The 115637-nt window shown below is 52.5% G+C and overlaps 3 protein-coding genes, 2 long non-coding RNA genes and 4 other non-coding genes across 12 annotated transcripts; 4 read left to right on the plus strand and 5 right to left on the minus strand.

Moving 5' to 3' along the window:
* Window positions 1–11892: 11892 nt before the first annotated feature.
* Window positions 11893–13935, plus strand: LOC129052666 (uncharacterized). The gene is made up of 4 exons (XR_008517768.2): window positions 11893–12310; window positions 12417–12717; window positions 13098–13331; window positions 13666–13935. It is a non-coding gene; the product is annotated as an uncharacterized LOC129052666 (long non-coding RNA).
* Window positions 13936–25996: 12061 nt separating this feature from the next.
* LOC129052667 (uncharacterized) lies at window positions 25997–38089 on the plus strand. 2 transcript variants are annotated; one of them, XR_008517770.2, is made up of 5 exons: window positions 26057–26111; window positions 28444–28518; window positions 29114–29179; window positions 30975–35288; window positions 37843–38089. It is a non-coding gene; the product is annotated as an uncharacterized LOC129052667 (long non-coding RNA). The 2 variants fall into 2 exon arrangements; XR_008517769.2 differs by lacking the exon at window positions 30975–35288 and having other exon boundaries at window positions 25997–26111.
* On the minus strand, window positions 32366–40291 carry RPL3 (ribosomal protein L3). Its single transcript, XM_009234389.4, has 11 exons — window positions 40177–40291; window positions 39095–39468; window positions 37896–38088; window positions 36964–37132; window positions 36212–36347; window positions 34863–35049; window positions 34178–34338; window positions 33604–33705; window positions 33117–33212; window positions 32673–32792; window positions 32366–32466 (listed from the first exon to the last, which is right to left on the minus strand). The coding sequence occupies exons 2-11, from the start codon at window positions 39095–39097 to the stop codon at window positions 32422–32424; spliced, it is 1212 nt and encodes a 403-aa protein (XP_009232664.2). The 5' UTR covers window positions 39098–39468; window positions 40177–40291; the 3' UTR covers window positions 32366–32421.
* Window positions 33316–33408, minus strand: LOC112130698 (small nucleolar RNA U83B). The gene has a single exon (XR_002912930.1). It is a non-coding gene; the product is annotated as a small nucleolar RNA U83B (small nucleolar RNA).
* Window positions 34707–34801, minus strand: LOC112130699 (small nucleolar RNA U83B). Its single transcript, XR_002912931.1, has one exon. It is a non-coding gene; the product is annotated as a small nucleolar RNA U83B (small nucleolar RNA).
* LOC112130704 (small nucleolar RNA U82P) lies at window positions 36348–36402 on the minus strand. The gene has a single exon (XR_002912935.1). It is a non-coding gene; the product is annotated as a small nucleolar RNA U82P (small nucleolar RNA).
* Window positions 38547–38610, minus strand: LOC112130693 (small nucleolar RNA SNORD43). The gene has a single exon (XR_002912925.1). It is a non-coding gene; the product is annotated as a small nucleolar RNA SNORD43 (small nucleolar RNA).
* Window positions 40292–46298: 6007 nt separating the features above from the next.
* Window positions 46299–70435, plus strand: LOC129052668 (uncharacterized). Its single transcript, XM_054543475.2, has 3 exons — window positions 46299–47452; window positions 69049–69179; window positions 70342–70435. Exon 1 carries the CDS (start codon window positions 46595–46597, stop codon window positions 47276–47278), a length of 684 nt encoding a protein of 227 aa, XP_054399450.2. The 5' UTR covers window positions 46299–46594; the 3' UTR covers window positions 47279–47452; window positions 69049–69179; window positions 70342–70435.
* A 951-nt stretch (window positions 70436–71386) lies between these two features.
* SYNGR1 (synaptogyrin 1) lies at window positions 71387–105539 on the plus strand. Of its 3 annotated transcripts, none has more exons than XM_009234392.4 (4): window positions 71387–71550; window positions 94287–94524; window positions 95994–96139; window positions 97560–98342. In XM_009234392.4, the coding sequence occupies exons 1-4, from the start codon at window positions 71452–71454 to the stop codon at window positions 97650–97652; spliced, it is 576 nt and encodes a 191-aa protein (XP_009232667.1). In that variant the 5' UTR covers window positions 71387–71451; the 3' UTR covers window positions 97653–98342.
* The last annotated feature ends 10098 nt before the right edge of the window (window positions 105540–115637 follow it).

The following is a 115637-nucleotide window of genomic DNA, read 5'->3' on the forward strand; positions in this document are numbered from 1 at the left end:
GGAATGCGAGCGGCCTCTAGGAGCTGCAAAGGCAAAGGAGAGCCCATGAAGGCACAGTCCCTGCCCGCACCTTGACTTTAGCCCACAAGACCCACTTCAGACTTCCGACCTCCAGAGCTGTAAGAGCTCACATCCCTGTTATTTTAAATCGCTACATTTGTGGTCATTCCTCACAGCAGCCATAGGAAACTGATAGGAAACTAACGCAGTTACAGTGTGGGCTCAAAAACACTTTCCTCTGAATTTACGTTTGTTTTGTTTTGTTTTGAACTGAGTCTCACTCTGTCACCCAGGTTGGAGTGCAGTGGCACGATCACGGCTCATTGCAGCCTCGACCTCCCAGGCTCAAGCAATCCTTCCACCCCAGCTTCCTGAGTGCTGGGACCACAGGCGTGCACCCCCACGCCTGGCTAATTTTTTTTTTTTTTTTTTGAGATGGAATTTTGCTCTTGTCACCCAGGTTGGAGTGCAGTGGCGTGATCTCGGCTCACTGCAACCTCTACCTCCCAGGTTCAAGCGATTCTCCTGCCTCAGCCTCCCAAGTAGCTGGGACTACAGGTGTGCACCACCACACCTGGCTACTTTTTGTATTTTTAGTAGAGACAGGCTTTCACTATGTTGGCCAGGCTGATCTCAAACTCCTGACCTTAGATGATCCGCCTGCCTCATCCTCCCAAAGTGCTGGGATGACAGGTGTGAGCCCCCGTGCCCGACCGTGTTGAAGTGTTGGAAAGTGTGCTTCTTCATTGGTCTGGAGCCCTACCTGGTCAACACGGATCCAGACCCCTCTTGCGTGTCCCTTTGTGTAGAGGGTGCTCACAGAGTCCTGGCAGGCATCCAGGACCATTTTTCCTCTTTCACTATGACACACAGTGCCACGAGTGTGTCCATGAGCACGAGGGAGTGTTTCCTAAGACCTGCCTAGGCCGTTCCTCACTGTGGGACCTCGGGGACATCACATCCCCTCTCTGAGCCTCAGTGTCCTCGTCTGTTAAATGGAGCATCTGATGGTCCCTCCCTCACAACGCGCTCTCCCTATGCCAAGCTGGTGCCCTCTCCTCTCCTCTTGGCAGGGCCCTGCGGGGGGCCAAGGGACACAACGGGAGACTCCACCCTGACGCTCAGCTGTGATCAGCGTGTCAGGCCCTGCCTGGCTTGCCCTGTGGAGCTGAGCTCCAGGGAAGGCCCAGCCCAAGCTGCACGCATACCAGGTTCACAGAATGAAAAATCAGTCATGGGTGCTTGGGCTGGGTCATCAGAGCCTCTGAGATCAGGGGCTCCAGGAGGAAGGATCACAGTGGCACAGTGATGGGGACAGCAGGACATCCGGGAACAGCCTCCACACTGGCCACCCCTTGGCTGGGGACTGTGAGCCAGTCACCATCCACGCCAGGCCTCAGAGTCCTCCTCTGTAAAGGAAGACAACAATGACCCCTCCTGGGCTGTGCTGGGGACCCAGCGAGGGAGCAAGATGTAAACAGAGATGGAAATGACACACTTCCTGGCCCTTAAGAAGCTCAGGTCTGGACATGAGTAAACAGGCTTTGACTTTGTAGAGAGAGGGGCTCCAAGAGGGAGCTGGGATCTCAGAGCCCCACCCCCGCTCCATCCAGCCTGGGGAACCAGGGAGGACTTCCCGAGGAAGGGGCATATGGAACCCTTGGGGCCGTGCAGCTAAGCCCGGAAATGCCCTTCTGCAGGAGTGGCCATCAGCCCTCCTGAGGCCCAGCAATGACCAGGCCAGGGCAGGAAGCCAGCCAGGGGACTCCAGAGGGGCTTTCTGGGCGGAAGTGGAGGTGGGTTTCCTCAAGGTGGAGAATGAGGTCAGGGCTTGGCCGACCCGGCAGGTGATTCCTCCTGGCCAGCCCCTGGCCTGTCCAGGGAGGCGGTCCCACCCCCAGGCCTGCCCCATCACCAGCCAGTGGTCAGGCCCGGGCTGCCTGATGCCCCCTGTGCTGACTCATGTCCGCCCGGCTGTCCCTGGCCGGAGGGAGGGGGCGGACCCTACTCTACACTTGACCTTATCAGGCCTTGCTGGTGTCCAGCCGCTGGGACGTGGGCAGGGCCTCGGCCTAGCAGGCACGACTCTGGACCTCCCAACCCCCTCCCTGCCCTGGTTGGGCAGAGTGTGCATGAGCTCATGGGAGCCCCAGGCAGGGCAGGGCAGGGCAGGGCAGGCAGGGTGGCGGCCCAAGAAGGGATGAGGCCAACAGCCTGGCTGGGGTGCCCCCGTGGAGCTTGCCCGGCAGCCCCCTGCCCAGCGGGACAGGGCTGGGCATGGGCTATTTTTAGTTCCCGAGTGGGCCCCAGATGTAGCAGCTGGTACCCTACATTCCTACCATACAGCCCGGCCTGGCACACAGGGCACGCACCCAGTATGAAGGCACACACATGTGGACACACCCATACACAAGAACACTCCTACAACTGCACAAGCATACACATGAGCGTGAATGTGCAGTGGTGTGCACATGAGCATGTGCCCACATCCGTGTACAGAGAGACATGCTCACTCCACCTGCCTTTACGCAGATACACCAACTGCTATTCACTTGTGTACAAACGTGCACACCCACCTCCCACAGGCATGCCGACATACACAGAGGCCTGCACATAAGGCCCACCCAGGTGTACACTTCGGAGACACCAGCTGGCTGAGGGTCACTCAGCGACATAAGCAGCCCCGGGTCCCCGCCTGTGTGTGCACACACCGAGTGCCAGCTTTAGAGACTTCCATTCCTTGCTGACTCTGCTAATGATGCCCTCAGGGATGTCCCAGTCTGGCAGCTGTAAACAGGCAACGAGCACAATGGGACTCTTGTTCTTTCAGGCATAGCACAGAGGGCTGGAGGTGCACAGAGGAGTGGCAGCCTGGCATAGGTGGTCAGGGAAGGCTTCCTGGAGGAGGGGGTCTTCGAAGGAACAAGCAGGGAAGGATCTGTCTGTTTGAATGAACCCAGCTTAGACTGAGTAGTTTTCTCTGCTTAGGGAAATAATAACCATGGCGGTAAACCCTTGTCACAGCTACCATTTACCACACACTTCCTCGGCACCAGGCTCCATGTGTGTCGTCTCATTTCATCCTCATGACAACCTTATGAGGCGAGTCCTACTATAGTCACCACGTGCAGATGAAGCCCCTGAGGCAAAGACAGGCCTTGACACATGGCTGGTGAGTCTGATCCCAAAGCCCGTGTTCTTAACCCAGCCTGCAGGCACTGGTAGCGACTTTGTTGGTCATGGAGGGGTTCCAGTTATCCATTGCTATGCTGCAAATGATCCCAAAATTTAGTGGCTTAAAACAAGAGCAATCATTTGTTTCTCTCACAGATCTGCAAGTCAAGCCAGGTGCTGCAAGAAGGCACAGCACTGCTCTATGAGGCATCAGCTGGGGCAACTTGAGTGGGAGCTGGAGGTCCCATTGGCTCTACTGGGGCTGACAGCTGGCAGGGGTGGAGGGTCCTCTGTTCCTTCCCACACCGGCCTTTGCATGGGGCTGTTGAGCTTCCTCACAGCATGGTGGCTGAGTCCCAAGAGATGGGAAGTGGAAGTTGCAGTTTCTTAAGGCCTGGGTCCAGAAACTGACACAGCCTCACTGGCAACATATTGATCAAGCATCCACAGAGCCCAGATTCAAGGAAAAAGGACATAGACTCCCATCTTTCAAGAAGAGGAGTGTCAAATAATTGGGGGAAGAGCATGTTCTAAAACCACCAGAATAAGAATGGAGGGGACTCCAAGGCAGGCAACCAGTATCTAATGCAGAGCCTCCTGCCCTGTTCCAGACCTCAGAACTCCAGCCAGGGCCACGAGTCAGCCTAGTACAGACCACAGACCACCCTACCCACCCCTGCTCGTTTCCTTTACATTTTTTTCTTTCCTTTTTTTTTTTTTTTTTTTGAGACAGTCTTACGCTGTTGTCCGAGCTGGAGTGCAGTGGCACTATCTCGGCTCATTGCAACCTCTGCCTCCCGGATTCAAGTGATTGTCCTGCCTCAGCCTCCCCAGTAGCTGGGATTACAGGTGCCCGCCACCATGCCCGGCTAATTTTTCTTTTTTTTTTTTTTTTTTGTATTTTTAGTAGAGATGAGATTTCACTATATTGGCCAGGCTGGTCTTGAACTCCTGACCTTGTGATCTGCCCACCTCGGTCTCCCAAAATGCTGGGATTACAGGAGTGAGCCACCGTACCTGGCTTTTTTTCTTTTCTTTTCTTCTCCTTTTCTTTCCTTTTTTCTTTCTTTCTTTTTTTCTCTCTCTATCTTTCTTTATTCTTTCTTTTTTTTTTTGAGATGGTCTCACTCTGTCACCCAAGCTGGAAGGCAGAGGCACAATCTTGGCTCATGGCAGGCTCAACCACTCCAGCTCAAGCAATCCTCCTACCTCAGCCTCCCCAGTAGCTGGAACCATAGACATGCACCATCACACCCAGCTAATTTCTTTTTTTCATGTATTTTTTTGTAGAGAAGGAGTCTAACCATGTTCTCCAGGCTGGTCTTGAACTCCTGGTCTCAAGGGACCCACCTGCCTCGGCCTCTCAAAGTGCTGGGATTACAGGCTCTGTTCACATTTTTGTGTGTGTGTGCCAAGCACAGAGGGGCCACTGTGTGCAGCTACAGAGGGCCAGCTGGCCTGGCACCTCGGCTGGAAAGGGGCAGCCTCTGGGTAGAAGAGCTGGGTGTCCAGGTGGGAAAGGCATTTCACTCCCCCCCGCCAGAGCTCCCTTGGAGCCCCAGAGTTCCAGGCTCCTGGCTCCTATCTCCTCTGCTTTCTCCAAGCCCATTCCAGGGAAACAGAAACCCAGACAGGGCTTGGAAGAGTCACTCCTGGGTCCTGAAGTGAGACCCCAGAATAGATGTTCTCCTGAGGTCCCCTCTCCTAAAATTTTATAATTCTGGGGTTGGAAGTGTCCCATACTGTAAAATCCAAAAGTCTGTTTCCCTGCTTCTCTTTTTCTTATTTATTTATTTATTTATTTTGAGATAGGGTCTCACTGTGTCACCTAGGCTGAATAGCAGTGGTGCAACCATGGCTCACTGCAGCTGTGAACTCCTGAGCTCAAGTGATCTTCCCACCTCGGCTTCCCAAGTAGCTGGGACTACAGGCATGCGCCACCACACCTGGCTAACTTTTGTATTTTTTGTAGAGACGAGGTCTCCCTGTGTTGCCCAGACTGGCCTTAAACTCCTGGGCTCAAGCCATCCTTGCACCTTGGCCTCCCAAAGAGCTAGCATTACAGGCATGAGCCACTGCACCAAGCCTCCTCTCCTTCTTAAGATTCTGACTTTCTGTTTTGACTCAATTTGACAGCATCAGTCAAATTGCAAACGGGCTTACCCTTTGACCCAGCAATTCTCCTTCTAAGGAATCTTCCAGCCTCAAGAAATCATCAAGCACGTGCAGAAGAGACGAGGCAAAAGTGTTCACAGTGGCTTCTTGTGTAACCAAGGAAAACTGGGAGCTGTCCCACCTGCACCAACGGCCAGAGCCATTTATGGAACGTTTACGGAACACCGCGTCTGGTATGTGCCTATGAAACTTCTGCATTCAACATACAAAACTTCTGCATTCAAAACACCACATTTCAAAACAAAACTTCTGCATTCAGCATGCCACAGTCACGTGTGGAGAGCAGAGAGGAACCCTGGAGGGAGGAGCTGCAGACGGAGCAGGGCCGTGGGGCAGGTGGCTACTGGTTTCCTGTAATAAATTACCATACACTCAGTGGTGGAAATAACAGGCGTTTATTCTCATAGCTCTGGAGGCTAGAAGTCCAAAATCAAGGTGTCTACAGGGCCATGCTGCCTCCACAGCTCCAGGGGGCAATCTTTCAGCTTCTGGGGACTCCCAGGTTCCTTGGCCTGTGACCACACTGTTCCAATCCCTGCCTCTGACTTCACAGGGCCCTTTCCTCTCCTGAGTCTCTGTTTGCAAATCTCCCATCTCTTTCTCTTGTAAGAATACTCTAACTGGATTTAGGATCCACCCCAACCCAGGATGACCTCATTCTGAGATCCATACTCTAATTACATCTGCAAAAATCCTTATTCCAAATAAGGTCATGTTCTGAGGTGCAGAATAGACGTGAATTTTGGGGAGACCCTGTTCAACCCACAACAATGTGGAAGGCCAATGTGTCTTCTCCATCATTTGGTCCTGCTGCAAGGAGGGTGTGTTTCTGGACCTGTGTATTATTTGTGTACCATTTAATTTATGCCTAGTGTTCCATTATTGGGAGTTATTTCTACCCTACTGCTCAAGGTCATTGCCAAGGTCTGATTGCAAAAGTTTTAAAAATTTCAACCTAAGGCATAAATGGGTTAATTTTTTTTTTTTTTTTTTTTTTTTTTTTTTTTTTTTTTGAGACAGGGTCTCTGTTACCCAGGCTGGAGTGCAGTGGCACAGTCATGGCTCACTGCAGCCTTGGCCTTCTGGGTTCAAATGATCCTCCCACCGCAGCCCTGCTGAGTAGCTGAAACTATAGACATTCGCCACCACACTCGGCTAATTTTTTTTAATTTATTTTTTGTAGTGATGGAGTCTCACTATGTTGCCCAGGCTGGTCTCAAACTCCTGGGCTCAAGCGATCCTCCCTCCTCAGCCTCCCAAGTAGCTAGGATTTCAGGTGTGCACCACCACGCTTGGCTAATTTTTAAAATTATTTTAGAGACAGGGTCTTACTATGTTGCCCATTCTAGTCTCGAACTCCTGGCCTCAAGCGATCCTCCCACCTCGGCCTCCCAAAGTGCTGGGATTACAGGCATGAGTCACTGTGTCTGACCTCATTTTAACTTTCAAAAAGTTCTAAAATCCCAGAAGACAAGTTGTCTTCAAAGATCCTTTGCCTCCCAGGGTCAATGTCTCCAGTTTTCTGGGAGGCCCAGGGGGGCCCCTCGGCAATGAGGTGGAAATGGTCAGCATGGCAGGGTGGACGCCTCTGACACCTGCCCTGCTGACCAGGCTGGAAGTTGCCGTGGCATCCTCAGGCCTCCAGATGGTGAGCCTCCCTGAGTCAATGGTGAGGTGATGGCCGACATTCCCAGCCCAGCACTTGCTCCAGGCAGGAGCTGGGCACCTTGGAGCATGGCGGGGCCAGGGAGTGGGGGACAGTGGACTGGGGGCTCTGCCTGGTACCAGCAGCCCACTTGCCCATGACAGGCTCCTCAAGGGTCCTGGGCAGTCACAGATCCCAACCCCTCATTTCTGGTTTGGTTTTATTTTGTTTTGTTTTTGAGACAGAGGCTTGCTCTGTTGTCCAGGCTGGAGTGCAGTGGCACAATCTCATCTCACTGCAACCTCTGCCTCCTGGAATCAAGTGATCCTCCTGCCTCAGCCTCCTGAGTAGCTGGGATTATAGGCGCCCGCCACCACGCCCGGCTAATTTTTGTACTTTCAGTAGAGAGGGGGTTTCACCATGTTGGCCACGCTGGTCTCAAACTCCTGACCTCAAGTGATCCACCTACCTCAGCCTCTCAAAGTGCTGGGATTACAGGCATGAGCCACCACACCGGGTCTCCAACCCCTTGTTTTATCAATAGGGAAACCGAGGCTGACAGAGAAGAAAGGGCTTGGCCAGGGTCACCTCCTGAATTAGGAACCATGTGGCCTGTCCCACTGCTGCTCAGCAAGAACCTCCCCAGCCTCCTCCACACCCGCTAGGGCAGCCCCAGTGCCTCTGCCAGAGCGGCTCTTCATTCTCCCCAGCTCACCCTGCGAGGAGAGCAGGAAATGACCAGCCCTGTGCATAGATGAGGGAAACTGAGACTCAGGCTGGCGGAGGGGCAGAGAGGGTCAGAACCAGTCAGCAGACACTAGGCTCAGATCCCCCCGCCAGTGCCCCAAGGACACAGAGAGACACCAGACCCCCCAGTGTGCCGCAGCAGGGTCCACTGGGGCTGGGAGGAGCCCTCCTAGCCCCGCCTGGCCTCTGGGGTTCTGTCTTCTTTCCTGACGGTGCCTTGCCCGTCTCCTGCAGGCTGTGCTGTGGCCCAGGGCCCAGGACAGAGCAGGGTTTGCTGGACCGATGACAGTCGCATCCTTGCCTGTGTCTGTGAGTTTGGCGGGCCTCGTCTGTGTTTCTTCTTGCTCTCATCAGGGGCTGGGAGACCGGGGTACTGCAGAGCAGGTGCCCTGGTCGCAGATACCAGGGGCACTCAACCGAATCCCTGTGGGTCTTGGGTAATTAATTAATCATTGGGCCGTTTAAAGATTAACAGCAGAATGGTGGGAGAACGGCTTAACTCATGATAGGGGCATGGAAGGGGAGCTTTCCCTATCCCTGTCGACCCCTGGACTCTGTGACATGGGTTAGGGGTATGGAGGCTGGCTCTGCACCCCCACCTCTTCCTTCCTGTCCGCCCACCATCCCCAGCCTCTCCTGGTCCCCAAGGAGGGGTTCTGAGCTCACAGTGAGGGGCCTGAGGCATATAAGATGGGGCCAGAAAGTTCCAGGAGCAAGAACCAGCCCCAGCTGGGCTTCCCTCCACAGGCACTGGCTGGGCTGTGTGGCCTTAGGCAAGTCACTGCCCACTCTGAACCTCGTTTCAGAGGAGGGCACTCACAGCAGGTGGTTGCAGATTGGAAGAGAGGATGTCTGCACTGTCCACGAGCTCAGCGCACTGCAGGTGCTCAGGACTTCCTCCCAGAGACTCGACACCCCAAGTCTTTGCATTGTGCCCCCTCGTGTCAGAGCCACTCTCCTCCGAGAATAACAGTCAAGTTCATTCTAACCCCCAGGCAAAGGAAAGGGTCCCTTTCCTCCAGGGCCAGGTGGGGAAGGTGAGTCAGCTTCCTCACCTGGGCTGATTCACACCTGTGTGGAGTACAGGTGGGGAGGAGACAGAGACTATTCCTCCCTTCGCTCTGGGGCAGCCCATTCCAGCAGGCCTGAGCTGGAAGGGGGAGGGATTCAAGATGAACCAATACCCCCAGAAGGGGTGATATGGTCCCGAGGCCCAGAGAGGAGCAAACATGGATGCCCTCGCACAGCACCCCAGAGGCAACACCACAGGCAGGGAGCCACGACCCTGCTCCTTTCCCCAGCTGCTCCTCCACTGTTAGGTAACAGAGCCCAGCCCCACCTCCCACCAGCCCACCCAGCTGAGCCGGCCATCGCCCCTCCCTCCAAAGGTGCCCAAGGGGTCAGTGAGCCCCAGTGACTCAGGGCGGGAAAGACCCGTGAAGTCATCCAGCGGCCAGGGCCACCTCCTGAGGCTGTCCTGGCCTCTGGTCTCACCAGCCTGGGAGTTCCCCAGCTGTCTGCTCCCCTGGCTGCAGGACAGAGGCAGCCGCCGGTGTGGATGGAGCATGACCTCAGAGGCTCCCAGCCCTTGGCTCAACGCCGTCGGCCCCAACTGCAGGCCTCAGAGGAGCAGGCCCCTGGCCCACCTAGCGCCTTCCTCGCGGCCCCACCATGGAGAAGTGTGAAGGAGACACCTCGAACGCAGTGTTGGCGCACGGCCCAGGGCTTGGCTGGAGAAGGAGTCAGGGAACACTGTGATCATTTGTATGATCTGCGGGGCACCCACCTGAGCAGCCAAAGCTTCATCACTGTGCTCATCAGAAAGGCGACAAATGGTGTTGCCCAGGACCCAAGGCCCCAGACACTGGAGGAACAGTGACACAGGCTCAAATCTGACCTTCCCCAGCCTTGAGGCTTGGACCCCTTCACGCCCCCTCTCTAGGCTTCAGTTTTCTCATCTGTCAAAGGAGCTGGTGAGAGCTGCCTGGCCTGGTGGCTCGGAGGACAAAATCAGTGTCCCAGCAGGAAACAGACATGGGGGATGCGAGGAAAAGATCTTAGAGACCTGGCTGAGGGGACTAGATCCAAGCTGTGCTAATGGCAGGAGTTGTTTCCATCCCGGAGCCGAGGGCTCTGACAGCCAGCGAGAGTTGGAGGCAGAAAGAAGGCTGAGAGAGAGGAGCTACAGCTGTAGGGGCCAGCTGGGATGAGGAGGGAGCAGGGAACACCCCCACTTCTCCCCATGGCCCCCGTCTGCAGCGCCTCCCCCTGGCCGACCCCACTGCCCAGAGAGCCCAGTTCAGGGCACAGCCCGCGGGGAGGGGCCTGATGAAAATGCCTTCACAGCCAGCTCTTACTGAGCACAGCCACAGCCAAGCTTCGTCCTGGGCCCTGGGGACACAGTGGTGCCCAAGACAGCCCAAGACCCCATTCCACGAGGAGAGAAAGAGGGAGAGTGAAGGAGGTGAATTGGGCAGCGAGAGATGTTTTAATCCAAGGAAAACCCTACAGGGTGATCAGAGACCCCTTACACAGACAAGGCCCCGACAGTTGGTGGCACAGGGAACCCCGATGCCCGCCCCCATCACTCTTCCAAGGCCCCACAGAGGTTGCTCAGGCTTGCAGGGGGTGGGGACCCAGGAAGGCTCGGTCAGCCAGCACCTCCCTGGGCCATTCCAGGCTCTGAGCTGCCGCGTGGTGGGGTGGGCAGGCTGCCAGCTGAGGGAGCCCACCACAGGGGAGACGTGTGCATTCCCAGACGGGCACATTCCCAGGCACATTCCTGCCAGGGAGCCACTCTGCCACCCGCACCGCCCCGCCTGCTCCCCGCACACAGTGCCCATTGTCTGCCCAGACACTTTGAGCTGCCGCCGCCCCCGGCCTCTGCCATATCCCCACGCCTCCCATTCCCGGGTGGGGCTCCACAAGCCCAAGCACCCCTCTCCCAGTCCCCAGCCCTGAAGGGCACCTGCCATTTTTCTTGGAACCAAGCAAGGATTAGAGGAGGGAAGTGACTTGCCCCAAGTCACACAGGCCAAATCCAAATCCAAATCCAAATCCAAATCCAAATCCAAATCCCTGGACCCCTAGTGAATTACTCTTCCCTAAGAACCCTTCCTCCTCCCAACCCTACACCCCTGGGCTGAGGGGCACCCTGGCTCAACAGCTTAGACCCTGCCTCCCGAGCACCTGCTGTGGGCCAGGCCCTGTGCCGGCCCCTACAACCCTGCCTCCCTCACGGGGCCCAGCAGCCCTGCTGGGTGTGAATTTCCCCAATATCACACAGGACCAGGAAGCTGACTCAGGGCGGGGAGGAGTTTGCCAAGGCCACCCAGCGAGGAAGCCAGTGAGCCGAGATCCAGCCCGGCCCACGCGCTTTCCACCTCCTGCAGGGAACAGTACAGGGCAGAGCCTGCCGGGGTGGGAGGGACCGAGGGAGTGTCCAGGGGAGAAAGTGGTGTCCAAACAAAGCCTTGAGGGGAAAGGCCCTGCTCCACAAAGGCGGGCTGGTATGCTGAAGCGGGTAGGCCTTCGTTTGCTCATTCACCCAGCATGTGGATCCAAGCCCTAGACGAGGCAGTGGGCTAGGATACAGGTAAGAAACAGGGTGAGGAGTCAGGACAGCCTGCCTTCAGGGAGATGGGTCAGATAATATGCACTCCCCAGGTCATAAAACCAGGGGGTCAGCCGGGCTCGGTGGCTCACGCATGTAATCCCAACGCTTTGGGAGGCTGAGGCGGGGGATCACGAGGTCAGGAGTTCGAGACCAGCCTGGCCAATATGGTGAAACCCCATCTCTACTACAAACATAAAAAGTAGCCCAGCATGGTGGCGTGCGCCTATAGTCCCAGCTACTTGGGAGGCTAAGGCAGGAGAATCGCTTGAACCCGGGAGGAGGAGGTTGCAGTGAGCTGAGACTGCGCCACTGCACTCCAGCCTGGCAACAGAGCAAGATTCCATCTCAAAAAAAAAAAAACAAAAAAAAAAAACAGGGTGCCGCTGAGTCTAAAATATCAAGCGCCCCTTCCTTCCCACTCCCCACTCCTGGTTTCCATCTCTCCTTAGCACACACGGGGCCAGTTCTAATCCACTTCTGTGCCCATCAGTAGAGAGTCACTCTACTGAACTTCCCGGCTAAGAGGTTTTGCAGCCGCTGTTCCCTCCCACTGCCGACACCCTTCCCCCAGAGAGCCTCAGGGCTTCTCCCTCGCTTCCTTCAGGGCCCTGTTCAAACAAGACCACCCTATAAAAATAGCAAGTCCACGCCCACCCCAGCATGCAGCACCCATCTCCCCCTGACCCTGCACCCTTATTCTGGCTCTTCCCATGATCTAATTTCCCACTTATTTACTTGCTTTTCATGTTTAATGTCTGCCCTCCCATCACCCCCGCTAGAATGGAAGGTGTATGAGAGTTGGGATTTTTATCTGTTTTGCTGTATGAAGTAGATAAGGGAAGAATCAAGACTGATGATAGGATTATTTTAACTCAACATACCAGTAAAACCAGCTCCAAGATCAAGACAGAGAATATTTCCGGCCCCCAGAAGCTGCCCTGGCTCTCCCTCTGGTCAGTACCCACCCCTGCCCTCAAGGGTAACCACTCTCCCGTCACCAGGAGCCCACCCGGTCTGGACCTCCATGTCAATGAGACCGGCGTGTGATTTTTTTTGCAGGTGTGGGCTTTCTGCACTCGGCATGAGCTCCGCTCCTGCTGCTGCCTGTAGCCAGCGTGACCAGTGGGCTTTTACCTTAAGCAGCAGGTGGACAGTGGGGCTGGGGACAGCTGCGGGGATCCAGAGTTCTGGGAGGTGTGGCGGACCAGCTGGGCCCAGGACTGGGGTTGGAGGTGAAAGTCAGGAAACGTCAGCTCATCGACGGCATTTCAAGCCGTGGAATTTGAGTACTATTGAGCTGGCCATGCCACTGATGGAATCGTTTCTTGCTGCTGCAAAAATTGAGGACCACATGCTACAGGTCAGGCCTTCTGCCCCCTATCCGCTGTGAGGTGCTTGAAGGACTGGTTTGGAAACAGACCCCTATTTCAGAAGCAGAGTTGAGGCTTAGCAAGGGAGAATGACTGGCCCAAAGTCACTCGGCTGGTAGGTTTGGGCCAGGACTCCTCGCTCTGCACTGGAGACCCCTGCACTGCCTTCTGGGTGCGCCAGGTTGGCATGGGGAGGCGGGGCTCACACCCAAATCAGGACATAGCCTATTGTGAGGGTCTGGGTGAGCTGGGAGGTGTTCAGAATAGGAGAGCAACCCATGAAGGCTCCCCGGAGGAAGCAGGCCTGGCGCTGAGCCACAGGAGCCTGGGGCAGGGTAACCCCCATCTGAAGTCACTGTCTCCCCAGCAGTGACATCATTAGCAAGCCAGAATGCGCAGGGCACACAGCTGGAGGACCAGGCAAGCTGAGGCAGGGGCCAGGTGGGCAGTTGGAAATACGTCACTAGCCCGGGGCCAACCCCCATCAGCGGCCAATGGCCTCTAGAAGATGGCTGGGCCTCACACGCCTTGGAAACCAGAGCAAGAGGCCATCAGGGTGGAGAAGGCGGCCCATCACCTCCTGTCCAAGTGCCTCATTTTACAGGTAGGGGAACTGAGGCCCGAGGCAGGTGGTGACTATCCCAGGATTACACGGCAAGTGAGGGGCGGACGTAGGAGAGGGGCCCAGGCCTCCTCCCTCCCAACAGTGTCCTGTCTACCCTCCAAGTTCTGTCTCGCCCAGCCAAGGGCCACTCTGCTCCTGCACTGCTGGGCTGGGGTGGTGGAAGAGATGGGAAAGTGGAAGAAGGCAGGGGCTGTGTTCAGGAAGGGCCCCTGAGGCTGTGAGGATGGTCCATGCCTCCAGGGAGTCAGGCTGGTGGAGGGGGAGGGAGCACAACTCAGAACTCATCTTCCTCCCCAACATGCTCCACCCACAGCCCTATCTCCTCACCAGGCCCAGGAGCTGGCACCTCAGCAACTGCTGCATTTTCAGGAATTTTGCAAACTGGCTTCAAAAACACAGCCATGATTAGACGTCAAAGTATTTAAACTTACAATTCAGGGCCAGGCGTGGTGGCTCATGCCTGTAATCCCAGCACTTTGGGAGGCTGAGGCAGGTGGATCACTTGAGGTCAGGAGTTCGAGATCAGCCTGGCCAACATGATGAAACCCCGTCTCTACTAAAAATACAAAAAAAAACCCAAAAAACAAAAAACAAAAAAAAAACTAGCCAGGCGTGGTGGTGCACACTTGTAATCCCAGCAACTCAGGAGGCTGAGGCAGGAGAATCACTTGAATCTGGGAGGCAGAGGTTACAGTGAGCTGATATCACACCACTGCACTCCAGCCTGGGTGACAGGGCAAGACTCTGTCTCAAAAAAACAAAACAACAACAACAAAAACTTGCAATTTCAATAAACATTCAAAACTCATCACCCCCCAATTACTTGACCACATTCTCCTACGTATCTGTTTTTGAGGTTATTTCCATCTGTGGATCTGTGCTGGGAGACGTGCCCCTCTCCCCAACCCCCAATGCAGGGGGGTTTCTAACTTGAACTTACCCGTGGTGGGTATGTTTACACTACAGAATTTGCAAATGTGGCAAGTTAGGGATCTAAGCCAGCCCCCACCCTGCCCAGAGAGCCAGTTGTCAAACATTAACCGGAAGGGCTGCAGTGGCTCACACCTGTAATCCTAGCACTTTGAGAGCCCGAGACGGGCAGATCACCTGAGGTCAGGCGTTCGAGATCAGCCTGGACAACATGGCGAAACCGCATCTCTACAAAAAATACAAAAATTAGCCGGGCGAGGTGGTGGGCGCCTGTAATCCCAGCTACTTGGGAGGCTGAAGCAGGAGAATCACTTGAACCCAGGAGGCAGAGGTTGCAGTGAGCCAAGATCGTGCCACTGCGCTCCAACCTGGGCTACAGAGCAAGACTCTGTCTCAAAACAAACTAACAAACAAACAACAACAAAAAAAAAACAAAAACCACTAACTAACATGCCTCTGCCCTTGTCCTATCCATCCACAAAGCTCTCCCTCCGGATTGTCTCCACAATCTCCCCGCTTCTACCCCGTCCTCCACCCTTTCTCACCTGGACTGTTGCAGCTGCTCCCGGCTCACCTCTCTGCCTCCCCAAGGCCCTTTCTCCACTCAACAGCCACAGGGTCTCACTCTGTTGCCCATGCTGGAGTGCAGTGGCATGATCACAGCTCACTGCAGCCCCAATCTCCCAAGCTCAAGCTATTCTCCCACCTCAGCCTCCTGAGTAGCTGGGACTACAGGCACATCCCACCTTCCCTGGCTAATTTTTTATTTGTTTGTAGAGACGGGGGTCTCACTATTTTGCCCAGGCTGGTCTGGAACTCCTAGGCTCAAGCGATCCTCCTGCCTTGGCCTCCCAGCGTGTTAGGATTACAGGTGTGAGCCACTGCACCCAGTCCAGAAAGACCTTTCTAAACTTAAAGAATAAATGACAAGGCCAGGCACGGTGGCTCACGCCTGTAATCCCAGCACTTTGGGAGGCCGAGGAGGGTGGATTACGAGGTCAGGAGATCGAGACCATCCCGGCTAACACTGTGAAACCCCGTCTCTACTAAAAATACAAAAAATTAGCCGGGCGTGGTGGCAGGTGCCTGTAGTCCCAGCTACTCAGGAGGCTGAGGCAGGAGAATGGCGTGAACCTGGGAGGCGGAGCTTGCAGTGAGCCGAGATTGCGCCACTGCACTCCAGCCTGGGGAACAGAGTGAGGCTCTGTCTCAAAAAAAAAAAAAAAAAAAAGAATAAATGATAGATGACACAAAACAATAAAACAAAGATGCTGCGCCTGGCTTCAAAGTCCTGCCCTGTCCCATCCTGCAGCTACAGGGCGTCCTGGCTGATCTGTCTTCCTCCAGGTCAGTTCCAGCCTCTCCCCTTCTCCTTGGCCTCTTACTACACAAGCCTCTGCCAAGACGCCTCCTCCAAGAGACCCTCCCGATCTCCCCCACACCCCCATCTCCCAGCTACTCGCTGACCCAGCACCCACTGGATTTGTGTCTTTGCACAAACCTTTCTGCGCTAATCTTCCAGACTGTGTCTGTCCTCACGCTAGACTGGAAGCCCCGTGTGGTGTGGGCAGGACTTCTCTCTGTCCCACTCATGATGTTTCTCCAGCACCTAGTGTAGTGCCTGGCATATAGTAGATGCTCAGTAAATACTTGAGCGAATGAGTCCATAGGAGGGCACAGGACTCTAAACCTGTTATCATCTGTGCCCATGCAAGGAAAAGAAGGGTTGGGGGCATGGTCAGACTCCATCCCCCGTTGTCCCCCAGCCCACCCCAGCCTCCTCTGCCAGCCCCAGGCCGTGGCTCCCTCCCCAACTCTCCCTCAGTCCAGACTTCCAGCATGTGCCTGGTCCTTCCCACAGCAACCCCTTCCCTTGGGGCTGGTGGGGAACAGGCGGGAGGAATTCCTGGCCCCGAGTCAGAGGAGGTGCCCTGGCAGGCAGGCGGGAGGCAGTGCACACACGCCAGGGACTGCTCCGAATTCCAGCTCCCACAGGCCGCTGGGAGCCCCGCAGGCAGGGCTGGGGAAGGGCAGGGAGCCCCTCCTCGCAGGAGCCAGGAGGACACGGGAGGCCTACGGCAGGGCACGGGAAGCCTACGGCAGGACAAGGGAAAAAGTCAGCGTGGCGACAGGGTGCGAGGGCCGGCCTAATGGCCCACCACTCCCAGCACTCAGATGGGAAGACTGAGGCCTCCTGACAGCAAACTCTGAGCTCCTGACTCCTCCCAGGCCAAAGACCTGAGGTGGCCAGTAGTGCATGGGGAGAGGGTTGGCTGTGACCAGAGACCAAACATTCAGGGATGAAGCGGGGGCGTTTGAGGGCCAATTAACAGGAGACCCATGGAAAGAGCCCCAGACTGGCCGTGGGGAGTCCTGGGCTACCCCAGCTCTCAGTGAGACCAGGAGGAGGCCCTGCCCCTGGCTACAGGGCCTGGACGCCCCACTTGCCCAAGGTGGTCCCAGCACGCTCAGCCACTGGGAGTTCAGTGGGCAACAGGACACGAGTCTCAGGGGAGGGCAGAGCTCCCGGGAGGCTCTCAGCCAGGCCTCTTCTGAGTCCCGTTCCTGTCCCTGCCCCCTCCCCTTCCTGGGTCAGGGCCAGGTGCGATGGGCTCAGACAGCGGCCCCTCCCCAGCTGTCAGCACTGGAGCTGCCGCCAACACCCACACCAGCACACCTGGCCTGCCCTGTGCCACCCTGCCACCCGGCCGCCACCCCCTTCCCAGCTCCTCCCTGGGCCCCACCAGCTCTTGCGGCGCCCTCGGCCCACAGTGTGGTATCTGAACTCTGGACAGCTGGATCCAGACTTCCAGAACCACAGTGCCTTTGAACTAGAGAATCCTAGAACGACACATTCTTACAACCAGAAAATTCCAGGACCATCAACTACTGGGATATTTTCCATTCTAGTCCCAAGAATCCTTAGAACTAAATAATTTCAGGAATGCGTATCTTACAAACAAAGATCAGACCATGGAAACTAGGACTTATAATTTTAGGAGTGAGGGCTCTTAATTCCCAAGTAAAAATCCCATTGTCCCAGAGGATAGAAGCCCCATGTTCTTCACACCACCCAGACTAACAGACACCCAGGAGCAGAGCAAGGCGCCTTGATTGGGGGCCATTCACAAGGCCTGTACCTTGTGAGCCTGCGCCTGGAACAGAGAAGGTGGGAAGGGACAGGGGAAGAGAGAGGGCAACTCTGAGCAAACTGGAGGTGCTGAGGGCCTCTCCTCCAGGCCCAAGGAGGCTCCCTCCACCTTGGCCAAGAGAGAGGAGCCGAAGAGAAAAAACGCAGTTGATGCCACAGGGTTTGGGCGGCGGGTGTGTGGTCACCGGGGGTGGCAGGAGCTCTCTCCTTCCTGGCGGGAGTTTGGAATTTTCTCCTGGCAGGAAGGACCCACCCTCCCAGGAATGGAAAACAATCCTTGGCAGCTGGCCCCTGAGGCTTGCAAGGTCTTTGACAATCAAACGCGATTGTCCTCCCTGCCTCACCCCCAGCACAGTGCGGGGGGAAACCGAGGCAGAGTCTCCGTCTAAATCAAGAATCTGAATCTGCCTCTGGCGGATTCCAGTCTTCCCCATCTGTGATCGTGGAATGTCAGAGCCCAAGAGAGACACAGGGGTGGGGCCAGGTGAGTCCCTGCCAGGGCAGGTGGGAACTGAGACCAGAGAGAGCAGTGGTTTGCCTGAAGTCACTCAGCAGGCTGAGGAGGTCTCTTACTGGCTCCACTGAGGCTCACTTCCAGGGCCTCCTCCAGGAAACCTTCACAGGCCACCCTTCCTCAGGCCCCTTTGCCCCTTAAGACTTTTTCAGCCACCGAGTTGGGTGCTCTGGCTTTTTTTTTTTTTTTTTTTTTTTTTGAGATGGAGTTTCGCTCTTGTTGCCCAGGCTGGAGGGCAATGGTGTAATCTTGGCTCACTGCAACCTCCGCCTCCCAGGTTCAAGCGATTCTTCTGCCTCAGACTCCCGAGTAGCTGGGATTACAGGCGCCCGCCACCATGCTGGGCTAATTTTTTGTATTTTTAGTAGAGACGGGGTTTCACCATGTTGGCCAGGCTGGTCTCGAACTCCTGACCTCAGGTGATCCATCCGCCTCGGCCTCCCAAAGTGCTGGGTTTACAGGCGTGAGCCACCGCGCCCGGCCTCTGGCCCTGTTTTCTAAGTGTTTGGTATGAGTGTCTCACCTTCCCGGCCTGGGCTGTGATGGTGCCTCCCCATCAGCCTGGGTCGGAAACCATGAGCTGAGGCCCCCGAGCCCCTGCTCAAAAACTTCCCGTGGCTCTGCGCTGCTCCAGGACAAAGTCCAATGCAGCCTGGCACTTGGGGGAGGTGGAACATGTGGCTGCACTCGAGCCCCATCCCTTGGTCCTACTGGGCATGGGTATCCCCGAGTCTCTCGCAGCCCTCACCTGTCCATCTCTCCCCCTGCAGGCTTGGCCCTCACTGCCCTGTCCCTGTGGCCACTTTCTCTTCTTCCTCTTTCCTGGCCTGTTCAGCCTCCCGTGAGACCGCCTTCTTCTGGACTCCCTGCCTGGGGTGGGACACCTCCCCAGCTTGCCCCCAGCCCTCACACCACTGCACAGCACTGGCGGCCTCTCCCTCTGCCTGGCGCCCCCTCCCTGAGGCTGGCCTGGGTCTCGCTCACACTGGATCTTAGACTGACACCCGTGGTGAATGTGAGCTGAGGGCCGACTGTGGGTCTCAGCCGCTCACACGCCTTCATTCATCAAATCCTGGCAACAACAGGAGGCGGCCTGTTAATTAAAATTAGCCAAGCATGGTGGCGGGAGCCTTAGCATCTCCATTTTTCAGATGATGAGACTGAGGCACAGTGTGGTTAAATCACTTCCTCAAGGTCACGCAGGAAGTGGTGCAGCTGGGAATGGAACCCTAAAAGTCTGCTCCAGAGTTTACACGCATCCTGTCCTGTTAGGTCACTCTGCCCCAGGGGAAAAGGACAGAAGCACCCAGCCCCATGGCTCTGGGGAACCCATGTCTGGAACCCCTGGGCCAGAGACCACCTAGCTCTGCCCCCTGAGGCTCTGAGAGGTCCCTGGTTCCAGAATCCACTGCCCCCCACCCCACAACATACACTCACACAGACAGACATACAGACACACAAGTCACACACAGACCCAGACACATGCCCTGGGCCCCGGACCGGCTGCAGGAAGCACGCAGCTGCCCGAGCCTTTTTCACTTCAGCTTTTCCTAAATTTGCTTTGAGGAAGTTGCTGCCACCTTGGAGTTCTCCCCGGTCTCTCACGCGCTCCAGACCACATCTCCCCCACCCTCCCTTCTCTGGAAGCCTGGAGAACAGAGACCCAAATAAAGGGCCCTGCCCTAGCGGGAGTCGCGGAGACACGCAGTGACCATGACACAGAAGTGCATACTGCTGCCGGTGGCAGGTGACAGTGCCTGGAACAGAGGGAGGCAGAGTGGGGTGCAGGGTCAGGAGCCCTGGGGCAGCAAGGTTGCAGCTGAGAAAGTGGCCTCTGCAAATTTCTAGGGATGAGCATTCCAAGAATCGGGGAGAGCCAGTGCAAAGGCGCCCGAGGCGAGGGCCAGCCTGCCGCATTGCAGGAACAGAGAGGAGACCTGTGTGGCCGTGAAGCCTGGGAGGAGCGGGTCCTGGGCACTGTGGTGGCCTGAGCTCTCACTCTGCATCCAGCAGAGCTATGGAGGGTGTGCAGCAGAGGCAGGGTGCAATCTGACGGGGGTTTGTTCGACTCTGGCTGCCGGGTAGAGGATAGATGTGAGCATCAAGAACAGAAGTGGGGCTGGGCGCGGTGGCTCACGCCTGTAATCCTAGCACTTTGGAAGGCCGAGGCAGGTGGATCATTTGAGGTCAGTAGTTCAAGACCAGCCTGGCCAACATGGTGAAACCCCGTCTCTACTAAAAATACAACAACAAAAAAAATTAGCCAAGTGTGGTGGCAGGAGCCTGTAATCCCAGCTACTCCGGAAGCTGAGGCAGGAGAATCACTTGAACCCGGGAGACTGAGGTTGCAGTGAGCCAAGATTGTGCCACTGCACTCCAGCCTGGGCAACAGAGGGAGACACCGTCTCAAAAAAAAAAAAAAAAAAGGACAGAAGCGGGAAACCAGGCAGGAGGCCAGAGGGGCTTGGGCGCTGCTGTTCCACCAGGGCCATACAGCCCTGACTATCTGGGTGACCCTGGGCAAGTCACCTCATTCATTCTTAATTTATGCGTGCGTGCCTTCAGGCAATGGGTCTTTCAACAAATGTTCATTGAACTCTTACGATGTGCTCAGCACTGTGCTAGGTGCACAGGGTACAAGAATAGCAAGACAGACACAACCCGGGACCCAAGGAGGTCCCCGTTTGGCTGGGAAGATGGACATGGAGCACAAAGTGGGGAGGGAGAAGCACAGAGTGCAAAAGAGCAAACATCAGGCAACCCTGATGCAGGTGAGGGTCAGGGAAGGCTTCCAGGAGGAGGTGACATTGGAGCCAAGCCCGGAAGGGAAAGTTGGGGTTCCCACCACAGACAAGAGGGAATGGCATTCTGGGCAAGGAGAACGGCCACACAGGAGCTCTGAGCATTGGCCTCCTGCTTCCCCAAGGGGCTTCCTCTCCTCTACCTCCCCAGGTAGACGAGCCCAGAGGAGACTGGCTCTGGAGCCCAGTTTCTTCTCCTGTGAAATGGGGGTGACCTTTGTGCCTGCCGCCCCCTTCCTCAGGTGTGAGGAGCAAATGGACCATGCGTGACAAGAGCAGGTGCAATGCCTGGCTCATGGGGCACGACGAACCATGAGATCCACTTCCCACGCCCACCCACCCATCCAGGATGGAGAAGTGAGCCCCCCGGGATGAGGTCCAATGGAGGATCTCGCAGAAGGCCTCCCACAGCCCACCCACAAATCTCTCCCTAACTCACTGCCTGCTGTGCCTGAAGTCTCTCTCACAAACTCATTCCGAGGTAGGAGGTCGGACTTGACTCCAGAGGCACAGCTCAGACACTGGACCAAATTGAGGACTAGCTAAAACAGGTCGGGGGAAGCACCTCCCCCTAAGACACGCCCACCAGTGTGCCATATCAGTTTACCATTGCCATGGCAACTCCCTGAAATTGCCAACCTCTTCCATAGCATTGACCTAACAACCCAGAAGTTGCCCCCTTGTCCTGTAAATTTCTGCATAACCCGCCCCTTCATTTGCATATAATTAAAGTAGGTATAAATGAGAGGGCAACCCTGCTTCTGAGCTGCTGGTCTGGGCCCACTGTCTATGGGGTACCCCTGCTCCAGGAAGAGTGAGACCTCTGCTGCTACTGTACACTGTAAGGGTGCTGTTTAACACCATCTGCTTGCCCTTGAATTCTTTCCTGGGAGAAGCCAAGAACACTCCGAGGCTAAGCCCTAATTTGGCTAGCCCTTTCTTTTCCTGCATCAATCAATTCCTTGGCATCATGAATGCCCACCCTTCCTATTCAGGTTAGCCCTGGCAGGGCATTGCTCAGCCTTCACAGCTCAGCTCAAGCCCCCCTCTTTCAGGAAGCCTTCCCTGATTGCTAGAGCCCACAGCATCTCTCTTTGTCAGTCTTTTCACTCTGCACTTCCTTTGAGCTTTGGAGTCCCAGCCTCACAGCTGAAAGGGCTCTGAGAAATTGTGCAACCCTGCCCTCTCTCAGCCTGAGCCCCATGCCACAGACAAGGAAACTGAGGCCCAGACAGGCCTCACCAAGCCTGCACCATGAGTTTTCAGGAGAGCTGGGACAGGAGGCCACCCCAGTGCCCAGCCCGGTCACTGTCCACTATGCCACGCAGCCAGTGCAGACTGGGTTTGCCATTCATTCATTATTTATTTATTTATTGTATTATTATTATTATTATTATTATTATTATTATTATTATTTTGAGACAGAGTCTCGCTCTGTCGCCCAGGCTGGAGTGCAGTGACGCGATCCCAGCTCACTGCAACCTCCACCTCCCGGGTTCAAGCGATTCTCCTGCCTCAGCCTCCCGAGTAGCTGGGATTACAGGCACCCACCACCAGGCCCCGTTAATTTTTGTATTTTTAGTAGAAACGGGGTTTCGCCATGTTGGCCAGGCTGGTCTCGAACTCCTGACCTCAGGTGATCCACCTGCCTCAGTCTCCCAAAGTGCTGGGATTACAGGCATGAGCCGCTGCGCCTGGCCCCATTTGCATGTTTTTAATGAATTATAAAATCCCTCACACATGCCGAAAGAAGGGAACAGCTATCTCGCTGCAACATGGGAGATTCTCTGTAACTTGCCCTTTTTGCTCTGCCCTGAGAGGTCCCTCCGTGAGGGGCGCCTGTGACTCCAGCTCCACCTGCACTGCCACATGACACTCCCAGGCCGAGGAGACAATGCTGTGCATGATGGTCTCAGGGCCAGTGGACTTTTGGATGGTTTCCAGGCTCGTGCTATTGATCAGGTTTTTAAAGATCAAAGTGTAGTGTCCAGGTGTGGTGGCATCCATCTGTAATCCCAGTACTTTGGAAGGCCGAGGCTGGAGAATTGCTTGAGCCCAGGAGTTCAAAACCAGCCTGGGTGACATAGTGAGGCCCTGTCTCTACAAAATAATTTTTTAAAAATTAGCCAGGCATAGCGCTGGGCACAGTGGCTCACGCCTGTAATCCCAGAACTTTGGGAAGCTGAGTCGGGTCAATCACGAGGTCAGGAGTTGGAGACCAGCCTGGCCAATATAGTCAAACCCGTCTCTACTAAAAATACAAAAATTAGCCGGGCGTGGTGGCACACGCCTGTAGTCCCAGCTACTCAAGAAGCTGAGGCAGAAGAATTGCTTGAACCCAGGAGGCAGAGGTTGCAGTGAGCTGAGATTGCACCACTGCACTCCAGCCTGGGCAACAGAGCAAGACTTCGTCTAAAAAAAAAAAAAATTAGCCAGGCGTGGTGGCATGCGCCTGTAGTCCCAGCTACTTGGGAGGCTGGGGCAGGAGGATCACTTGTGCCAGAAGGTCGAGGCTGTGATGAGCCAGGATTGCATCACTGCACTCCAGCCTGGGCAACAGAATAAGACTCCGTCTCAAAAATAAAAAATAAAAAAAGGTCAAAGTCTGCCAACTCCTGAATTCAAGGCCTCGTGTAAAACAAGCTCACCCAAACGGGTTTCATAGGAGCGGCCGGTAGGCGCTTCATTCGTCCCTCTTTCCCAGTCTCTTCTACCTCCCAGTTTTTCACTGAGCACCTACTGTGTGCTGGACCCTGCTGGCTGCCAGGCCTGCAGAGGTAACCCTGGGACAGAGGCTGGGGAGGGGCCATGGTGGGAGGGCAGCAGCTTTGCAGCTCCAGCCTGTTGCAGCCAGATCACCCTATTGCCTAAAGAAGCTGGAAATGTGAGTTCTGCGTGAAAGCAAAGGTCAGTTCCCTTTAATTTTCTTTTGCAACTCTAAGGACCAAACAAAGCATAACTGCGAGCTGGGTTGGCCCTTGAGGTGCCAATTGCCAGCCCAGGCAGCTCTTTTCCACGCACCACACCAGGACTGTAGACAGGGACGCCAAGGCACAGCCAGGAGGAAGGGCAACTCTGGTGGTCCCGCACAGCTGAGGCACAGCAGCCTGGGATGAGCTGGCAGGCTGCAGCCGCCTAGTGAAGAGCCTTGAATGCCTGTTGGTGCTTAATAAAGGTGGGTAACGGTGACATATGAATACAATTGACCCTCAAGGCTGGGTGCAGTGGCTCACTCCTGTCATCTCAGCACTTTGGGAGGCCAAGGCGGGTGGATCACCTGAGGTCAGGAGTTCGAGACCAGCCTGGCCAACATGGTGAAACACCAACTCTACTAAAAATACAAAAATTAGCTGGGCGTGGTGGTCTGTGCCTGTAATCCCAGCTACTCGGGAGGGTAAGGCAGGAGAATCTCTTGAACCTGGGAGGCAGAGGTTGCAGTGAGCCGAGATTACACCACTGCACTCCAGCCTGGGTGACAGAGCAAGAACCTGGATCAAGAAAAAAAAAAATACAGCTGACCCTCGAACAACAGGGGTTTGGACTTGGAGTTTTCACTTCTTTTTTTTTTTTTTTTTTTTTTGAGGTGGAGTCTCACTCTTGTCCCTGAAGCTAGAGTGCAATGGCGCGATCTCGGCTCACTGCAACCTCCACCTCTTGGGTTCAAGCGATTCTCATGCCTCAGCCTCCTGAGTAGCTGGGATAACAGGCGCGCGCCACCATGCCCGGCTAATTTTTATATTTTTAGTAGAGACGGGGTTTCACCATGTTGGCCAGGCTGGTCTCGAACTCCTGACCTCAGGTGGTCCGCCTGCCTTGGCCTCCCAAAGTGCTGGGATTACAGGCATGAGCCACTGCGCCTGGCATTTTTTTTTTTTTTTTTGGTAGCGATAGGGTCTATGTTGCCCGGGCTTATCTCCAACTCCTGGGCTCAAGTGATCCACCTGCGTTGGCCTCCCAAAGTGCTGAGATTACAGGCGTGAGCCACTATGCCCAGCCAGATTATCTTAATAACATTTTCTTTTCTCTACCTTACTTTTTTATAAGACTATAGTATATAATACACATAACACACAAAACGTGTTAATCAACTGTTTTCACAGTCAACAGTAAGTTATTGGTAGTTAAGGCCGGGTGCAACGTCTCACGCCTGTAATCCCAGCACTTTGGGAGGCTGAGGCGGGCGGATCACTTGAGGTCAGGAGTTTGAGACCAGCCAGGCCAACATGGTGAAACCCTGTCTCTACCAAAAATACAAAATTAGCCAAGTGTGGTGGCGGGCGCCTGTAGTCCCAGCTACTCGAGAGGCTGAGGAAGGAGGATCTCTTAAACCCAGGAGGCAGAGGTTGCAGTGAGCCGAGATGGCGCCACTACACTCCAGCCTGGGCGACAGAGCAAAACTCCATCTCAAAACAAACAAACAAACGAACAAACAAACAAAGTTATTGAGTGTTAAATTTTTTTTTTTTTTTTTGAGACGGAGTCTTGCTCTGTCGCCCAGGCTAGAGTGCAGTGGCATGATCTCAGCTCACTGCAAGCTCCGCCTCCTGGGTTCAGGCCATTCTGCCTCAGCCTCCCAAGTAGCTGGGACTACAGGTGCGCGCCACCACACTCAGCTAATTTTTTTGTATTTTTTTAATATAGACAGGGTTTCACCGTGTTAGCCAAGATGGTCTCAATCTCCTGACCTCGTGATCTGCCCGCCTCGGCCTCCCAAAGTGCTGGGATTACAGGCGTGAGCCACCGCGCCCGGCCGGTAGTTAAGTTTTAGGGGAGTCAAAAGTTATACCTGGATTTTTTACTGCATGGGGGGTCACTGCCTCGATCCCCACATTGTTCACGGGTCAGCTGTAAATGAATGTGCAATGTGGAGCCAGGGAAGCTGCTGAGGTGGGAGGTCCTGCCTCTGATTAAATGTATATGAGAAATGCTGGGAATAGTGGTTCCCAGGAAGCAGGAGTGAAGCACTGGGCATTGGGCTGGATATTGTGTCTGTCACTCCAGATCCTCAAGCCGCCCTTCACCTACTGCTCTGTGCCCCAGGATGCTGACTTCTGGGGACTGTATCAACCCAACTCCCTTGCCACTTCCAGCTGGGTTCAGCCATTGGTGTCACCAGCAGAACAGAAGGTTGGGGTCAGTGCTGTGCTGGTAGATGTCTAACAAGCAGCTCCCTGGAGGAACGGCCCTGATCTCTAGTGTCTGTCTGTTTCCCTGGTGTAAATATTCCTGCTGTGGGTAGAGATGGTGTCACAGATGGATAGGGGATGACATGGTGTCTTCATCATAGGCCCTGGTGTTGCCATGCCAGTGTGTCCATAGGCCCTGGGCCATGGGGGAAGATGGCGTGGCGTGTCAATGTCCAGGTGTGTTCCCAGGTGCTGGCATGGGGATGAGCTGGGGCTTTCACACCAGCTGGTCCTCCTCTGTGCTTGGATCCCCATCTGTCAGGTGGGGGTGACAGGCAGCTCCTTGCTGCCCCCTGTTGAGGGGTTTCTGTGCAATAAGGCACACAGTCCTGTCTGGCCCAGTGCCTGGGGCCCGTGAGTCTTCAGTAACAACGGCCATGGTGGTGACCATCGCCTGGGTCCTTGCTCATGCCCCGGGGCTGGCTGACCAGGCTCAAGGATGGCCTGGGGTGGAGGCCTGCTGGAGACGCCCACTGGGGAGGAGACGGCGGCCAGTAGGATGGGGAAGTTGGCAAGGCAGCTATCTTTAGTGCCTTCCCTCACAGCCGTTTTCCTCTGCCGGGCTAAGCAGGACTCTGGTGGGGACCGGGTGGGGAGGGGTCACTTCTCCATAGTCACATGAAGCCCAGTGACCTGGAGGCCAGCTGTGCAGGCTCAGGGCCCAGCGAGGGTGGGGCTGGCTGTGGTACCGGGCTCCAGGAGACCTCATCCGTAAAGAAGCAGGGGCCAACTGTAGGATCCTGGGAGAGGGTAGGGGGCCAAGGAGCATTGGGGCTCGCAGTGGCTGCTGGGAAAGTGTCCCTCCAGTCTTCACCCAGAGTTTTCGCAGCCCTCCTGCACCAGGACAGCGTGGTGTGATGGTTGTGCGCTCGTGTGTGGAGCCTGTATTTTATATCCCCACCTCGCGACTCCTAAGAGTCTGACCTCAGAGACTGTGACTTAACCTTGCTAAGCCTCAATTTCCTCCCTGTGAAAACAGAAGTGATGCCAGGCTCAGTGGCTCACACCTGTAATCCCAGCACTTTGGGAGGCCGAGGTGGGTGGATAACCTGAGGTCAGGAGTTCAAGACCAGCCTGGCCAACATGGTGAAACCCCGTCCCTACTAAAAATACAAAAATCAGCCAAGCCTGGTGGCGCGCCTGTAATCCCAGCTACCCAGGAGGCTGAGGCACAAGAATCGCTTGAACCCGGGAGGTGGAGGTTACAGTGAGCTGAGATCGCGCCACTGCACTCCAGCCTGGATAACAGAGTGAGACACTGTCTCAAAAATAAATAAATAAATAAATAAATAAATAAATAAATAAGGTAACTCTGGGCTGGGCAAGGTAGCTGAACGCCTTTAATCCCAGCACTTTCCGAGGCTGACAGGGGAGGATTGTTTAAGCCTAGGAGTTCGAGACCAGCCTGGGCAACATGATAAGACCCAATCTCTACAAAAAATACAAATATTAGGCCGGGCACGGTGGCTCATGCCTGTAATCCCAGCACTTTGGGAGGCCGAGACAGGCGGATCACAAGGTCAGGGGATCGAGACCATCCTGGCTAACACGATGAAACCCCGTATCTACTAAAAAATAAAAAAATAAAAATAGCCGGGCGTGGTGGCGGGCGCCTATAGTCCCAGCTACTCGGGAGGCTGAGGCAGGAGAATGGCGTGAACCCAGGAGGTGGAACTTGCAGTGAGCCGAGATCACGCCACTGCACTCCAGCCTGGGCCACAGTGCGAGACTCCATCTAAAAAAAATATATATATACAAATATAAGCCAGGCATGGTGGCACACACCTGTAGTCCTAGCTACTCGGGAGGCTGAGGTGGGAGGATTGCTTGAGCCTGGGAGGTCAAGGCTGCAGTGAGCTGTGATCACACCACCACACTCCAGCCCTAGGCGACACAGTGAGACCCTGTCTCAAAAAATAAAAATAAGGTAACTCTGAAAGAGTTGAGTACAAACCTTGGCACACCGTAGGTGCTCAACAAATAAGCCCTCTCCTTCTCCCTTGAGCCAGCATTCATTGGCTTTACCCACCCCTGGTAGCCTAGAGTGAGGGTGAAGAGATGCCTGGGCTCACATCCCAACCCCACCAATCATACAGCATCCCTGGGCAAGTTATTCATCCACAAGCCCCAGTTTCTTACTGTAAAATGTGATCATAACAGAACCTGCCTCAAGGAGTGAGCCTGATGACTTTTTCTCTGTGTGAAATGCTCAGTGCCTAATACAGAGCAAGATGCTCACAATGATTGCTGCCTGTTGTCCTGCGCACTGCCTTGACCTGTGAGTGCTGCTGATTGTGGGTGAGCAGCTGGTGAGGTTGGGCTCTGGATGGTTCCTGGATGCTCCCCCTTCCTCCCTCACTCTCAGGCCCGTGGAGTTACCGCAGCGCCCCCATTATCTGTGGTTTCACTTTCCTTGGTTGCAGTTTCCAGCAGCCAGCCACAGCCCGAAAATATTAGAGAAAATTTCAGAAATAATTCATAATTTGACATTGCATGCCATTCTGAGCAGGGTGATGAAATCGTGCAGCGATGATCGTGACTCATTTCTCTGTCCAGCGTCTCCGCACTGCAGGCGTTCCCTCCCGTGAGTCACTTTGTAGCCCTCTTGGTGATCAGAGAGAAAAAGCCTAATCCACAGAGGGTTCGGTACTATCTGTGGTTTCAGGAATCCACTGGGGATGTTGGAGGGTAGGGGGGCTACTGTAATTTCCTGCCTCCTGTGAGGTTTGCATCAGGCCGTCTCCTGTTGGTGGCCTGGCCTGGGCTCCTGAGACTGCTCCTGAAAGGGAAAGGGACTTTGGGCTCCTGGGAACTGCCCAGGAGGCAGGGCAGGGGGACCCCCAGAAGCTGCAGCAAGTAGCTGCATTCTCAGCTACGAGGTTGAGAACCAAGGGGAGGAGGGTGAGCTGCCAGCTGCATCTGGGTGGGGGGACAGAGACAGAGCAGCACAGCCCCCACCAGCAAGGCTGTCAACGAGGATCTAGGCAGAGAGCAATTTGGGGCAAGCCCACAAGGTGGCGGCCAGCCACTCACCCCTCTACACCCCGTGGCCATCCCCAGGTGAGCTGAGCGAAGTCCCTGGCTCCATCACACCTTTTAAGGCAAAGGAAGCTCCCGCCACCACCTCCCTGTTCCCACTTGCTCAGAAATTCCCAGCAGGTATTTTTTCTTTTTTTCAGGAGAATGGAATGAGACTTCTTGTTCTGTCACCGCAGGATTCCGGCGAGGCCTGTCTAGGGGTTCTGGTAAGAGAAAAGCGTGACAGGAAGCACATGCCAGCAGGCACTTGGAGATGTACCCTCGGTGACATGCACAGGCACGGCAGCCGCCCCACCCACCACAGGCCTCCGCTCGGGACAGCCAGGCACACACACAATACAGACGAGGCCCAGAGATGCAGAGACCCCCAATGAACCTACTCCATGCTAAGGAGACAAGAGATCCAGCTGGGAACGAGCCCCTATCATGAAGCCCCTCCCTCAGGAGCTCATACTGGAGCCCAGGAGCTTTGTCACACCCCAGGGCCTTCGCACTCACCGTTCCCTGCCGGGAGTGAGTGTTCCAGCACAGGGCTCCACGGGCAGGATCCTTGATACCTTTCAGATCTCAGAGAGGCCTCCTCGACCCCACCCACACGACTCCATCCCAGTTACCTGTTTTATTTCCTCACAGCCGTCTTCACTTCTAAACTGCCTTTTTTCTTGACAGGATCTTGCTCTGTCACCCAGCCTGGAGTGCAGTGGTGCAATCATGCATGGCTCACTGCAGCCTTCACCTCCCAGGCTCAAGCCAATCCTCCCACCTCAGCCTCCCAAGTAGCTGGGACTACAGGCACGCGCCACCATACCCAGCTAACTTTTAAATCTTTTGTAGAGACAGGTCTCACTATGTTGTCTCAAACTCCTGGGCTCAAGCCATCCTCCCATATCAGTCTCCCAAAGTGCTGGGATTACAGACGTGAGCCACCACACACGGCAGGCAAGGAAGGGCTGTGGGGCCGTCAACAGCAAAGGCTCAGCCCCCAGTCAAGCCAGGCTGCCCGTGAAAAAGGCTTTCTGTGCACTTGGGCACATGTGGACAGGTACGGGTGATGCCAGCCTCCACTTGCAGCCTACAGGTGTGTCTGTGGTACGGGGTGCCTGTGTGTGTGTCCTGAGCCTGGGGGCGGGCAGACAGACTACCCCTAGGGGCCTTTGTTCTTTGCGTCCTGTCATCCTTGCCATACACACAACTGGGTACAGAGCCCTGGACAGGAAGCAAGGCTCAGCCAGGACATCTCAGACCAGCAAACCCTTTCCTTTCTGGGCTGGTGGGCAGCGGGGCTCCAGGCCCAGCCTAAGGGATGGGGAAGGGAGGGGACAGGCCACTCAGCAACCCCACCAGGACGAGATCTAACCAGGGAGACTGACAAGAGGCAGTATCCAGGAGACCAGGCAACCAGGTCTCACACCTGGCCCTGCCACTAAGGTGCCTGGTGGCCTTGGGACAATAGGTCCTGACCCATTCCAGCTGTGCACTTGACTCCCATGACTGCGGGGCATCCAAAGACCCCGCTGCAGAAAGGAACCCTGCCCAATCCAAAACCCCTAGCAGGGCCCTCTTGCAGGGCATGTGCCGCGCACTCACCCCCTGGTGGCTCCAACCTGAAGTGCAGCTCCAGTCACCTAGGCCCAGACTGCAGAGCCAAGGATGGGAGGGGCTGCAGGAAGGAGGGTTCTGCCTTGAGACAAACTGCCCCAAGCCAAGCTCAGAAGGGGCTGGAGACATGAGGGGGGACACACGTGGGGAAGGTTCCTGCTACACACAACTCAACTCTGACCTGCCCCTGCCTCAGGACCCACATGGCACTTATCCACTCTGCACCTGGATGACTTCAATATTTTTTTTTTTTGAGACAGTCTCGCTCCGTTGCCCAGGCTGGAGTGCAGTGGCGCCATCTCAGCTCACTGCAAGCTCCGCCTCCCGGATTCACGCCATTCTTCTGCCTCAGCTTCCACCTCATGCCTGCCACCGCGCCCAGCTAACTTTTTGTATTTTCAGTAGAGACGGTGAAACACCGTGGTCTCAATCTTCTGAACTTGTGATCCGCCCGCCTCAGCCTCCCAAAGTGCTGGGATTAAAGGTGTGAGCCACCGCACCCGGCTGACTTCAAGATATTTTAGTGCTCCACCCCGCACCCTCAGGTCCACAGGGAGGCAGCGACAACTTGGGAATCTCCCCAACTGTTCTCCTGCAGTCCCACACACGCCCCGAGCCTACAGGTGCACCCCGAACGCTGATCCTCAGATCCCAGGTATTGCCAATCCATCCGAATAAACAGACTCAGACACGCAGTCAGGGCCCCAGTGACTAGCAGGCCTGCCAGACACTGCTGGGTGGACAGTCAACTGGCACAGCTGGGGACTCTATCCACAAATAACTCAGTGAGGGATGGAGTACAGCACAGCGCCTGCACACAGCCACAGCACCTGAGTCTGAGGGAGCAGCTTCAACGGCATCAGGGCACCTGTATTCCACACCCCGTCCTGGTAGAGCCTAGGTGCAGCTTGAGCAAAGATGGGGAGTCAGCAAGTGGGTCCAAGCACCAGGGTCCGTGCTGGGCTTCACCAAGATCAGCGGACTCCAGGCCAGGTCACAGGGGTCAGCTCAGAGCCTGGAGGCTTCCTTCAGCTTACAGCAGCAGCTGCACCCCAGCATCCTGGGCTCCAGGAACTGAGGGCAGCAGGCACTCAACATGCAAGTCCAGAAAGCAAATAAGTCCCATGCCCGAGGGGGCTGGGGTAGAGGGGCCATCTCCAGTGGGAACAGGGACTGCACCAACCAAGTCCCAGAAGGCAGACCCCAGCCCAGAGGGGACACACAGCCCTCTGCCACACGTTCCAACTAGGCTTCCAGCTGCCAAGCCTGGGAAGTCCCTTAACCTCTGTGCCTGTGTTCATGTTCTCCCAGTACCAGACTTGGGGTGCAGATTACAAAAGAACCTGAACAAGCCTTAACTGGAAGCCACCCTTCCCTGGATTAATTTAAAACCAAATGAACTTTTTAAACAAGTAACAGACCCAGGGTCTGCCTGCACATCAGGATCAAAGGCGCCAGGGAACATCCAGGCCTCCTTGTCTCCTTCCCGCCTCCACAGCACTGGCATCACCGAAGCTGTGCAAACAGCAGAGACCCAGCTGCCTCGCCCTGGTGACAAACATTTGCACAATGCCCACTGCTCCAGGCTGGATTTCTACAGCTCAGCAGCACAACCAGGCCCAGTTTTCACCTCCCTCCAGGAACTGAGGGTGGGGGACAGAGTGGGAGGCCAGAGGGCAAACCCAGCGAAGCTACAGAAAGGAGGGCAGTGGCCTTGGGGAAGACAAGGCACCTCAAGGGCCCCCATCTGCCTCCCCAGTCCCAGCCTCTCTCCTGAAGAAAGAGGCAAGATGTCAGTGGAAAATAACTTTTATTGAGACCCCACCAACTGCAAAATCTGTTCCTGGCATTAAGCTCCTTCTTCCTTTGCAATTCGGTCTTTCTTGAGTGGTCCCTGTGGGGAGAGAGGAAGTGGTCAGAGGTAGAAGATGGCAGGTGACAGCAGATGCCCACTCTAGAGGGGACCAAGACTCTGGGCCAGTCTCCACAGCCACAAGAGAGGCCTAAGGCATCAAGACCACCCCTACCCCGGCTGGAGCCAAAGGCAGACGGCTGGCCAAGCCACCACACCCAGCGAGGGGGGCAGGCAGAGGTGCTCACCATGAATGCTTTCTTCTCCTCCATGGTCTGGAAGCGGCCATGGCCAAACTTGGAGGTGGTGTCAATGAACTTAAGGTCAATCTTCTCCAGAGCCCGCCGCTTCGTCTGCACCAGCAAGGACTGTGGGCCAAGAGGGGAAGGCATTTAGGATTACGAGGAGCCAGGCTTTCCTCAGCACTGTTCACTGCGCCCCTGCATCTGGGAAGCCACACGATCAATTCAGCCTCCCCCACCGTCCGGCAGATGAGGACACACTCAAAGCAGCAAACAGCCCAGCAAGGCCAGACTGGGAATTTCCTCATCTCAGGACTTCAAAGCCAGTGTGAAAGGACTGCCAACACCCTCTCCTTCCTTTCCTCTCCCATCACAGAGCCACCAGCGTCTGTGGCCTTGGACCCTCCCTCTACAAGAGCCCCCCCCATGACGAGGCAGGACCTGCCTCACCTTGCGGAGGGTGAGCACCCGCTTCTTGGTTCCCACCACACAGCCTTTCAGCATGACAAAGTCATTGGTCACTTCACCATAGTGGACAAAGCCACCCTGGAAAACAAGAGCATCGGATCAGCACAGGCCCAGCACCAGGCCCAGGAGGGGATTGTTGTGCAGATGACCCCTCCAGGTTCAGGCCCTCCCTGACCACAGGGCTGTTCTCAGAAGGAAGGCAACAAGGAACGGTTCCGCAGTCTGTCTCGGGCGCTGTGCCCAGCGCACATTCCAGGCCTCATCACTGAACAGCTGAGCCTGAGACCCCACTTCTCACCAGCCAACCCCAACGAGTGGACTCAAATGACAATATGCCACTTACAAGGGACACAGCTAGGTGCTGTGCTGGCTTCAGTTAATGATCCTGCTAGCAGCCCCTAGGAAGCAGCCTATCCCCAAAAGCACGAGGCCTGGGGTGGCCTCACGGAGCAGAACACCCATTACTTACCAGAGGATTGATGCTCTTGTCAGATAGGTCATAGTCAGTGGAGGCATTGTTCTTGATCAGCTTGCCATCCTTGATAAGGTAGCCCTGGCCAATCTTATAGATCTGAATGAGCAAGAAGGGTGTAAGGCTGGGGCATTAGGGACAAATAACCCAGACACACCAGTGTGCTGACCTGCAAAGCACTCTAGGAAGGCACCTGAGGCCTCAGTCCCAGTCACAGCGTATCCCAAGGTCAGAGCAAAAAGCTGGCTGGCCCTCCAGGTTCCTTTCTGTAAGGTGGCTGGGCTAAAACTAAAGATCCTGCTGTACAACACAGGAGGCCTGTCACCCCCCTGGTGGTGGGATCAGGGACCAATAAGGCTAGCATCCCCAGCCACACCAAGTCAGCCCCACCACAGCCACTTCACAGGATGGCACCTTACAAATCATCAAGATGGGCCAGAACTGACCCATGAGAAGCATGTCCACATGATGCGTAAGCTACAGTCAATGAAGCAGCGCTGACAGGCACAGAAACCCTACTGCCCACCATGTGGTCATCTTCCCACCCCCAGGGAGCCACTCAGAACCTCACCTTCTTGTTGATCTCAGTGCGGTGATGGTAGCCTTTCTGCCCAGCGCGTGCCACAGAGAAGGCTACACGAGCAGGATGCCATGCCCCAATACAGGCCACCTTGCGCAGGCCTCGGTGGGTCTTGCGGGGCAGCTTCTTGGTGTGCCAACGACTGGTGACCCCTGGAATGGATACACATTACTGCACCTCAGCGCCCAGCACCTCCCACTGACCCCTTCCTGCTACTCAATAATTACCAACCATGGCTGGGTCATCTGAGGGAGTGATAAAGATTATTTCATGTGCATTACCCACAGGTCTCCCCTGTCAAGCTGGATAGGCTCTGAGGGTGTAACCCTGAACTCAATTCTGAATGGGTGCTTTTTAAGGAATCCATCAGTTTAAGCTCCCCCATCCGCAGGGACTGACTGACATTAATTCCAAGCTCCCCTTTCCAGTTATCAGTAGGCTAGAAAGAGCAAAGGGTCCAGGAACATGTTAAGAAGTTGTCCTCTGGCCCTCCGCTATCCCAGCTACTTCTGACCACAAGGCTGTTCTCAGAAGGAAGGCAGTAGAGAATGGTTCTACACTGTCTGATTCGGGCGCTGTACCCAGCGCTCACTCTGAGCCTCATCACTGAACAGCTGGGCCTGAAACCACTTCTCCCCCAGGTTTGCACAGAAACTCAAGCCACTGCAAAGCTCACCTTTGTAGCCTTTGCCCTTGGTCACCCCGATGACGTCGATCATCTCATCCTGCCCAAACACTTGGTTCACAGGTACCTGCTGCTCAAGCCTCTCGCGGGCCCAGTCCAGCTTCTCAGCCACGGTGCCTCCGTTCACCTGGATCTCCATCAGGTGGGCCTTCTTCTGGCGCAGAGGAAGCAGGCGCATCTAGGAGGAGGTAGACACAGCTCAGCTCCAGCTGCCAACGCTCCTCCCACAGCAGAGGAACTGCAGCTCCATGCGGCCTGATTGATGTCAAGCACACGGCAAAAAGCCAGTAACTCTGAACAAGTCACTGAACCTCACCAACAGGAAGGAACTTTCATTTTTGCCAACAGCAACAACTTAACTTTGGATACTGGTGCCTGAGTTACTGTCAGGATGAGCGGACAAGGCCCACACCACAGGTAACCAGATCCCAGCACCTACCAGCCCAATGTTCCTGTGGCTGTCCTTTGGGTCAGTTCCTTTTGGGGTATTGCAGTGGTTTTACCTCAGCCACCTACACTTGCCCTAGTGACAAGCCTGTTTTTGAGAGAGCACAAGCTCTAAGTAAGAAAATGCATCACCGGGCGCAGTGGCTCACGCCTATAATCCCAGCACTTTGGGAGGCCGAGGCAGGTGGATCACCTGAGGTCAGGAGTTCAAAACCAGCCTGACCAACATGGAGAAACCCCATCTCTACTAAAAATACAAAATTAGCAGGGCGTGGTGGCACATGCCTGTAATCCCAGCTACTCAGGAGGCTGAGGCAGGAGAATAGCTTGAACCTAGAAAGCGGAGGTTGCGGTGAGCCGAGAGGGCTATTGCACTCTAGCCTGGGCAACAAGAGCGAAATTCTGTCTCTAAAAAAAAAAAAAAAAATGCATTTAAGCATAAAGCTTTCACTCAAGGACAGCCTGGCAATGTCCTGACAGAATTTCAATGGTGGACATGCACTCTCATCCGTGGTGGCCCTCACCACATGGGGTTGTACTCAGCACTTGAGATCAGCCAGGATAACCAATAACAGGACAGCAAGAAGGACCCACTCTAACCAAGTCAATAAAGAGCCTGCTCAGCTCACCAACTAGGTTTCCAGGAGAGCAGCCAGTACCTCACAACCGACTTTCAGACAGGCATTTCAGTGTTACTGGTGAGTCACCAGTTGGGTCAGCCAGTTGGAATTTTAAAGGAGAATGGTTCCCCTGCTAAGGGCCAGTAACGACACAGTGCCCTCTGCTGGCAAGAGAGAAGCCTACCCATATGCATGCGGGCACGGGACCCCCATGATCACATAGGTCACTTCTACTAAGTGGCAGGCCAAGCCACCCTGGGGCACTGGGCTCACCTGGGTGTGGGCAATGACACGGATGACTTGGCAGTACTTCTTCATGCTGCTGAAGTCCTTCTCCAGCTGCTTCTTGCCATCCTCATCCTGCCATTTCTTGCAGTACTTGGTAAAGGCCTTCTTCTTAGATTTATGCCTTCAGGAGCAGAGCAGAGTTGGGGAGGGGACCAGGTGCAGGCCTTCATCACCCCTCCAAGGGGTGAGCGGAAGGCACACTGGCACCGCGTGGGGATGGGGCTCATTGCCGGCTTCTAAGGAGCCTTTTCCACCGGCAAGCGGAGCCTGGATGGAGCTCATCGGGCAGAGCCGAGCGGAGCTGAGCAAAGGTCCACAAGGTTAATTTAAGTTACACGCATTCAAACAAAATTCTTGCTCCGGGAGAAAGCAACCTTTCTGCCTTGGGGAAGCACCCACTCAGTGATAGAGGAAATGGGACATTCCACCCAGGGCCAGAGGCCCTTGCCACCCCTATAGGGGTTGAATTATTCTGCTACCTCTCCTGGTTTCTAGTTGGACTCTTCAACCAACTGGTCCTCAGCCACCACCCACTAGCCTGGACTCAGAACGAGGGTGTTAGCTTCCGGCTGAAACCAGATGGCTGGCTAAGTCTGATCCCAGGTATTTTTCTGTTCAAGAGGCAAACTAAACCCAAGACAGCAGCTCCCTGCCTGCTACAGAGCTGAGAAACCACCCACGTGCTGCTCCCTGCTCTCCAGCTCCCAAGCTAGGGACTGCATGGCCTCCTCCCTTACCAATTCTTATAGAAACGCCTCTTGCATTCATCACTGATGTGCTCAGCGAAGACAGTCTTGAAGGTCCGGAGGCCTCGAGGGGTTTCCACGTAGCCCACAATGCCCACAACCACCATGGGTGGTGTCTCTACGATGGTCACAGCCTCCACCACCTCCTTCTTGTTCACCTCTGCAAAAAAAAACAGTAGTCAGACTTGGCAGGAGCCCAAGCAAGGGATGTAATGTTTTCTAGGAAAATGCAAAGTGCCCATTTAGGCCAGAAGGGCAACTGGGCCCCACACCTGCAGTATGGACTCACAGGGCTGTCCTTACTACCTATTTCTCATTCTAAGCACATTTATGTTATTTAAACAAAAAATATCAGGACCCTAGACAGCCAAATACCTGTCCAGCTTCAAATCTCTTCTACAGAAACCTCTGGAGGCACACAAGATTGCTATTTATCTGGAAAATTCAATGTCCTAACAATAGCTCTGAGCTCAGAGATTAGTCAGTATCAACTGCCTAACATCAATGTCTCCATAGCTAGCAAGCAGTGCTGTTAGACATCTCTAAGTAGAACACACACAAGTGGCCATTATTTAAGCTTTCAGGTGAAAAAAAAATGAATGAGGCAGTTCTTATGTCAGCCTCAGCAGCTCCAACCCCCCACACTAGTGTTACTTCTCTTTGCTAAGGTTCCTGGCAAATTTACTATGCTCTGAAATTAATACCCCACACCGCACCTAAAGCAAACAGTGCTAGCCATCTGTAGCCTTGGAATATTAGTCTTGAAGTTGAGCATTCCCATTCTGCTGTCACAGCAGTTCTGACAACCTGTAACTCCTGCTTAAAAAAAAAAGTCTGCCCTCTGCTAACAGCTTGACTCCATCTCTACAGTTTCCCTCCCCCTCCACTCCTATTCCCCCAACTTTTAGGATGCCTGTACATACTGGATCCTGGCCTGTCGACTTCTCGCACGATGTGAGTCATGCCAGCCTTGTATCCCAGGAAGGCTGTGAGGTGGACCGGCTTGGACGGGTCATCCTTAGGGAAGCTCTTCACCTTCCCACGATGCCTGCTGCTGCGCTTCCGAGGCAGGAAGCCGAGGGACCCATGTCTGGGAGCGGAGAACTTTCTGTGAGACTGGGCGGGGGGAAAATCACCGTCAGCACCCAAACCAAAGCAGTGTCCCCTTCTCTAGTTCTCAGCTGCCTAAGTTCCAAATCTCAGCAATACTGAATCCTGACCAGACACCCAGAAAGCCGAGTAAAAAGGTCATTATCTCTTCCAGGCTCGCACGTGTCAAGAATGCTTCTGTATTCGACAAAATTTAAGCTGAATTTTATTTCAAATCCTCTCAACCTGTAAGAAAACGAGCCACCCATTTTTTTCTCTAACCCACACAAAAATACACTAAGTAGTAGCACTAAAAACTGCTTAACAAGCAGCTTTATGTACCAATTAGCAAGGTTTTGACCACTAAAGAAAGGGACTCCTGGGACTAACGCTGGGTAGCAGCTAGCAATGCTACGCTATGGGCTGCCTCCGGCGCCCGGACACTAATCACACCGATACACGTAGGCCAGAAAACTCGACAGAGCCAAATCAGAACATGACAATCAGCACACAGTTTCTGTCCGCCCGTCAATAAGTTCATCATCTGTGGTTTCTGGGAGCTCCAGAGGCCTTCGAAGTGCACTAGCGGTGCCAGATATTCAGGAGGACTCCACAACACTCCCCTCCCCCAAGCTTCTTTACCTCCCAATGAGAATGGCGCCGAGAACCCCCACCCAAGGCCCTTCTACCCAGACAAGCAGCTCATGAGCCCTAATCCCAACTAATGATAGAATTGGTGAGGTCGAAACTCAGAAATGACTCATGGCTTTAAAAATGCCGGGCCTCCAAGCCTGCTCCCACCCTTACGGCCTCTCTCTGGCCGACCTGCAGGCCCAAAGCCAGTCCTCCAAGCGCTCTTCTCCACAAGCCTCTCGACTTTACAGAAAATAGGCCAGACTGAAATCCCCGCTGGGTCGCCCGTGCCCCTAGAGCAAGCCCCCGGCGCCGGCCAAGACGGGATGGCGGCGATGCGTCGCGGATTCAGCCATGCCGACGCGGGTGACAATCAAACAGCCGCCATTACAACACATACCATCACGCCATCAAATCCCGCCGGTAGAGGCTAGTCGGCCTTTAGTGTCCGCTATATAAAGCCAAATCTGGCCCCGCCCCTTCCGGCGTGCGAGCGCGCCCCCGCGGCAGACGTCGCGTCGGGGGCACGTACCGAGCGCCATTTCCACGCACGCTCTTCCGCTCCTAGCTTTCGTTCGGAGGTTGACGTCAGCTTCGGAGACAGAAATTACACACTCTACGGCGAAGGGTCGGGTTCAAACTTAGTGAAAAGCCGCGGAGACGTGGACTAAGGGTTGGTGCGCCACAAATCTACGGCGTCCAGCAGCAGCCAATTTTGATAATAACGAAGAAAAATGGCTGGGTCGCTTCTCTTCCTGTGATATGCAGCTATGTCTGGAATTAGCGAAGAAAGACTGAAACTCTCGTTTCCTGGCTCCCACGCTGGTTTTGCCGCGACACCAATTTACCTTTAATACCTTTAATCTCGGGCATCCCTCCCTCAAGCCCTATCTCTGCCATTTCTCCCATGCTAATGCAGTGGCCCGCGCTTGATTCTGAGGGTCTCAGGAGCGTCCCAAGCCTGCGGAACGGCCTCACGACCTCGGGTCATGCCTAGTCCAGCTGCCCAGCCTCCCGGAGCCCCACGCCTTCCAGACCTCTGCATCAGCGAGGGCTTTCGCTGATCTCTGCCTAGGGTGACTCGGATCCTGACCGATTCCCTGCCTCCAGGCTCGTCCCCTACAAATCTTTTTTTTGAGACGGAGTCTTGCTCTGTCGGCCAGGCTGGAGTGCAGTGGCACGATCTCGGCTCACTGCAAGCTCCGCCTCCCGGTTCCCAGTTCAAGCAGTTCTCCTGCCTCAGCCTCCCGAGTAGCTGGGATTACAGGAATGCGCCACCATGCCTGGCTAATTTTTTTTTTTTTTTTTTTTTTTTTTTTTTTTTAGTAGAGACGGGGTTTCACCATGTTGGCCAGGCTGGTCTTGAACTCCTGATCTCGTGATCCGCCCACCTCGGCCTCCCAAAGTGCTGGGATTACAGGTGTGAGCCACCGCGCCTGGCCCCCTACAAATCTTTCTAAGAATCAAGTTTTATCTCGTTACTTTCCATGGCCGCCTCGTTGTTTCCTCGGAATTAAGCATCAACTTCAGCGGCCACCAAAGACGCTCCCCTAACCGTCTACTTCAGCCTCATGGCTGTGCCAGAGCACACGCTCTCATATCACCTGCTTCCTCTGTCCCACCCTGTCATCTTCTTTAATTCTGGGCCTGGCCTTTGTTCCCACCGTCGTTTAAAAAGCATTCTCTCGGCCGGGCGCGGTGGCTCACGCCTGTAATCCCAACACTTTGGGAGGCCGAGGCGGGCGGATCACCTGAGGTCAGGAGTTCGAAACCAGCCTGGGCAACATAGCGAAACCCCGTCTCTATTAAAAATACAAAAATTAGCCGGGCACGATGGTGTGCGTCTGTAATCCCAGCTACTTGGGAGGCTGAGGCGGGAGAATCGTTTGAACCCGGGAGACGGAGTTTGCAGTGAGCTGAGATTGCGCCAGTGCAATCCAGCCTGGGCGACAGAGTGAGACTCCGTCTCAAAAAAAAAATTATCTCACTTAATCCTCACACCTTTCCCAAAGGACATAACTGATAGATCTTCAATCCATTATTAGAAACCCTGGGGGCCACATATGTTTGAAAATTCGGCATTTTTTGAGTTTTAAAAAGGTAATATGGTGCACATACTGTATATTATGTAATCCAGCACTTTTTAAAGAAAAACAATATTCCGTAAGGAAACATGAATATTCACATGGAGTGGGACAAATATAAATAGACACATCAGTTAAAGGCTGACTTTGCTGCTCAAAAAATGCATCAGTTTACTTTTTGCTGCCAAATAATTTAAGGTTTTTAAAATTTCAGGATACAGGCCAGGCACGGTGGCTCACACCTGTAATCCCATCACTTTGGGAGGCCGAGGAGGGTGGATCACTGGAGGTCAGGAATTTGAGACCAGCCTGGCCAACACAGTGAAACCCCATCTCTACTAAAATACAAAAATTAGCAGTTGTTGTGCATGCCTGTAGTCCCAGCTACCCCGGAGGCTGAGGGAGGAGAATTGCTTCAATCCGGGAGGTAGAGGTTGTAGTGAGCCGAGATCGGGAAAGGGAAAGAATTCCCTTTCCAGTCAAGAAAGAAAAGACATCAGTAGACCTGAATTGCCTTGCCAACATACAAATAGCTCACCAGGTGTAGGGTAAACGCACCTAATAGCAATAACAAGCATACCCTTAGAATGACCTTGTATAGCAGATGCACCTGAATGTGTGTTCCGAGCTAAGGAATCTGGGAGTGGCCAACCCGAAGACTGGTTCCTTGTCTATGAGGAACACCTGAGCCCCCAGCCAGTCCTGTGGAATACAGACTCTACCAGGAATTGAGGCCCTAAGTTTTGGGTTAAATGAAGGCTACCAGAGAGAGGTCATTAAGGGGAAGGTGTTAAGTGAAAATGCTGTATAAACTGCATGCTGTTTGCAACCAGCTGCAGTTTTCCTGTCTAGCACACCACCACTGGAGTGTATGTACCGCGGATATGTTGTCCAGCCTGCCGCCATTGGACTCTCTCCTCTACGCCCCTAATAAAACCCTATGTTGGCTAGGCACAGGGGCTCATGCTTGTAATCTCAACACTTTGGAAGGCTGAGGCTGGTGAATAGCTTGAGCTCAGGAGTTCGACACCATCCTGGGCAACATGGTGAAACCTTGTCTCTACAAAAAATACAAAAATTAGCCAGGTGTGATGGTGCATGCCTGTGGTCCCAGCGGCTCAGGAGGCTGAGGTGGGGTGATCCCTTGAGCCCAACAGGAAGTTGAGGGTACAATGAGCTGTGATCCCACCACTGCACTCCAGCCTGAGCGACAAAGTGAGACCCTGTCTCAAAAAACAAACAAGCCAGGCGCGGTGGCTCATGCTTGTAATCCTAGCAGTTTGGGAGGCCAAGGTGGGTGGATCACGAGGTCAGTTCAAGTCCAGCCTGACCAAAGTGGTGAAACCCCGTCTGTACTGAAAAATTACAAAAATTAGCCAGGCGCAGTGTCAGGTGCCTGTAATCCCAGCTACTTGGGAGGCTGAGGCAGGAGAATCACTTGAACCCGGGCGGCAGAGGTTGCAGTGAGCCGGGATCGTGCCACTGCACTCCAGCCTGGGCAACAAAGTGAGACTCCGTCTCAAACAAACAAACAAACTCATGTCTCACTTGCTGGCTCTGGGTCTCTTCTTTGGTCTCGAATCTGATGCCTTCCCTATTGAGGTTAATAGGGATTCAGTGGTAGTGTACTTTGTTCAGGCAGGGAGGCTCATGCCTGTAATCCCAGCACTTCCAACTCCCAACCTCAGGTGATCTGCCTGCCTCAGCCTTCCAAAGTGCTGAGGCGGGCAGATTACCTGAGGTCGGCGGATCACCTGAGGTCAGGAGTTCGAGACCAGCCTGACCAACATGAAGAAACCCTGTCTCTACTAAAAATACAAAAATTAGCTGGGCGTGGTGGTACATGCCTGTAATCCCAGCTACTCAGGTGGCTGAGGCAGGAGAATTGCTTGAACCCAGGAGGCAGAGGTTGCAGTGAGCCAAGATCGCATGATTGCATTCCAGCCTTGGCAACAAGAGCAAAACTCCATCTCAAAAATAGATAAATAAATAAAATAATAAATAAAAATAAAAATAGGGATTCAGCACAACATTGTGTTAGGCCTCAGTTTCCTTATCTGTCAAATGAGGAATTCATTCATTCATTCAACAAATATGTACTGAGCCTGCTTTGCTTAGCCCCATGCAGGGCTCTGAAACACGGAATAAAACAGAGATGGGGTTGGGACCCCTGCCCTGGAAGAGATCAGTCTGCCTACATCATAGCTATGAAACAGAGGCCTGTGCAAAAAGAACTGGTGAATTTCCCAATTTATGGGCAGGGTCATCAGGGAAGCCTCAACCACAGAGATGTCATTTGAACTGGGCTTCAAAGGATTTTTATTTGTCCAGGAAAAAGGGCAGCTCTCCAGGCAGTAGGAACAATGTGTGCAAAGGCAGAAAGGATAAAAGACAGTGTGGCCTGCAGAACTAGCTGTGATTTGGCACAGCCCAACTGGAAGACAGTGGCAGGAGGCCGGTTTAAGAAGATAGGTAGGGTTCAGACCTAAAGTTTCCAGCTGGAAAACATCATCCCGAGGCCAGTGGAATGCATTGAAAGCCTATGAACACCTATGCACTTATTTTTATTTTTATAATGAGACAGGCTCTTGCTATGTTGTCCAGGCTGGTCTCCAACTCCTGGGCTCAAATGATCCTCCTGCCTCAGCCTTCCAAAGTGCTAGGATTACAAGCGTGAGCCACCATGCCAGATCAGCACCTGTGCATTTTAGAAGGGTGACTTTACGGGGCCAGCTGGATTAGGAGAGGATGGAAGGAGTTTTCACTGTTCCGTGTAAGCCACCAACATAGGCACCTGGCAAAGGGCACTGAAGGTGAATATACAGAAGAAAGGGATGAGTGGCCAGGCGCAGTGGCTCATGCCTGTAATCTCAGCACTTTGGGAGGCTGAGGTGGGCGGATCGCAGAGCTCAGGAGTTCAAGACCAACCTGGCTAACATGGCGAAACCCTGTCTGTACTAAAAATACAAAAATTAGCCAGGCGTGGTGGTGCAGGCATATAATCCCAGCTACTTGGGAGGCCAAGGCACAAGAATCACTTGAACCTGGGAGGTGGAGGTTGCAGTGACCCGAGATCACACCACTGAACTCCAGCCTGGGCAACAGAGCAAGACTCTGTCTCAAAAAAAAAAGGGGGGGAAGAAGAAGAAGAAAGGAGGAGGAGGAGGAGGAGAGAGAGAGGGAAGGAAGGAAGGGAAGGAAGGAAGGGAAGTAAAGAGAGAAAGAAGGAGGGAGAGAGAGAAAGAAAGAAGGAAAGAAAGAAAAAGAGAGGGAGGGAGGAAGGAAGGAAAGGGAGAGAGAAAGAACGAATGAAAGAAGAAGAAAGAAAGAAAGAAAAAGGAAGGAAGGAAAGGAAAGGAAAGGAAGAAAGGAAAGGGGATAAATCAGATGTTGAGACTGGACTGGCTCTGGAAACTACTTGTATGACTCAGGGTGGGTGGGACAGGAAGCAACGAGTATGGGAATCAGGATGCCCATTTTGGATATTGGGTATGTGGTGTTATTTTAGAAGGGAGAGTTTGATTTATATGTGTAGGGATGGATTCATTTATGGGGTTAACTATATCCTTTCAAGTACAGATGTAAGGCTACATATCAAGACATATGCAATACATCAAGGTAAAAGTAAGGACATGGCCAGGTGTGGTGGCTCACGCCTGTAATCCCAGCACTTTGGGAGGCCAAGGTGGGTGGATCATGAGGTCAGGAGTTTGAGACCAGACTGACCAACATGGTGAAACCGTGTCTCTACTAAAAATACAAAAATTAGCCTGGCATGGTGGCGCACACCTGTAATCCCAACTAACTCAGGAGGCTGAGGCAGGAGAATCGCTTGAACCCGGGAGGCGGAGGTTGCAGTGAGCCAAGATTGCCCCACTGCACTCAAGCCTCGGTGACAGAGCAAGACACCATCTCAAAAAAAAAAAAAAAAAAAAAAAGCTAAGGGCATGATGGAGGGATATAAGAGGAAGCCAGAAGTGGGATCACATCTAAAATACACATTATGGATCTCTGTGTTTGTGCCAGAGGTGGTCCTCTCATTTGGTTCAGAGTTTCTGTGTAGCCAAATAAAAAAGATGAATATGGCTAAACATGGTTCATAATATCCACATGATAAAAGCAAACCAGTGGCCAGAAGGAGTCTGCTGTTCCAGAAATAAGGATTGAAAGACATTTCTCCCCAGGGGTCCTCCTCAAGGGGCCAGGGTCGTACAGCCGATGATGCCTGGAACATCAGCCCACAGTGAACACACAATGGCTATGTACGCTCAGTGCAGACCAAAGAACTCACAGCGACATGCTGATCGTGTGAGCTGTCTACAAGAGGCCTTTTAAAACGAGTGGGTTGAATGATATGATCACTGATTGCCAGTTTAATGCAAAAATCAAATCCAGAGTCTGAAAAGAAATGGGTTAACTTTATTTACAAAGAGTCCCCCATTGATTTTTTTTTTTTCAAAATGGAACTTGTAGTAAGCAGCAGAAAAGACTCCAAGATTTTGCTCACATACCTGGAAGGGCAGATGGTCTCTGCTGCCAGGTAAAACCCAAGATGTACTCTAACTTTTGTGGAAGATTAGGAGGACTTGAGGAGGAGGAGAATGGAGGAAGCAGGAGGAGAAGAGAGAAGTTGGGTGGGACAGTTTTGCCTTGATGGTGTTTAAAGGTCTGTGTTCCCCCACTAGCCTGGAGGCAAAGCATATGTCTCCTCCCCATGTGCTCTGCCTGGAGGCAGAGCCTAGCATGGAGAAGATGCTGAGTCGCGTTTGTCAGATGAGGGCATGAAAATAGTGGACCCAAACGAGGACATTACAGCTGCATTTTCTTTCTTTATTTTTGAGACAGAGTTTTGCTCTTGTTGCCCAGGCTGGAGTGCAATGGCGCAATCTCAGCTCACTGCAACCTCCGCCTCCCGTTTTCAAGCGATTCTCCTGCCTCAGCCTCCCGAGTAGCTGGGATTACAGGTGCCCACCACTACGCCCAGCTAATTTTTGTATTTTTAGTAGAGACTGGGTTTTGCTATGTTGGATAGGCTGGTCTCGAACTCCTGACCTCAAGTGATCCTCCTACCTCGGCCTCCCAAAGTGCTAAGATTACAGGTGTGAGCCACTGCACCTGACTTATTATTATTTTTTGAGACAGGGTTTTGCTCTTATTGCCCAGGCTGGAGTGCAATGGCGCGATCTCAGCTCACTGCAACCTCTGCCTCCCAGATTCAAGTGATTCTCCTGTCTCAGCCTCCCGAGTAGCTGGGATTACAGACACCCGCCACCATGCCTGACTAATTTTTGTACTTTTAGTAGAGATGGGGTTTTGCCATGTTGGCCAGGCTAGTCTCAAACTCCTGACATCAGGTGATCCTCCCACCTCTGCCTCCCAAAATGCTGGGATTACAGGCATGAGCCACTGTGCCTGGCCTACAGCTGCATTCTCAATGACTGCCTGCCTTGCCTATTATGGGCAAAGAAGTTATGCCCTCTCTTTGACATAAGTTCATATCCTGATCTTTTGTGCTGTCATTGATTGTTGCAAAACTACCCTGCCCAGGTGACAGGATGTTTGGTCCAGAGGGTCAGCTAATATGAGCTTGGGGCGTGAGTGCAGCCTCATGTCCCTGGGGCAGGAGCCTGGGTACACAGCCTTTGGGTCGTGAAGGCCCCTTGCTGTGCTTCTCCACAAGGAGCTGTGGGGGAAATGCCCCACAGAATGGGAGCTGGCTGGGCAGGGAGGTCTGGCAGGTCCTGCTCCCGCTCCTGCTGCTGTGTGGCCTAGGCCTGGTGAACTCCTATGCATCCCTGCTGGGGCTGCAGGTGGAGATGGCAAATCCAGCCTCCCACTGGCTCTCGGTCTCCATGCTGGGCGTCTGCATTCACTGGTGCAGCAGCCTGCCAGTGGGTGGGGGTCTCATCCTCATCCTGTCCCGGAGACTGTGCATAGAGGTGATGCTGCCTGTCCAGCGGGCCTTGTGGCAGCAGCTGACTGTTGTGTGGATCTGGAACCTACAGCTGTTCACCACCCTGATCCATGGAGCCTGCCGCTGCATCTCGCGACTCCTGCAACACCTGCGATGGGAGGCTGGCCTGGCCGTGGTCTCCATGGCCCATTGGGCCTACTACAGCCTGGTGGGCTTCCGCCATGATAACAGCAAGGTGTTGGAGCTACTGCTGCAGGCCGTGCTACAGCACATGGCCATGTCCCTGCTGGCCTGCTGCCTGGACAGGCTGTGGGTGGCCATGGGACGGGTGGCCCAGGCCATGCGGGGCTATGGCCTTCAACCCCTGGAGAGGGCCAGGCTGTGCCGGGCAGCCTCCACAGACCTGGATGCAGTCACCATTATCCTCCCAGCGACCACCATCCCTTTCAGCCAGCGCTTCCCCGGACCTGACCCGGCCACCGTGAGTAGGCTCTCGCCAGCCTCCATGAGCCTGTGCATAGTGGTTGGGGTCAAGGATGAGCGAGGGAGAAGGCTGTGGCTATGGGGCCACCAACATATCCCTTAGCACCAGGTTCCGGAGCAGTAGGACAAGCAAGATGGCCTTGAAGTCTTCATCCAAGCAGGCCCTCACACAGCAGCTCAAGACGACCTGTCTCCTCATCATTCTTCTGTATATCTGTGCCGCGTCTCTCTTCATGCAGAGCTTAAAATAAAGCGATTAACTGTGGCCCGGCCCCAGGTATGCTCCCTGCCTAGCGTTGTCAGGGGGAGATAAAATGGTGACAGATCTGTCCACTTAGGCTTTTACTGGGCCGAGGGGCAAGGTGGGTGGTTCCCAGTATGCAACACACATGCATACCAGGGGCTGGGCTGGGGGACCTAGTCTCAGCCCTGTCACTACTGTGTATCCTTGCGGAGGTTCCTTCACCCTTCTCAGCTTCAGTTCCCTTTCCTGCAAAATATAGATAATAGGACTCTGAGGAGAAGGGATCTATAAAAAAGTGTCGTTTATGAATTGTAGCATGCTCTTCCCCCTCTAATTACTCGAACAAATAGTGCACAAAACCTTCTTCCTTTTTTTTTTTTTGAGATGGAGTTTCACTTTTGTTGCCCAGGCTGGAGTGCAATGGCACGATCTCAGCTCACCACAACGTCTGCCTCCCGGGTTCAAGCGATTCTCCTGCCTCAGCCTCCCAAGTAGCTGGAATTACAGGCATGTGCCACCACACCCCGCTAATTTTTGTATTTTTAGTAGAGACGGGGTTTCTCCATGTTGGTCAGGCTGGTCTCCACCTCTTGACCTCAGGTGATCCACCCACCTCGGCCTCCCAAAGTGCTGGGATTACAGGCGTGAGCTACCACGCCCGGCCACCTCTTTTCTATTAAAGGACATAAAAGAAGTCCTGAATAAATGGAGAGACATCACCAGTTCATGGATGGCCTGACACGTCTTTAAAATGTCAGTTGTGGCCGGGTGCGGTGGCTCACGCCTGTAATCCCAGCACTTTGGGAGCCAAGGCGGGTGGATCACCTGAGGTCAGGAGTTCGAGACCAGCCTGGCCAACAAGGCAAAACCCCATCTCTACTAAAAATACAAAAATTAGCCAGGTGTGGTGCCACACGCCTGTAATCCCGGCTACTCGGGAGGCTGAGGCAGGAGAATTGCTTGAGCCCGGGAGGTGGAGGTTGCAGTGAGCCGAGATTATGCCACTGCACTCCAGCCTGGGCAACAGAGTGAGACTGTGTCTCAAAAAAGTAAATAAATAGGCCAGGCGCGGTGGCTCACGCCTGTAATCCCAGCACTTTGGGAGGCCGAGGCGGCAGATCACCTGAGGTCAGGAATTCGAGACCAGCCTGACCAACATGGTGAAACCCCATCTCTACTAAAAACACAAAAATTAGCCAGGCGTGGTGGCGCGCGCCTGTAATCCCAGCTACTCAGGAGGCTGAGGCAGGAGAATTGCTTGAATCCGGAGGTTCAGTGAGGTGAGATCGCACCACTGCACTCCAGCCTGGGCGACAGAGTGAGACTCTGTGTCAAAAATAAATAAATAAATAAAATAAAAATAAAATGTCAGTTGTGGCCAGGTGCGGTGGCTTACGCCTGTAATCCTACCGCTTTGGGAGCCTGAGGTAGGTGGATCACCTGAGGTCAGGAGTTCGAGATCAGCCTGGCCAACATGGTGAAACCCTGTCTCTACTAAAAATGCAAAAATTAGCTGGGTGTGGTGGTGGGCGCCTGTAATCCCAGCTACTCGGGAGGCTAGGGCGGGGGAATCGTTTGAACCCAGGAGGCGGAGGTTGCAGTGAACCGAGATTGTGCCACTGAACTCCAGCCTGGGCAACAAGAGTGAAACTCTATCTCAAAAATAAAATAATGAAATAAAATAAAATAAAATAGTCATCTCCATAGTAATCTTTAAAGTCATTAGAATTTCAACCAGAATCCCAAGGGATTTGGACAAGAGGTGGGGGGATGGGGTGACTCATACATTGATTCTAAAATGTATATGGAAGGCCAGGCATGGTGGCTCATGCCTGTAATCTCAACACTTTGGGAGGCTGAGGTGGGAGGATCACTTGAGCCCAGAAGTTTGAGACCAGCCTGGGGAACATAGCAAGACCTCATCTCTATTTTTTAAGAATTAGCTGGTCATGGTGCTACATACCTGTAGCCTCTGCTACTCAGGAGGCTGAGGAAAGAGGATCACTTGAGCCCAGGAGTTCAAGGCTGCAGTGAGCCAAGATGGCACCACTGCACTCTAGCCTAAGGCAGAGCAAGACCCTGTCACAAAAAAAAAAAAAAAAAAAAAAGATATGTCCACCTACAACCTGTGAATGGGGGTGGCTGAGATATGAGAATCGCTCGAACCTGGGAAGTGGAGGTTGCAGTGAGCTGAGATCATGCCACTGCACTCCAGCCTAGGTGACAGAGCGACACTGTCTTAAAACAAACAAACAAACAAGAGTTCAGTGGAGGAAGGAACTGCAGATGGAGGAATGTGCCAAGACCCAGCTCGATGTCCCTCTAGGCCCCTAGTACTGGTGGATTTTAATCAGTAGAATAAAGCTATTTAATCTGTGGTGTAAGAGCCCCCTGGCTGCCGGGTGGAGAACAGATTCAGGGTAGCTGGGATTCTCCATGTTGGCCAGGCTGGTCTCGAACTCCTGACCTCAAGTGATCCACCCGTCTCGGCCTCCCAAAGTGTTGGGATTACACCTGCCTGTAGTCCCAGCTACTTGGGAGGCTGAGGCAGGAGAATTGCTTGAACCCGGGAGACGGAGGTTGCAGTGAGCCAAGATTGCATCATTGCACTCCAGCCTGGGGGACAGAGCCAGATTCCATCTCAAAAACAAAAGAAAAAAAAAAAAAAGAAAACCACATTCATCACCATCAGAGCTCTTGGGTATCCAGGTGTATTGTCAACAAGCAGTAATATTTTGAAAGGAAAACAGATGTGCTGTCATCCAGGCTTTGGCGTTCCACTTACAGAGCACAGGCAGAGTAGACGTAGCATAATTCTTAAGGGCCTTCAGATTTTCAGAATTATCAACGAGCAGTTGGCTTCAACTTAAACTCACCAGCTACACCAACTCCTGACAAGAGAGTTAGCCTGTCCTTTGAAACTTTGAAGCCAGGCATTGATTTCTCCTCTCTAGCTATGAAAGACTTCCTGGCATTTTCTTTTGATATAAAGCTGTTTCATCTACATTGAAACTCTACTGTTTAGTGTAGCCACCTTCATCAATGATCTTAACTAGACCTGGATAACTTGCTGTGGCTTCTCCATGAGCACCTGCTGCTTTACCTTGCACTTTTATGTTATGGTGACAGTTTCTTTCCTTAAACTTCATGAACTAGCCTCTGCTAGCTTCTGCTTTTCTTCTGCAGCTTCCTCATCTCTCCCAGCCTTCAGAGAATTGAAGACAGCTAGGGTCTAGGGCCTTGCTCTGGGTTAGTCTTTGTCTTTTTTTTTTTTTTTTTTTTTGAGACAGAGTCTCGATCTGTCACCCAGGCTGGAGTGCAATGGCTCACTACAACTTCTGCCTCCCGGGTTCAAGCAATTCTCCTGCCTCAGCCTCCCGAGTAGCTGGGATAACAGGTGCCTATCACTACACCTGGCTAATTTTTTGTATTTTTAGTAGAGATGGGGTTTTGCCATGTTGGCCAGGCTGGTCTCAAACTCCTGACCTCAGGTGATCCTCCCACCTCGGCCTCCCAAAGTGGTGGGATTAGAGGTGTGAGCCACCATGCCCGGTCTAGTCTTTGGTTTAAGAGAATGTTGTGGCTGGTTTGATCTTCTATCCAGACCACTCAAACTTTCTCCATATCAGCAATAAGCCTGTTTCACTTTCTTATCATTCATGTACTCATTGGAGTGGCACTTTTAATTTCCTTCGAAAGCTTTTCCTTTGCATTCACAACTTGGCTAACTGCATAGTGGAAGAGGCCTAGCTTTCAGCGTATCTCAGTTTTTGACATGCCTTCCTCATTAAGCCTAATCATTTCCAGCTTTTGATTTAAAGCAAGAGACATGTGACACTTCCTTTCACTTGAACACTGAGAGGCCATTGTAGGGTTATTAACTGGCCTAAATCCAGCCTGTCTCGGTTGTTGGCATGCCCTCCTCACTAAGCTTAATCATTGCTAGCTTTTGATTGAAACTGAGAGACAGGACTCTTCCTTTCACTTGAACACTTAGAGGCCATTGAGCAGTTATCAGCTGGCCTAATTTCAGTACTGTTGTGTCTCAGAAAATAGGGCTGCCATAGACAGGGAAAGAGACAGAGAAATGGTGAGTCAATAGAAGAGTCAGAACACACACGTTTATCAATTAAATTCACCATCTCAGGCTGGGCGCAGTGGCTCACGCCTGTAATCCCAGCACTTTGGGAGGCCGAGGCAGGGGGATCACGAGGTGAGGAGATCGAAACCATCCTGGCTAACACGGTGAAACCCCGTCTCTACTAAAAATACAAAAAATTAGCCAGGCATGGTGGTGGGCACCTGTAGTCCCAGCTACTCTGGAGGCTGAGGCAGGAGAATGGCGTGAACCCAGGGGGCAGAGCTTACAGCGAGCCGAGATCGTGCCACTGCACTCCAGCCTGGGCGACAGAGCAAGACTCTGTCTCAAAAAAAAAAAAAAAAGATGGCCTGAGTCTCCTTCCACGTACTTACCTTTTAGAATTCTGATGGGTGATGGGCCATGTTTCTTTGTCTTCCTTTTTTTTTTTTTTTTTTTTTTTTGAGACAGAGTCTTGCTCCATCTCCCAAGTTGTAGTACAGTGGCGTGTTCTCAGCTCACTGAAACCTCCGCCTCTCCCCAGTTCAAGAGATTCTCCAGCCTCAGCCTCCTGAATAGCTGGGATTACAGGCACACGCCACCACACCCAGCTAATTTTTGTAATTTTTTAGTAGAGAAGGGGTTTCACCATGTTGGCCAGGCTGGTCTTGAACTCCCGACCTCAGGTGATCTGCCCTCCTCGACCTCCCAAAGTGCTGAGATTACAGGCGTGAGCCGCTGCACCCAGCCCCATGTTTCTAATCCAACCAGAACCTCCTGCTATGTTGTTGCTATCATCTGAATGTTTGTGTTCCCCAAGATTCATATATTGAAACCTAATCACCAGTGTGATGGTGTTGTGGTAAACTGAGGAATGGAGAGACTGATATGAGAGTACAGGAGGATTTTTTTTTTTTTTTTTTTTTTGAGACGGAGTCTCACTCTGTCGCTAGGCTGGAGTGCAGTGGCGCGATCTCGGCTCACTGCAACCTCCGCCTCCCAGGTTCAAGCAATTCTCCTGCCTCAGCCTCCCGAGTAGCTAGGACTACAGGCGAGCGCCACCACACCTGGCTAATTTTTTGTATTTTTAGTAGAGACGGGGTTTCACCATGTTAGCCAGGATGGTCTTGATCTGAGTACAGGAGGATTGTTTATTTCAGGTACGCACCAGCTCAGTGGACTCACATCCAAAAAGCTGAGCCTAGAACAAAGACAGAGTGGAGTTTTTATAAGCTGGCTTACAAAAGTAAAACAAAAGCAGCTAATCATATGATAGGTCACATAATCTATAGCATAGCATAACTTATGGCCTTGCATAGCCGGTGGCTTTGTAGCTGCATTGAAAGAAAAACAAGAACTGGCTAAATACAGACATTTGTAAAACTTAATCATGCTTAAGAAACCACGGAAAGGAGTAACAGTAAAAGAATTTGTCTTTCTCTCTTTTTCTTCCTTCAACTTTGCTCTGGAGGAGAGGTGTCTGGAGCCCACTCCTTTGGCCTTGGCTTCTCAAACAGTGTTATCATATAACTGTCCTTGAAGTGAGCTTGCTGTACTTTCCTTTGCTAGGCAGAGGAAAACTTATTTTCCTTTTAACCCTTGCCTTGCCTGTTACTTTTCTTAGAGTGAATGAATGCATATTTATTTTTAAATTTCTGCCTCAATGGTATTGTTACGGGAAAGGGGTCCAGATCCAGGCCCCAAGAGAGGGTTCTTGGATCTTGCACAAGAAAGAATTCAGGGTGAGTCCATAGAGTAAGGTGAAAGCAAGTTTATTAAGAAAGTAGAGGAATGGGCCGGGCGCGGAGGTTGACGCCTGTAATCCCAGCACTTTGGGAGGCTGAGGCGGGTGGATCACGAGGTCAGGAGACAGAGACCATCCTGGCTAACACGGTGAAATCCCGTCTCTACTAAAAATACAAAAAATTAGCTGGGCCTGGTGGCAGGCGACTGTAGTCCCAGCTACTTTGGAGGCTGATGCAGGAGAATGGCCAGAACCTGGGAGGCAGAGATTGCAGTGAGCCGAGATCATGCCACTGCACTCCAGCCTGGGCGACCGAGTGAGACCCCGTCTCAAAAAAAAGAAAGTAGAGGAATAACAGAATAGCTACACCATAGACAGAGCAGGGCTGCTGCTTGCCCATTTTTATGGTTATTTCTTAATTATATGCTAAACAAGGGGTGGATTATTCATGCCTCCCCTTTTTAAAATTTTTTTTATTTTTTACTTTTTATTTATTTATTTAAGATGGAGTTTTGCTCTTTCACCCAGGCTGGAGTGAAATGGCACAATCTCGGCTCACTGCAACCTCCACCCTCCGGGTTCAAGCGATTCTCCTGCCTCAGCCTCCCGAGTAGCTGGGATTATAGGCACCGGCCGCCATGCCTGGCTAATTTTTGTATTTTTATTTATTTGTTCTTTTTGAGACAGAGTTTCGCTCTTGTTCCCCAGGCTGGAGTGCAGTGGCACAATCTCAGATCACCGCAACCTCCGCCTCCCGGGTTCAAGCGATTCTCCTGCCTCAGCCTCCCGAGTAGCTGGGATTACAAGCATGCACCACCACACCTGGCTAATTTTTTTATTTTTAATAGAGATGGGGCTTCTCCATGTTGGCCAGGCTGGTCTCGAACTCCCGACCTCAGATGATCTGCCTGCCTCAGCCGGCCAAAGTGCTGGGATTACAGGCATGAGCCACCACGCCTGGCCAATTTTTGTATTTTTAGTAGAGACAGGGTTTTGCCATGTTGGCCAGGCTGATCTTGAACCCCTGACCTCAGGTGATCCACCCACCTCCCAAAGTGCTAGGATTACAGGCGTGAGGCACTGCGCCCAGCCTATTTTTTTTTTTTTTTTTTTTTTTTGAGATGGAGTTTCATTCTTGTCACTCAGGCTGGAGTGCAATGGTGTGATCTCAGCTCACTGCAACCTCCACCTCCCTGGTCCAAGCAATTCTGCCTCAGCCTCCCAAGTAGCTGAGATTACAGGTGTGTACCACCACACCCAGTTAATTTTGTGTTTTTACTACAGACAGAGTTTCACGATGTTGGCCAGGCTGGCCTCGAACTCCTGACCTCAGGTAATCCGCCCACCTCGGCCTCCCAAAGTGCTGGGATTACAGGCATGAGTCACCGTGCCCGGCCATGCCTCACCTTTTTACATACCATACAGGGTAACTTCCTGTCGTTGCCATGGCGTTTGTAAACTTTCATGGCATCGGTGGGAGCATAGCAGTGAAGGCCACCAGAGGTTACTCACCATCTTGGTTTTGGTGGGATTTAGCCGACTTCTTTACTGCAACCTGTTTTATCAGCAAGTTCTTTATGACCTGTATCTTCTGCCGTCCTTCTATCTCATCCTATGACTTAGAATGCCTTAATCATCTGGGAATGCAGCCCAGTAGGTCCCAGCCTAATTTTACCCAGCCCGTATTCAAGATGGAGTTGCTCTGGTTCACATACCTCTGACAGTATTGCCTTTGGAAGGTGGGGCCTTTGGGAGGCCCTTGTGTATGTAATTAGTGCCCCAGAGAGAGCTGCCTTGCTCGCTTCCACCATGCGAGGATACAGTGGGAAGGCACCAGGTGGAATTACGAAATGGGCCTCACCAGATGCTGAGTCTGCTGGGGCTTGATCTTTGACTTCCCAGCCTCCAGACCTGCAAGAAATACATTTTTGTTGCTTATAACCCATCCAGTCTATAGTATTTTGTTATAGCAACCCAAACGGAATAAGATAGTTATTAAAAACAAAACACTCGATGGCTGCCCTCCTGATAAATATAGAGGAAAAGCAGAAATTCATCCCTTTGTAATCTCTAACTGAGTCAGTCAAGGATCACCTAGAGATGCTAAAACCATTGAGGGAAATACAGATGTGAAACACCGTGCCCGATCAATAATCTTTATAATCCCAACACTTTGGAAAGCCAAAGCAGAAGGATTGTTTGAAGCCAGGAATTCCAAACCCACCTAGGTAACATAGAAGACCTTGATTCTATTAAAAAAAAAAAAATTACCCAGGTGTGGTGGTGTGCACCTGTAGTCCTAGCTACTGAGGAGACTGAAGTGAGAGGATTGCTTGAGCCCAGGAATCTGAGGTTACAGTGAGCTATAATCATGTCATTGTACGCCAGCCTGGGCAACAGAGTGAGACCCTGTCTACCAGAAAAAAAAAAATTCTCACTTTTAAAGTCAAAGTTGGACCTGGGGGGAACATTCTCACTTTAAATATAATGATGTAGGTAGGTTAAATGTGAAAGGATTGAAAAAGACATATTGTGAAAACACTAGTAAAAAGAGTGTGGCTGGACTATAACCCAATCACTTTGGGAAGCCAAAGTAGAAGGACTGCTTGAGCCCAGGAATTGGAGACCAGCCTGGGCAACATAATAAGACCTCATCTCCATTTTATTTTATTTATTTTATTTTTTTTTAGACTGAATCTCACTGTGTCACCCAGGCTGGAGTGCAGTGGTGTGATCTCAGCTCACTGCAACCTCCGCTTCTCAGGTTCAAGTGATTATCGTGCCTCAGCTTCCCGAGTAGCTGGGATTACATGCACGCGCCACCACACCCGGCTAATTTTTGTATTTTGTTAGTAGAGATGGGGTTTCACCATGTTGGCCAAGCTGGCCTCAAACTTCTGACTTCAAATTATCTGCCCGCCTCGGACTCCCAAAGTGCTAGGATTACAGGCTTGAGCCACTGCACCCAGCCTTATTTTATTTTTTAATCCTTTTAAAAAATAAAGAAGAAAGAGTGGCTATATTAATATCAGGCAAACTAGGTCTCAGAACAAGTCAAATTTGCAGGCATAAACAGGGACACTACCTAACAACAAAAGGGTCAATTCACCAGGAAGACATAACAATCCTAAATGTGTATGTACCTAACAACAGAGCTTCAAAATATATAAAGCAAAACACTGACAGAATTAAAAGGAAAAATGCACAAATCCACAATTATAATGAGACTACAACACTCCTTTTATAGCAATTGATAGAAAAGTAGAAAAAAAATCAGCAAGAATATAGAAAAACTGAACACCACCAGCTACCAACTGGATCTAATGGACATGGACGTTTACAGAACACTCCACAGTAAGTAGAATACACGTTATTTTCAAGTACACAAGCAAAGCAGAATACACATTGTTTTTATGTGCATATGCAATATTCACCAAAAATAGACCATGTCCTGCCTCATAAAACAAACTTCAACAAATTTATTTATTTATTTATTTATTTATTTATTTATTTATTTATTGAGACAGAATCTTGCTCTTTTGCCCAGGCTGGAGTGCAGTGGCGCGATCTCAGCTCACTGCAAGCTCCACCTCCGGGGTTCACACCATTCTCCTGCCTCAGCCTCCCGAGTAGCTGGGACTACAGGTGCACGCCACCACGCCTGGCTAATTTTTTTGTATTTTTAGTAGAGACGGGGTTTCACTGTATTAGCCAGGATGTTCTCGATATCCTGACCTCGTGATCCGCCTGCATCAGCCTCCCAAAGTGCTGGGATTACAAGCATGAGCCACCGCGCCTGGCCAAATTTATTTATTTATTTATTTGTTTGTTTATTTTTGTGTTTTTTTTTTGAGATAGAGTCTCACCCTGGAGTGCAGTGGCGCGATCTCAGCTCACCGCAACTTCTGCCTCCCAGGTTCAAGCAATTCTCCTGCCTCAGCCTCCCAAGTAGCTGGGATTACAGGTGCACGCCACCATGCCAGGCTAATTTTTGTATTTTTAGTAGAGACAGATTTTCACCATGTTGGCCAGGCTGGTCTTGAACTCCTGACCCCAGCTGATCTACCCACCTCTCCTTCCCAAAGTGCTGGGATTACAGGCATGAGCCACCGGGCCCAACCAACAAATTTAACATAACTGAAAATATATAAATAATGTTTTCCTACCAAATGTTAAAGCACCAATTCTCAGAGTATGGGTTTCAGACTCCTAGGGTTCCTGAGATACTTTCGAGCGAACTGCAAAGTCAAAATTATCTTCACAATAATACCAAGATATTATTTGTCTTTTTCCCTGTGTTGACATTTAAACTAATGATGCAAAATAATTGTAGGTAAAATTTCTGGCTCCATGGTATGACAAGGCAGTGGCACAAACTACATATGTGGTTATTATATGCTTCACCTCCCTGCTCTAAAAGTAAAAAAACAAAAACAGTTTTACTTAAGAATGTCCTTGAGGCCAGGAGCAGTGGGTCACACCTGTAATCTCTAATCCCAATCCACTGGGAGGCCAAGGCAGAAGGCTCACTTAAGGGCAGGATAGCAGTCTGGTCAACATAGTGGGACTCTGCCTCTACAAAAATATTAAGAAATAAAAATTTAAAAATTAACCAGGCACAGTGGCACGTGCCTGTGGTCCCAGCTACTCAAGTGGCTGAGGCGAGAGGATCGATTGAGCCCAGGAGGTTGAGGCTGCAGTGAGCTGTGATAGCACCACTGCACTCCAGCCTGGGTGACAGAACGAGACCTGACTCTAAGAACAAAAAGAAAAAAAAAGTTACAATGGAGAAAATTTTAAAACCACAGTTTGGCTATCAGTTGTTCTTTCAAATAAAAATGATGTTACATTTAGCTGGGCACAGTGGCTCACACCTGTAATCCCAGATACTGTGCCTGTGGTCCCAGATACTTGGGAGGCTGAGGCAGGAGGATCACTTGAGCCCAGGGAGGTCGTGGCTACAGTGAGCTGTGATTGTGCCACTGCACTCCAGCCTGGGCAACAGAGCGAGACTCCGTCTCAAAAAAAAAAATAGCCTGGCATGGTGGCATGTACCTGTAATGTCAGCTACTGAGGAGGCTAAGGCAGGAGAATCGCTTGAACCCAGGAGGTGGAGGTTGCAGTGAGCCGAGATTGTGCCACTGCACTCTAGTCTGGGTGACACGGCAAGATCCATCTCAAAAAAAAGACCCGTTCCCAAGGTTGAGATTTAACTAATAATTTTTATTGTTATATCAAGGACATCACCTCCATTTAATTTTTAATTTTTCTTTTTTATTTTTTTAACACACAGGGCCTTGCTTTGTTGCCCAGGCTGGAGTGCAGTGGTGCAAACACAGCTGACAGTAGCCTCAAACCCTGGGCTCAAGCAATCCTTCCACCTCAGCTTCCCAAGAAGCTGGGACTATGGGCGTGTGACACCATGCCAAGCTAATTTTTTTTTTTTTTTTTTTAACTTTTAAAAATTTTTGTAGAAATGGGAGTCTCACCATATTGCTTAGGCTGGTCTCGAATTCTTGGGCTTAAGCAATCCTCCTGCCTCGGCCTCCCAAAGTTGTGGGATTATAGGTGTGACCACTGCAGCCAGCTTTTATTTCTAATATGGTGAGTATTGATAACTCTTTGGGGATGCTCAATAATTTTTTTCTTCTTTTTTTTTTGAGACGGGGTCTAGCACTGTCACCCAGACTGGAGTGCAATGGCATGATTTCAGTTCACTGCAACCTCCGCCTCCTGGGTTCAAGAGATTCTCCTGCCTCAGCCTCCTGAGTAGCTGGGATTACAGGCACCTGCCACCATACCCGGCTAACTTTTTGTATTTTTAGTAGAGATAGGGTTTCACTGCGTTGGCCAGGCTGGTCTCGTACTCCTGACCTCGTGATCCGCCTGCCTCAGCCTCCCAAAGTGCTGGGATTACAAGTGTGAGCCACCGCACCCGGCAATAATTTTTTAAGGTATAAAAATGTCCAGAGACCAAAAAGCTCAAGAACCACTGCTTTAAATACATAAATGATATCAAACTATTTATATTATTTCAAAATTACTTTTTAAAAAATTCAACACAGAGCATAAGCTCCATGAAGCAGAGGTTTTTCTTTTTGTTTTATTCATTGTGGAAATTAAGTCCCTAGAACAATGCCTGGAACATAGTGGGTATTCAATAAATACTGATTCAATGAATAAAGAATTATATTTTGGGTAAAACCATTCTGATACATGGACCTCAAACTCATTCTACTGTTCAGTATTCTATTATTCCTGAAGATGAAAATATCACAATAACACTTCTATTAATGAACATTAATGAACATTTGTTCATAATTTTTCATGGACATTTTTATACACAGGTAAGAGTTTCTCCAGGGTATATACCTAAGAATGAAACTGTAGTAAGTAAATCTTCTGGCCAGGCACGGTGGCTCATGCCTATTGTAATCCCAGCACTTTGGGAGGCCGAGGCGGGTGGATCACAAGGTCAGGGGATCAAGACCATCCTGGACAACATGGTGAAACCCTGTATCTACTAAAAATACAAAAATTAGCCAGGTGTGGGGGCGTGCGCCTGTAGTCCCAGCTACTCAGGAGGCTGAGGCAGGAGAATCGTTTGAGCCCGGGAGGTGGAGGTTGCAGTGAGCCAAGATCGCACCACTGCACTCCAGCCTGGGTGACAGAGCAAGACTCCATCTCACAAAAAAAAAACAACAAAAAAAAACAAAAAAAAACCACTGGTCTTCATGTTGTTCTTTTCCACCAGCAGAGTTTGAAAGTTTCTCTTGCTCTACAGCCTCAGAATCTAGCATTTTCACCATATGGTGGGTATAAAATGGTATCTCACGATGGTTTTATTTTTTATTTGCCTGACTACTAATAAGATTGAACACTTTGTCATGTGTTTACTGGCCATTCTTAGGCCCTCTGTTCTGAAATGCCTGTTCATTGGCCAGGCGCAGTGGCTCATGCCTGTAATCCCAGCACTTTGGGAGGCCGAGGCAGGCAGATTACTTGAGGACTGGAGTTTGAGACCAGCCTGACCAATATGGTGAAACCCTGTCTCTACTTTAAAAAAAAAAAAAAAAAAAAAAAATTAGCCAGGCGTGGTGGCGGGCGCCTGTAGTCCCAGCTACTCAGGAGGCTGAGACAGGAGAATTGCCTGAACCCAGAGGCAGAGGTTGCAGTGAGCTGAGATCGTGCCACTGCACTCCAGCCTGGGCGACAGAGTGAGAGCCTGTCTTAAAAACAACAACAAAAAGATTTGCACTCAATTTTGTGTCTTCTCTATTCTCTATCACGTGACCCTTCCTTATCCCCAAATCATAAAAATATTCTATTATTCCCTCTCCTTCTCTCTCTTCTTTCCTTTCTTTCTTTGTTCACAGTAACGTATCTCAAGGCATTACATCATTCTCATTACCCAGCTCATTCTTCAGCTCTATCCATCTTACTGTTTTCTCCTCCTATTGCGTTCTTTATTTCAATGTTTATATTTTCCATCCTTAATATTTCTACTTGATTCTCTTTTATTATTTCACGTTATTTTATTTATTTATTTATTTATTTAGAGACAGAGTCTTGCTCTGTTGCCCAGACTGGAGTGCAATGGCGTGGTCTCGGCTCACTGCAACCTCCATCTCCTGGGTTCAAGCAATTCTCCTGCCTCAGCCTCCTGAATAGCTGGGACTATAGGTGCCCACCACCATGCCCAGCTAATTTTTTTTATTTTGGTTTTTTTTTGTGAGACAAAGTCTCACTCTGTTGCCCAGGCTGGAGTACAGTGGCACGATCTCTGCTCACTGCAACCTCCGCCTCCTGGGTTCAAGTGATTCTCCTGCCTCAGCCTCCTGAGTAGGTGGGATTACGGGTGTGTGCCACCACACCCCGCTAATTTTTTGTGTTTTTAGTAGCGACAGGGTTTCACCATGTTGGCCAAGCTGGTCTTGAACTCCTGACCTCAGGTAATCTGCCTGCCTCGGCCTCCCAGAGTGCTGGGATTACAGGCATGAGCCACTGTGCCTGGCCTTCTCTATTTGGAATGTTTTTAATGTTTCCATTGAGCATATTCATTCTGCAGGAATTTTGTAGATAATCTTTATTAAGTTGAGGATTTTTTTTAGCTTAGTAAGAGCTTTTATATTGAGTGTACTGATTTTACTGTGTACTTTTACTGCATTTGCTAAAATGATCATATAGTTTTTCCCTTCTAATCTATTCATATGATAAATTATATTTATAGATTTCCTAATAATGAACCAAACTGCATTTCTAGGATAAACCCAATTTGTTTATAATGTATTATATTTTTATACATTCCAGGATTGTTTGTTAATATTTCCTCAGCATTGATTGCACTGACATTCATGAGTGAGATTGGTCTGAACTTTTTCTTAAACTAGGATAAAACTAGGAAAATATTCCCTCTTTTTTTTTTTTTTTTTAATGGAAACAGGGGTCTCACTTTGTTGTTTAGGCTGGTTTCAAACTCCTGGGCTCAACTGATCCTCCCGCCTCGGCCTCCCAAAGTGCTGGGATTACAGGCATCCATCATGCCATGCCGAGGCTGTTAAAATTTCAAGGTACTAGGGAGCAACAGTTTTTAGGGAAGCTATGTTTTCAGGGCTCACTCATTTCTCTAGGTTCATGCCTTCTTTCCTTTTTGTGCTTTTTGTTGTCCATTCATTTTTCTCCCCTAGCATTTAAAGTTTTCAGCTATCTAGACTTCCATATGGCTAGTCTTGTTCTTTTTTTTTTTTTCCTTCATAAAGAATCTTTCTTTGAGGATTCCAAACATTTATTTTAGTCTTTTATCTTTCTATAAATTCATCTCATCTGCAGTTACTTCATTTTCTTTTTCTTTTTTCTTTTTCTTTTTTTTTTTTTTGAGGCGGAGTTTTACTCTGTCGCCCAGGTTGGAGTCCAATGGCGCGGTCTAGGCTCACTGCAACCTCCGCCTCCTGGGTTCAAGTGATTCTCCTACCTCAGGCTTCCGAGTAGCTGGAACTACAGGTGCTTGCCACCATGCCTGGCTAATTTTTGTATTTTTAGTAGAGATGGGGTTCCACCATGTTGGCCAGGCTGGTCTCAAACTCCTGACCGCAGGTGATCCGCCCGCCTTGGCCTCCCAAAGTGCTGGGATTACAGGCGTGAGCCACCACGCCAGGCCTGCAGTTACTTCGTTTTCTGCTTGTTGTGATTGGTGAATTTGCTGCCTCTCAATTTCAACAAGGCTTCTGAAGTTTGGGTTGCAGCTTCCTTTGCAATGGCAGGGTTTTGTTTTTCTTAATCCTTTCCCTTCCCTGTGTGCTCACCCTCCCTCTCCAGCAGAGTTACTCCTGCTTCCGCCAGGCTTCCAGAAACCCATCTCACAATGATGTCTAGGGCCCCTTCCCATGGACACATTGGGGACACTGCAGCCTCAGTGGCAGATTCAGAGGGAGGTTTGTTTCAGTATTCTGTGGGTCACCAAAATCTGTCCTTCCCTCCCTGAACCAAGCACTTTGTCTAAGTCAGAGTCCCAGGCAGAGATTCCCTGCAGTTTTATTTTTTGCTTCCATTCCCAATAGTGGAGTGCCACCCCTGTTGCCAGCTTCAGGCAGGAGGCTGACTTGGCTTCTGTCTCTTGTGGAGAATTTTAATCTCATTACCCTAAAAAAGGAAGATTTGGTGGCTGTGTGGACCCAGTGCCCAAGTGCTCATGGCTTCAGCCATTTCCCTGCTTTCAACTCCACAGAGTTGCTCATTTTTGAGCATAGCTTGGTCTGTTTAGTTTTGCCTTATGTTTTATCTGCAATTGCTTTGGGTAAGATGCAGACATTTCTCTTGACTTATTAGGCTTGTTATGTATTCCATTGCAAATGACAAATTACTTTAACACTTGGTGGCTCAAAACAACAGTCATTATATATGCATATATATATATATATATATATACACATACATATATATATATATATATATATACACATACATATATATATATACACATACATATATATATATATACACATACATATATATATATATATATACACATACATATATATATATATACATACATATATATATATATACACATACATATATATATATATACACATACATATATATATATATATATATACACATACATATATACACACACACACACACATATATATATATATATATATATTTTTTTTTTTTTTAAGGCAGAGTCTCACTCTGTCACCCAGGCTGGAGTGCAGTGTCGTGATCTCGGCTCACTGCAACCTCCGCCTCCCAGGCTCTAGCAATTCTCCTGTCTCAGCCTCCTGAGTAGCTGGGACTACAGGTCCTGCCACCATGCCCAGCTGATTTTTTGTATTTTTAGTAGAGACAGGGTTTCACCATATTGGCCAGGCTGGTCTCAAACTCCTGAACTCAAATGATCCACTGGCCTCAGCCTCCCAAAGTGTTGGGATTACAGGCCTGAGCCACTGTGCCCGGCCTGTATATTATATTATATGATATTCTATTCTAGTATAGTCATGATGGGCTTCATTTGGGGAAGGCTCAGCTGGGTGATTCTTATTTTCAAAGTGGCATCAACTGAGGTCACTTTTTGGTATTCAGTTGGTTACACGAGTTAGTCCCGAGAGCTCAAGATGCTGGTGGTGACGGCTAGAAGGCTGGAATCCCCTGGGCCGCTTGGCTAGAGTATTTACATGAGGTCTTGGTGGTCTCAAGATTTCTTTCGTGACAGCTCAGGACTGAGAGTGTTCCAAGAGATGAAAATGGAAAGCAAATATTTTCTTAATGCCTGGGCCAGGAAAATGGCCCAATGCTGCTCTGTTAATCAATCACAAGCCTCCCCATATGCAAAGAGAGGAGTTTCAAGGAATTTGTGGCCATATTTCACCTGCTACCCTTGCTTATTATTATCCCCCCACCCCTGCCCAGGACTTTGAGATCCTTTAGGGCAGAGATCATGTGTAATGTCACTGTTGGATCCCAAGGGTCTTCAACGACCTGGCTCACAGTGATGTTACACAGGCTTGCTGCCAACTAGATCCTGTGTGTACTCCCTTCATCCCTTTTTGAAAAAAGAATAGGATTGCTGGGTCAAATGGCACATTCTTCAGTCAATTGAAACACACTACCAAGCAGCTCTCCAACTAGGTACCTCTGGTCAATGTTTATTATTATTATTTTTGTTTGTTTGTTTGTTTGAGAGGGAGTCTCGCTATGTCACCCAGGCTGGAGTGCAGTGGTACAATCTCGGCTCACTGCAACCTCCGCCTCCCAGGTCAAGTGATTCTCTTGCCTCAGCCTCCCAAGTAGCTGGGACTACAAGTGCACACCACCACATCCAGCTAATTTTTGTATTTTTAGTAGAGATGGGGTTTCACCATATTGGCTAGGCTGGTCTTGAACTCCTGACCTCAGGTGATCCGCCCACCTCGGCTTCCCAAAGTGTTGGGATTACAGGCGTGAGCCATCATGCCCAGCCCCGCTGGTCAATTTTTAAGATTATATTTATGCTGGGTGTGGTGGCTTACTCCTCTAATCCCAGCACTTTGGGAGGCTGAAGAGAGCGAACCCCTTGAGCTCAGGAATTCAAGACCAGCCTGGGCAACATGGCGAGACCCCATCGCTACAAAAAATAAAAATAAAAAAATTAGCTGGGTATAGTGACACACACCTGTAGTCCCAGGTACTTGGGAGACAGAGGTGGGAGGATCACTAGAGCCCAGAAGGTTGAGGCTCCATTGAGCCTTGATCGCACCACTGCACTCCAGTCTGGGCGACATCGAGATCTGGTCTCAAAAAAAAGAAAAGAAAAGAAAAGAAAAAGATTATAATCATGCTGTGGCTCATGCACTGAAATATGGTGAATGCATCTCCCTTCTGTTAGGCAACTCCAACTTCACATACAGAAAACAGAACTAGCACCTTGGCTGCCAGACCAGCCTCAAGAGGGCAGGAGAGAGGGAGCAAAGGCCCATTGCATTTCAGCTGGGGCTAGGAATTCCAACTACCGGGCATGGTGCAGGCAGCTCTGTGTTTGCAAAAGCTTGTCCTGCAAAGACCAGCCTGACTTTCTCATTTGGCCTCAACGCTAACACAGAACACACAAATCCAGATGGTAGAGGAGGATGTTTCTACAATTTGCAATGACGTAAAGTATATTTATATACTTCCCAATGGTATAAAGTAGAAGTTCACGGGTGAGCCTGAGAACCTACCCACCATTCATAGCTTTGTGTTTCTAAGAAAATGCCTACATACCTTGTTATACTGTTAAAGAAAAAATTATTCAACGATATGTGTTAAAGCATGATCAGAAAGACTTTGCGCAAGACCATCGTTATAGACACAGGAACCACTGCAATGAAGTCTTGCAATGGGAGCGAGAGATTGGGCTTAACTCCAAACATGGCCAAGTGTGGGGGCCAATGGATGGAAAATTACTAAGAGGAAGCATCAGTGGTAAGGCAGATTCTGGCTAAACTGACCTAACGGGATTCTTGCTGAAGACAAGCCCGGGTAATCAGACATCACCAGGAGTAGAGGATGAGAAACCTGATCAGATATGGAGGTGATCCCATGTGGGGGATGAGGGGTTCTTGCTAAACTGACTTAGGAGGGTTCTTTGCTAAAACTGGATTTTACAAGGAAGTGCATAGGGGGGCTTAATAGAGGATCCAGAAGCCTGACTAAAGTTTGGCAATGCAAAGAATCTTTGTCAGTACATACCCACCTTGAAAACCAACCATGAAGCTGCAGCTAATAACATTTACTGATCCCATTCTTTGTATCAGGCACCATTCTAAGCATCTCTTACGCATTCTCTCAGTTAATCTCGACAATAATCCTCCGAGGTAGGTACTATGCTTATTTCTGTTTTCCAGATGAGGGAATAGGCTCAGAAAAGTGAAGCCATTTGTCCAAGGTCCCACAGTGAGTCAGGATAAGGGAAGCCAAGGCTTCTATCCATCCCCCCAAAATATTTGCACCTGAAATTCAGGATGCTAAACACCATGCTTTCTGAGATTTAATGTATTAGTATGATCAAATCTTAGGGGCAGAGGGTTAGGGACAGTCCAGTTATTCAGCCATATACCCCCATGACTAAGACAAAGCCTAATGTAGGGTGGACTTCGAATAAAGGCTTATTGAATTAATAAATGAAGGAGGCTGGGCGTGGTGGCTCACACCTGTAATCCCAGCACATTGGGAAGCCGAGGCAGGTGGATCATGACGTCAGGAGCTCGAGACCACTCTGGCCAACATGGTGAAACCCTGTCTCTACTAAAAATGCAAAAAATTAGCCAGGTATGGTGGTGTGCGCCTGTAATCCCAACTACTCGGGAGGCTGAGGCAGGAGAATCGTGTGAACCTGCGAGGCAGGGGTTGCGGTGAGCTGAGATTGTGCCATTGCACTCCAGCCCGGGCGACAGTGTGAGACTCCATCTCAAAAAATAAATAAATAAATAAATGGAGGAATATTGTCACTGAAAGACCAGCCTGAGCAACACAGTGAGACTTCATCTCTACAAAAAAAAAAAAAAAAAATGAAGTAAGCTCAGTGGCATGAGTGCACAAGTCTGTAGTCCCATCTACTGGGGAAGCTGAGGCAGGAAGATGGCTTGAGCCCAGGAGTTCAAGGCTTCAGTGAGCTACGATTGTGTCACTTGACTCCAGCCTGGACAACAGAGCAAGACCCTGTCTCCAAAAAAAAAGGTGTAACTTAATGCAGTGAAAATCACCTCTTGTGTGGATAGTCCTGCAAGGTTTTTTTGTTTGTTTGTTTGTTTGTTTGGAAACAGAATCTCACTCAGTCACCCAGGCTGGAGTGCAGTGGTGCAATTTCGGCTCACTACAACCTCTGCCTCCCGGTCAGTTTAGGCGATTCTTGTGCCTCAGCCTCCTGAGTAGCTGGAATTATAGGCACACACCACCATGCCTGGCTAATTTTTGTATTTTTTGTAGAGATAGGGTTTCACCATGTTGGTGAGGCTAGTCTCCAACTCCTGGCCTCAAGTGATTTACCTGCCTTGGCCTCCCAAAGTGGTGGGATTACAGGCATGAGCCACCACACCTGGCCTGTTCTGCAAGTTTTGATAAACAATTTTTTTTTTTTTTTTGGAGACGGAGTCTTGCTCTGTCTCCAGGCTGGAGTGCAGTGGTGCGATCTCAGCTCACTACAACCTCTGCCTCCCGGGGTTCAAGTGATTCCCCTATCTCAACCACCCGAGTAGCTGGGACTACAGGTGTACGCCACCATGCCCAGCGCCCAGCTAATTTTTTTTTTTTTTTTTTTTTTTTTTTTGAGACAGAGTCTCACTCTTGTCATCTGGGCTGGAATGCAGCGGCTCGATCTCGGCTGACTGCAACCTCCGCCTCCCAGGTTCAAGTGATTCTCCCGCCTCAGCCTCCTGAGTAGCTGGGATTACAGGCCAGGCTGGTCTTGAACTCCTGACCTCGTGATTCGCCTGCCTCAGCCTCCCAAAGTGCTGGGATTACAAGCTTGAGCCACCATGCCCGGCTGCTAATTTTTTGTATTTTAGTAGAGACGGGGTTTCACCATGTTGGCCAGGATGGTCTCAATCTCCTGACCTCGTGATCCTCTCACCTTGGCCTCCCAAAGTGCTGGGATTACAGTCATGAGCCACCGCGCCCAGCTGACAAACATTTTTTATTTTATTAATAAAACATGTTTTATTAATAAAATAAATTAACAATTTTATTAATTTTGTAACCATTCCCATAAATAAGATATGGAATGATTCTATCATGCCTCCAGATTTCCCCGTGCCTCTTAGTAGTAAATCTCTGCCCACCAATCCCCTGGCAACCGCTGATCTTTTTTCTGTCCTTAACAGTTTTGTCTTTGCAAAAATGTCACATAAAGGGAATCCTGCAGTCTCTAGACATTTGAGTCTGGCATCTTTCACTTTGCATAATACATTTGAGGGTCACCCATATTGTTGAGTGTATCCACCGTTCGTTGCTTTTTATTCCTGAGTAGTGTTTATTCCTGAGTAGTGTACCACAGTTTATACCCTCCCAACTTGAGGAGCATTTGGGTTGTTTCCAGGTTTGGGTTATTACAAATAAAACTGCTCCAATCTCTGTTCAGGGTTGGGCTCAGTGGCTCATGCCTGTAATCCCAACGCTTTGGGAGGCCAAGGCGGGCAGATCACCTGAGGTCAGGAGTTCAAGACCAGCCTGGCCAACATGGTGAAACCCCGTCTCTACTAAAAATACAAACATCAGCCAGGCATGGCAGCGGGCACCTGTAATCCCAGTTACTCATGAGGCTGAGGCAGGAGAATCACTTGAACCCAGGAGGCGGAGGTTGCAGTGAGCCAAGATCGCACCACTGCACTCCAGCCTGGGTGACAAAGCGAGACTCCGTCTCAAAAATAAATAAATAAATAAAAGAAATAAAACTCTGTACAGGTTTTTTTATGAGTAAACTTTTCACTTTTTTTTTTTTTGAGACTGTCACCCAGGCTGGAGTGCAGTGGTGCCATCTCGGCTCACCGCAACCTCCACCTCCTGGGTTCAAGTGATGCTCCTGCCTCAGCCTCCCGAGTAGCTGGGATTACAGGCACACACCACCACGCCTGGCTAATTTTTTTTTGTATTTTTAGTAGAGACTGGGTTTCTCCATGTTGGTCAGGCTGTTCTTGAACTCCTGACCTCAAGCGATCCACCGCCTCAGCCTCCCAAAGTGCTGGGATTACAGACATGAGCCACCGTGCCCAGCCTAGCCATATTAATAGATGTGTAGAAGTATCTCATTCTAATTTTAATTTGTACTTCTCTTTCTCTCTCTCTTTTTAACAGAGTCTCACTCGGTTGCCCAGTCTGAAGTGCATTGGTGCAATCCTGGCTCACTGCAGCCTTGAATTCCTGGGCTCAAGCAATCCTTCAGCCTCAGCTTCCCAAGCAGCTGGGATCACACATAGCACACCCAGGTCATATTTCTGACTAATGATGTTGGGCATCTTTTCTTTTCTTTCTTTCTTTTTTTTTTTTTTGAGACAGACTCTCGCTCTGTTGCCCAGGCTGGAGTGCAGTGGCGCGATCTCGGCTCACTGCAAGCTCTGCCTCCGGGGTTCACGCCATTCTCCTGCCTCAGCCTCTCGAGTAGCTGGGACTACAGGCGCCAGCCACTACACGTGGCTAATTTTTTTTTTTTTTTTTTTTTGTATTTTTAGTAGAGACGGGGTTTCACCATGTTAGCCAGGATGGTCTCAATCTCCTGACCTCATGATCCTCCCGTCTCGGCCTCCCAAAGTGCTGGGATTACAGGCGTGAGCCACCGCGGATGTTGGGCATCTTTTTATGTGCTGAGTTGCCGTGTGTATATCGTCTTTGGTGAGGTGTATAACTATTCAAATCTTTTGCCCATTTTTTAAAAAGTGGGTCCTCTCCTTATTATTGATTTTGAACGTTCTTTATTTGGGATGCAAGTTCTTTAGATCTATGCTTTGCAAATATTTTCTCCCAGACTACCGTTTGTCTTTTCATACATTCTTTTAACAATGCCTTTTAAAGAGCAGAAGTTCTTAATTTTGATAAAGTCCAGTTTATCAATTGTTTCTTTTATGAATCATGTTCTTCAAGTTTTTTTTTTTTTTTTTTTTTTTTTTTTGAGACGGAGTCTCGCTCTGTCGCCAGGCTGGAGTGCTGTGGCACGATCTCGGCTCACTGCAACTTCCACCTCCTGGGTTCAAGTGATTCTCCTGCCTCAGCCTCCCGAGTAGCTGGGACTACAGGAGCGTGCCACCACGCCTGGCTAATTTTTGTATTTTTAGTAGAGACGGGGTTTCACCATGTTGGCCAGGATGGCCTCAATCACTTGACCTTGTGATCCACCCACCTTGGCCTCCCAAAGTGCTGGGATTACAGGTGTGAGCCACTGCGCCTGGCCTTCTCTTGTGCTTTCTTCTAAAAGTTTTATATAGTCATAGTAGACACCTTATAAGTGTGCTGGATTAAATGCAAAAATGTATGTAAAGCCCTTAGCACACGGCCTGGTAGAGACTAAACAATCAGCTGAACCTAAGATGGACATTGACTATGTAATTTTTATAAGGAGCACCCTCAGGCCCAGCACACATTTCCTCCACACAGATGTTGTGTCCTGTCATCACAGAACGGCAGGATACCAGAGAAGCAAAAGCCTCCACCCACATCCTCATCCAACCTGCTCCTGGAACCAGTGAAGGTAACTGCAGACATAGAGAGGCCATAGAGCTACCGGGCAGCAGGAGAGCCAGCCCTGCAAGGTGGCCCTTCCCCTGCAGGGAGCAGTCCTCCATCTAGCCTCCATGGAAACCTGGAGGTCTAGCCCAAGCTGTGATGGGGTGATGGGGACTAGGCTCTGTTTACTGAGCACCTACTGTGTGCCAGGCCCTTGGGTAAGGCATTGAATAAGTTAGACAACACCTGGGCCTCGGGAGCTCACAGACTAGCAGCAGAAGAGGCCATGAACAAACGATTGCGTAATTAATTGCTAGATTCAGGAAAGGGGCAACGTTCTGGGGTAGGAGGGGATGGGGAAGAGGAAGTCTCAGCCGCCGCCTCTGTGCCAGGCCCCTCCAGGCTGGGGGTGGGAGGGTGCGCGGGCACAGGGACACACATGACGTCATCGTAAGAGGCAGGGGAAGGGTGGTCCTGGGAGGTGGGGGCTGCTCTGGACGGCTGTAAGAGAGGGTCATTCACTTGTGGTTCATTCATTCGAGAAATATTCATGCAGCGCCTACTGTGTACCAAGCACCCTCTAAGAAGGACGAACATCGCTCCTGCCCTCTCATTATATTTGGGGCCGACAAAGCGGCAGGAAACAGCCAAACAAATCAAGCATGAAGATGGTTTCAGCAGAGCCGACGGCTCGGAGGGGCTGCGACCGGGGCAGGGGACCGGGGATGAGGGGCAGGGACACGGCCCACACTTGCTGCACACGCACCGCCCTCCCCCCAATACTTTGCAAAGAGGTCACCGCACTGGCTGCGAGCGCGCCCTGCGCCCCGGGCCGCAGCACGCGCGCCCCCGCGCCCGAGGTCGCGCGCCGCCCAGCCCCCCCGGCTCGCGCCCCGCGAGCTGCGCCCGCCGCGCACGACTCCCCTTCGCGGGAGCCCTGGGCCGCCGGCCGCGCGCGCAGGGGAGGGGGCGGGGGCGCCGCGCACGCGCACGGGCCGGCGGCGCGCGCCGAGCGGGGGGCACCGCGCGGGTGCAGCCACGATGGAAGGGGGTGCGTACGGAGCGGGCAAAGCCGGGGGCGCCTTCGACCCCTACGCCCTGGTCCGGCAGCCGCACACCATCCTGCGCGTCGTGTCTTGGGTAAGGACGGACTGGCCGGCGGCTCCGCCAGGCCGGGGTGGGGGTGTGGGCAAGGGCGGCGCGCCCGGAGCGACCCCGACCCCGACCCCAACGGGCCCTCGGCGGCGCGGCGGCGGGCGAGGAGCTGCCTTGCCTGCGGGGCTCGCTGCCGCCGCTCCTACTTCCCGGGCCCGGGGCGGGCGGGAGCCCTGGCGCTCGCGGGAGACGCCGCTCCGGCTCCCGGAGCCCTGGTTTCCTGGGGCCCCCGGTTCGTGCGCCCCCCTTCCCGCCCCGGTTGCTGTGACCTCCAGGCCGCGGCTATGCAGCTAAAGGCTCGGATTGTGCGCGGCCGCCAGGGCGGACTGGGGACCGTGGGGACGGAGATAGGGTTTAAGGTGGCCTTTTCTGGGGGGTGGATCAGGGCGTGGACCATCTCGCTGGGGTGCACGCCGCGCCTGCGATGGACGTTGGAGGAGGAGAGGGCAGGGAACCGGGTTCGTATTGCCTAGCCCTGCCCGTGTGGAGCGATGAGTCGGGAACTGAGTACCTCTCTTCCACCCGGGAACTGCCTCTCCTTCTCTGCGTGACCTTGGGCTGGGAGCCACCCAGGAGATGTTCTCGAGAAATGAGGACTTCAATTCCGAGGTGGGGAGTGTCATCTCCTCTCTCATGCCTCAGTTTCCCAATTTATAGACAAGGTGGGAGGAGCCTTCTGGAGGCCCCATTGGGCTCTGACATTACATGAACCGGTAACACCCCTCCCACTCAGCATGCACCTGGATGCCCAAGGCGGGTGTCTGGGAGAAAGGTCTGCTCCCACAGTGAAGAGGCCAGGGTGGCCTCCAGCCTAGCTGGGGAGCAGGGTCCTCAGTGCAGAGGGCTGAGTGGGGCTCTTGTTCAGACGGGTGGTCAGGGGGAGGATGGGTCAGAGACAGCGAGCACAGAGGGAGGGGTTCAGGTGCCTTGAGTGGCACCCCATGGAAAGAAGCCCTGCTGGGGTCTGGAGAGGGGATTTCTGGGGCTCCCTGGGGTTGGCTGGCTGTATCCCAGAAACTCCCACTCGAGGTTCTGGCCTCTGCAGGCCTGGGGCCCATTCCTGGTGGGCTTAGACTAGAAGGGCTTGGACTGGGGATGCTGGGCAGGGGCACTGTCAGGGACCCCAGGGGCTACCCCAAGGCCAGCTGTGACCTCAGGGTGCCCAAGCTTCTCCTTTCCTTGGTTTTCAGGGTCTGGTTGGTAGGATGGCTTGGGTATGTATCCCTGGCCTGCCAAGGATGACCCCATTTAAAGCCTTTTCTTCTCAAATGCTGTCAGATGGGAGCTCTTTGAGGGCAGGAAAGCCCAGTTCCTTTAGCCCTTGTGTCAGTGCCTGCACAGAGCTGGGCACCCCAGCACATCTGTGTTTGTGGCTCTGAATTCATTTATCTGTGCCAGTCTCCTGCTCCCCAGATGCCCCGACAGACCCTTGGCAAAGGTGGGAGTCCTGGGGGGCACCTGCCGGATCAGACGGGTGGGCTGTGTTCACTTCTTCAATCTGCCCACCCCTGGGCCTCTGGCCTGGAAGGGCGAAGTCACTGGCTTTGTGAGGGAGCATGGGCATTCTGCCTGCTTGGGTCGTTTCTGCCTGGGATGCCTTCATTTAGCAAAGCTTTATTGAATCTGCTGGGCCCTGAGGGAAGGCAGCGTGACTCAGAAGCAGCCCTTGTTCTCAGGAAGCCACAGTCCCACTGGGGAGTGAGCCAGGTGCCCCCAGGCAGAGGCCACAAGAGCCAGGAGAGGGGTCTCCCTGCTGTGGAATCAAATTTCATGGTGAAGGTGATGTCAGATTGGGCCTGGTGGGATGAGGGTTTATACATGTGCACATCCAGGGTAGAGGACCTGGAAAGCAGGAGGAAGGATCAGCCCCTCTGAGCACCCATGGGGTGCAAGACCACACACAGCTACCTAGCTGGTTCCCCAACACTAGAGGAAGCTGAGGCTCAGCGAGCGAGGCCAAGTGCCTGGCCCAAGGTCACTAAGCGTGTAAATGGCAGACGAGCATTTGAGCCTAGGTCTTCCTGTCTCCAAAACGTAGTTCTCCCCCTGGGGCAGGGAAGAGTCCAGAATCCTGGAATGTCAGGATTGGAAAGGACACAAAGGTCACCTGGACCAACCAATGCTCAAACGACCCCACGACCTCCCAGCCCCGCTCACCCACGTGGATACAAGGCACTCACTACCTTTGTCAAACCAAGAGGTGTCTGATACGGGCTGATTGACACCTTTAAAAGTAGCTTTTTTTCCTGATCAAAGTAACACCTGCCAATTATTGGAAAGTATAAAAATCAGGTGTGATGGTTGCACGGTAGGAATGCACTTAACACCACTGAAATGGTGAAGATGGTAAATTGTATGTAACGTGTGTTTTACCACAACAGAAAAAGTTTGGTGGGGGGTGGTAATCATGTGATACCACCACTTAGGGAGGGCTGCAGTGAATATGGTGCTGTCTCCTTCTGGTCTCGAAACTGTGTGGCGTGCTGAGCCATTTAAACACATTGGGATCTGCGGGGATGCAGCTGGCGCCTGCTCTTGGCCCTCGCACCACAGGGCAGAGCAAGTGAAGCCTGAGCTCTAGGACCAGGGTGACCCGTTTATCCTGGTGTGCTGGAACTTCCTGCCTTTAGCATTCTGAGAGGCCCTCAGTCCAGACAAACAGGGACAACTAGTCACCCTGTCCAGGACTCCTGGACAACCCAGACCCCTACCACAGCCTTGGAGGGGCCCTAACAGCATATGCACATGGACCTGTGATTGTTTTTTTCTTTTTTTGAGATGGAGTCTTGCTCTGTTGTCCAGGCTGGAGTACAACAGTTGTCATCTCGGCTCATTGCAACCTGCGCCTCCCAGGTTCAAGCAACTCTACTGCCTCGGCCTCCCAAGTAGCTGGGACTACAGGCACACACCACCACGCCCAGCTAATTTTTGTATTTTTAGTAGAGATGGGGTTTCACCATGTTGGCCAGGCTGGTCTCGAACTCCTGACCTCAGGTGATCCACCCGCCTTGGCCTCCCAATGTGCTGGGATTACAGGCTTGAGCCACTGCACCCGGCCTGGACCTGGGATTTTTGTAAAATTTGTAAAAGAAAGATTTTTTTTTTCTGTCGCTTTTCCAAAAGAGGACCCCCAAATCATGTAAGCTTCAGGGCCTCACCAACCTGGATCCACCCTGGAACCCAAGCCCTCCGAGCCCCTGAGTCAGCCTGTGCAGAAGCAGGGCCTCCAGGACCTGGCTTGGCTCTTTTTAATTTTTTTAGAGACAGGATCTTGCTGTGTTGCCCAGGCTGGTCTCAGACTTCTGGGCTCAAGTGATCCTCCCACCTCAACCTTGTGAGTAGCTGGGATGACGAGGCGAGGCGTGGGCCGCTGCATCCGGCATGGCTTGTCTCTCAACTAAGGCTTTCTCACTTCTTGGTGTCAGCGCCCCGGTGGCAGATCAGCTGCCACTCCTGGCACCCCCAGGCCACAGCTGTGACCTTCAGTAAGTGTCCCCTCCCCACCCTCTGTGCCTCAGTCTTCCCAACCGAACTGGGCTGGGCTGGGTCAGAAGTGCCTGATCTGTTGCGCAGTGACTGCCGCTTGTCAGTGACTCATTTCTTTGTTCTAAAGCCAGATGGGAAAAAAAGGAGTTACAGCAAGGAGCTAAACTGATTTAATAGAAAGGACCACCTTTTATTTGAAGTTTATATTTTTTTTTGCAGGGGGCTAAAGTGGACTATAGGGAATGAATATCAGTGCTGGCAGATGAGTTTTTTTTGTTTGTTGGTTTTTTGTTTTTGAGATGGAGTCTTTCTCTGTCGCCCAGGCTAGAGTGCAGTGGCGCGATCTTGGCTCACTGCAACCTCTGCCTCCCAGTTTCAAGTGATTCTCCTGCCTCAGCCTCCTGAATAGCTGGGATTACAGGCACCTGCCACCATGCCCAGCTACTTTTTAAATTTTTAGTAGAGACGGGGTTTCGCCATCTTGGCCAGGCTGGTCTCAAACTCCTGACCTAGTGATCCACCCGCCTCAGCCTCCCAAAGTGCTGGGATTACAGGCGTGAGCCACCGCACCCAGTCAATGTTTCTTTAATTCTCTACTTTGACAAAATGAAAATGATAAAATGTTTGAAATGTTGCCATTTTCAGGGTTCATTTTTTAAGGCTTTGGCCATAATACCACATGGTTCTGTAAGTGGGGTGGGTATCTTCCCCCCCATTTTACAGATGACAGAATTAAGGCTCAGCCTGGAGAAGTGACTTGTGCTAGCTCAAGGCCTGGGCTTGTCAGAGACTTGGTTTGAACCCGGCCTGCCGGGCTCCATGTTCTGTGTATTCCCTGTGGGTTCCCTGCCTGGATCTCCATGGCACCAAAGGGTAGCCTGAGGGGGGCAGCTTTATACCCCTGGTTTTTTTCACCCCCCCCACTCCACCCCCCATCATCCCAAGTGAACACTGAATAAAAAAGCTGAACTTGGCCAGGTGAGGTAGCTCACGCCTATAATCCCAGCACTTTGGGAGGCCGAGGCGGGTGGATCACTTGAGGTCAGGAGTTCGAGACCATCCTGGCCAACATGATGAAACCCCATCTCTACTAAAATACAAAAATTAGCTGAGCGTGGTGGTGGTCACCTGTTATCCCAGCTACTCAGGAGGCTGAGGCAGGAGAATCGCTTGAACCCGGGAGGCGGAGGTTGCAATGAGCTGAGATCCCACCACTGCACTCCAGCCTGGGCGACAAGAGTGAAATTCCATCTCAAATGAAAAAAAAAACAAAAAAAAAACTGCTGTGTTTTTTGTAAACACAGCAGTTTCAAGATAAGACCCCTGGCCTCCCCCAACCAACTTGCCATGTGCCAGCCATGGAGCCACGGGAAAATTCTGGGACCAGCGGGTGTCGGGGAAGAGGGTCCAGGGTAGAGACTTCTAGAACCTCTGGCCAGTTCTGATTTTCATTTGTTCATTCCACAAGTCCGCTGCCCAGTGCCAGCTGCGTGCTCAGTGCCACCCCAAGGCACTCTCGCTCCAGTAACGAGAACAGGATTGAGTGGGAAGCACTGTCCCAGAGGCTCGGGTCACTACAAGAAGGAATTCCCAAGGGGTGGCCCAGGAGAGGCTTGGATGACAGACTCACAAGCTGGACTTCCTCTGAGGGCAGTGGGAAGCTGGAGAGAGGGTCAAGGGTACTTCGGAAGCTCCTGTGGAAGCTTGGTTTGGAGAGGGCTCTGTGGCTGGGAATGTGTGGTCACGTCCAGCCTGTCCTCTCCCAGTACCGGGCACAGCCCTGTCACCTAGACAGGAAGGTGGGCCCACGGCCGTCGTTTGGCATTTATTGCTGACCACCCTGGAGTCTTTCTCACCTCTTCACCCCCTGTGGCCGGCTCCTCCTCCTCTTCTTCTCTCTCAGGTCTAGGACAGGGTCAGCTGCAAGGAGACCACCGGGAGGTGATAGATTTCTGCTGTGTCTTGGGCACTTCCTTATGTCCAGGGACAGCCCAGGGGCGGCCTAGAGAGCCGGAGAAAGCCTAGGGCATCAGGAGCAGGGCTATCAGAGCGGGACCTTGGAAAACCCCTACCTCTTTCAGCCTCGGTTGCCTCATCTGTAACATGGGATTGGAGGGCCTGGGTTTGGGGAGGCCTCGAGAGCTTACAAAAATGCAAATTTTGGCCAGGTGCAGAGGCTCACGCCTGTAATCCCAGCACTTTGGGAGGCAGAGGCAGGTGGATCACCTGAGGTCAGGAGTTCGAGACCAGCCTGGCCAACATGGCGAAACCCTGTCTCTACTAAAAATACAAAAAATTAGCCAGGCATGGTGGCACGCGCCTGTAGTCCCAGCTACTTGGGAGGCTGAGGCATGAGAATCGCTTAAGCCCGAGAGGTGGAGGTTGCATTGTGCCTTTGCACTCCAGCCTGGGCTAACAGAGTGAAACTCCATTTCAAAAAGAGAAAAGAAAAAGAAAGAAAGGAAAAGAAAATGCAAGTTATTTTTGTTTGTTTGTTTTTGAGACAGGGTCTCGCTCTGTCACCCAGGTTGGAATGCAGTGGCACGATCTCAGCTCACTGCAGCCTCCACCTTCCAAATTCAAGCGATTCTCCTGCCTCAGACTCCTGAGTAGATGGGATTACAGGTGTCCGCCACCACACCTGGCTAATTTTTATATTTTTAGTAGAGACAGGGTTTCATCATGTTGGCCAGGCTAGTCTCAAACTCCTGACCTCAAGTGATCCGCCTGCCCCGGCCTCCCAAAGTGCTGGGATTACAGGTGTGAGCCACCTTGCCTGGCCTGAATGCAAGTTTAAAAGGCCTGCCGTACGTCTGCTGTGGTGGGTTTTGTTATCCCCTCCTTAGATGAAAAGCTGAGGCCCAGACAGGTTAACTGGAGTCACTGGGATTGGAACCCATGGCCCCTGCTCCAGGGAGTCCCCAGCCACGTGGGGAGTCCCACATGAGCAGTGCATGCAAAGCAGTTGGGCGGTCCTGAGCCCCAGGGAGAAAAAAACAGGCTGGGAGAGGAAGGGAAGAGAGGAGGAGAAGCCAGGAGGAGGAGGGAGGGAGGGAGGAAGGGAGAGGCAGATGGCAGGGCTGTTGGAGGGAGCCACACTTGGCACCCAGACCGGAAGAACCAGCTGTCAGGTGGGAGGGGAGACAGGGTAGGCGCTGAGGAGTGCCTTGGCCTGGAGACCTGAGGCTGCGTTCTGCACCCTCTCTGCCAGTGACTGGCTGTGTGACTGGAGCAAGAGGCCCATGCTCTCCTGGCCTTGGTTTCCCCATTTGTCAGATGGGAAAAGGATAGTTGGATTGCTCTGGTGGTTCCCGACCTTTCCACCCTTGAAGAACCCCACTCTGGCTCCTAGTGGACTCCAGGTTGGGAACTTTGGATTGGTCAGTCTTTAAAGAAGTGATGTTGGGGCCAGGCGTGATGGCTCACGCCTGTAATCCCAGCACTTTGGGAGGCTGAGGTGGTTGACTCACTTGAGGTCAGGAGTTTGAGACCCAGCCTGGCCAACATGGTGAAACCCTGCCTTTACTAAAAATACACAAATTAGCCGGGTGTGGTGATGCCTATGATTACGCCTGTAATCCCAGCTACTCCGGAGGCTGAGGCACGAGAATCGCTTGAACCCAGGAGGCGGAGGTTGCAGTGAGCCAAGATCCCACCACTGTGTTCCAGCCAGGGCAACAGAGCAAGACTCTGTTTCAAAAAAAAAAAAAGTGATGTTTGGAGCCATCCCCTCATGCTTTGTGGGGGCCTGCAGCAGAGAGGGCCCTGGGCCCCAGGTCTATGCATGGGAGCAGAGCAGACAGCGTCAGCTGGAGCCTGGAAGGGCAGTCATGGCCTGTGTTTCTGGGAGAAACGTCCCTTCGGGGATGGAGTTTTGCTCATCTCCCCGCTGCTGGTAGAGCAGGGGCCAGGTGAAGGGGACCTGGAAAGAGGGGCGGCTGCGTAGCTGGGACAGCCCCAAGCTGTCAGACCCAAGCTGCAATCATGCAGGAGCTTTAACAAGCTGGGGCTCCTCCAGTACCTCACAGTCCAGGGGGCAAGAGTCCCTGAGCCTTCAGCCCCTCCCAGAATGTCCCTGACACCTTTTGTAAATTGCACTGTAACCTGGCCTCCCCCAGACCCTGCTTCCTGCAGCCTGCTCAGTGGGGGCTGCTTTATCCCTCAGACCCTCCCTCTGCTGGGCCTAGAGGTCGACAGGGTCCTTCTGGTTCCTGAGGCCGCTTCCAGGCCATTGTGCCCCAGCTTTGAATCTCACACCACTACTGGGTCGCCCACTCCCCTTCATGATGAGCCGGCTCGAGGCCACTTTGCCCGTTCTTCAAAGATGCCCACCCAGGCCGGGCACGGTGGCTCACGCCTGTAATCCCAGCACTTTGGGAGGCCAAGGCGGGTGGATCACGAGGTCAGAAGATCAAGACCATCCTGGCTAACACAGTGAAACCCCATCTCTACTAAAAAAAAAATACAAAAAAATTAGCTGGGCGTGGTGGCGGGTGCCTGTAGTCCAGCTCCCCTGGAGGCTGAGTCAGGAGAATGGTGTGAACCTGGGAGGCAGAGCTTGCAGTGAGCCAAGATCGCGCCACTGTACTCCAGCCTGGGCAACAAAGCGAGACTCTGTCTCAAAAATAAAAATAAAAAGATGCCCACCCTAGCTCGGTGTCAGCGCTCTCCAGCACTACTCCTGCTCCAGTCCTGGTCATTGGAGTGTCTATTTCTGCGACTGTTTCCACACCTGGCCTCCTCTCCCCGCATGGTCTTGTCTGCCAGCCTCAGCCAACTGTCACCAGCTGGACCCCAGCTAGGCCTGGCCCTGCCTTCCCAGTAGCCTCTCGCCCTCCCTGATCCTCCATCCAGGCGTCTCCTCCAACCCTCCTACCTTTCCACTTCCCTCTCCCTCCCCTGATCCTAGGTCCTTGGGCCTGAGGCCTCTGAACCACTGATCTTCCCCTGTGCACTGGCCCTCACCACCCCTTGGTCCCTCCTGTCCGCCTCCCCACCTCCCAGTGGCCACATGCTGCAGCTCCAGCTCTTCTGCGCATCACACTCGCCTGGCACAGCTCCGGTTAAATTCAGTCCTAGGCATCTTCACACCTGCGCCCCTCCTCCTAGACTATCTCCCCTGTTCTGGTGGCCCAGGCCAGCCTGGCTGCAGCCTCGTGAGCCTGTTTCTCTCACCTACTCAAGGACACACGTCCATCAGTTCTCTCTCCCTCTCTCTCTCTCCTCCACCTTCAGTTTCGCCCTCTCTACTCTTGGCTCTTCCGCATCAGCTTGCAAATGTGCGTGATTCCCCATCTCAGGAAGACACTCCCTCACCCATTTCTCTGGTCCTTCAGAAGAGTTGTCACCGTCTCCAGGGTTTCTTCTGTGGTCCCCCACACACGCTCCCCACGGGCTCGCTCTCCCCTCCTCGCCATCTTCTCAGGCTCATTCCTGACCTTCACATTGCCAATCTCATGGCCGACTGTCATTGATGGATCTCTCGGCAGCGTCTGGCAGCCATGAGGGGTTTATGCATCCTCCCTTGAATCCAAACGGCCGCAGAATGTGGACACCCTCACCCCGCTCGTCCTCTCTTTAATATACATGCTGAGCATGGGCCGGATGAGATGCCTCGTCTGTAGGGAGGGCTGACAGTCTAGTGGAGGGAAATGTGGCGGAAACCAGTTAAAATATGGAGGTGAGCACAGACCCCTAGAGAGGGACAGGCAGGTGACACCAGCATTGAGTCAGCGTTGAGAGGGCAGGAGCCAGCCAGGCAGAGAAGGAGGAAGGAGGAACAGCGAGGGCAAAGGCTGAAAGGCCTGGCAGAGTAGAGACGAGGCTGTCGCCCCTGCTGGGGTGTACGCTTGGAGGGCGAGAACTGCATCTGTCATAGCCCCAGGACTAGATTGGTTCCAGGCATCTCCTTAGGGCCCCAACTATGGATGGATGTGGCGGGAACTGCACCGATGGGTCTTCCTTCTAGCCACTGTTCTTCAGGTGTCCCACCTGGCCTTTAGGGCCCTGCTCAAATATCACCTCCCTGGGAAGCCTTCCTGGATTCTCCCAAGCTTGCGCTCCCCTTCCTGCTTCCCTTGGGCTCTGTGGGGATGACTGACAGAAATCTCAAAACAGGGAGCTTTCCCCTTCTGTGCCTTTCTTCTCTAGAAGGTGAGGCAGGGCCTGGGACCAGATTATTTCCCTGATGACCTGGAATTTGCACAGCAGGAGAGAAACCAAACAACCTCAGGCATGCAGGGACTGGCAGGGCGGGGACAGGCACTGGGGTGAAAAAAAGCAGACAGAACTGGATGGTTAACCCCGCCCTTCTTTTTTTTTTTTTGAGACAAAGTCTTACTCTGTCGCCTAGGCTGGAGTACAGTGGCACGATCCCAACTCATTGCAACCTCCACTTCCTGGGTTCAACTGATTCTCTTGCCTCAGCCTCCCAAGTAGCTGAGATTACAGGCATCCACCACCATGCCTGGCTAATTTTTTTTGTATTTTTAGTAGAGATGGGGGTCTCATCATGTTGGCCAGGCTGGTCTCGAACTCCTGACCTCAAGTCATCCACCCGCCTCTGCCTCCCAAAGTGCTGGGATTACAGCCATGAGCCATCACGCCCGGCCAATCCTGCCCTTCTTATCAACTGAGAGACCTCACAGAGCCTCAGTGGCCGCATCTATAAAATGGGTACAACAGTGCCTACCCCAGGAGTCTCGGGGCATGTAAATGAGGTCTAGCCCTGAAGGGCTCTGCAGTGTTTGGTTGGCATTTACACCCCTTTCTGGGTGGTGATGTTGCTCCCCTCTCCCATCTCTTCGCTGCCTCTGAAAGGGCAGAGGTGATAAGACGTGGAGTGAAGAAGGCCCTGGGGGGGTACAGGATTATGGGGATGGTGGTCCAGATACTTCTGCCACTGAGAGTAAGGCCCTGGGCCAGTCAAGCGAGCCCTCTCTGGGTCTTCGTTTCCTCCTTTCTCTCCTTTTTTTTTTTTGTAGATACGAGGTCTCACTATGTTCCCCAGGCTGGTCTCAAACTCCTGGGTCCAAGTGATCCTCCTGCCTCGGCCTCCTACATAGCTGGGATTACACTCGTGAGCCACCGTGCCGGGCCAATTTCCCCCTTTTTCATGAGGCTCCAAGGCCCCCTTGAGGTTACTCAGCCAGAGGAGAGGAACATGGGGCATTCTGGAAAGAGGGAGGGGCCTGCAGATCACCCAGGCCCAGCCTCAGCACCTTGGGGAGGCAGGGGTCTGCTCGCCCAGGCCCTGCTCAGCGGAGTCCACTGCACCTCCACCACCGAGCACCCGCGGCGACAGCTTGCTGAGATTACGCCTAATCCCCAGCGGGTCACTTCCAAGGCTGCACAACCCAGTGTGAGGCAGGGGTGGGGGAGGGGCCCGGAGCCCCACCTGCCCCACCCCCACCTATTCCCCAGAGCGAGACTCTTCAGGAAGCCAAGGGGCTGCTCAACACCCATCATGTGTCCATGCAGCTTCAGCCGTTTTCCCCACATGACCCTGGGGGGGGGCAAGGCCCTGTTCCTGTGAAGGGGGGCCCTTGGCAGCCTGACTCATTTCTCAAAGTGTGACTGCTCCCTTCTTCCCTCAGCCTTTCCCCAGGAGGCAGGATGGATGCCTGCACCAGGACAAGGGCAGGAAGGCTGGGTTCAGCTTATGGGGAGAGGGCTCGGCAGCCCCCTTTTCAGGGAGTGAGCTCCCTGTGCACGGGTGTGCAAGCAGAGGTGCCAGCCAAGGACGCTCTGGAGGGGATAATGCTCCTGCCCACCCCCGGTGCCGCCTGGGCCTCTCTGACTACCAGACTTGCTGTCTACTCCCCTCGAAGCCTTTCCTGACCCTCTCCCTGGGTCTGGGGGAGAGACATACACCCAACAACTGAACCAACAAATAGGAAAGAAGTTATATTGTGATGTTACCAAGAAAATTAATTGAGGCACTGGAGAATACTTTAGATCTGGAGTCTGGTCTGGAGGGCTTCTCTGGGGAGGTGTCTTTTGTGTTGAGATGTGCATGTTGAGCAGCCAGCTGAAGGAAGATCTGGAGAAATACAGGCATCCCAGGCAGAGGAAAGAGCCGAGTGTGAACGCCCTGAGGCAGGGATGAACTCAGGATGGCTTGGGAGGAGAGTGTTGGGAAGCTTCCGAGGAAGGCAGGAGCCCTGGGGTTTGGTGGGGGAAGGTCTTTACCTGGGCAGGGGGCGGTGGGTGAGCATCAATCCAAGAGTCTAGAGCTGGGGGGTGACATGACCTGACTTGGGTTTAAGGGGATTGTCTGGCTGCTGTGAGGGGACAGAGTGTGGGGGTGCAAGTGGACATATGGGCTGCTGTCATTGCCTGGAGAGGGGTGACAGTGGCCTGCCCCAGGGTGGAGGGACTTGACAGTTTTGGGAGGAGGTTGAAGCAGCTGGCCCGAATGTCAGACTGGTTGGAGGGGTTGAGTATGAACCCAGGACTGGGGCCCAGCAGCTGGTGCTGGGGAGGCTGAGAGAGGTCACTGGGGAGGCTGAGAGAGCCTGGGGCACTGGAGGAAGGACTCATGGCCCAAGCAGGGGGACCTCAGGGCCATTCTAGGGTGATGGACTTGATCTTCAGCCAGCGGAGGGACTGTTGAGGTTTGGAGTGGGTGATATCCCTCTGGCTGCTGCCTGGGAACTGCCTGGAGGAGGCTGGAGACGAGGCTGTGGTAGTGTCAGGCACCTGGACATGGGCAGGGGCCAGCTGCCTGGCTGCCTGCACTGCAGGGCAGGGACCAGGGCTCCCCCAAGCCGCTCAGCTCAGGGATGTTCCTGCACAGGGTGAAGTAGACGGTTCCATTTGGAGCTGGGAGGACAGAGTACCGTGGGCGCCAGATGTCATCTCTCTGCAGCTTATCTGGGGAAAGCCAGCATTGTCTAAAGACGTTTAAAACCAGGCCTCTAGGAGGTTCCTGGCAGCGTAACAGTGATCTCAGCCACCCCCATGCTGGCTGGGCACAGCTCGTCCTGAGCCTTTGTTAGCCGACGCCCTGCAGTGGGTCCTAGGCACACCCTGGGTGGTCTGTCTGCAGAGGGGAGATACCATCTCCCCTCAAGTAAAGTGGGCCCAGTGCCCTTTTGCACTGCGGGACACAGGGCTCAGGACCAGCAGGCATGCCTCCTTGGTCTCATGTTGACCTTAGAGTTTGGGATTCTGGAATTCGATCCTTCATGGATAGGCAGCTGGACGCAGAGGTCGTGGGTGAGCTGGAGGAGCAGGCCCAGATGTGAGGCAGGTTCCCCATTTACCTGCTGTGGGTCAGCCAGAGGCAGGACCTCTCTGAGCCTTAGCCTCCCTGACTGTGAAATGCTCTAAGTATAAGACTGCTTTGTGGGGATGATTTACAGATTTTTATGGGGATTAAAAGAGATGATTTAGGTGCCTTCTTCCATTGGCGCCAGCTCCGGGGAGGCTGTGGGCTGGTTCAGGGTCTCAGGGTGGAGACAGACTTGTAAATAGGTCCCAACCAAGAGTGGCCAAGGCTCAGGGTGGGCAAGAGTGACTGGGAAGTGGGATGTCCCTGAAGGTGTCTGGGAGTCACTATATCCCAGCAGCATTCAGAGGGCGAAGAGGAGTTCGCTCCCATTGAAGATGAAGAAGGTAGGAAGGCAGGTGCAGAGTTGTCAGACAGCCTGAGGACACCACCCACCCTCAACCCTCTGTGGGGGCTGCATAGGGTGGGGAGGGGGACAGATGAGATCAGGGTAGGCCACAAAGGGCTTGGTGCTTCTGGGGTCTCTGTTTCTATGTGTCTCTGAATCCAGTAGCCAAGGATCCTGAAATCCAAGATTCTGAGATTCCTTCTGATTTGTTTTTCTGAGTTTGACATAGATCTCCACCAAGCGCCATCTGGAATCCGTTTTTAAAAAAGACTCAGGATTGGATTTTAAAGAGGGCGGAAAAAAACCAAAGAGGCTTGGCAGGTTTACCTTGGTGCCTTTTTTTAGCATTTGCTTTAGCTCGAGGGAAGCTTGTTTTCCCTCTGTTTGCTGATGACCTGGGTCCTCCCTTGGCCATCACCCTCCATCCTCTCCTGTTTCTGGGCCTCTGGCTCTGCCTCTGAAGACCTGTCTCCCTTCCCCGCAGCGGATCCGCTTGTTGGATGAATTTTCCCCAGCGTCTCGGCTGCTGTGGCCAGTGTGGAATTTCATTCTGGTTTCATTTCCAGTTATCCAGTGGCTCCTTGCGGCTGCTCTGCGTGCTCCTTGCTGTCCCTGCAGATCTGGCCTTAGCAAGTGACCCAGGGATGCTGCCTGGCACAGGGCACCAGCTTTGGATCCAGAGAGGCTCAGGTTCAAGCCTCAACTCCACTCCTGCCCAGCTGCGAGACCTGGGCAGGTCCCTAGAAGCGGCTCTAAAATGGGAATGGGAATAAGAATATTGAGCTGGTGGAGTCAAGAGCATACGTTTCTGGCCACACAGCAGGCCCTGGGCAAGTCTCTGTTCCTCCTCCCATGTACTGTGAGTGGCTGAGGAGCAGAAACCTGAGGCTTGTGTCGTGCTTTGGGGGAGCTCCCACTCGGGGTGGGGGACAGCTGCTAAATGGAGAAGTTAAACCCTTGACACAGAGGGCAGCTGACAGTCCTGCAGAGGGTTCAGGAGACTGTAAGGGACTGGCTCTGTGTCCTCAGTGATATTCCTTCCCTTCCCCGAGCCTCAGTTTCCCCACTTGTGGACCAGCAGGCTGCAAGGGATGTGGCATTTGCAGGGGACGGCTCTGCTCCCCATTATCATCATTGAGCCTAAACCCCACGACTTCCTCCCCCATCTGCTCTTTTCTTTTTTTCTTTTACTTTTTTTTTTTTTCCACACCTGGCTAATTTTTGTATTTTTAGTAGAGACGGGATTTCATCATGTTGGTCAGGCTGGTCTCAAGCAATCTGCCCACCTCAGCCTCCCAAAGTGTTGGGATTACAGGCGTGAGCCACGGTGCTCAGCCCCTTCTTTTTTTTTTTTTTGAGACAGGGTCTCCCTCTGTCCCCCAGGCTGGAGTATAGTGGTGCAATCAGAGCTCACTGCAACCTTCACCTCTTGGGCTCAAGCAATCCTCTGGCCTCAGCCTCTGCCTGGCTAATTTTTGTATTTTTAGTAGAGATGGGGTTTCACCATGTTGCCCAGGCTGGTCTCAAACTCCTGGGCTCACCCAGGAGTGATCACTCACCTTCAAGTGATCCACCTACCTCGGCCTCCCAAAGTGCTGGGATCACAGGCGTGAGCCACCGTCCCCAGCTTCTTCACTCTTCCTCTCACTCCCTACGTCGGCTGTGTCTGCAGATTCTGGTGGCTCTTTCAAAATATATTCAGGCCGGGCATGGTGGCTCATGCTTGTAATCCCAGCACTTTGGGAGGCTAAGGTAGGCAGATTGCCTGAGGTCAGGAGTTCGAGACCAACCTGGCCAACATGGTGAAACCCCATCTCTACTAAAAATATAAAAATTAGCCAGGTGCGGGAGTGCATGGCTATAATCCCAGCTACTCAGGAGACTGAGGCAGGAGAATCACTGGAACCCGGGAGGCGGAAGTTGCAGTGAGCCAAGATTGCGCCCCTGCACTCCAGTCTGGGCAACAGAGTGAGACTCCATCTCAAAAAAATATATATATATATTCAGCACCCACCACTTCTCCCCATCTCCACTGCCTGCACCAGCCCCAGGCCCGTCCCTCACCTGGGTGCTGTCGTAGCTCCTGTCTGGGCTGCTTGTCTTCACCTTTGCCACCACAGTCTTTTCTCTCCATAGCAGCCAGTCTGATTCTTCTCAAACCTAAGTTGCATCAAGTCACTCAGCTGCTCTTCAGCCTGCAGTGTCTCCTGAACTCACCCTGACCCTCGAAGCCAACCCATCTTCCTCGCCAGCCTCGCCTCTTGGTGTCTCCCTCACTTGCTCGGCTCCCACCGTGCGGGCCTCCATGCCGCTCCTGAACACACCCAGCTTATTTGCACCCAAGGCCTTGGCACCTGTTGCTGCTTCTTCCCTGGGCTCGGGTCCCTCACTGAGTCAGGCTTCTGCTCAAAGGTCGCTGCATCAGAGGCCTCCCTGGGCCCCCAGTCCGCCTCCTCTTGCCCTGCTTCGTTCTTCGTGACACTTTTCTCCCTCGGTGAGAACAGGGACCTCACACATCCTGTTCCCAACTGTGTCCTCAGCCTCTTGCACAGGGTTAGTACATACTAGGTGCTCAGGAAATGTCGAGTGAACGAACGGCTGATGTCAAGCCCCAGAAGAGGCCTCCCAGGCCCCAGGGCAGGGCAGGCAGCTCACTCACTCCACTCCAGCAAACAGCAAAGTAGGTTGTAGCTCAGCCTGTAGCAGGCGGTAGGGACAGTCAGTCTTCCGGGGAGGAAAACATGGAAAGGGGCCTGGGGCGTGCAAAGATGGGAGGCAGGTGGTGGGGGAGTGGAAGGACGTGAGACCCCAGGAGCGGTGGGCGGGGCCAGCACTTGAAGGGCCTTGACCCCAGCCCTAGAAGCTTGGGTTGTAGGCCGCGCGAGGTGGCTCACGCCTGTAACCCCAGCACTTTGGGAGGCCGAAGGGGGCGAATCACCTGAGATCAGGAGTTCAAGACCAGCCTGGCCAACATGGCACAACCCTGTCTCTGCTAAAAATACAAAAATTAGCTGGGTTTGGTGGCGCACACCTGTAATCCCAGCTACTTGGGAGGCTGAGGCAGGAGAAAGGCTTGAACCCAAGAGGCAAAGGTTGCAGTGAGCCGAGGTCACACCACTGCACTCCAGCCTGGGCAACAGAGCGAGACCCTGTCTCAAAAAAAAAACAAAGTCTCCACCACAGCTCACCAGGCCTTGTCCCGCTGCATGTCCCATGTGCTTAGTTCCCGGGTCACTGCTCCAGCCATATTCCTTCCCACCTCACCGTACAAAACCTTTTCCTGCCTTCGGCCTTGGCACTTTCTGTTCCTGTACGTGGAACATGCTTCCCCCAGATCTTTGCAGGCCTGGCTCATTCTTATCTCCACCCAGAAGCCCTGCTTCAGGGCCATTTTCCCTGGCCACCACTGCTCCCTCCCAGTGTTTGCCAGGGACTGCCATTGCCTTTGTGATCTGTTCCACGAGTTTAGTGGCAGTCTAGCCTTCTGGGGCTGCTTACTCCAGGCCACGTGCCCTTCCTTGCATGCATAACCTCACTAATTCCTCACAATGCATCGTTGGTTTCGGTGCTATTGTTGCGCCCACTTGACAGATGCAGAAACTGAGGCTCAAGAGGTTAAGTCAGTGGCCTTAGGTCACCCCGCTGGTCAAGTGGCCACACTGGGATTCAGTGGGCCCAGGTCATCTGACTCAGAGTCCTGCTCCCCACACAGTCGGCTCCCACAACAGGGTCTCTTGGACTGAATTACCGCCTGGTGCCCCTCCCAGCACAGTGCCAGGAGCCGAGAAACTTGTGACCTGTGATGAATGCCTGACCGAGGCGGATGTCTGCTGGGGCCATACAGCCCCGCCCAGTCCCTCCAAAGCTATTTTGTTCTTGCTCTGCACCCTCTTGGGGACACATCCTCTCCATCACTTTCCTCCTGGCCTCTCTGAGGACTCCCTGCCTTTGTCTCCCAAGAGAGCCCAGTCTTAATGGTTCCTCCTCTGCTGTCCCCAGGGCCCAGGCTTCTGCCTGCTTGTTTCCCCTCCCACCTCCTCTCTGTCTTCAGGGAGCCTGATATTGTTCTGTTTTTGTAAGGAGATCCACATTTATTTTCAGCGCTGGCAGCAGTGGGGTCTCCTCCAGCCCCCGGGAGCACGTGTCTGTTAGTAAGTGTTCGAGAGGGGCCTTTCTGGTGTTATTCCTCTTTTCTGGGGCCTCGAGAGAGGAAATGAACGCTATGCAGCCCCCATGGGGCTTCCAAAGCTCTGCTCTGGGTACTTGCTCTAATTCTCCCATCAGCCCCAGAAGGGATGTTAATTTTTACAGAGGACCAATCTGAGGCTCGGAGAGGTTAAGTCACTTGCCGGAGGCTACCCAGCATAAGCAGCAGGCCTTGGATTTGAATTGGCAGGTCTGTATGATTCCTCAGTGTCTGAAGTCTCTTTCTGATCAGGAGGCTTTTCTGTTCTGGTTTGGTGGCATCTGATGACATCCAGGACTGGGCCTCAGGTTCCCAACCTGACAGTTTTCTCGTAGGAGCCTTGGACTTGTTGCAGTACACCAGTGCAAGGGGTTGTGTGACTAGCAGTCCCTGGAGTTATGCAGTCCACGGCCCAAGCAGCTGGCCATGTACTGCACATCTCCCAGTGTTCAGAGTCTGCCTTGCTTGTCTTGGTTTGTCAGTAGCTCAGGAGCCCCTTTGACAGTGGCTCTGTCCTGACTTCAAAGGCGTTCCCCACTGTGCCTCTGAGCACCAGACTTGGGACTGAATCGAGTCGTCTGATCCCCAGTCACACTGAGGCTACCCTCCCGGCCTTCCTACCTGCTGGTCCTCTGCCTGATCCCTTGGGTCTCTGGGAGTAAATTCCATCCCTTCTTCAGGGCTCACCTCCAGAGGCTGAGAGTCAGCTTGGCCAGGAGGAAAAGAACATAGGTCTGGGAATCAGGAGACCTGGGTTCAACTTCAGCCTCTGCTGCTGACAACAGTGCCACCTTCTCTTTCTGAGCCTTAGTTTTTCTACTCTGCCAATTGGGGACAGTACAGATAGCCCTCTCCACTCGAGGGGTGATGGTGAGGCCGCAGAGCCTGTGGGAGGCAGAGCTGTGGGCCCTGATGCCCTCACGAGTCTGAAGTCTCATGGTCATGGGGTCTTCCCAAATCAGGACTGGCAAATGGTGGCTCACAGGCCACCACTGCCCATCTCTGCCCATGGCTGAACCAGAACACAGCTTCAGAATCCTTTCTTTTTTTTACTGTGGCCAGATTAGCATAACATACCATTTTAATGTTGTATAATTCAGTGTACATTTTTTTCTTTTTTATAATTTATAATTTATTTATTGTAGAGATGGGGTTTTGCTATGTTGCCCAGGCTGGTCTCAAACTCCCAGGCTCAAGCAATCCTCCCACCTCAGTCCCCCAAGTAGCTGGGACCACAGGTGCATGCCACCATACTCAGCTAATTTTTTTTTTTTTTTTTTTTTTGAGATGGAGTCTTGCTCTGTCACCCAGGCTGGAGTGCAGTGGCGAATCTCAGCTCACTGCACCCTCCACCTCCCGGGTTCAAGCGATTCTGCTGCCTCAGCCTCCTGAGTAGCTGGGACCACAGGCACGTGCCACCGCCACGCCTGGCTAATTTTGTTTATTTTTAGTGGAGATGGGGTTTCACCATGTTAGCCAGGATGGTCTCGATCTCCTGACCTCATGATCCACCTGCCTCGGCCTCCCAAAGTACTGGGATTACAGGTGTGAGCCACCGCACCTGGCCCATACCCAGCTAATTTTGGTATTTTTTGTAGAGATGCGGTTTTACAATGTTGCCCACTCTGGTTGTTCCTTTTTATGGCCGAAAAATTGTCCAATTTATGGATGTACCACACTTTGTGCCCCCATTCATCTGCTGTGCACATTTAGGTCAGAATCCCCCTTAACACACAACATCCTAACCCAGAGGTCTCTAACCATTTTTTATTTTTGAGACAATGTCTCGCTCTGTTACCCAGGCTGGAGTGCAATGACACGATCTCAGCTCACTGCAACCTCCACCTCCCGGGTTCAAGCCATTCTCCTGTCACAGGCTTCCGAGTAGCTAGGATTACAGGCATGTGCCATCACGCCCAGCTAATTTTTTGTATTTTTAGTATAGAGACAGGGTTTCACCGTGTTGGCCAGGCTAGTCTCCAACTCCTGACCTCAAGTGATCTACCTATCTTGGTCTCCCAAAGTGCTGGGATTACAGGCGTGAACCACCGCACCCGGCCGGTCTCTAAACTTTTAATCGTACTCCTTTCAGGAAAAATGTTTGCACCAATCGTCCCATTCAATGTAGATTTATTGGTTTTATATATGCTACTACTGTACTAATATATCCTGTGCATTTTAAAATCCATGTAAACTATAGGCATCTTACAGAGATAAGATAATATTAAGAATGCTTCTCATATTTTTCCCATACCTGTCCTGGAATCATTACCCATCCTGGGCATCAGCCAGGAAGAAAATGTGTTCAACTCACATTGAAATTGTAGTTTCTGAGGCTGGGCGTGGTGGCTGACTCCTATAATCCTAGCACTTTGGGAGGCCTAGGTGGGCAGATCACCTGAGGCCGGGAGTTTGAGACCAGCCTGACCAACATGGAGAAACCCCATCTCTACTAAAAATACAAAATTAGCCGAGTATGGTGGTGCATGCCTGTAATCCCAGCTACTCGGGAGGCTGAGGCAGGAGAATCGCTTGAACCCAGGAGGCAGAGATTATGGTGAATTGAGATTGCACCACTGCACTCCAGCCTGGGCAACAAGGCGAAAGTCCATCTCAAAAACAAACAAATGAGAAAGAAATTATAGTTTCTGGCCAGGCATGGTGGCTCACGCCTGTAATCCCAGCACTTTGGGAGGCTTGGGGCTGGTGGATCACTTGAGGTTAGGAGTTTGAAACCAGCCTAACAAACACAGCGAAACTCCGTCTCTACTAAAAATACAAAAGATTAGCCAGACATGGTGGCAAACGCCTATAGTCCCAGCTACTCAGGAGGCTGAGGCTGGTCTTGAACTCCTGGACTCAAGTGATCCTCCTTTCTGAGCCTCCTAAAGTGCTGGGATTACACAGGTGAGACACCATGCCCAGCCAAAAAGCGTGAACTTTAGAGTCAGGTACCCTGGGTTTGAAGCCAGGTTCTGTCACTGACCAGTTGTGTGACTTTGGATGTGTTAACAATAGCTGAGCCTTAACTGTCTTATCTGCAAAATGCTGATGGTGCAGGGTGTATTGGCAAGCTATTGCTGCATAACAAATTGCCCTACAACATAAGGTTTATAACAAGAAATATTTGTTATCTGACAGTTTCTGTGAGTGAGGAATCTGCTAAGCTTGGTGCCACTGCCTGAGGGTCTCTCACAAGGCTATAATCACAGCATCAGGTAGGGCTGTGGTTTCATCTGAAGGCTCAACTGAGGGTAGATCCATTCTTTTTTTTTTTGAGATGGAGTCTCACTCTGTTGCCCAAGCTGGAGTGCAGTGGCGTGATCTTGGCACACTGCAACCTCCACCTCCTGGGTTCAAGTGATTCTCCTGCTTCAGCCTCCCGAGTAGCTGGGACCACAGGCATGTGCCACCACACCCAGCTAATGTTTTGTATTTTTAGTAGAGACAGGATTTCACCGTGTTAGCCAGGATGGTCTTGATCTCCTGACCTCGTGATTTGCCCACCTCGGCCTCCCAAAGTGCTGGGATTACAGGCGTGAGCCACCACACACCACGCCCAGCCCTTTTTTTTTTTTTTTTTTGAGACAGAGTTTCGCTCTGTTGCCCAGGCTGGAATGCAATGGCACAATCTCGGCTCACTGCAACCTCCGCCCAGGCCCAGCAAAGAGTTCTTCTGGGCTCAAGCAATTCTCCTGCCTCAGCCTCCCAAGTAGCTGGATGACAGTCATGTGCTACCACACCTGGCTACTTTTTGTGTTTTTAGTAGAGACAGGGTTTCTCCATGTTGGCTAGGCTGGTCCCGAACTCCTGACCTCAGGTGATCCACCCACCTCGGCCTCCCAAAGTGCTGGGATTACAGGCATGAGCCACCATGCCTGGCCTGGGTGGATCCATTCTTAAGCTCACTGACATGGTATTGGCAGGATTCAATTCCTTGTGGGTGTCGGACTGAGGGGCTCAGTTCCCTGTGGGCAGTTGGCTAAAGACCCTCAGTTCCTTGCCATGCAGTCTTTCCAAAGGGTAGCCCAAAACACAACAGCTTTCATCAGAGCAACCAGGAAGTGGGGGAGGAGAGGACGAGCAAGATGAAAGCAGAAATCCTTTGTCACTTACTCCCAGAAGTGATATCCCATCACTTCTTGCCATATCCTGTAGTGGGGTCAGTGAGATAGCATGTGTAATATACCCCTGGGATCATGCAGGGTACCCTGTATCTGGCAGGATTGTGTCTATTGTTATTTTCTATATAATACACACACACACACGCACACATATAGACAGTTTTTTTTTTTTTTGAGAGTGTCTTGCTCTGTTGCCCAGGCTAGAGTGCAGTGGCTCAATCTTGGCTCACTGCAACCTCCACCTCCCAGGTTCAAGCAATTCTCCTGCCTCAGCGTCTCGAGTAGCTGGGATTACAGGCGCCCACCACCATGCCCAGCTAATTTTTGTATTTTAGTAAAGACGGGGTTTCACCATGTTGGCCAGGCTGATCTCAAACTCCTGACCTGGTGATCCACCCGCCTCTGCCTCCCAAAGTGCTGGGATTACAGGCGTGAGCCACCACGCCCGGCCCCAGAGTTTTTCGTTTTGTGTTGTTTTGTTTTGTTTTTTTGAGACAGAGCCTCTCTCTGTCACCCAGGCTGGAGTGCAGTGGCATGATGACGGTTCACTACAACCTCCGCCTCCTGGGCTCAAGAGATCCTCCCCCTCATCTTCCCTGGTACCTGAGACTACAGGCACGCACCACCATACCTGGGTAATTTTTTTATTTTTTAGTAGAGGCGGGATTTTGCCATGTTGCCCAGGCTGGTCTCCAACTGCTGAGCTCAAGTGATCCTCCTACCTTGGCCTCCCAAAGTGCTGGGATTACAGGCGTGAGCCACCACCCCCAGCCCACTGTTATTTTTTCATTCATTACTCCATCCACTTGCCAGGCCTGGGTAGGGGCCTGAGACCCCAGACCAGCCCACAGCTCTGCAGAGGGAAGGAGAACACAAGATGGGGCCCAGCACATGCCAGCATCTGGAGGAGTCAGCCTGGGGGTGGGGGCTGGGCAGGTCCACAGCCTAGGAGGGCCTGTGGCTCCTTGTTCTTTGAGAGTTGGTCCAGTCCCAGGATATCTTGGTGTCAGGGCCTAGGAAGACCTTTAGGACCTGGCTGAGGGGTGTTGGAAGGGGCCACATCTGTGGTCAGAGAGTCCTCAGTGCCTGTGGCTGAGAAAGGAATGATTGACCCCCACCTGGCGCTGTGTGACCCACGCAAGTTGCCCTCCCTCTCTGGGGACCCCCCTCTGAAATGCCTGCTTAACCCAGGTCTTGTAGCTCACGGAGGGCCAGGCAGCAGGCGAGGGTGGCAGCCTCCCCGTCCCCTGGGTGGTGTGAGGCAGGGGTCTGCCCAGGTCTAAGGTGTGGCCCCGCCCCCGACAGCTGTTCTCCATAGTGGTGTTCGGCTCCATCGTGAACGAGGGCTACCTCAACAGCGCCTCCGAGGGGGAGGAGTTCTGCATCTACAACCGCAACCCCAACGCCTGCAGCTATGGCGTGGCCGTGGGCGTGCTCGCCTTCCTCACCTGCCTGCTGTACCTGGCCCTGGACGTGTACTTCCCGCAGATCAGCAGCGTCAAGGACCGCAAGAAAGCCGTCCTGTCCGACATCGGTGTCTCGGGTGAGCCCCACCCAGCGGGTACCCCCTGCACAGAGTCTGCAGAGCATTGTCCCGGCCATAGGAGGCGGCTGCCGCCCTTCTTCCCATTTTCCAGATGAGGAAATGAGGTGCAGGCGGGTGAAGGGACGGACTCAGGGTCACATGGCTGGCAGCAGGAAGGATGGGACCAGGACAGGGCCTGGGACCCCAAAATAACCCATGCTGCCCACAGGCAGGGGGGCATGGATGGGATTCTAGTTCCTTCTAGTCTAAGGGACCCATGGATGGCACTGGGCATGTGCCAGCCCCCATGGGTTGGCCCATGTTTCAGTGGCCTCTTCTGTGCCACCTCCCTGGGGCAGCCTCATGAGGACTAAGCAAGGCGGTGACTGGGTGCCCAGTGCACAGCAGGGGCCCTGGAGCCTCAGCCTCCCCACGCCTCCCAGCCAGACCTTGGCAGGACCAGGGCCTGGACCTGTGGAGCCAACCTGACCTGCTGCCCTTTGCCCTTCAGAAGCAGCCTTTGGCAGAGGCACCCTGACCTCTGCTCCGTGAGTTCCAGGAATCTGATTGGTGGATGCTCTCAGTCAGGGGTCCGAACCCAAGGCTTCAGCCTCGCTGTTCCGAGGCTTGGGTCCCTGGACTGGGACCAACCCCTAGTTCTAAGCCTGGAGCTCTCAGGATAAGCCAGGCTGAAGGCAGGTCATGAGGCCTAGTTTTAGAAGGAACTAGAACTAAATGAATGGTTCTCAAACTTCCGCAGAGCCTCAGGGTTCCCTGGCAGTGCCTCTGGGAGGTGGGCTGGGCCCCAGGTGGGCACCTCACCTGCTTGGCAGATGCATGCCTTGTCCTGAGCAGGTCTGGGCTTCTCTGGGGAGACCTTGGCACTCACAGGAGATTGTGTGGCCATGAGGCTCCCACTGCTGATGCCCCCAGGCTCGGCTCTCTGTGAGCCCCTCGCTAAACCTGGGGCTCTGTGGGGTCGCAGCACGTTAGAAGTCGAAGCCCAGACCCACCCAGCAAAGCTGCCATCCTTGCCCCAGCCTCGTCCTCCTCCCCACACCTCATTTGTCTGGCAGCCTGGGGGTTGGGGTCTTCCTACCTGCAGAGCTGCAGGCATCAGGGGTGGACCGGGGGGGCCCATGTCAGGGGTGTGGCTGGAGATGGGGGTTTGGCAGAGGCTGCAGAAATGCGGCCTGAGTTGATTACCTTCTCTCTCTGTCTCTCCCTCCATCCTCTTCTCTCACTGCCCGTGGCTCTCCTCTGACTGGCCCTGCCCCTGCCCTGTCTGTGGTCTCCTCCCCCCTGCATCTTCTCTTGGCTCCCCTCTCTCTTCCCCTACCCCCTTTGCCTCTCTCTTTGGGGGTGGGGGAGCATGGGAGATGCACTCTTGAATGTCCCCCTGTTCCTCGGCTTCCCCATTTTCTCCCCACTCACCCTCTCCCCCACGTGTGGCACTGCCCATTCTGCCCGGTCCTGGGACCCCCCAGCCTTCTGGGCTTTCCTCTGGTTCGTGGGATTCTGCTACCTGGCCAACCAGTGGCAGGTCTCCAAGCCCAAGGACAACCCGCTGAACGAAGGGACGGACGCAGCCCGGGCTGCCATCGCCTTCTCCTTTTTCTCCATCTTCACCTGGGTGAGTACAGCCACCGCCCACCAGCCCACACTCGCCCCCTTTCCCCACTGAGCCCCTGGACGGGTGGCCTTTCGCTAGCCTAGGACCCGCTCTGCCTCTGGGAGCCCACACCACCCTCGCTCCCTCTTCTGCCTGCCTGTTTCTGCGGCGCTCACAGTGGTGCTGCCTCCCTCAGCAAGGAGGCTACAGCCCTTGGGGGTAGCATGGTCCCTGGAGATGGCAGACCCTCACTGTGGTGCAGAGCAGCCTTCCTGGGGGTCACGAACCACCCCCGCCAAACCACTCTGGGTGAATGGTGATTATTATCCCCTTTCACAGATGAGAAAGCAGAGGCCTAGACAGGAAAGTGAGGCTTGCAGGGTTTGAGGCTGGGAAGCAGCCCTGCCTAGGAGTCAGGAGACCTGGTTCCGATCGGGGCTGCCTCTAATTTTCCTAGCCTCTGTCTTCCCATCCGTAAAATGAGGGGGTAGGATTTGGGGGAGACAGGTGTCGACATCAGATGCGCATGGGTCAGGCAGGGCCTGAGAGCCGTGAGCAGGCCGGGTGACACATGCGTGCCTGTCCTAAGAGGGTACTTCCGCGCGGCTGCCAAGCAGGAATAGGGACCTAGAGAAGGCAGAAGTCTGAATTTCTACATGAAATCTGATCTTGATATGTTGGAAGTTTATTCAGGTTGAAGCAATATATTGTGTGTGTCAAACAAAGCATGTCTCTGGGCCCAGCAGGCCCTGAGCTGGCAGGCTGGAGGGCCAGGCAGTACAACAGCTCGGCTGGCCCCTCTTTCCCACTGCTCTGGGTCATCTCTGTTTCTTCTCTCCTAATCACCCTTCTGCAGAGATCTAGGGTCACATCAGCTCCATAGCCCAATCCCAAGAGCCCTCCCCATAAGCCACAGTTGCCTCCCCTCTGGGCCGGCCAGCAGTTCTGGGCCCAGGCTCCTGCAAGGAGACTCTTGAGGCTACATACAGGCCGCCAGCCACCCCTGTTTCCCCCATCCTCCTGGGTTTGCCCCGGGTTGATGTCTTTTTTCTTTTTGAGGGCCCCTGGATATCCATTTTTGGGGGGTACACCCATCTCCCCAACAATATTAGAAGATAGCATTTGGAGGGGGAGACCCGTGGTTCAGGCCCTAGTGGGCCAGCCTTGGCTGCTCCAGCCCTCGGTGTCCTCAAGGCTGGGTAGGAAGAACCAGGTGACCCCAGGGGATCTCAGTCCAGAGAAGGTGCCCCAGGAGTGGGGACCACCTAGCCTACAGGGAGGAGTTTAGGGGCGGGGCTCACAGAGGAGTAGTGGATGATTTCTAGCCATGGGTCTGAAGTACCTGACCAACAGGTGCCTGCCCGGCCCCCTGAAGCCAGCCTCCCTCCTGGCACCTCTCCAGCTCTTCCCCACTGGCCTCACCCCTGCTCTCTCCTGGCAGAGCCTGACCGCAGCCCTGGCCGTGCGGAGATTCAAGGACCTAAGCTTCCAGGAGGAGTACAGCACACTGTTCCCCGCCTCGGCACAGCCGTAGGCCTCCCCGGCTTGCAGAGGCCAGCAGCCCTGTATCGCCCCTGGCAGTGAGGTGGCAGGAGCAGCCTAGTGCCAGAAATGTCCAAGATGCAGGGCTTGCGGGGCAGTGGAAGGCTGGCTTGAGGAACCAATTCAGGTTCTCCACTGACTCATTCATTCCTTCACTGCGTCCTTTGTTGATTCTTCATGCGTTCATTCATTCAGTAAACATTTATTGAGCAGCTGTTTTGTGCCTAGTGATGAATTAGGTGGGGTCCTTGGCTCCAGGAGCCCACAGGCTGGGGAGGAGAAAACAAACACATCAATATCTCTTCCAAATGGACATCCGTGGACAGTTACCAGGTTGGTAGTGGCCCCATACATGGGCTGCCTGGAGGCGTTCATGGTCCCCGTTGCTGAGCTGTGGGTGCAGAGCAATAGCCTCTCCCTTCACAGCGGTGTGAAGAGTGACCTCACTGTCCTCAGGGTGAGCATCCTGGCCGAGGATGTCAGAGGACTCTTGGTCTGGCTCTGTCCTCATGTGCTGTGTGACCCTGACAAACCCGTGCACCTCTCTCAGCCTCAGTCCACTTACCTGAACTGAGGGGTGATAATGGACCTACCTCTCAAGGCTGTCGTGCCAGTGAAACAAAGGCCAGCACAGGGCTTAGCACAAGCATGCTCAATAAATGTAAGCTCTTTTGTTCATTCATTCATTCATTCATTCATTCATTCATTCATTCATTCTTCTCTCCAGAGAGTCAGGGGCACCTCCAGAATCTCTACTTTGAGAGTAACTCTCATGTGATGAATCCTTGTTCCTCCAAAGGATTTTGGTCTCTGGTTCTACACAGGTTTCCTCCTTGGGGACCCCAGCTGCCTGGGCAGGAACTCACCCATTCCTCCACTCTCTGCTGGAGTTGAGGAGGCTGGTGGAGCACAGACAGTTCCCCAAAGCAATGCCTCAACCCTGCAAGGGCCTGAGCACACCGAGAGTGAGCTTCCTGGCACTGGAGGCATCCCAGTGCAGACGCAAACTGCCTGCTGCACACTGGAGATGCTGCAGAGAGGGCACCTACACTGAGAAAGTGGGGCCAGGGGACCACCAGGTCCCTGGGCTCTCAGCAGAACTCCCATCCTCCCTGCCCAGGCCAGTGGGGGCCCAGGCCTCTGCTTTGCTCCTGTCTTGTGGCCCCTTAAACTGGTTGCCCAAATGAAGCTTTGACTTAGTGAGGGCAGAGAGCTGACCACAGACACAGTATGAGTGCCTACAGCCAGAGGCTTCTCCCTAGAAGGATCAGCAGGGGTCATCTGCTCCAGCCCTCTGCCTCTGTACAGGAAACCAGCCTGGATAGTAGAGCCAGGGAGCTCGGGGAGAACCGAGTCTACAGACATTGCTCTCAAGGTTCATTCGGTCAGTCCCTGTGGGCTGGCCAGGGCTCAAGTGTACCCTCAGGGGGCTCTTCACCTCCCCTGCTTCTTCAGGCTCTGGCGTCTGAGCCCCCAGCAGCCAGGACCTCATGCCAACATACTGGGAAACCCCAGAGGGCCACACCTTATCCCTTAGCCCAATTTCTTTAGACCTGGTCTGTCTTTCCCAAGGCTCTGGCACTTTGCTTTAAATGCCCACCTCCCAGAAAGTGCTTCCCCTCAGAACTTTGGTCAATGAGTACAATCAAAAGGTAATGTCCTAGCTGGGCGTGGTGGCTCATGCCTGTGATCCCAGCACTTTGGGTGGCCAAGGCGGGCGGATCACCTGAGGTCAGGAGTTCGAGACCAGCCTGGCCAACATGGCAAAACCCCGTCTCTACTAAAAATACAAAAATTAGCTTGGTGTGGTGGTGGGTGCCTGTAATCCCAGCTACTTGGGAGGCTGAGGTAGGAGAATCACTTGGACCCAGGAGGCAGAGGTTGCAGTGAGCCAAGGTTGTGCCATTGCACCCCATCCTGGGTGACAGAGCGAGACTCTGTCTCAAAAAAAGAAGAAAAAAAAGAAAAAAAGAAAAAAAAAGGAAATGCCCAGTCACTGGGTTTCTGGAACTTTGTGGAATAAAACACTAGGTATATTTACTCTCTACCTCTTCACTAAGTGGCTCTTTTAGGTTGTTGGTTGACTTAGTGCCTTGTCAGGGGCCAATCAAAGGGAAGGAGGTGAGGGCGCCCTGACCTGGGAAGGGGTAGGACCCCATGTTTAGGGATGGGTTCTAGCAGTAACTCTGCCACGGGCACTTCCTTTTCTAGGCCTCAATCTTCCCAGCCCTAAAACAGGGGTCTGGAGAGTATCAGCACATTCCCATCACAGGCAGATTCCCTGGGACGGGAAAGTTTCTGGAGAAGGCTTTTGCAATAAACCTCTAAGCTGCTTTTCTAATGACAAGTTTGATTTACTTAAACTGTGACTTAGCTCAGTGTGGTCAGTGTCATTGTCCTTAATAACAATGTAATTGCTTTTATTGAAAAGTAATTTCCTAACCATGCATGTGTGCTGTAGACAAGTCTTTCCCAGTCTGAGATCTGTGAAAAAAAAAAAGGGGGGGGCTTCAGGCTAGGCGCGGTCACATTGAATAGTCAGGGCTCTGCCAAGTCAGATGATCCTGAAACTTGTTTCACTCTATTTAACTCAGTTTCTCACTTAGAATTAGGTTCAGCAGCAGGTGACAGAAATCCCAAATAACAGTGATTTCAACAAAGTCCAAGGCTGTGGAAGTGGTCCAGGGCTGGCATACTGGCTCCAGAGGTCTTCAGTGACCCAGGCATCTTTCCTTTTTTTTTTAGAGACAGGGTCTCACTCTGTTGCCCAGGCTGGATCATAGCTCACTGCAGCTTCGAACTCATAGGCTCAGGCAATCCTCCCACCTCAGCCTCCTGAGTAGCTGGGACTACAGGCCAGCACCACTATGCCTGGCTAATTTGTTTTTTGTGGATTTTTTTTGGTAGAGATGGAGTCTTGCTACGTTGCCCAAGCTGGCCTTTTTTTTTTTGAGACAGTCTCACTCTGTCGCCCAGGCTGGAGTGCAGTGGTGCTGTCTCAGGACACTGCAACCTCTGCCTCTGGTTCAAGCGATTCTCATGCCTCACCTCCCGAGTAGCTGGGATTACAGGTGATGCCACCATGCCCAGCTAATTTTTTTATTTTTAGTAGAGATGGGGTTTCACCATGTTGGCCAGGCTGGTCTCAAACTCCTGACCTCAAATAGTCTGCCCACCTTGGCCTCTCAAAGTGCTGGGATTGCAGGCATGAGTTGTCGGGCCTGGCCTCTCCTGCTTTCAAGAAGAAGATCAGATTGTTATTGTGCCTGCTGTTTCAAGTGCCTTTAACTCAACATAGTCAGTATGCCAGAGGTGCATATTTTAGCCCAGGCTGGTCTTGATCTCCTGGCCTCAAGCGATCCTTCCGCCTTGGCCTATCAAAGTTGTGGGATTACAGGCATGAGCCGCAGTGCCTGGCTCCCAGGCATCTTTCATTCCTACAGGCTTGGCTCATGGTCTTTATGGTCCCTTTTGGCAACTAGAGCTCCAGCCATCACATCTGCATTCCAGGCATCAGGTCAGAGGGTGGGACAAAGAACATGAGGGTACCCCATTGGCCAAAACGTAGTCACATGGCCATGCCTAGCTGCAAGAGAGACAAAAGAATGGCTCTTAGGAGATGCCAACAGTCCTTTGTCCCGCTGAGAAGCTTTTTTCAAGGAGGCTGTTGTGAGCCTTTGAGCCATCTTAATGCTCCATAATGGAGATCTAGAACTTTTGGTAGCCCAGACTGACATCTGGGATTGGGAGACAGGGGCAGTGGACTTCTGGAGTACTTTCTGGCTGGATGATATGGTTCTGGGCATTTCCGGGGGTGGCTGTGAGAACAGCCTTCCTTCTCCACAGCCAAGCTTGGTCTCATGTTTGGTGCTTTGAGGATCTTTAACCCTCTCTTGCCTGTGTCCTGTGAATTAACCGCCACTAACCCAGTGCTCTTGTCTGTCTCTCCCCTAACCACCCCCTCCCACCTGTCCTTGTCCTCGCCGGCGTTCGTCCCCAGGCGGGCCAGGCTGTGCTGGCCTTCCAGCGGTACCAGATAGGCGCCGACTCAGCCCTCTTCTCCCAGGACTACATGGACCCCAGCCAGGATTCCAGCATGCCTTACGCGCCCTACGTGGAGCCCAGCACTGGGCCGGATCCCGCCGGTATGGGCGGCACCTACCAGCAGCCGGCCAACACCTTCGATACCGAGCCCCAGGGCTACCAGTCGCAGGGCTATTGAGCCACAGTGACCGCCTGCCCCCGCCCCCTCCCCCATCTGTCCCTTCCCTCCACACCCAGCCCCTGCTCCCGCCCAGGCTGCCCTGCCCAGTGCCTCATCAGCCTCTGCCTTGTCCCACTGAGGTCCAGGGTAGCTCGGGGCAGTGGTGGGGCAGTCCAGTGTTGGGGACTGTCTACGTGTGTGCAAGTATATCCCAGGGCATGTGCCCCGCAGGGGCCTAGAGGGTGGGGGCCAGGGGTATTTGCATTCATACATTGTGTCATCAAGCATTCCTTGAGCGTCTACTGGGCATCCGGCCTGTGCTGGGCATGGGTGGTGAAATTGGCAGAAATGGCCTCTGGAAAGGGGAGCGATGAGCTGTGGAGGAAGCCCTGGTGGTACCAGAGGCCAGAATGGTGGGAAAGACAGACCCAGATAATGCTGGGAAGTGTGGCTACACCGTGGCTTGGTCATAGGGTGAGTGTGAACACCCACAGGACACTGGGGGCTGTCACCCTGCTCTGGCAGTCCTGCTAAGAGTGTCAGGGCTGTCTCCATTTTATGGTTGAGGAAACAGGTCTGGAGAGGTCACGATTACTTGCCCAGAGTCACTCAGGCAGCTAGTGATAGAGGTGGGGCCAAACCCAGGCTGCCCGACTGCAGACCACGTGCTCTTCCCTGGCCACCCACCTCCTCCCATCCCCACGCTTGGGGCTTCCCTGCTCAGTGTTACTGTCATTCTGGGAGGCCTTGGGGCCCTCAGCCCCTTGAGACACCCTGATTCTGCTGCAAGCCAAGGGCCTGTTCTGCCCCAGCTGTTCCTCCTCCCCTGGGGACAGCCCCACCTCCGGGTCCCTCCACCTACATCCCCCTGGTCCTACCCCTGGCCCTTGGCCTCCTCCAAGAGGGCTCGCCCCAGGTGCTGCTCTGTGCTCTGCGTATCCCACAGACGCTTGTTCCAGGGGGCTCCAGCAAACCCCTTTGTGGTCTCTCAAAGGACTGATCACTGTCCTTGCCTCTAGGAGGGCTCACTAAGCCCTTACCTAGGGCTGGGTGGACAACAAGGCACAGATGAGTGTGTGACTGGCCCGAGGTCATGGTGAGTGAGTGGCAAAGCTGGGCCTGATGCCCGGGTTTCTTGGCCCCAGCTGCCCAGCAGGTGCCTCGATTTCCTGCCCTTGTGACCTCCCAGGAAACAGAACTGATCTGGGACGCTATGTCACCTCTCCTCTCATCTGGGGCCAGTCAGGGTTCAGGGGCTGCAGCAGCCAAGCGCATGAGAGGTGTTTCCTTGGCCTTCCAGAAGGCCCACTACGGAGCCAGCCTCCCTATGGGAGGCAGAGCAGCAAGGACAGGGCTTTGGAATCAGCCAAATCAGCTCCTGGGCTGTAGCCGTGGAGAGACACTGCCCCCAGGATGACATAGGCAAGAGCCCCTGAGGCATGGGAGGCCCAGGGAAGACCATGGGCTGTAGGGGAGAGGGTGGCAGGTGACCCAAAGGCCCAAAGAGGGCCATGGGGCCTGAGGAGGTCATAATCTCTTCTGAGTGGGAGGCAGGTCAATTCTTGCACAAGGTGGGCTCTTCACTGAGCCATAAGGGACAGGGAGGTGTGGGAGAGCACTGGGGGCCCATCCCCCTGTCCACCCAGTGTCCACTGGCCCGTCCCTCAGGGAGCAGAGCAGAGCAGGTGGTGGATGGGCCCAGTGCTGGGTGTTTCCACCACCATCCCCCCATCCCCCCTCTAAGAATCCTAAGAGGCAGGCGATCCCTCACCTGCTTACTCACTCAGCAGTTATCCGGCCCCTGTGCTGGGGATACCAAGGGCATAGGTGGTCCCTGCTTCGATGGCCCTAAAGCTGGGCCAGAGTTAAGGGAAAGAGGAGGAAGTCCTAAGCAGAGAAGTAGCGCCATTGTCCCCATTTAACAGAAGGGAAACTGAGGCTCGGCAAGCATAGGCGAGTTGGCAGTGGAACACAGATCTAAACTCAGGTCTGTCCAAGTCCTCCCAAGGGACAGCAGTGATGGAGAGGACCCCAGCCAGCTGAGTGACAGCTAGTTGTTGCTGATTTCATTTTCCAATCCAGGGAAGGGGCTCTGTCCACAATCCCTCCCGCCAGGTGGCCCAAATGGGACCAGCATGAGGGCAGGTTATCTGTTGGCCTGAAGAGTAAAACCTGTACCAGGCCAAAGGTGAGGGTGTGAGTGAGTGCAAGAGTGTTTATGGCAGAGTGAAGTTCTGTGCCCACCACAAGAGGCTGTGAGATGTTCTGACCCTCACCCACTGTCCACCAAAAGCCTCTCCTGCTGATGGGCACTAGGAGACCTCAGGGTACTGCCCATCTGTTTCTCCTTGGGCACCAGCCAGCTGCTGGTGATCCTCAGCCGGAGGGCAGGGTACCAGGTAAGCTTAACTCCATCTTGGGTGTTTGTGACAGGCCCTGCCTGCCACCCTAGGCAGGGAAAGTTGTCAAGACTCCTGCCAGGAATGGGGGGTGCTGAGTCATTTCACGAAGAATCCCTCACTCTTCCCAGGTTCAGCCCAGAAGCCCTCCCAGGCATGATCTTCCCCATTAGGCTGGGCTCTGGCAGGGGCCTGCCCAGGATGGATATGAGAGAGGGTGAGAGATGGAGGGTGGGATTTGGATGGGACCCAGGGCTCCTGACTCTGCCCTGGGAGGTTCATGGGGAAGCTCGCTCCTTCTGTTGGCAGAGGACCGCCCCTGGGGGACCCCAGGCCCAACTCTGTCTGGTATCCCCTTTCCTCCCAGCTGGCCTCCCCTGCTTCTCCCTTGCTCCCAAAGCTTCCCTTGGAGAAGGGCCCTCCTGCAGCTGGACCCTGCAGGGTGGCTCCCTCCTCCCCATCAAGCACAAGAGAGGGCCCAGGAAAAAAGGTTTCACGTAAGCATAGAGTCGCAAGGACGCTTAGAGTTGGCAGAGTCTGGAGTAGGGAGACAGCGACTTGTCCAAGGTCAAGCACGGAGGGAGAGGTTCAGGAGTCAGGTCTTCTGCCTTCTGAGTTGGCTCATCCCGGGCAGTCACAGACTGTCCTGCCTGCACGGCTCCTATCCACCTGGGGGTGTCGCAGTTGAGGGGCTAATTCCCAGGGGACTGACGTTAGTTCCCTACTCCATCCTTCCCTGGTGATTCTTGATCTTCAAAGCCTCGGGGATCCCAGATTTCCCCATGTAACTGAGACCCCCTGCCTGTTAGCCCTGGGAGACCCCTAACCTTGGCCCAAGACCCCTTTGATTCTCTAAGGAGCATGAAAGGGGGAATGCCCCTCCTGGGAGTTTATGGGAGAAGGGATTGGGCCGGCTGCCTCCCAGTGATGCACTTGACCTGACACTCCCCATGTCCTGGTGCGCACAGCCCTTGTCGGTGCCCCGGCCCCTCCCGCAGCGTTACTGCCTGTGTATAGTATAAATATATATATTTTCTATATATAAGATGTATAATATAAGGCTCCACAAATATATCTGTGTGTGTGTGTGCGTGTGTGTGCGGTGAAGGGCGGTCCCCATCCTGGGCCCCCACTCTAGGCCCCCCCACCACCTGGTTAAGTCTCGAGTGAATCCAGTGGCCCTGTGGCACCCTCCTTTATGACATCCATCCATCTGTGGTGAACCAAGTGAAGGTGGTGACTTCTGGTGACATCGTAATAAAGTGAAGACTCAGAACCCACCAGCGATTGCAAGCGTGTCACCGTGTTTCTTTGTTCTTCATTCTGCCTTTGGCTTGGATGCTCCATCCCGTTTGTCTCCTTAGACAGGCCATGTCTTACTTGGTTATTATTGTTTGTTAATTTTTCATTACACAATGAACCTATGAATATATTATCTTTTTAAAAAGTAAAATTGGCCGGGTGCAGTGGCTCATGCCTGTAATCCCAACACTTTGGGAGGCCAAGGTGGGTGGATCATCTGAGGTTAGGAGTTCAAGACCAGCCTGACCCACATGGTGAAAACCTGCCTCTACCAAAAATACAAAAAAAAAAAAAATTAGCCGGGTGTGGTGGCGGATGCCTGTAATCCCAGCTACTTGGGAGGCTGAGGCAGGAGAATCACTTGAACCCGGGAGGCAGAGGTTGCAGTGAGCTAAGATCGTGCCATTGCACTCCAGCCTGGGCATCAAGAGCAAAAATCCGTCTTAAAAAAAAAAAAAAAAAAGGAAAATCATTACAGTTGAAGCCAGAGTCTCTTAGCTTACATGTGCACATGTCCACATACATGCCCCATCACCATTTCCTATCCTGATTCCTTCCCCAACCACCAGGAGTAAACAAGATTAGGTGCTTGGCCTCATTCCTTCCAGACCATTTCCATGCTTTTACGTACACATGTTTTACAAGACATGGTTTTTAAATTTACTGGCCTTTAGCTGGGTGCCATGGCTCATGCCTGTAATCCCAGCACTTTGGGAGGCCAAGCTGGGAGGATTGCTTGAGCCTAGGAGTTCGAGACCAGCCTGGTCAACATAGTGAGACCCCGTGTCTAAACAAAACAAAACAAAAAATTAACCCGGTCACAGTGGCTCACACCTATAATCCTAGCACTTTGGGCAGCCTAGGCGGGCGGATCACGAGGTCAAGAGATCGAGACCATCCTGGCCAACATGGTAAAACCCCGTCTCTGCTAAAAAGACAAAATTAGCTGGGCCTGGCTGGATGCGGTGGCTCACACCTGTAATCCCAGCACTTTGGGAGGCTGAGGTGGGCAGATCACCTGAGGTCGGGAGTTCGAGACCAGCCTGACCAAAATTGAGAAACCTCGTCTCTACTAAAAATACAAAATTAGCCAGGCGTGGTGGCACACGCCTGTGATCCCAGCTACTTGGGAGGCTGAGCCAGGAGAATTGCTTGAATCCAGGAGGCGGAGGTTGTGGTGAGCCGATCGTGCCATTGCACTCCAGGCCTGGGCAATAAGAGCAAAACTCCATCTCAAAAAAAAAAAAAAAAAAAAAAAATTAGCTGGGTGTGGTGGCCAGCACCTCTAGTCCCAGCTACTCTGGAGGCTGAGGCAGGAGAATCACTTGAACTCGAGAGGCAGAGGTTGCAGTGAGCCAAGATCACACCACTGCACTCCAGCCTGGCGACAGAGTGAGACTCCGTCTCAAAAAAAAAAAAATTAAATTTAGTTGCCCTGAGCTGGCAAAAAATTTACCCAGAGCCTGTAAAGTACCAGAAACTTGCTAGGCGCTAGGAGTTCAACACCAAAGGAGGTAGACAGTGCCCTCTTGGAGATGATCACACAGTGGGAGAAATGGTGTTAACTAAACATGCAAGCAAAAATATCAATTGTGCTAAGTGCTGGAGTGGGTTGGAGAGAATATGCGATGCAATTTAGATCACCCCGACTAAATCAACCACCACTGGTTGAACAGGTGGACCCTTGACTCAAGCGCTCTCCATGAGCAAGGGTTGGATGTGAGCGGGTGGGCTGGTGAGTTATCCAAGCTGGTGAGTTCTGCAAGGAGGACCCAGGACTAGGGGTCCCCGACTGGGAAAGAGCTTGGAAGTGGTGGAAGGCAGGTGCAGTGGATGCACAGAAGGGAGAGAGAGGAGAACGAGGAAGGACAGGCCAGAAGGTGCTCATGGATCCCACAGTGTAGGGCCTGGAGGCCTCTGTAAAGCCATGAACGGTGGGTGACCACAACCGTGCATGCTCTCAAAAGACCACTCTGCTGGGCAGATGGCAGTCAAGAGACAGGTCATGACCGTGAGAGAATGGAGAAGTCCAGATGTATTTGAAGAAGGCACAGATCTGCAAACGAACGGAGGCCGGGCGTGGTGGCTCACGCCTATAATCTCAACACTTTGGGAGGCGGAGGCAAGAGGATCACTTGAGGTCAGGAGTTTGAGACCAGCCTGGCCAACATGGTGAAACCCCGTCTCTACAAAAAAAAAAAAATACTAAAATTAGGCCGGGCATGGTGGCTCACGCCTGTAATCTCAGCACTTTGGGAGGCCAAGGCAGGCGGATCACCTGAGGTCGGGAGATCGAGACCAGCCTGACCAACATGGAGAAACCCTGTGTCTACTAAAAGTACAAAAATTACCCAGGCATGGTGGTGCGCACCTGTAATCCCAGCTACTCAGGAGACTGAGGCAGGAGAATCGCTTGAACCCAGGAGGCAGAGGTTGCAGTGAGCCAAGATTGCGCCACTGCACTCCAGCCTGGGCGACAGAGTGAGACTCCATTTAAAAAAAAAAAAAAAAAGATTTAACTATTCATATAAATCAGTTTCATATGTGTCTGATTTAATTTTAAATGTAAACTTATACAACAATGTTTTAATGTTTTCTTTGACATTTTCTATAACTTGTAAAGGTTGTACAAGAAACTGAAAGTTACTTCATGATTTCTATACAATTTTAATGATCTGTTTATGCATTTGATCGCTGGGTCTTCGATTACAAGGAAAGCTTAGTTTTAAAACTGCCTTCAGAGTAAGCTGCACATAAAATAGAATTATTTTCTGTAGAATATGATGATCTATACATTTAATTTTTATTTCTAAGACTGTGGATATTTGCAATATTGCAGCAGGCTTTTTTGTTTGTTTTTGTTTGTTTGGTTGGTTGGTTGGTTGAGACTGAATCTTGCTCTGTTGTCCAGGCTAGAGTGAAATGACATGATCTCGCCTCCCTGCAACCTCCACCTCCCAGGTTTAAGCAATTCTCGTGCCTCAGCCTCCCAAGTACTGGGATTACAGGCATGAGCCACTGTGCCCGGCCTGCAGCAATTTTCAAAACCAGAGATTCTTTTTTTTTTTTCCTAGCATCCCCATGGATGCCAGGGCGAAAACCAAAAATTCTAAAACTCTTTGAAGAATCCTAACAGCTCCCTGACGTGCTTTATTGCAACATCCATGTGTATGTTTCCATGTTGTAATAACTTACTGACAAGGTTTACTGCCTGACTGCTGCCAGTACCTGTCCCAGCATTTAGGCTGTGAGCTATATTTGTGCAGATGTTACAGGCAAGGGCTGTTTCACGTGGAGTCTCTTCTCCTACCACGGAGCCTGTAATGGCATGGAGCCATTACACCCACACCAGTTTCTTCTGCTGCTGCCACCAATCTGGGCACAGATCCTGGCCCCCACTGTCCCCACACAGCCCCACAGTGTCGCAAACTGTCCAGCCATGTGGGTGCACACAGGGTGGCCAGGCCAATTGCTAGGCAACTCTGCTGCCCACCGCCTGTCATCCTTGCTGGTCTGAGCCTGCTGGTGCATATGCTTCTTTGTCCCACTGGACTTCCTTTATAAAACACAAGTTCAAATATAAAATGATGAAGAATTTCAAGATGGTGAAATTCAAACCGAAATTAATGCAGCGCATTCAACCAAATGCTAGGCCTATTCTGAGAGCAGGGCGCTGTTCGACTGTATGGGTCCCATGCCCATGAGTGCAGTCCTGCTCAGCGCACTGATTCTGGCCCCTCTCCATCTCCCCTTTATTTTATTCTGAATCTTTTTTCTTCTCCTTTTAGTCTCCTTGTCAATTAGATAGCTACACTTGACTATGGGCCTGAGCTATGCTACGTACTTTGTAAAGCATTGTCTAGTTCACTTCTTTTCTTTTTTTCTTTCAGATGGAGTCTTGCTCTGTCGCCCAGGCTGGAGTGCAGTGGTGCGATCTCGGCTCACTGCAAGCTCCGCCTCCCAGTTCACGCCATTCTCCTGCCTCAGCCTCCCGAGTAGCTGGGACTACAGGCACCCGCCACCACACCTGGCTAATTTTGTTTTTGTATTTTTAGTAGAGACGGGGTTTCGCCGTGTTAGCCAGGATGGTCTCGATCTCCTGACCTTGTGATCTGCCCACCTCGGCCTCCCAAAGTGCTGGGATTACAGGTGTGAGCCACTGCGCCCGGCCTCCTTTTCTTTTCTTTTTCTTTTTTTTTGGTTGTTGTTGTTGTTGTTTTGAGACAGAGTCTCGCTCTGTCACCCAGGCTGGAGTACAATGGTGCAATCCAGGCTGTAGTGCAGTGGCGCAGTCTCAGCTCACTGCAACCTCCGCCTTCCAGGTTCAAATGATTCTCCTGCTTCAGCCTCCCGAGTAGCTGGGATTACAGGCATGCGCCACCATGCCTGGCTAATTTTTGTACTTTTAGTAGAGACAGGGTTTTGCCATGTTGGCCAGGCTGGTTTTGAACTCCTGACCTCAGGTGATCCGTGCCCCCTCGGCCTCCCAAAGTGCTGGGATGACAGGCGTGAGCCACCGTGCCCGGCCTTGTTCACTTCTTTCAACACCTGTGATGGGGCACTAAGATGCTCCCATTTTACAGATGAGGAGCTGGGCCAGACAGGAGAAGTGGCCCAGCACAGTTATACCTGTGCAGGGCCTGACTTGACCAGTAGCAAGTCCAGCTTTAAAACCATGGTCTTAGCCTCTTTGCTGCCTTTTGTTAAACTATTTTTATACATTTGCGGTCACTCACATAATCCTTAAAGCCTGTTTTTGATGTGAAAGTTCCCCCAGCTGTGCATGCTTCTGGATCAGCAAAGGCTTCGGCTTTGGTTACCCATCTGTTCTTTGTGCTTATCCAGCGCTGGGGTCTTCCCAAACCCTGTCCCAATTATGTGACCTAGAAATGCGACTTCAAATGTTTGAGAGATCTCATGCAGAATTGAATGCGCTTTTCCTCAAGGTTTTTCAAAAGTTACATCGCTGGACGGGATGACTCACTTCTGTAATCCCAGCACTTTGGGAGGCTGAGGTGGGCAGATTGCTTGAACTCGGGAGGCAGAGCTTGCAGGAAGCCAAGATCACAGCGCTGCACTCCAGCCTGGGTGACAGAGTGAGACCCTGTCTCAAAAAAAAAAAAAAAAAAGTTATATCGATTGAACAGTAGCAGGGATTGTGCCCTCAATGTCAATGTAGAGGACTCGCAGGTTCATCCTCCATCCACACTTGCTTCCTTGGTGGTCCATCTGGTCTCACAGCTTTAAATACCCACCACATTCTGACTGTTCTCAAGTGCACACCCCTCAGGTCAGCTACTGGTATATCCAACTGCCTTTACTCTGAGATGTCTGGTTGACATCTCCCGTGAAGAACCCAGGGATCTGCCTTGCTACTTCTCTCATCCCATAGCTTGTTACCCTCCCCAGTGCTTCAGCCACGCTGGCCTCCTTGCTGTTCCTAGAACACACCTAGCACATTCCTGCCTCAGGGCCTTTGCACTTGCTGTTGCCTCTGCCTGAAATGCTCTCCCTGCTCCACCTCAGATCTCTGGGGGAGATCTGAAACCTTTGCAATGGGTTCATCCCTGGTCATGCCTTTTAAAAAGGCACCCCCGACCAGGCACAGTGGCTCATATTTGTTTTTGTTTTTGTTTTGAGACAGAGTCTCTCTCTGTCACCCAGGCTGGAGTGCAATGGCTCGATCTCGGCTCACTGCAAGCTCCGCCTCCTGGGTTCACGCCATTCTCCTGCCTCAGCCTCCCGAGTAGCTGGGACTACAGGCACCCGCCACCAGGCCAGGCCAATTTTTTGTATTTTTTAGTAGAGACAGGGTTTCGCTGTGTTAGCCAGGATGGTCTCGATCTCCTGACCTCGTGATCCACCTGCCTCGGCCTCCCAAAGTGCTGGGATTACAGGCGTGAGCCACCACGCCTGGCCAAGTGGCTCATATTTGTAATCCTAGCACTTTGGGAAGCCAAGGTGGTCAGATCAGTTGAGCCCAGGAGTTTGAGACCAGCCTGGACAACATGGCAAAACCCTGTCTCTACAAAAAACAAAATGGAAAATTAGCCAGGTGTGGTGGCACACCTGTAGTCCCAGCTACTCGGGAGACTGAAGTGGGAGAATCACCTGAGCCTGGGAGATCAAGGCTTCAGTGAGCTGTGGTTGCGTCACTGCACTCCAGCCTGGGTGACAGAGTGAGACCCTGTCTCAAAAAAAAAAAAAAAAAAAAGTAGCCGGGCGTGGTGTTGTGTGTGTGTAATCCCAGCTACTCAGGAGGCTGAGGCAGGAGACTCTCTTGAACCCAGGAGGTGGAGGTTGCGGTGAGCCGAGATCGTGCCATTGCACTCCAGCCTGGGCGACAAGAGCAAAACTCCATCTCAAAAAAAAAAAAAAAAGGGCAGCCCACCTCCACTTTGTTTTCCTCCATAGCACTTGTCACCACCTGACATACTTACTAGTTTATTTATTACTTATCTCTCCTCACCGAATGTGGAAGTCTCATAAGGGCAGTGCTCTTGTCCCTGCTTACCTGGCATGTACTAAGTGCTCTATTGAGGATTGTCGAATTAACGCATGAATCTTCCCACCAAATCTCCTCCTTTCTCTGTGCTCATCATCTAAGTAAAAGGCACCATCATCTCCCAGTCACCACCCTGGGTATTATTCCAGATTTGTCCCTCTTTTCAAAAACCCAAGCATACGCCAGATCTTGTTGACTTAACATCCTAAATATTTCTCAAACTATCCCTTCTGTCACTGCCTTGGTTCTCCCCTTCCACAGCAGATGCCTCAAATGCATAGAGTAACATGCTGCTTTGCACACTGAAGGTTTCAGCATCCTCTCTGCCCGCTGCGCTCTCTGTCTACCCGCCAGGCCCAGACCTGGCCCTCTCTAGTGGCCCTGTCTCGGCAGATCCTCCACCACTGGGCCAACGGCCTGGGCCAGGAACCTGGGAATCATCTTCCACTCCCCTTTCTTCTGCTTCCAATCAACTGCCAGAGTCTTTCTACTTGATCTATTTGGATATTTTTGAAAACTGTCCATTTCTTTTATCCTCATGGCCACCATCCTGGTCCAGGCCACCTCCTTCTTTTATCTGGGTTATCCCAGCAGGCTCCTAATACTGGTCTCCCTGCTTCCTGTCTGACTCAGTGGGATCCCTCTGAAACACAAATATGATCATGTGACTCTTTCACTTAAATGAGTCCCTACCCTTACAAGATAAAGCCAAGTGCTTCTGTTGCACCCATATCCCTCCCTGATGTGTCCTCCTCAGCTTCAGCCACAGTCGATTTCTGTCTTTGCCAGATCCCCCCTCACTTTGACCATGCGATCCCTTGGCCTGAGATGTGCTTTCTATCTTCTCTGCCTGCTCAATCCCTCTGCCCTCCTAGACCCAGCTGGAAGATCACCTCCCCTGTGAAGTCTTCCCTGACTCCCCCAGCAGAATTAACTACCCCCTCTCTTGGGCTTCTGGCTCCACTCAGTTTGTCCCAGGCCTGATGAACAAGGATATCTTGGTGAAGGTGATAACTGGCCGAAAAGCAGTTGGGGCGCCCAATGGCGCGGCCTTCAGAAGCACCTTCTGTGTTTTTGGAACTGTTGCCAGCATCCCAAGGTGAAATGGTTCAAGCATATGGCATGAGCATGGGGAAACGGGTCTGGTGAAGGGAAGAAAAGCCACATATTTGGAGCAGATTCTGTTCCTGTGCTAAAGGCTTGGGAGTTGTTACTTTATTTAATCCTCGTAACATCCCTGGGAGGTAGGGGTTTTAAAAACAAAGACAGTGGTGGCCAGGCGTGGTGGCTCATGCCTATAATCCCAGCACTTTGGGAGGCCAAGCAGGGAGAATCTTTTTTTTTTTTTTTTTTTTTTTTTTTTGAGACAGAGTCTAACTCTGTTCCTAGGCTGCAGTGCATTGGCGTGATCTCGGCTCACTGCAACCTCCGCCTCCTAGGTTCAAGCAATTCTCCTGCCTCGGCCTCCCGAGTAGCTGTTATTACAGCCACACACTGCCACGTCCATCTAATTTTTTTTTTTGAGACAGAGTCTCACTCTGTCGCCCAGGCTGGAGTACAGTGGCGCGATCTTGGCTCACTGCAACCTCCGCCTCCTGGGTTCAAGCGATTCTCCTGCCTCAGCCTCCCAAGTAGCTGAGACTATAGGCACATGCCACCACACCCGGCTAATTTTTTGTATTTTTAGTAGAGACGAGGTTTCACCATGTTGGCCAGGATGGTCTTGATCTCCTGACCTCGTGATCCGCCCACCTCGGCCTCCCAAAGTGCTGGGATTACAGGCGTGAGTCACCGCACCCGGCCTGGGAGGATCTTTTGAGCTCAGACGTTTGACACCAGCCTGGGCAACATGGTGATAGCCTGTCTCTACAAAAATACAAAAATTAGCCGGGCACAGTGGCACATGCTGTAGTCCCAGCTACCTGGGAGACTGAGGTGGGAGAATCACTTGAGCCCAGAAGCTTGAGGCTGCAATGAGCCATGATTGTGCCACCGCACTCCAGCCTGGACAACACAGTGAGACACAGCCTGGACAACACACTGTTTTGTTTTTTTTTAAAATGGTGGGGGTCAGGGAGAGATGGCTTGCAAATGAATCTTTGTTTAATTTTATAAAAAGCAGGCAGGTGCTGGGTGCAATGGCTCACGCCTGTAATCTCAGCACTTTGGGAGGCAAAGGCAGGCGGATCACCTGAGGTCGGGAGTTCAAGACCAGCCTGACCAACATGGAGAAACCCCATCTCTACTAAAAATACAAAATTAGCCAGGCGTGGTGGCGCATGCCTGTAATCCCAGCTACTTGGGAGGTTGAGGCAGAAGAATCACTTGAACCTGGGAGTCAAACATCTCTCTACCAATGGGACCCTGTCAATGGCTTGCTTAGAAGGCAACAACTTCCCTGTCCTCCAGATGAATAAACTCCTGCCTGGGGCCCACTTGGTCAGAGCCTGTCCCTACAACTCCTTCATCTCTCTCCTCCATCTCTGTGCAAGCCACAGGGGGCTCCTGTGACAAGTGTGCTTTTTTTTTTCTTCTTGAGACAGAGTCTCACTCTGTTGCCCAGGCTGGAGTGCAGTGGAGTGATCTCGGCTCACTCACTGCAACCTCCACCTCCCAGGTTCGCGATTCTCCTGCTTCAGCCTCCCAAGTAGCTGGGATTACAGGCGTGCACCACCATGCCCAGCTAATTTTTTGTAGTTTTAGTAGAGATGGGGTTTCACCATGTTGGCTGGGCTGATCTCGAACTCCTGACCTCAGGTGATCCACTGGCCTTGGCCTCCCAAAGTGCTGGGATTACAGGCATGAGCCACCGCGCCCACCCCGGTGGAATGTCTTATGTACATAAATGTTGTCCTCTCCAATTAAACTGTTAACATTTTAGGTTGGGCGGGGTGGCTCACACTTGTAATCCCAGCACTTTGGGAGGCCCAGGCAGAAGAATCGTTTTAGGCCAGGAGTTTGTCACCAGCCTGGCCAACATAACGGTACCCCATCTCTACAAAAAATGTAAAAGATTAGCCGGGCGTGGTGGCGGGCGCCTGTAACCCCAGCTACTCGGGAGGCTGAGGCAGGAGAATCGCTTGAACCCGGGAGGCAGCAGTTGCAGTGAGCCCAGATCACGCCACTGCATTCCAGCCTGGGCGACAAAGCAAGCCTCCGTCTCAAAAAATAACATAACATAACATAACATAACATAATAAAAAAATAAAATAAAACAAAATAAAATGTTAGCTTTTTGAAGGCCTGTCTTGCTCGCTGCAGAACCCACTATAGAGCCAGGCAGGGTCACCTAGCTAGCATTTGCTGAGTGAATGAATTGTCCTCCCCTGTCCCAACTGTGTTCACAAAGAACCCTCAGGAGTTCAAGACCAGCCTGGCCAACATGGCGAAACCCCGTCTCTACTAAAAATACAAAAATTAGCCAGGCGTGGTGGCTCATGCCTGTAGTCCCGGCTACTCGGGAGGCTGGGGCAGGAGAGGCGGGCACCTGTAATCCCAGCTACTCGGGAGGCTGAGGCAGGAGAATCGCTTGAGGCCGGGAGGCAGAGGTTGCAGGGAGCTGTGATC

Source organism: Pongo abelii, chromosome 23 (assembly GCF_028885655.2).
Source record: "Pongo abelii isolate AG06213 chromosome 23, NHGRI_mPonAbe1-v2.0_pri, whole genome shotgun sequence".
Classification (NCBI taxonomy): Eukaryota; Metazoa; Chordata; class Mammalia; order Primates; family Hominidae; genus Pongo; species Pongo abelii.

What these genes read in the sequence shown, in the direction of transcription:
- RPL3 (XM_009234389.4), bottom strand. An exon ending in AGTCGACAGGCCAGGATCCA is followed by an intron (nt 37,133 to 37,895) that starts GTATGTACAGGC and finishes TTTTTTTTGCAG; the next exon opens with AGGTGAACAAGAAGGAGGTG. An exon ending in GGGTGCTCACCCTCCGCAAG is followed by an intron (nt 32,793 to 33,116) that starts GTGAGGCAGGTC and finishes CTTGGCCCACAG; the next exon opens with TCCTTGCTGGTGCAGACGAA.
- LOC129052668 (XM_054543475.2), top strand. Translation starts at nt 46,595, where the DNA reads ATGGCAAATCCAGCCTCCCACTGGCTCTCGGTCTCCATGCTGGGCGTC.
- SYNGR1 (XM_024239625.3), top strand. Translation starts at nt 71,452, where the DNA reads ATGGAAGGGGGTGCGTACGGAGCGGGCAAAGCCGGGGGCGCCTTCGAC. An exon ending in TCCTGCGCGTCGTGTCTTGG is followed by an intron (nt 71,551 to 94,286) that starts GTAAGGACGGAC and finishes CGCCCCCGACAG; the next exon opens with CTGTTCTCCATAGTGGTGTT. An exon ending in GTCCGACATCGGTGTCTCGG is followed by an intron (nt 94,525 to 95,993) that starts GTGAGCCCCACC and finishes GGGACCCCCCAG; the next exon opens with CCTTCTGGGCTTTCCTCTGG.